We start from the raw sequence: 115,783 nt of genomic DNA, 5'->3' as shown, positions 1-115,783 counted from the left end.
TTTTTCCTCTTGCTCAGTTTAATTAAAATTATTAAAAAGTAACACTTTTTAAAATTCTGTAACCACGTAATTTATTTGTGTTCAATCCACCTAATATACTAGTTAAAACTGAAGTCTACTTTATTCATTTGTAGTAAAACCACACAAATCACTTTTGTTGACAACGAACAGGGCAGTGGATCTCTAGATCCCAGCATGCTTTGCCTAGGGAGTTCATATAGGAGAGTAAATTTAGGTATTAAGTGTCATTTCGTGTGTTACATTTTAGTGTTTCATGTTCAGTTATGTTGGACATTTAGAGGAATTTCTATAATATATATAATTTTGTGGTTATCATTGTCCTGAAGAGTGTCGCTTGTGCTCAGACTATGGTGCACTTATACAGTAAATACTAATTTACTAATACACTAAAATGTGTTGACCCAACTAAATGTACTTAATTTGAATTAAATATGTTAAATTGTGTGCGGAATTTTTTTTTTTTTTTCAATTAATTTAAGAAAGGGTAGGGAGCTTGTTGAGATGTTCATGAAACCATCAATGCCAGTAAAAAAAAAACTTCATGTTTAAGAGTGTAGTATGAGATTACCTTTTATAAAACGACACAATAGAAGTATTAAAACAAAAAATGTATCACTGGGGCCATATAAACCTTATAGAGCAGTTGAGCTCGATCTCCCCAAGCCGTGCTCCAGTATATATTAATGTTACTTGTTTTACGTAAATTTGTGGGATTTTGAATTTGAATTTTTGGACTGTTGGATAGGAAACCCTGGTGGACCAGTCAGAACCCAGGAAATCAGGCAACCGGTTATTTCCTTTGATGACTTTACAGAAGAATGGAATATGTGTATGTGGTTTTGTAGGATGCATGCATAATGAAACTTGGATTGGCTTGCATTCCTTCACACACTTTGCTGCATCATTTTGCAAGGGCAACAAGCCTTAAATGGGCCGTGCACACACGCAGGTCACACGTTTGCCCCCGAATTGTGCATTCAATTTGACATGTGAGAAGGCTGTGTGTCAGTTACTGATGCTGCAGGAGGGGTGTTGCGCTCCTCCCTATCATATGCTTGGATGGGGCTAGGGCCACAAGTCGAACCACAGGTCTAATGTAAACCTCGGACGTCCACTAATCTCACTTGTGAGTATTGACACAGGTGCACTTGGACAGCTCTTCCGATAAGCCAATATACTCTGGACTATTGGGGATCCATTATCATGCCTTTTGTGCCTGTGTTAATATTATGGAATGTACTGTGCCATTTTTGTCTGACCTGCAGGTTCAAAAGGTAATGCCGGATAAAGGTGGACCAGAAATGGTCTCCATTGGTGACTTAGGCCTACTTTAGGGTATAAGACTGCAGGAAGGGAGTTATCTAGCTGCCTCATGAGAAGTTTGTCCTGAATGGCAGAACTTGCCATTCAAAGACATAATGACCCTTCTTTTTGAGTCACGCAAAATAAACTAAAGTGGTCGTCTAGATTCTGTAAGAAGGCTGACATGATGAAACATGCCCCGGATATTAGCACTGATGGCCACTGAATGATCACAGAATCTGAGGAATCAAGCACCAAATGATTATTTTAAAGGGGTGGTTGCATGCGATTTCACTTTTTTAACTTTAGTTAGTGTGTAACGTTGCTGCTTGAACATAAACACTATCTTTAAAGTTACAGCGCCGAAAGTTCAATGCAAACGATATTGTCTTTTAAAGTTATGGCAGTTTATTGCCTACAAGAATGGCCGGTTTGGACTACAACACGCTTCTTCCCGGGTTGGTGACATCATAAACCCTTGCTAGTCACCGCAGATGTGATTTCTGCCAGTAATGGTAAGGGGCGTGGCGTTTCTGGCAACCTGTGCTTGGCACTTCAGCCAATAAAAATACAGGAAACTACATTACATCAAACCAATCTAAGACCAATGTGTTCAGCCATTCAAAGGACAGTGGAGACAGCAGGGTGGAATAAAGGTAAAATATTTTTAAAAAATATGGCGTTTAAAAAAAAGAAGTATTAAGAAGTAAAAGAAGTATTATGTTATACTGTGCCCCATAAACAGGGGTTTTGGTTCGGAAATTGGTTCAGCTCCGGACTGAACCAATTTCTTGATTTCTGAGGAATAAGCTTCAACTTGTTGTGGGTCTCTGTCAAGTTTTCTCTCTGTACTTCGTAAGTGTGGCATGACAGCTTCCATGATGCCAGCTTGGCATGAAGATAGGGCATGTCACACTTACGTAACAAGGGTGTTGCATAGCGGCGCATAGCATCTACCTCTATGGGAGCTGGTGATAGCGCTGCATGGACCGCATCTCACTGGCACATTGCTCAAAGGTGGTGCAAGGCTTAGAGGGTTGATATGTGTGGTGGATTAAGAGGTAAGTGTCTAGCCTAGGTTCAAGCCAAATAAGACCTTGATTATCTGGGTTGGAGCTGAAATCTGCAGGACAGTGGCCCTCCAAGAGCAGGACTGGACACCCCTGGTTAAATCAATTTAATATGCAGTCGTTTTATCTTTTTTTTTTTTTTTTAAGTGTCCCATTTCTTTTTCCTAAAACAGGGCTCTATTTAAAGACAACGATCCTTTTTATTAGAAGTTATAATAGAATCAAAATGTCTCTATTTTATATTAACATGAATATCTTAATCAGCTAAACATTGCAAAGGATTCCACAGAAAATAGATGAATCAAAGACAATGCTAATATAGCAGGTGCCAAAAATGCAATAATTATTATTATTCAATAAATATTAAATTCAATGTACAGGATCAAAGATGTTATGTTCACTACACTATTTTTAGTATTTTTGGGTCAGAATTAAACTTGAACAGAGGTTTGAATCAGAACACTCTTTATTTTAAATCTACAAATTATTTTTATATTGATATGTAATTCTACATTATGGCTTTGTATGTGTGTAAAGAGGACGAATGAACATTTAGAAAGTAGAGCCTAAACAGCACAAAATTTATAATAACACACTGACATATTATACAAAAATGTACATATTCATATTAACACAAGAGTGTTTGTGTACAGTTCAGTTCATGGTATACAAGTTTGCACATGCACACATAGCTGGTCAACTAAACTCTGAATAGCCAGAGTTAAAGTCTCTTTCAAGTTTCTCTCTTGATCAATTCAGTTTCTAGTTTTTATTTCTCTCTTAAACAGAGAGGAAATACAAACTCGGCTTGCTTCTTTTGTGTTGGCCTATCACTGCCCAGCACCAGAATCACCAGTAAGACCTCAGCGATCCATTCCACTGTCCTCCAGGGGTTGCCCTTGGAAACAAACCGCTCGTAAACGTTCACAAAATTCCAGCTCCTCCTACAGGAAAAGACAAATTTTCAGACATTTAAGTCACTATGAAGCATTGTTTGCAACCTATTTTACTTAGAAATTTCTTTAAAAACCCAGAATATTAAAGGAGCGAAAGGGGGAAAATGCTTGGTAACTAATTTTCTCAAATGTTACTTTAGTATTATTAATATTCTGAATTTGCTTTAAAATTTTCATATTTTGCAGTATAAATAATGTAATCATTTGGTGCTTTTTGTCTTTTTTTATTATTCTGTTCAGCTTTCGTTTATTTTTAGTGTTTTAATTTTGTAATTTTAATACTTTAACCTGTTTAATTCAAATAGTTACCAAGTCATCGAAGTTTAATACCAAACACTGACTGGCTCATAATATTTGGCAAATGTAATGTTATGTTATTATAATAAAACAATACTGTTTTCCTACATGCTCCAACAAATCTTACAAAATGAGATATGCTAAGAAGGTAAAAGAAAGTACTGGACAGATAAACAGATCACACAAAATTTAAGAGATGGGAATGAATTTACCAGGCTCTCCTCTCGCCCCCTCAGGTCCTGCACTCGCTGGTTTAGCAGTTCCTCCAAGCCCAGCGATGGATCTCTGCAATCACTCACACCGCGGGGAGAGTCTTCAACCAGACTACGCACATATATGTTGCAAAAATCAGTCAGAAACCAAGCCTCAAACTTCAACAACTGACGTACTTCATGATGTACATCAGCATACTGAAATTTCGTTTTCATCATTCAATAAAGTTACCAACCAGCAGAGGGCCCCAAGTACATGTTCATGTACAGAGGAATGAGGGGACCGAAGAACTGACACCAGCTGCTGAACCATCCCCATAGACAACACTGTATCTGAGAAAGAACGGACACATAAAACACTCGTAAAAACTGGTGTCTAGATGTTCTAACAGTCTGCATTCAGATTCAGCGCTACCTTTGTTTTCTGGGTGACTGGTCAAAAGGTTGAGAAGAAGGAATGCTGATTTAGTTCTCAGTTTCTCACTCTCTGACTGCATCCCCCTCATCAGCACTGAAAACCCATCATGTGACAGGAAATCCCGCAGACCTACATCCTGTTCCCGCACTAAACCTGGGAAAGACAAGAATTGAAGATGCTTGATTTCAGAAACAGTAAAGAGTAGACTTGCCACTGACTAAATGGAAGCCTTTCAGTTATAAAGATATTGGGTCACCAAAAAAAACATTACCAAAATTAAATTGAGTAAATGAATAAAATAAACAGGCTTATTAGGGCTGCACAATTTGAGGATTAAATGAAAATTTGCGATTTCAAAAAGGTCCAGGTTTGCTGTGCTTGTTTGCTAAATAACTAAATTAAATAAAACTAAATATAATATTACTGTAAACAAAATAATTAATACTATTGTAATACTTCACTGTATATGGAAAAAAGCAGTACTTAAGAAAAATAATTTTGCGATGTAAAGTTGCAATACACTAATGTCTTTCATTTCTACATTTTCCAAGCATTTATTTTTAAAGGTTTTTGTTGACAACAGCCGGTTCAAAAACCCTTCTCATCAAAAAATTGAGAAGATGATTAGCACGTGTTTTTCCTCCAAATGAATGTTAACAACTCTGCAGATGAAGAGATAAAGTTTGTGCAGCTCTACTCATATACTAACAATTGCTTGCAACTATTTTATATTTGTATGCACAGGAGAACTTCCAGAGAAGTGATTTTTGCGTATGTGTGGTTTCAGTTGTTCTAACATTTTTCGGTAAATTCAGAATAAATTATAGTTGAAAGTTTTTGGTGAAGCATTTGACACACAAACATGTGCGTATGCATGCTTCGTGGATGAGACCCAATAGCGAATATACAATCTTGGACAATATCAATAAAGAGTAGGACATTTACTTTATGCACATTTATACTCACAGGACACCGCGTACAGTGCTTTAACTCTAACTGTGCTGTTTGCGTCATGATCTGTGAGTTTCAGAAGTGTCAGTAGCGCCCCCTGGTTGAGCAGGTAGAACTGCACCTCAGGCATATTCTGGGCACAGGTGGCAATAAGCTGAGCCGCTCGCCAGCGAATGCCCGCCTCGGAGTGACAGAGACACCGTGACATACACAAATCCAGACCGCCCAGCTTCATCAGATCTGAAAAACACACAGAGAAGTGATGCACATGGTAGGTGTTACAAGAAGACAACAAGGAAGTTCAAAGGGATAGGTCGCCCAAAACTGAATACTCTGTCATAATTTACTCACCCTCAAGTTGTTCCAAACCTGAATTAATTTCTTTGTTCTGCTGAACACAAAAGAAGATATTTTGAAGAATATGGTTGACTAAACAGTTAGTGGATGCCAATGACTTGCATAGTAGGGGAGAAAATAGTAGCATTACTCAAAATATCTTATTTTGTGTTTAACAGAACAAAGAAATTCATTCAGGTTTGGGACAAGTTGAGAGTGAGTAAACGATGACAGTATTTGGGTGATAAAAAGCACACACACCTCTCGCATTGTCCAGGTTCTCACAGAGCTCAGAAAGCATCTCCATTGCTTCCTCTCGCTCATCCTCCTCTTCCTCCTCCTCCTCTCCCTCCCTGCATTCATCTCTATTCAGCACTTCCAAACATCGTTTCATCTGCTCGACCTCATCCATTTGTCCTTTACACACTTCCGCTAAAGCTCCTCTCAGAAACTCCAACCTCTGGAAAAAGAGAAAGAAAGTGACTTACTTACAGTTGACTCTCTATATTGTTTTTTTTTAGAGAAGTATTTTAACATACATCAAAGAATAAACATCAAACCAACAGACCACACATACATATTAACTGGATTGATTTCAGAGATTGCATGCTTACCTCTTGTGTCATGGGTTCTGGTGGAGCGGGACCATCCGAAGCAGAACCGGCCTCCACGGCCAACTGAAGCACGCCTCGCAAATTACGGGGGTGTTGCCTGTTACCCCTGCCTTCTGCCATCTAAAGATAGAGACACATCATATGATATTCTGTATTAAAAGTTTGCGCCAATCATAAAAGCTTTTTAAAACAAATACAATATTCAGGCAACACTACTTAAACTAAACTATGTCAAAAACTATCAATGCAAGAAGTGCTGAATCAAGAAGTCCAAGTGCCTTGGACTACTTTTGCTCATGTCAAAAACTATGTAGAAATAAATGAGAAACAAAACAAAACATTTCTGCTATTTATAGTATAACTATTTCACTTACAGATAGATCACAGATGATAGATATGTTCAGATAGTCAATTTTTTGTGACATTTATTTAGTTCACTTACAGATATATCATATAATATACTTAATTGTGACGTTTTTATAGTTCACTTAGATATATTATCACAGATAATACATTTTTGTACATTTATTTTACTTATGTATTATTATGTAATATATTGTGTGACATTTGACATTTTTTATATTTCACTTACAAATATATTATCACAGATAGTACATTTCTATGACATTTATTTCCCTTAGATATATATTATCATATAACTTGATATTACCCCAGAGAGTATACATGTAATGTATTGTACAGATACAATATATGTATCTGTAAGCTAAATATGTCATATATATATATATATATATATATATATATATATATATATATATATATATATATATATATATTTTTTTTTTTTTTTTTTTTTTTTGTGATAACATATCTGTAACTGAGAGAAATAAAAAATGTCATGCATACATATATTGTCTGCCTCAAAAGATACAGAACAGACCAATTCAACGAAATCCAATAATCTACTTCAGGTTACAATATGTAAACACGGTTAAACCAAACGGTAATAATTTACCTTTAGAAATGCTGTGTTCCAAAGTTTAGCGGTTGAAGTTGAAGATATATGGATGTGTGTCAATCGGTTTCGCAGTAGTATTAATAATAATGTGCAGGAGCTCTGCGCCGTTACTATAAAGACACCATCGCGGATCCAGAAGCTTCCAGATGCTGCTGTACCGCGGCGTGCTGAAACCGTCGACGCGCGATTACGTCATAAACTTTACCGTAATGTCTTCCTTGTAAATCAAAGGGAATAACAACTGATAACAAAGTTACATGATCATTTGCGTAATAAAAACCTTGTAAAACCTAAAATTACATTAGCATCATATTAGCAATTAAAAGTGTATTATAATATTACCGTGAATAAATTACATAGCTGTATAATCATAATAAATAGCTAAAATTAATTTGCTATGTATATTTTCAATCAAAATACCATGGTTACCACAGGTGTTGGGTGTTACAGCGAATACAACATGTGAACAGTGTAGTTGTCAGACTACAGTAGCAAAATATTTCTGTTGTTAACGTTTATATATAACATAGCCTATTATTCTTTTTGGCAGAATTTATCATTATAAACAACTTACTTATTTCCTGGATTTTGTATCACCATCGTCCCTAACTGTATGGAAATGGAGGAAATGGGATTCAAATCGAAAAAAAATTCCCCATTTTGTGTCCCTAGGTATTCCCTGATGCCATTTGTTTAGAATGGTTACGGTAGAGTAAAACCGCGTCCAGTGTTGATGGCGTATGTGTATTTCTCCGCGCACGCGTATTTGTCAGTGTCCGCAAAATGGCTGCGCTCGTGAGCGTCCGCGCGTGCCTCTCCGGTAAGTCACAAAATCAGTTTATTTATCTTTTCGCGTGTCTTTGACATTGTGTTTATGCTACGAGTGTTTTGCGTACGGGAACTACCATATATATGTGTATATGTGAGTGTGGAAATGACAGTGATTGTGAACCGAGGAAGGATGCTCGTCCGTTCCCTAAGCAAGGTCAAGTTCCTCAGTCTGTGCCTTGTATACCATCGAGAGAGAGCAACATTAATGACATTAATGCATAAGATTGTTGATGCTTACGTAATTGAAGCGCTGCCCTGTGTAAAGATTAGATCACTGAGAATCGGATTAGGGTGGTTTCAGTCTCGTGTTATTTTTGACAGCTATGTAACTTAAAGAAACTGAGATTTTGACGCATTGAACTTTTAAATAGTTGTTCTGTGGTGTGTTGATTATGAGCCATGCTTTTAATTGGCATAATTGTTGAAGTAATGCTTAGATGATTATCTAAACCATGAGCCACTATATATCATGTAGATTAATGAATGGCATTTAAGCAGATTTCCTCTCCTGTTTTCCAGCTCTTCAGTTGACCTCCCCGAGTTTACTGCACAGCTCCTATAAACTGGTAAGTTTTTGTGTTCAAATATCTGCAACTTTATACAATATAGGCCTGGTTTTACAGACAGGGCTTAAATAAAGCCAGGATTGTTCCTTAGTTTAAGTGCATTTAAATAGCTTTTATAAACGTGCCTTTGAAAAAAATAATAATAATACTGATGTGCGTCTTAAGACAAAACAATGGCAGACATATTTCAAGATATCAGTGCAAGTTACTTTTGGTTAAAACAGCTCAAACATACATTTTAGTCTGAGACTTGTCTGTGAAACTAGTATGGGATAATATTTTTATTGAAGTGCATTAGAAAGTAAAATAATAATACATCTATTATGTTCTCTTAGCTTGCAGTTCCTCTAAGTCGGAGGAATTTCGCAGCAGAGGCAAAGAAGGTTTTCTCTCGTGATAAACCCCATTTAAACATCGGGACTATCGGCCATGTAGACCACGGCAAAACCACCCTTACCGCAGCCATTACCAAAGGTATATTGACAACTTGGTTTTATTTCTTACTCAAAAAGCAGTACACTGATTGTGTTTTGTTCATGTGTTTGTTTCAGTTCTTGCCGAGGCCGGTGGTGCACGTTACAAGACGTACGAGGATATTGATAATGCTCCGGAGGAGAAGGCTAGAGGAATCACCATAAACGCCTCACATGTGGAATACACCACTGCCAACAGACACTACGCTCACACAGACTGTCCCGGTCATGCCGACTACGTCAAGGTATTGCACACAGATAGCACAGCCTCTGTCTACTACACAACCACTCTCAAGTCAATCAGTATGTTCAACAACAGTATGCGATATAGAGTTGTTTTATCCAGGGCTTAACTTGCTGTAGTAGGCTTATTTATAAGGTACAATTCACCCAATCACAAATTAGCAAATGTAGGCTACCACAAATGTAAACTGTCATCATGTACTTACTCACCATCGTGTCGTTTTTTATTTAACTTCCAAACACAAATGAAGATATTCTTTATGAAACCTGAGGGATTTATGTCTCTCCATTTTTAAAGTCCATTCCTCTCAAACTTAAAAGATGCAAAGAATGTCATAAAGGCATGTAAAAGTAATCACGATATAATTTTAAATATCACGATAAATGTAAAATCTTTATTTCTTTAAAGTTTAAAGGCATATTTTTGCTCCTGAGTGAAAGATGTAGAAAACAGACAGTTAACTGTGATTTTAAACAATCCTTTATTGTCAAAACATGACAAACACTTCCCAAACAGGTGAACAATTTATTAAAACTAAGGTAGATTTATTTATTAAAATCTTAATTGTGGTCAGCTTTTTCTTTTTTTTTACTCTACACTGTATATCAATAAGATCATTACTTATTGTGTATGTAAAACACTAAAAATGCAAACGGGCAAAAAAAAAAAAAGGTCCACTGTGCCCCCCCTCCCCCCCCCCCCCCCTCTCTTTCTGCTGCATTGAAAAGTGTTTGTTTCAGTGACTACATTAATAATCTTATTACATAAAATCATACAACAACTGTACTTAATGTTGAATATAATGTATAATAATGCAATGGGTGAATATTTGTGTTTCCTGATAATAAAACACAAATAATAATAATAAAAAGTTTTTTTTACGTTTATTTTTGCTTAAAATATCGGGATATATATCGTATCGTGAGTTCAGTATCGAGATACATATCGAATCATGACACGAGTGTATCGTTACACCCCTAGTTTGTATTATAAATGCATATCTCTCTGTCTGAAGAACATGATCACAGGCACATCTCAGATGGACGGCTGCATCTTAGTGGTGGCAGCGACTGACGGTCAGATGCCACAGACGCGTGAGCACCTCCTGCTGGCGCGGCAGATCGGCGTGGAGCACGTGGTGGTGTTCGTGAACAAGGCCGATGCGGTGGAGGACAAAGAAATGCTCGACCTGGTGGAGCTGGAAATCAGAGAGCTGCTCACTGAGTTCGGCTATGATGGCGAAAATACACCAGTAGTTATTGGATCAGCACTCTGTGCTCTGGAGGTAAGGATGGAGGCATTGAGATGAACAGATTTAAAGTCTGCATGAAATGGAAGTTGCAATATAGCTTTTTCTTCCCCATTGTGTGTGTGTGTGTGTGTGTACAGTCACCAAAAATTATTCAGATACCATATTTGGTATCTTTGGGTGCAGGACACTATAGTTACTTTGACTGATATATATTCAAATCATAATTTGCTGAAGACTGTTAAATGTCTGACTATTAATTTTCTATGTATTTTCTAACTGTTAGACCTGCCTGAAAATCATAAAGCACTGTTTACAAGTCTTAGCATTGAGCCCTAATATATTAAAGACAATATGTGAATTTTTTAAAAATAGGTTTATGTAAAGATTTTTTTTTTAAGTTCACTTAAATTGAAAAATTTTTTTTAATTGAAATTGTTAAATTAAATTAAATTGTTACATTGTTAACAAAAATTGTCACGTTGAAATAGATAGATTTGCATTATAATGGAATGCCGTTTGGCTGTATTAAATGTTTAAAATATATGCTACTGTCTTTATATTAATTTGGAGATTCCAAACAGTGGTTTGGAATTATTAAAGAAATCCTGGATAAGGAAGAACTTGAAAAAAAGTTCTTCCATATTCCATAACATGGAAAAAAAACTGGGAAAAGTGGTTGATGTATAAAGAACAAAAACATACTCAGCTGAATGTAAAATCATTGCAATAATCTTAGGTCCAATTAATTACAGAAAAATGCTTTTTTTGGATTGACAGCAATTATATATATATTTGTGTGTGTGTGTGTGTGTGTGTGTGTGTGTGCGCGTGTGTGTGTGTGTGTGTGTGTGTGTGTGTGTGTGTGTGTGTGTGTGTGTGTGTATGTATATGTAATATAATATGCACACAGGCAGGTAGGCAGATGTATAGAAACTTAAATGATGTCACAAGTGTCTCCTAAATTTCACCTATTTTTCATGATTGTTTGTTTAGAACAGACAGCCGGAGCTGGGTGTCGACTCCATTATGAAGCTTTTGGAGGTGGTAGACACTTTTATTCCTTTACCAAAGAGAGATCTGGATAAACCATTCCTGCTGCCTATAGAGGCAGTGTATTCTATCCCAGGTGTGTGTTATGAACGTCATCTTATTGTAGTTTTGCTGATATAGTATCTGTGTGATTTGTTGTTGTTTTCTGCTTTGGGTAAAGCCTCTCCAAAATGAATAGTTATTGTTTTTTTTATATGCAACATCATTTGTCAGAGCATTTCTGTTTGTGATTCTCAGAAGTATGGATCTATGCGTTTACTGTATGAATCCTGTGTGCAGGTCGTGGTACTGTGGTCACTGGCACGCTAGAGCGAGGAGTGATCAAGAAAGGAGATGAATGTGAATTTCTTGGACATAATCGTTCATTCAAATCTGTCATCACTGGTGAGAAATTACTTTTTTCCCTGCTCATTGCCCAAGCATCACGTTATCTTTATAGGCAGTACTTCATTGTGCAAAATATGGTTAATACATTTAGTATGGATAATGCATCGAACATAATTAATGTCTCTGGGTGCTTAAATAGGATTATTGGAAAAATATAATTATGATAGTATCATATGATAGCACACTAAGAGGAAACGCAAAGAAAGAGATTTATGTCATTGTGAAAAAGCAACATCAACACAAATTATTAGAATATGATTAAAAATGTGGTAAATATTTTGTAAAGCTTATTGCTTGGTTTTTGCTTGGAGACAATTTTTTTTGTCATAATAACGCAATGAAACATGCCAAGTTGTGCTGACATAATTTTTGGCCAGGCTGTCATCATATAAAGAAATTAATGAACATGCAAAAACGATAGAGAAACAAAATATTAATAATTTATTATGTTGTGGGCGATGTATGCTTTTTCTATGCAATTTTTATGCAAGAAAATTCAGATAAATACTTAGTGTAGTTAAACTTAAACTTAAAATTATAAAGAGAACTGAAAATATAAAAATTAAAAGCGAACTCAAAATATTAACAAATGCTAAAATAGTATATAAATATAAAACAAAAAAAGTATTTTAATATTTTTTATTTGTTGCTTCAGTTGAGGTGTGTTTTCAAATATAATTGTGGAATATACATTTTAGATGAAAAACTTGTTGCCTTGGCAAGTAGCGTAAAGAAATTATGTTATGAAATTAAAACTGAAATAAAAATTATTTGAAGGTGAATCTTTTCTGAATGCTACAAGCTAATTCAAAATATTCATAAATTATATAATAGTACATTTTTTAGTGTCAGAGAGTGAATACCATTTAGCATTACACAATTTAGCTGTAGCTCTGCTTCTCTCGTCTCTCAGGTATCGAGATGTTCCATCAGTCCCTGGACCGAGCAGAGGCGGGCGATAACATGGGCGCTCTGGTTCGTGGTCTGAAGAGGGAGGATGTCAGGAGAGGCATGGTGATGAGCAAACCTGGATCCATCCAGCCACACCAGAAAGTCAAAGCTCAGGTGTGTGGATTTGAAAACCTTAAAACATGAGTTCAGCACCTTCTGTCCTGCTTCACCAGCCAAGTAAACTGTGCGTGTTCAGGTCTATGTTCTGAGCAAAGAGGAGGGCGGCAGGCACAAACCGTTCTGCACAAACTTCATGCCTATCATGTTCTCTCTCACCTGGGACATGGCCTGTCTAGTAGAGCTGCTTTCTGGGAAGGTGCGTTTCACCTGAGCAAAAATTGAATATCAGAACTAGATCTTGTGGAAGCGTTTGCTCTAAATTTGTTGTTTTCTCCGTCTCTCGTTTGGTAGGAGATGGTGATGCCGGGAGAGGATGCGTCTCTAATCCTGGCCCTCAGACAGCCCATGGCTCTTGACAAAGGCCAAAGGTTCACGCTCCGAGACGGCAACCAAACCATCGGCACGGGTCTGGTCACAGAAATCCTCCCCATGACAGAGGAAGACAAATACAACTGGGGCTGAGAGATGATATGAAAGTAGAAACTCTTAAAGAATTTGGTGTCTGAAGCCTATTTGGACTGAAGTTCTAGAAATTGCTCTAGAATTGAATTACGGCCCTGTTTATTGCAAAATGCTAAGGAGAATGACTATGTCCTTAAAAATTGCACCTACTAATTTTCTACATGAAGAAAGAAAGTAAGGTATCTCTCAGATAAGAAATCAAACATTGTCATGGAATAATTTGTCTGTTTCATGCTTCGCTTTCGTTGTCCTCTGTCCCATCCGAGCAGTTCATCACAAGGAGAAAAACAGTACGTTTGTGAAGGTTTCCTAATTTAAATTACGTGGCTTGTCATTGCATGCCGTTCCCCTACTGATGCACATTTGGGTCTTTTCCTGTCTGGTTTCCAGTCATCTGTCTGAAAAATGTGGCTAATGTAATAAAATATGTTCAATAGACCTGTGGACTCTTGTCTATAGACCTGTAGCTTTGTGTCTGTTTTGCATCTAACCACTTTTCAACCATATAAAAAGTGTAATAGGACAAAATGTACAGTGAAGCTGCAGTGTACTTTTATATACATACCTTTTACTTAGTGTCTATTTACGCCAAGTGCAAATATTTGCACTAGCTCTGCCTAACAATTAGCTTAGAAATCTAGACGCACCCTAGCGGCAGCAAATCTAATTTTGATGTGGGTGTGGCTTGTCAGGCTACCTAACAATGCCTAGTTGGACCAAAAACGATGCAGGTTTTGACGTCTTCAGTGGCATAGACAGTAAAGTGCAAGGGTCTGGGACTAGGTTTTGATGCGATTGGGCTTCGAATCCACCTTTTGCCTAGCTTGCTCTTTTCCCATCGCAAATCACATCAGGCAATTACTTTCAATACATTTTCAAGAAAAGGTAGTTAAAAGTGGAAATTAAGTGCCTAATGAAATGTTTTATAATAATAAAAGTATTCATTGAGTAGGGGTAGGTAATAAATATAATAATTTAAACTTATTGCTTCCTGATAATGTCCAACAATACTAATACTAATGGGTGCAAATAGTATGTATCTTAAATAGCATCTAATTACTATTTACACATTGCAACAACAACAAAAAACTGCTACTTTTACATGGTGTAAATTGAATATTTTCCCATTTTCACTTGGTATGCTCTTCAGGAAGCTCTTGACAATTAAAACATAGAAGGTGCATTTCACAAAGAAATTTCATATTAAAATCAAGAGCTAATTTAAAAAAAAAAAATTGCATTGTTAATTTTTCATGACAAATTGCTGTAACCCAGTTATACAGTTTTTTGCATAAATGTTGATGTAATTTACTATTTCAATAATTGTAACCATTTAGTAATTATTTAAAAAAATAATAAATTAACTTTTTAAATTACAAATTACTTTTTTTCAAATTACAATATTGAGAATTTAGGAAGGAGGGTTTGATTGTGCCTAATTGGCACCACTTTAATATCTTATATACATACATACATATTTATACTACATTTCTTCAAGCTATAAACATCTCTGAAAGCAAACTTTATTTTTCTTCAAGGTCTTTAGGTGACATAGAATATCATTCAAAACCGTCTAAAATTTTGTAATGTGACATTTTGAATGAAATATTCAGAGAGAAACTGTGACTTCAGGATTTGTTTGGATAATAGAGAAATGTAGGCTATGATATGCTTTCTGGTTTGTGTGTCTTTGGTTGCCAGCAGAAAAGTAATAAAACAAACATTGTTTTCTAGCACTTTACAAAAGATTACATTAGTTAATATGAACTAACAATGAAAAAGTATTGTTCTTAGTTCATGCTATTTTCTGGATTTAAACATTGGAAATATTTGGGATAATGTAAGTATACAAGTCAACAAAATATTGTGATTATTGGCATCCAAAATAAAAGTTTGTGTTTACGTAATATGTGTATGTCTACCGTGTACAATTATTACGTATGTATGACATTCAACGTTTATTTTAGATGTAAATAATCACAATTAATCGATTGCCCAGCACCACAAAATATTTACCATTGTTCTTGCAGTTTTTGGATATTTTAATCTAAAAATCTTACATATTGTGCCTTTAATATGATATAACAACCCATTCTCACTAACAGTGAACTAACTTTAACAAAGAAGAATAAATACTGTAATTAATGTTGTTGTAGTAATAAACAAATTGCTCATAATGCATTAACCAATGTTAACTAATTGTAAAGTCTTGCCATTGTCTCTTTGTATTGATGAACTGTGCATTGACCAGGTAAATGTATATAAAAAAAGTAAACAATCAGATTTTATTTCAATTTGACTTTACAGTTGTTTTTGATAAGTACTTATAATCATAAACTTGTAAGCATCCTGTAGCTGCTCTCAATCTCGATCTCTCTCTTCAGTTTCTCGTATTATCAGACATTGCAGATGTCCATTTCTCTGCATCTTTCTCATTTCCACTGCCTTCCTCCATCCATCTCTTTCTAGATCTGGACTGGGATTCCGTTCATCTGTTCATATGAATCTGAAACAAGCGTTTACACACAAACTCAATCGCATGTTAAGAGACACGCATGTCTTTAACACACATACTCACCATCCTCTGTGGTCTCATGGGATGCTGTGAAGTCTGTATTGTTGTATATACTGTCTGATCCGGCCATGATTTCATATGACTCTGAAAGGAGAGAACGAGAAGGTTTTTTTTAATTATTTTTTATAAATGCCATAGGCTACCCCGTGGCTATACAAATTGCAGAGAAAAACTGACCAGTGTCTGTGTGGTCCAGAGCAAGATCTTGTTTTCCATTTTCATCAGGAATAATGTAGTCTATGCAGAGAAACATGATTAAGAGAGTTTATTGCACATTAGACATTAATCCGCAAATTGGGTTGGTTTCGGCGCAGCCAGCGGACGTGCCCCCAGCGTTTGAGAGCAGAGGATACTGCTCATTTTTTCAAGATTTTGATCTCTTATTTTATTTACTTGGCAACTTTTTTTATCATTCAAATTTAGCTGGGAGGTTAATAACATATTTTTCTGTAGTGTGACAAACTCAGAACACATACTTAATTTTGACTTTAAAGGGACGTTAAAGCTACACTGTGTAACTTTTTTAGTTTATTCTTAGCTAAAAACACTTAGTTCTTTCAAAAATATATGTGCTCATTAATGTACATTTACTTCTTTCAAGTAATAAAGTATTCTCGTAAGTTTATAATATGCCATTTAAAATACATAGAGGTGAGGGGTTTGAATGCCGGTCGCCATGTTGCTCCTCCATCTTGAGAGTACATTAGCCAAAGAGGGACATACCATTAATTCAAGCTTTGAATTTCACGTTTTAACACTCGATGGCACCGCGTCACATGTGAAGAGGGGGATTGCCATGTTAATCTTGGACTAAATTGGCCACCGTAGGAGTTCAAATTCAATCAAAATTGAGAGGAACAGAAATATTATTATTCACTGGATGATCATATACCTTTTCACCACTAGATGGGGGAAAATATCACACAGTGTAGCTTTAAGGGTGTAGGTAGTATCAGATCCATGGCACACATCTTTGTGTTTATTTAATCACTTACCATCATCTTCAGTTCCATGCTGAAGTTTCTGTTTCCATTTTCGGGGTTGAGCATACAAACATCCCTCCATGTTCTCATATGACTCTCCATCTGTAGAGAAGAAGACAGACAGACTCTGAATCCAACCTGTGTCACTTCCTTCCTCCCCAGAACTCCAGTCATTAAGAACTTCATCTATTGTGAAGCTTTAAAAAGCAGGCAAAACTTTGGAATATACACAATATTGGCTCATAGTCTCCGCTTCAGTTCATCCCAAAGGTGTTCTATCGGGTTGAGCTCAAGACTCTTTGCAGGCCAGTCAAGATCATCCACACCACCCATGCTCATCCATGTCCTTATGGACCTTGCTTTGTGCACTGGTGCACAGTCTTGATGGAACAGGTAGGGGCCATCCCCAAACTGTTCCCACAAAGTTGGGAGCATGAAATTATCCAAAATGTCATGGTATGCCAAAGTATTAAGTATAAACCCAACCCCTGAAAAACGACCCCCCCCCCCCCCCCCATGTCATAATCCCTCCTCCACCAAACTTTACACTTGGCACAATGCAGCCAGGCAAGTACCGTTCTCCTGGAAACCGCCAAACCCAGACTTGTCCATCAGATTGCCAGAAAGAGAAGTGTGGTTGGTTACTCCAGAGAACACGTCTCCACTGCTCTAGAGTCCAGTGGCGGTGGGCTTTACACCACTGCATCCAACGCTTTGCATTGCACTTGGTGATGTAAGGCTTGGCTGCAGCTGCTCGCCTATGGAAACCCATTCCATGAGGCTTTCTATGCACTGTTGCCTGAGCTAATCTGAAGACCACATGAAGTTTGGAGGTCTATAGCTATTGACTCTGCAGAAAGTTGGTGACTTCTGCGCACTGTGCGCCTCAGCATGCGATGACCCCGCTCTGTGCTTACGTGGCCTCTCACTTTGTGGAAGTTGCTGCAACTTTTGATTTGCTGCTGTTCCCAACTGCTTCCACTTTGTTATAATACCACTAACAGTTGACCGTGGAATATTTAGTATTGAGGAAATTTCACGAATGGACTTATTGCACAGGTGGCAACCAATCACAGTACTACACTGGAATTCACTGAGCTCCTGAGAGCGACCCATTCTTTCATAAATGTTTGCAGAAGCGTCTGCATGCCTAAATCCTTGATATTATACACCTTGAATATTATATTCAAACTAAAATTAAAATAAATTGAAAGTGCACTGTGTTAGCGGCATCTAGTGGTGAGTTTGTGACCGCCCACTGCTCGTCCCTCCCTTTTGAAGCACATCAGAGAAGCTACTGTGGCTAACACAGGACAAAGATGTCATGGCCGGAGTGAGAGCACAGAGGGACTAGCGCTCTTTAGACCAGTTTGTCTGTTTAAGGCTACTGTAAAAACATGGCGGCTCAAAATGGAGACTTCACTGTTAGGGGACCAGCCGTATATCTATGGGACCAGCGGTGTATGTAGATAGAAATGGTAACCACATACCAAAATTGCAAATTCCACCAATGAATTTATTTTATTTGTATGCAAAACAGACATTGAGCATCTGGTGAGCGTCTGTTTCAGAGCTGTTAATATGATGTATTTTAGCGGGATTGGAACTTAATATTCATTAATATTAATTATTTGACCTGGATGATGACATCACTGACTGTTTTCCCCAGAGCTGCTTTATAGTTAAATTGAACTGATTTCATAATTTATATTTTTACACAGAAATTAATCAACATTGAACTGATTAAAACTACATAACTTATAATGTCTACTGTTGTCTTTTTAGAGCTGCTTTACAGCTTTTTTCTTTCTGTTATCACTGTAAAGCTGATTTGAAACCATCTGTACTGTAGATTAATTAGATATTATATTGTAAGTAGTATGTGTGTGTAAAATCAAACATCATATCCTCACCTGTTTCTGTCAAATTGCTAGGTATGTGTTCCTCTGGCCTTGCCCCTTCTTCTTCCCCAATTGGATCCGGGTTAAGATAATCTAAAAGCAACAACCAGTAAATGGCACAATAAACCCCCCTCACAATTCCTGATGCTCAGGATATACCTTCATCTGCAGACACATAATATGTGACTTTGTCTTGATTGCTGTAAATAGTTGCATCTACATTCTCATAGGATTGCGTATCATCTGTCGAAATAAAAAATGAAATATTGACTGTATATTTTGGGGGATTTTAATCTTTTCTAAGCATTAAAAAAATTGAAATTATTTGAATATTTTACCCTTTTTGTTGATTTCTGCACTCTCTGTGCACCTCTGAGTGCCACTCACAGAGTGCCTGTGACAACACACACATGAAACAGACTTCTTAGCACATTTACTTTTTTACTGTGACATGTTTCCAGGGCAAAAATTAAGGACATGATGATTTTATTAGAAAGTCATTGAATGAATCATGAAAAGTCTCTGTACGACAGGTGAATAGAGAGGAGGAGGTGAAGCATAAAATTACTTTGTGATGTCAGTTGTACAAGTTGTTTCAGATGCAGAGAAAGTTTTTGATAATAATATTTAAATAATATTTTTGATAGTGTTCTTCTGATATTTTTGCTTGAAACATGTTGTTTTTTTTGTTGTTGATTTTTTTTTAAATGACCGCATTGGAAATAAATGGGAGATGAATTTCATCTAGTAGAAAAGGCTTGTACTTTGCACAAACAAAATCTTACTGAAAGCTCATTGTTTGAGATATCAACCTCAAATTTGGAAAACAACTTGTCTGACTTTGATTTTCTAATAGCTTTAGAGTTAAACATGTTTTGGAATATATCAAGAGATAGAGAGTAAAAAGGAAAGGGAAAGAATATTGGACAAGGCAAATGCATCACCCAAAATTAGTATAAGTGGCAACGTGTCCATTTGTGTGCGTCCTCTGCTCTTTAGGTCCTGCATTGGGGAAAAATAATGTTTGTTTAATCATTAAGGACCATCATAAATCAATAAGCTATAATGCAATATACACTCACCTAAAGGATTATTAGGAACACCTGTTAAATTTCTCATTAATGCAATTATCAAATCAATCAATCACATGGCAGTTGCTTTGATGCATTTAGGGGTGTGGTCCTGGTCAAGACGATCTCCTGAACTCCAAACTGAACGTCAGAATGGGAAATAAAGGTGATTTAAAGGTACCCTAGAATGAGTTGAAACAATATGCTATCTGATATCTACAGAGGGTATTTGGCTTATATAACGGCAAAAATTGTCCAGATACAGTTTTACAGGCCCATTTACAACCCTATAAATTGTCCCTAGGATGTAATGCTCTGTTTTTGCCTTATTTGGAAAAATCATGAATATTAATGTTTAACTCTGCTCTGATTGGCTTATTTCAGCCGCTCACAGCTCACAGCACAGCAGTTCAGTTGTTCAGCGAAGCAGCTGAGCTCACGAGTCCTGACAGAACACAGACCGACTGAATGCCACTTTTAAGGTCCCGTTCTTCGCGATTCCATCTTTCAAAATTTAGTTAGTGTGAAATGTTGCTGTTAGAGCATAAATAATACCTGTAAAATGATAAAGCTCAAAGTTCAATGCCAAGCGAGATATTTTATTTAACAGAAGTTCCCTTTCAAAGCCTACAGCGAACGGCCGGTTTGGACTACACCCCTGCACTTCCTGGCATGAATGACGTCACTAGAACCGTTTGTTGACTAACCCTCCACCCACAAGAGCACGCAAAATAGGGGCCGTGGTCTTGTTGCTCTCCCACGTGGAGAAGAGCGCGCATTCAGCGCTTGCATCTCCCTGTTATGGTAAGAGGCGGGACCTTTCCGGGCAAAGTGCGCTAAGCTGCTGTCCAATCACAACACGGGAAGCGCTGGCCCAATCAGAACTCGTTACGTGTTTCTGAAGGAGGGACTTCATAAAACAGGGAAATCATCAGGCCGTTTTTAGGACAGAGGAAACAGCGCTGTACAGATAAGTAAATTGTGCGAAAAATACTGTGTTTTTTTACACGCGAAACATGAACTCATGTTATATTGCATACTGTAAACATAATCAAAGCTTCGAAAACACACGAAGAACAGACCTTTAAGCAGAACATCTCAAATGGAGATTGGTAAAAGGTAGCCTACTTGTTCATTGATGTTTTCAGATCATCCGCGCGCGAGAGCTTGCGTGCTTGCGGTTGCCTAACACCTAAACATGTCTAATCTGGCAACCATATGCACACGAGCTCTCTCTCGCGCGAGGATGATCTGAAAACACCAATGAACAAGAAAGCTGCATTTCAGCAATCTCCATTTGAGATGTTCTGCTTAAAGTGTCATTCAGTCTACATTTTTGTCTTTTTTTGTCAACGATATTGCATGTTTATATAACATTAGTCACAATGTAGGCTATGCAGTGACTCTGTGATGTACTTTGAAATACAAGCATGCAAAAACATCATAGGCCTACTTCAGTTCTCAAAAATCAAACATCATATATTTTTACAAAATGAATAGCCTTGTCAAATGACTGTCGTTTTAACTTATATGGTGGAAAAGGTGACGTTTGCTAGAAGGATCGAGTGAACGATCTGTAAGCAACGTATCTACGTTTGTATTTTGTAATACAAAATAATATTACCCTTTGTCATTAGACACACTGTTTAGTTGTATATGGTACTTGGAGTTTCCTGTTGTTACTGTACTAGCATCTTGCATCATCTAGACAATGCTGTTTCTCTAAGAAACTTTTAATTTAATCACAAGTTGTTTAAACAGCTAGTCAATAAGTGGATAAATCACTACTTACTGCTTGCAGGAAAACAGTTGCCCTTTTTTTCAGTTTAAGATGCTGAGCGAAGCTTGCTTGAAATGGGCCGAAAAACGAACGATTTTGGAATAAATTGTTGTGGTATCCGATTATAATAAACCGCAACCATGACTGTTGACATATGAAAAGTCCTCACGTCCCCTGCACAGTCTGAACATGACGTGTGTCATGAGAGCCGTTTTTGCTATCCTCGAGTGTCGCTTGTTTACCTGCAGTCCTGATGATTTGGCTCTGTCAGTTCCACCTGACAATGAACATGTTTGGACAGATGCACATGTTGGGGCGTGCATATAAATGATCCCCAAAGCTTGCGTCACGGTTGGCCTTATGTTGAGAAGCACTTATTTTTCTATATTTTTCTATATATAAGCACTATATTTACATAAGAAGTAGGATACAATGGTGTTTGAGACTCACAACATGTGATGTCCATGTACTGAACTCATGGCAAGGTAAATTACATTTTTCACTCTAGGGCATCTTTAAGGAATTTTAAGCGTGGCATGGTTGTTGGTGCCAGATGGCCCGGTCTGAGTATTTCACAATCTGCTCAGTTGCTGGGATTTTCACGCACAACCATTTCTAGGGTTTTCAAAGAATGGTGTGAAAAGGGAAAAACATCTAGCATGCGGCAGTCCTGTGGGCGAAACTGCCTTGTTGATGCTAGAGATCAGAGGAGAATGGGCCGACTGATTCATGCTGATAGAAGAGCAACTTTGACTGAAATAACCATTCGTTACAAGCGAGGTATGCAGCAAAGCATTTGTGAAGCCACAACACGCACAACCTTGAGGCGGATGGGGAACAACAGCAGAGGAGCCCACCGGGTACCACTCATCTCCACTACAAATAGGAAAAAGAGGCTACAATTTGCACGAGCTCACAAAAATTGGACAGTTGAAGACTGGAAAAATGTTGCCTGGTCTGATGAGTCTCGATTTCTGTTGAGACATTCAGATAGTCAGAATTTGCCGTGAACAGAATGAGAACATGGATCCATCATGCCTTGTTAACACTGTGCAGGCTGGTGGTGGTGGTGTAATGGTGTGGGGGATGTTTTCTTGGCTCATTTTAGCCTCCATTTTAAATCTCCATCAACTGCAAGATGCTATCCTATCAATATGCACTCTTAGAAGAAAAGGTTCTACCTGTGCTACATATTTGAAACCCATAAAAGGTTCTATATAGAACCCTTTTTAAGTGCCAAAAAGGTTCTTTCTTGTCATTATATAACCTTTTTAGCATAAAAGGTTATTTGGAGTTGAGCACTTAAATCATTTCTTATTTAGTATTTTTGTCTTGTTTCTAGTCTAAATATCTAAATATTCTTATATTAAGAAACAATTACTAGACAAGTAAACCTTATTTTCTTGTTTTGGAAAAAAATAACTCAAAATTAAGAGAGTTTTTGCTTAAAATAATTTGCCAATGGGGTAAAATAATGTTGTTTTAAGATTATTTTAATTACGCCACTGGTAGATTATTTTGAGTTATTTTTTCCCAAAACAAGACAATTACTTTTGCTTGTCTAGTAAATACAATAATTTTTAGATGTTTTGACTAGAAACAAGACAAAAATACTAAGTATAAAAAGCATTTTTTGCAGTGAACCTTTTAGGGGTTCCAAATACGTAGCACCGATGGATCTTGTTAAGATTCTATATAGAACCTTTTCTTCTAAGAGTTTGGGGCAACATTTCTAAATAATGCTTTCAGCACCTTGTTGAATCAATGCCACGTAGAATTAAGGCGGTTCTGAAGGCGAAAGGGGGTCAAACACAGTATTAGTATGGTGTTCCTAATCATCCTTTAGGTGAGTGTATAATATGTCAATATAAAGCTTGTTGAGTATGTTTTCTGTCAGTGTATGTATATGTTTAGCTCAGTATTATTTTAGTATTATCCATGGTTTTCAGTAATATTAGCATTTTTATTAATTTGAATTTTAGTTAATTTTATAAGTATATTTTCAGTTTTCATTTTATTAAAATTTTTAGTATCAGTTCAGTTCAGTTCAGTTTCGGTTAAGCTCAGTTCAGTTCAGTTCAATTTCGGTTAAGCTCAGTTCAGTTCAGTTCAATTTCGGTTAAGCTCAGTTCAGTTCAGTTCAGTTCAATTTCTGTTAAGCTCAGTTCAGTTCAGTTCAGTTCAGTTCAATTTCTGTTAAGCTCAGTTCAGTTCAGTTCAGTTCAGTTCAATTTCTGTTAAGCTCAGTTCAGTTCAGTTCAGTTCAGTTTCGGTTAAGCTCAGTTCAGTTCAGTTCAGTTCAGTTCAGTTCAGTTTCGGTTAAGCTCAGTTCAGTTCAGTTCAGTTCAGTTCAGTTAGGTTTCGGTTAAGCTCAGTTCAGTTCAGTTCAATTTCGGTTAAGCTCAGTTCAGTTCAGTTCAGTTTCGGTTAAGCTCAGTTCAGTTAAATTCAGTTTCGGTTAAGCTCAGTTCAGTTCAGTTCAGTTTCGGTTAAGTTCAGTTCAGTTCAGTTCAGTTTCGGTTAAGCTCAGTTCAGTTCAGTTCAGTTCAGTTCAGTTCAGTTCAGTTCAGTTTCGGTTAAGCTCAGTTCAGTTCAGTTCAATTTCGGTTAAGCTCAGTTCAGTTCAGTTCAATTTCGGTTAAGCTCAGTTCAGTTCAGTTCAATTTCTGTTAAGCTCAGTTCAGTTCAGTTCAGTTCAGTTCAATTTCTGTTAAGCTCAGTTCAGTTCAGTTCAGTTCAGTTCAATTTCTGTTAAGCTCAGTTCAGTTCAGTTCAGTTCAGTTTCGGTTAAGCTCAGTTCAGTTCAGTTCAGTTCAGTTCAGTTCAGTTCAGTTTCGGTTAAGCTCAGTTCAGTTCAGTTCAGTTCAGTTCAGTTAGGTTTCGGTTAAGCTCAGTTCAGTTCAGTTCAATTTCGGTTAAGCTCAGTTCAGTTCAGTTCAGTTTCGGTTAAGCTCAGTTCAGTTAAATTCAGTTTCGGTTAAGCTCAGTTCAGTTCAGTTCAGTTTCGGTTAAGCTCAGTTCAGTTCAGTTCAGTTTCGGTTAAGCTCAGTTCAGTTCAGTTCAGTTCAGTTCAGTTCAGTTCAGTTTCGGTTAAGCTCAGTTCAGTTCAGTTCAATTTCGGTTAAGCTCAGTTCAGTTCAGTTCAGTTTCGGTTAAGCTCAGTTCAGTTAAATTCAGTTTCGGTTAAGCTCAGTTCAGTTCAGTTTCGGTTAAGCTCAGTTCAGTTCAGTTTCGGTTAAGCTCAGTTCAGTTCAGTTCAGTTTCGGTTAAGCTCAGTTCAGTTCAGTTCAATTTCGGTTAAGCTCAGTTCAGTTCAGTTCAGTTCCATGGTACAATTATGGTAAAATACTGTAAAACAGGAGAGCTGTAAATTAACAGTACAACCACAACTGCCAGTATCTTACTGTTATTCCACAGCACAATCTTATTACAGTATGGCTTGGTCTATTATAACTTAAACATGGTTTTCTGTGTCATTGTGAACCACATGGTTTCAAAAACTTTCTGAATGGTTTTGTTGAAAATGTAAAAATGCAGAAAGTTTTCTTGAATGGTTGGGTTTAGAGATATGGTATAGGGGATAGATTATACAGTTTCTACAGTATATTAATCTCACTGTAAATTTCTGACTACAGTAATTTATTGTGAAATAATACTCTTTAATCCTGTAAATTCCTGCCATTGTGTGTGTGTGTGTGTGTGTGTGTGTGTGTGTGTGTGTGTGTGTGTGTGTGTGTGTGTGTGTGTGTGTGTGTGTGTGTGTGTGTGTGTGTGTGTGTGTGTGTGTGTGTGTGTGTGTGTGTTCACACTTGCCATTCCTGTGTCGTTGTGTTTTGCAGATGAAGGCGAACAGAAAAATCCCAATCACAAAGGCTGATGCTGGAACTGTGTAGAGCAGCCAATCCGGTCGAGATGCTAAACACAAGTTACAACACACACACACATATAAATGAATGACGTATTTAGCATCTGATTTATTAGGACATTATGCTGCACACACTTACCTGTGTTATGTGAGGGGGTTTTGACTGGCCTGAGATTAGGTGTGCTGTTAGACGCACCGTCAAACACAGTTGTGTTAACTTCTGTGTAGCCTGTGGACATGATGAAATTGTCTTTCTTTCGCCTGAAAGTTCTCTTCATCTGGTTTATCATTCAAACTTTTCTTTAGATGTGTTTACAATCTAAAATTGTTCTGTACAATTAATGGAATCATCAGGATGAAGCACTGAGAAGAATATATGACTTTTTTTTTAATTTTGGATTTATTTTACATGGTTTGCCAATTTTTTTGAAAAGCAAGAAGAAGCAGCAGCAACTTTGGATTTGCTTAATTTATGTGACAGCTTTAGATGTTCAGTCTTACTCTATTTCCTTTAATAAACTCTCACAGACAGATCCCAAGAGAGTGCCCGCTTGTATTTCTCACAGCTTCACATGTTTCTTTAACACACTACCCAGAAACAAATATTTGCAATAGTATTTTCTTAGAAGAGATGCTTACTCTGCTAAATTATAAAAACCAAAATCCACCCAAACACAGCACTGTCAAAGAAGATGTTTTAGTGTTTCCGTGTGGTTTGGGTGAAAAACTGTATTACAGTTATCAGAGACCAAAAACAGCAATAGATGTCCAAAGGTTTTCCAGTTTAAAATAAATTTGAGACATTTTTCTTCTAAATGAGTGTTTTAAGTATTTAATTTTACTCTTATCATTATTTTTTGAAAATAAGGCAATGCAATAACTGACTAATAACCTTTTAATTGCAATGAAGTGAAATGTTAGACTGACTTATAGTCTTCATTTAAACATCTATACATTTCTTTGACTCACATATATGTTTTCATATGCATCTATATGAACCACTGTAAAACATACCACCTTTTCTCTTTACAAACAATATATTAAATGTTTACCAGCAAAAATCTCAGCACTCATACTTTTACTAACCTTCAGTCGTGTTCTTGTTTCCTGCATTCATCCTGAAACATCAGAAAGCAAACCTTGATGCGAACACAAAGATGGGTTCAAAGTGGTAACTGACAGTAAAAGAGAGGGGGTGAACTGAAAACAGATGTGGCGGAAGAGAAGGAGGGAGGAAGAAACAAATGTGAAAAAAGGAGAAGTGAGAAACTACAAATTTTGTAAACACAAAAATCTATAACACAACTGTTTTCACAAATAAACTTTCACTTATCTTGTATGCTCAGCATTTATATATATACACACACACACACACACACACACACACACACATATATGTGTGTGTGTGTGTGTGTGTGTGTGTGTGTATGTGTGGCCTGGTAATCCCTACGTTATGGGGACAAAATGTCCCCACAAAGATGAAAATATCCGAAATCCTTGTCCTTGTGGGGACATTTTTAGGTCCCCATGAGGAAAACATCGTATAAATCACACACAATGAGTTTTTTTGAGAAAGTAAAAATGCAGAATGTTTCCTGTGATGGGTAGGTTTAGGGGCAGGGGCAGTGTAGGGGGATAGGATGTACAGTTTGTACAGTATGAAATCCATTACGCCTATGGAAAGTCCCCATAAAACATGGAAACACGACATGTGTGTGTGTGTGTGTGTGTGTGTGTGTGTGTGTGTGTGTGTGTGTGTGTGTGTGTGTGTGTGTATACTATAATATATGCTATGATAATAGGCCTAGGCTATATGCACACTGTATATTAAAAAATAAGCAATAACAATACAAATACACAACATTTTCACTTTTATTGTCTTTTTTTCCTTGCATCAACAAACATTTTCTTAACATGCTTACAGATAAACATAATTTAAAACATCATAGCCAAAGAATGATGCACAATCACTGTCTTTCTATTAAAGTCCATCTTTTCATAGTTATATTTGTTTGGATGGCAAGAACAAGTCCGATTCATATTCACCCTAAAATCAAAAGAAACGAATACGAATTCATATTGAGCTAAACCATTTTAGGGTCATTTGAACTGGTCTACCCGTGAGAAGCTTCAGCACGTGCATCCACACTGTGAAATCACCGGGTAGTGCGCGCGAATCCACGCGCAGCGCTTGAGCCCGCGAGAGCCCTGATGGCAGTGCCATCGGAGGAGCGTGACGCTCACGGACTGCACCGGTTTACAAAACATCCCCTCCGGTAAAGATCAAGAGCGTTCGGTCGAGCACTGTCCTTCTTTAACGTATCGCGGCCAGAAACGCACGCCCAGATCTTTCCACATCGACAGCACCGGGCACTGGGTGTACGACCACAACCACCGGCGCACCCTGCGCTCCGTTTTCGGTGCTACTTTAAGACCAGTGAAATCCAGATGCTGAAATTCACGGGGAATCGGTCCGGCGAGACTGATATCGTCCTCTCGCGCAATGACGGATCCGTTACCTCGCGTCGGTGCAGCGATAGAAGAGAAAATAGGGTCAAAACTGCTGCCAAGTTTCCGCCGTAGCAACCGAGGGGCTAAATCCCTCTCTCCCGGTTCCAGCGCCGGGTCAGGGTCCTCGTGAAGGTCCGGTACTGGCAGGTGGTCGCTAGGGGACGGGCGCACGCGCAACTGAAGCTGAGATTGCGCGAGATGAACGGTGAAGGACAAACAGAGCACGAGCACAGGAGAAGACTTCATTTTCATTCAGATCAAGAAAAGTTTACCAAACGTCCGATTTTCTGGAAGGAAGTTTAACAAGCGAAACCTGTTTTCATTGGTTTTGGATCGCGGCTCTTGGTTACAAATAGGCCTGGTTTGCGAAGAGCAAATCATTCAAACAGTATATAGCCTACTACACTGCTCTACAAATGACATTTCACTCTCAGGTATACCTAATGAACAGGTTGGAGACTTTTAATGGGAGACTATAGGCTACTCATCTTTGATAACTAAAGCCTGTCTCTGCTGAATGGAGCTTTAAATTTGGAGACGCCAAACGCGTCATGAGTGGTGCGGTGCGCACTTGCGTCGCCCCGCGGGTGTCACACATTACAACTACAACACTCTCCCACGGGTGAGATGCGACCCATGAACGCCAAAACTGAATACATGTCATTATTAATATTGATCTCAAAATGTACTACTATATTTTTAATAAAAGTTGTATAACATTAGCGAATGCATGCACTGTAAACTAACATGAACATTAACATTTTTAATACTACCAATAACAAAGGTTATTAAATGCTGTAAGAATAATATTACTCACCGTAGTTAATGCATTAACTGTTGTTTACAAATGAGGCCTTATTGTAAAGTTACCATTTGTTTATTAATATTTTGTTTGGACCCACTTAAGCTACTATGCACTTACTGGGTACCTACATGTTTTTACATTGTACTTTAAAAGTACCTGTATGTAATTACATCAGAAAATAATTTCTGCATTTACGTTTCTAATTAAATTGCTGACATTTCCCCTACGCCTAACCCTACCCTTAAACTTACCAACACCACCACACCGGTCTCTAACTTTACCCGTAGTCCACCTCAATATCAGCAAAAGGGTTTTACAATACAATAGAAAGACAAATAGAACATTATACTTATTTCTTTTATGTAAGTACGTAGTAGTCAAGGCCACCTTATATAAATAGAGCCCTTTTGTTTTATTTTAGTTAATGATAAAAACCTGCAACTCTTCAAAAGCTGAAGGTTGATGCTCAACAATGTGCACAGAATGACGTAAATTCAGGTTAATTAATTACACCGACAGATTTCCAGGCTCATTGAAGCACATTTGTAGTTTGCTATTGATGTTAAACAGGTCTGACACACAAATACTTTAGATTCCCTAATCTTGACTGTGAAACACTAAAGGTTTGACCGTCTGTGTGACGGCGATGATGCTCTGCCTTCAAGTTGACACTTTGTCACACATTGAATGAATGACGCATTTTATCACTTTAAATTAATCAATTAGCTCACTTCTCAACCTCTGACCTTTAACGAGCACCGAGTTTATGCCTTAAGGATCTACGTCAGTGACACCCCCTTATAACACACATACACACACAATAAACACATGCACAAACACACACCTCACCCACGCTTTATAATACATCTAATCATCAGGTCAAGCATGCCAGCCCATCGCAGCCTTCAGTAAGGTGACACTTGATCTCGCAGATGAAAACAAACAACACACATGCATAAATATATACATGAATACAAATATATACTATATTGGAAAGCCCATAAACAATACGGAAAGGGAGATCATATTAACATGCTGACTTCTAAGGATATTAACATATGATAATCCCTGTACTCTCAAAATGTATTTGATAAATAAAAATTATAAACTGATGGTTATTCCTGATTAAATTACTCATGTCATTAGAAAACTATATTTATTTTTAATATGTTCTACAAGATATTGTCATATAATCATGTCTTCTGAAACATACAGTATTGTCTTTGTTTCAGGGAAGTCATAGCATTTTCCAACATGACAATGGCAGACCACATAGTGCATCAATTACAACATCATGGCTGCTTGGAAGAAGGATCCAGATACTGAAATGGCCAGCCTGCTGTCAAGATCTTTCACCAATAGAAAACAGTTGATGCATCATAAAGAGGAAGATGCGACAAAGAAGACCTAAGACAGTTGAGCAACTAGAAGCCTGTATTAGACAAGAACGGGACAACATTCCTATTCCTAAACTTGAGCAACTTGTCTCCTCAGTCCCCAGACATTTGCAGACTGTTATAAAAAGCAGAGGGGATGTCACACAGTGGGAAACATGGCCTTGTCCCAAATTTTTTTTAGATGTGTTGATGCCATGAAATTTATTCTCAGTTTAAACATTTGATATGTCATCTATGTTGTATTATGTTGTAATAAAATAATGAAAGTTGAAACTTCCACATCATTGCATGGAATTGGAGTTGTAGATATTTTAATAAACAAATTTAATTAAAGAATTACTGATATCGTTTAACAAATGCATATTTTTTATGATAATTTTTTACATTTTAATATTTTGTTCTCCTTTTATCCTCTCAATTGGTCCTCCCCTTGGTTAATCTGAACACCTCAGTTATAATTATATATTATAGAACAATGTTCAAAATATTGTTGTGTTCACCAATGATGCTCATAAATTAGTTTGTAGGTGTTTCAAGCATCTGGCTCCCATTTACACAAACTTCAAGACAACAGCATAACCTCAAATACTCTGACGCGTTTTTTTAGTATTGAAGAGAGTTTGTTTGCTCAGTTTTTCTTAATGTGTGGTGTTGTGAATGTGAGAACCATGCTGTCGACATAGGTTAGCGATCAAGGGAAATGAAAGTGTTTGTTTGCCCTACAGGGATGTTCCTAACGGTAATGACGCAGGTGTGAGAAGCTTGTGTCTGAGGGTAAAGCCAGCAACTCAAATCTGTCCTTTGATATTAATAAGCCCCCCCCCCCACACACACACACACACAAATACAATGTGTAGCCTCACTGCATACAGAGTGGGTAAGATACGGTAACCTGTGCTTGACATTAGTGCTAATAGCTTACAAACCCACACAAGTGAATGAAAGGAAAAAACCCTTTTCACACCATTCTTTGTAAACCCTAGAAATGGTTGTGTGTGAAAATCCCAGTAACTGAGCAGATTGTGAAATACTCAGACCGGCCCGTCTGGCGCTCGCATGGCGATCACCATCCCACGCTCAAAATTGCTTAAATCACCTTTCTTTCCCATTCTGACATTCAGTTTGGAGTTCAGGAGATTGTCTTGACCAGGACCACACCCCTAAATGCATTGAAGCAACTGCCATGTGATTGGTTGATTAGATAATTGCTTTAATGAGAATTTGAACAGGTGTTCCTAATAATCCTTTAAGTGAGTGTGCACATATATATATATATATATATATATATATATATATATATATATATATATATATATATATATATATATATATATATATTAAAAGTTGTTAAAAGTAGATTTTTTTATTATTATTGTAAATAGTTTTTGCTGTATTTTGGATCAAATAAATGCCGCCTTGGTAAGCAGAAGAGATTTCTGCAAAACATTTAAAAAATCTTACTGGCTGAAACTTTTGACCGATAGTGTAGCCTATGTTAGTATAATTTCCTTCACATTCATTTAATTCATTAAAAAATAATACTGACGCGAAGTATGAGGAGATTTAATGTTACTGGACACAAATAATAACAGTGTAATTTACTGTTGCTTCAACTATACAACTTTTTATTGTTTTACAAATATATGAATAAATGTGTAACATGTTGTGTTTCCCATTTGACTGTATATTCAATTGTATTATTTCCTTCATGTGCATGTTGTTACAAATAATAGGCTACTTAGACACAGAGAATGTGACATACCTGTAGTATGCCACGGTAGTATATTTACATTTTTCACATTTCAAAGAAAAATAACCATTCAATACAAGGCCTTGAACAAATGAAGCATGTTTCTCTGAATGAAAACAAAAAGGACATTTATAAAATATTTCTAAAATAATAGGTTTAAAACGCATTGAAATGACTCATCATGAATCAATACACTGATTTATAACGTTTGAAACTTTGAAATCGCACACTACAGTTGCCCTATTTGATTTGGCTTTAAATTTGTAGACAAATCTAGTTACACAATGTTTCTTGCATACAGAATCTGTTGAACATGTTATACCAGCTATTGAAATAGGCTGTCACAAATAAAAATCTGCTGTTATTGACACGCTTTTAAAAAGCATATGGACTTACCATTACACAACATCTATAATTCACTATTTAACTGATTTGAACGAAAATTAAATACATTACTTATGAAACAATGTTTCATAAATTAAACAAATATACGTTCTAAGCGCGTGTACTTTGGCCACGCCTCCTCATCAGCTGACAGCGCGCGTGACACACTGGCTTCACTGACTTCCTACGGAGCACAATCGCGGGGACCAAATCATAGTAAAAGTATGTGAATTAACGGTAAGTGTTTATGAAACTACAGCCGGTGATCATATGCGTGCCGTCATGCTCCTGTACCCGCCAGCTGATGAATGAATAGCTCGGTTCGGTTCTTCCTGTGTGTTTGTTTACCGTCTGCTGCATCATATAGTAACGTTATGATCAAAAGCAAAGCTTGATGCTTTAAAATCGGTGCCATTGTGTAGGCTATAATAATAAGAAATAATAATAATAATAATAATCACAATGCAACTGTTGGCAGAACTAGTTGTGTTGAGCATATAAACATGGCAGGTTTCTCACAGGAAAAACTGTTTAAAACTGTTCAAAGTTAAATATTGTGTCATAAAAACAGATAAAATGCGTTCAAAAGGGCAATGTTCGTTAGTTCATTGTGTTTTATGGAGTTCAACCCTTTTAAAAGTGGATACTAAAAAAGAGCACATTACAGTTGTTATAAACGTATATTGTCTTTTATACACACACACACACACACACACACACACACACACACACACACACACACACACACACACACACACACACACACACACACACACAACCGGTCAAAAGTTTGGAAACATTACTATTTTCAATGTTTTTAAAGAAGTCCCTTCTGCTCACCATGCATTTATTTAAACCAAAATACAGCAATGCTGTTAAATATTTTTAAAATTTAAAATAACTTTTTTTTCTATTTGAATATATTGTAAAATGCAATTTATTTGAATTAATTAATTTCAAAGCATCATTACTGCATTCTTCAGTGTCACATGATCCTTCAGAAATCATTCTGATATGATGATTTGATGATCAAGAAACATTTCTGATTATTATCAATGTTGAAAGCAGTTGTGTGCATTTTTTCTGGATTATTTAATGAATAGAAAGTTCAAAAGAACAGCATTTATCTGAAAATATAAAGCATTTGTAACGTTATAATTGTCTTTCCTGTCACTTGATCAATTTAATGCATCCTTGCTGAATAAATGTATTCATTTAAGTTATTTTCCAATTTGTATTTAATTTTTTTTAATTATTCTTACTAACCCAAAACTTTTGAATGGTAGTATAATGTTACAAAAGCTTTCCATTTAAGGTACTGTTCTTTTCAACTTTCTTTTCATTAAAGAATCCTAAAAAAGATTTTACATAACTGTTTTTAACATTAATAATAATCATAAATGTTTCTTGAGCAGCAAATCATCATATCAGAATGATTTCTGATGGATCATGAGACACTGAAGACTGGAGTAATGATAATGAAAATACAGATTTACATCACAGGGACAAATTGTATTTTAGCACATATATTCACATAGAAAACATATTATTAAGAAAAAAATAGTTATTTTACATTTTAATAATATTAAAAAATCTTACCGTTCTCAAACTTTTGACTGGTAGTATGTATATATATATATATATATATATATATATATATATATATATATATATATATATATATATATATATATATATATATATGATCTAGTCTACTTTAAAGACCTTGCATTTCTGATTCTCTTCAAAGGGTGTTTTAAGTGTAGGGGTGGGATTTCGGGAGAGATGCCGTCCAACAAGAGTGTCTCGGATGCCCCGATCACACAGTTTGTGAACTGTAGGATCCTGAAGGACCACAGACTGCAATGGTAACAGATTTTAAATATTGTCTACAAACCTCTAATTTCTTTACAATTATAGCTAGGAAAGGAACCAGGTCCAGATTCATATGCATTCTCACATATTTGAGCCTAACAGACAGCTTTACAATCTCTGTTAATACTGTTAAATTTTAGATAGTATGTATCATTATTTTATTTTTGATGTAATGATTTGTTTCAAAATCAGATTATAACACCGTGAGCAAAGACTTCTATATGGAATCTGTATTTCCGACATTGATCTTGAGGGTATATCTGTGTTTGTAGGGAAGACCTGTGGGTTCGTGAGGGCAAGATTTTGAACCCGGAGAAGCTGTTCTTCGACGAGGAGGGTTTCGCGGATCACAAAGTTGACTGCGAGAGTAAAATCATTGCACCTGGATTCATAGATGTACAGATAAATGGTAAACAACACATATACATGCATACAGTACATTTGCAGAAAATTTTCAAACCAGCATAAGACTAATGTAGAAGTACACGACAGGTTGCCATTGTTACAATCACCAGCTTGTGTAAAAATCTCTGTGTTGTAACTGATATCTTGCGATACTAAGCTCCTCGTCTCTTCACACTCATAGGTGGATATGGCATCGACTTCTCCCAGGCCAGCAGTGACATCAGAGGGGGCGTGGCTGTTGTGGCCAAAAAGATTCTAGAACAGGGCGTCACTTCCTTTTGTCCCACTCTCGTCACGTCCCCACCAGACATATACCATAAGGTACAACCTATGCACCAAACACTGTCCTTCATTATGCTTCAGATGCTCAACCGCACCCACAAATACATCGCTGTTCATTTTCCTTCCGGTTTTATTAAACCTGAGACTGTATCTAGGTGTTGGTTCTATGCATTTTTTTTTGTAAGTCGCTTTGGATAAAAGCGTCTGCTAAATGATTAAATGTAAATGTATGCGCTTATTGGCACTTTTTGATGTTTTCATCTCTTGCATCTTCAGGTTCTTCCTGGAATATTTAAACAATGTAGCCAACATTATAATTTAAATGTTTGGGGTGGGTAAATTTTTTTTATGTTTTTGAAAAAAAAGTCTCTTATGCTCACCAAGGCTGCATTTATTTGATCAGATGCACAGTAAAATCTGAAATCTGAAAAATAAAATATTTTTACAATTAAAAATAACTGTTGTCTATTGTAATATATTTTAAAATGTAATTTATTCCTGTGATCAAAGCTGAATTTTCAGCATCATTACTCCAGTCTTCAGTGTCACATGATCCTTCAGAAACCATTGATATGATGATTTTATTATCAAGAAACATGTATTTTATAACATTATAAATGTCTTTACTGTCACTTTTGATTATTGAATGCTTAATTTCTAAAAATAAAATAAACAAATTCTTGCTGACCCCAAATTTTCGACCGGTAATGTTTGTTGTTTTAATGAAGTGCCTAGTATGAAAATGCATCATGTGATTTGATTTCAGTTCAATCCTCATCACACAGCTTATTTTGCCTCACACTTAAAGATGAACAGTGGCATCGTTTGCATATATTTAGCATTTGTAACGTCGCTGTCTTTCTCTCCACAGGTCATTCCTGAGCTCAGAGTACAAGATGGAGGCCCTGAAGGGGCAGGAGTTCTAGGTAAGATTCACACAGACCTAGTAAAATGTCTGAAATCTTTACAGGTTCTGTATGCATTTATCTTATTACTGTAGGGTATAACAGGACTCAAGGCTCCTTTTTTTACTGCAAAATTAGTTTTGTTGTATGTTTTTCCACCTGTTTGTTTCAGGTATTCACCTAGAGGGGCCGTTCATCAGTGAAGAGAAGAGAGGCGCCCACCCTTCGAAATTCCTCCGCACTTTTAAAGCCGGGGGCGTGATCGACCTGATGGAGACCTATGGCCACTTAGACAATGTCGCAATGGTAACTCTTGCACCAGAACTGGCCAATAGCGCGGATGCAATCCGTGAACTGTCAGGAAGAGGCATAACGGTGTCACTGGGTACGTACGTGTGTAACAGGTTTTCTCAGGCTTTATTTTTGCCAACAAATTTCCTCCAGGTTGAGCATTTCCAAAGTGCTTCTCTGTCCAGGTCACTCTATGGCTGATCTCTCTCAGGCTGAAGAGGCTGTGCAAAATGGAGCAACATTCATAACACACTTATTCAATGCCATGTTGCCTGTTAGTATCACACACACACATTAATGCACATACATAAGGACATTCAGTAATTTGCAGTTATTTGCATACACGCATAGTGTTATAAGTTTAAACACTATATTCCTGATACAAAATGTTGCAAACAAATAGATTTAATAATCTATAAACACAAACAAGCATACCATGAACGAATATGTATACCAACACACCAGGTATTTAACATTTTCTTTTGTTAGTTTCATCACCGGGACCCAGGCATTGTGGGATTGCTTACAAGTGACCGTATTCCACCAGGCCGGACGGTTTACTATGGTATGATCGCAGACGGGATACACACACACCCTGCAGCACTGCGCATCGCCCACAGAGCTCATCCCAGAGGTATTCATACACAAACAACACACAACCACAAATCACCACAGGATACTGTACCTATAATACATTGCATGCATACATTTTGAGTGAAATGCGACCCTCTCAGGTTTTCTTGTATGAATGTAGTTTATTTGTGTGTAAGAATTGAGTTTGTGTTTGTGTGTGGCAGGGTTGGTGTTGGTCACCGACGCTGTAACAGCGATGGGTCTCCCTCCTGGCCGTCACACACTCGGGCAGCAGCAGATTGACATCCAGGGGCTTCACGCATATGTCGCAGGTCTGCATCGTTCTCCCTGCTTTCATTCTATGTGTCATTTGTATGTATCATTTCAGCATTTGTTCAAAAGATTGGGGTCTATACGATTTCTTTTAAGTCTCTTATGCTCATCAAAGCACCATTTATTGAATTAAAAAACTGTAATATTGTAAAATGTTATTACAATTCAAAATAGCTTTTTTCTATTTTAATATATGTTAAATTGTATTTTGTTCCTGTGATAGAAGCTGAATTTTCAGCATCATTACTCCAATCTTCAGTGTCACATGATCCTTTAGAAATCATTTTGATATGATTCTTTAATTTTTGTGTAAACTGTGATATATTTTTTTCATTTTTGATGAATAGAAAAATCAACAGCCTTTATTTATAATATAAATCTTTAGTCACTTTTGATCAGTTTAATGTATTCTTGCAGAATAAAAGTACTCATTTATGTAAAAATAAACACTTTTGTGTAGTTGCGTAGTATTTTGGAAGATATATGTGTTTGCTGTAGGGTTATATATTTAATGTGTCTATTATGTTGTATAATGCTTTGCACAGAATTATTTTTCTGATGTTTTCTTATTTTTTAATATGATTTTTATTGAGAAATGCTTTACAAGGTATTAATATTAACTTGTCTTATTAATATAATGTTTGTAGTTGTTGTAGTTCACGACAAATGTCTATTTGGAGATAGTATAGTGTATTTTACTCATTCATTCATGATTTCAGGCACTACAACATTGAGTGGCAGCATTGCAACCATGGACATGTGTGTGAGACACTTCAAAGAGGCCTCAGGTCAGTGTGTTTGTGTGTATCAAGTATGGCGTGTTCGTCAGTCGTAGTGTGTGTGTGTCATAGATGCTTTGTATTTCTGATGTGTGTGTGTAGGTTGTACCGTCGAAGCCGCATTAGAGGCGGCATCGCTGCATCCTGCTCAACTGCTGGGCATCAGTCACAGGAAGGGAACGCTGGAATACGGCACAGATGCAGGTATGAACTTTCAGAATTGATTTTCGGTCATTCATTAAACTTGCGTAGATCTTATGCAAAGCTGTAGTGTGACATGCAAATGTGTTTAATGCATCTCAAAGCACTGGCACTTTGCTGTGAGTGCCCTATGTTATCAGATTGCCTTTGGTAGAGAAAAACATTCTAGAATGTATAAAGATCTAGTTGCTTTAATGATGATTAAGGTAAATGCATTACAGTGGCCACTGGATCGATGGCATGTTCTCAATAGTGTTTTTTTTTTTATTTAAGTCGACAGAAACGGAAGTTGAAATAGTCTTTTCTTCCCAGTTGTTTATGTATATCTAAGTGAAACGGATTAAATGTTGACTTTAATTTGAAATGGTTGTTTTGTAGATTTTGTAGTACTTGATGACACACTGACAGTCAGGGAAACCTACATTGCTGGACAGCAGGTCTGGAGGAAGTGACATCATCTTGTGGACTGTCTTCCTGTTTTTTTTTGGACTTAGATCACCAAAAAGACTGAATGCAAAAACATCATTATTCTCTCAATTAATATAATTGATTAATCTCTGAATATAAGAACTACTGCATTTATATAAGCACTATTATGGTGACATGATTCATGCTCATGCTGCTGTAGCTGAATGCATCATAGGGATATTTCAAAATGAGACAAAAATCATTTTATTTTGTCTATGGATATGTTTGTGTTGCTGTAAAGTGCAGGATGTCAAACACAAATCTCACTGGTTCAAATATGAAAAATTGAAATAATCTCAAGGGTATTTCCGTAGTAACCTACACATTTGAATGCTTCCAATCTAACTGATTCCAATGTTCTGTTCATCTGTCAGCATTTCTAAGGTTTTATCTCATTTCTTTCAGTATAATAATGTTTCTTTACAAATAAACTGTTTTTGTGTGAATGTGAAAGATGCATCTATGATAGATGTATTAAAGATATACAACTTACTACCACAATCAAGCTTGTTTATTTCAACGCAACTTTAAAAACCCAAATCATGTCGCTAAAACACAACTTTATTTAAAACGCATTTACAAAAAGTATGTCAATAATCAAATAAAAAAGGTTCATAAAATCAACAGGATAGCTTGACTTTGTCAAACTGCTGGTCCTCTGAGCAACCCTTGATCTGTCCTTCAAGTCAAACAGAAAGTGTGTGCGTGTCCGCCACATCAGTCTTTAACCTAGAAAAGTTGAAATGAAGACGCTGGTGTCCAGATTTAGAGTTGCATGCCACCAGCGATCTGGAAAATACAGCACCTACACAAAAACACGCATTTTGACTACTTCAACCCTTCCTTTTAGTGAAGTGTATAAAGTCCCCTCTCTCTCGTGTGTGTGTGTGTGTGTGTGTGTTTGTGTGTGTATATATGTATGTATATATATATATATATATATATATATATATATATATATATATATATATATACACACATTTTTCATTCTTCACTTGGAGATTTTAAAAAAGTGACATACCCAAAAAGCAGAAATATATCATTCATGAACATCACAAAGCCACCCGCACTGCTGAGAGCTGCGTTTAGACATGTAAATATGCTATGCTTTTTCCTCTCCGTAACAAAATTAACAATAAAAAAGTGACCATGAGAAAATGGCAGTTAAAAAAGCAATCCGATCATAGCATTGTGGACATTTGTACCAGCCTGCAATTCGGCACTCCAGTAAAGTCACTTCATGTTTATTTATATAGCACTTTATATAACAGATTGCTTTTTATAGCAAGCAGTTTTACAGTATTAAACTGGAAAGTGTCTCTTTCATTTAAACATACAACTTCAGTGTCTGCTATAAAGTTCTCTGGTGTTCATGTTTTTGTTTGCGAACAAAACGGGAGAAATTAAACTGACAAAGAAGCTGGAGCCTCAGAGCCACTCCCACCCATAGAGATAAGGCTTGCAACCATAAACTGTAAAAAAAAAAAAAAATATATGGACGTAGTGTCCGTGACGTCACCCATCAATTGGATTCTGATAAGCCGTTCTGAAGTGTAAAGTAGAGGCGAGCTGGCCGTTGCCATCTTGTTAACGCGTCATCGCATGTCACTCCCGAATAACAGAAAATTGGCAAATAGGCATGATGTGGGCGGAGCCGAGGTGATGCAATGACTAGACGGCAGACAAATGGCTATCCACCTGTCACTCAAAGTAACCACGTCCTTAATTATGCAGAATTTTAGGGCTTTATATAATGTAAATGGATGAGTTATTAAAAAAAAAATCACCCCCTCACAGTTTCATGAAGGCCAAAATTAGCCGTATAGACCAAAACCACAATTTGTACCAGGCTGTAAACATGTTCCCTTTCGAGAGAGGTTCCTCGTATTATGTAAGGGAAAACTCCTTTTCTCGAGAATATGAAGCAAAACTTTATTAATAAAGGTATCCATGTAAAGCATAGTGCCGCTGTACGGCCATAGCCCAGCGCGAGGAGCGCTCTGATTGGCCGGGCCGCGGCAACTGCAGGAACCTATGGTGAGGCGGCTGAGAGGAACGAACCAATGGAGGGCGTTCCAGAAAGCCCGCCGTAAAAGGTGCTTATATTTGCATACAGGAGGCTATATAAGACCCTAATTCGCCATAGGTGTCAGATTTTATCTCCTTCAGCGACACCTTCGCTGACCTCCGGAAGAAGCACCGCCGTCGAACAAGCACCAGCGGAACCTGCAGCTGAGGACGACGGATTCCCCCGGTCTCCGCCTTCTCTGCCGTTCCAGCTACGCCATCCGGCGCCAGTATCCTTTTATTCTCTCTTCTTTCTAAAAGAGCGCGAGGCGTTGTTGCAAATGCCTCGCATTTCCTGCTGCTCGTGCAGAGCCCCTCTCCTCGGCGACGACCGTCACATCATCTGTGTGACATGCCTCGGACGGGACCACGCGCAGCTCGCGCTTTCCAGGGGCGGCTGCCCCGAGTGTGATATGATGGCGCTGCAGACCCTTCGGGCTCGCCTCGCCACCTTCGACCAGGTCCCTCCTCCTGCCGCTGGACCGCGCCGTAAGGAACGCCGCGACCAGAGGCTGCCAGAGCGGTCGGGCGACTGCACGCCGGATGATTCCCCGCGTGCCTTGCCTTCGCCGGTCACCTTCACTCAGGAGGAACAGCGCCCCTCCCATGCAGCGGCCTGTTCGGTTTCCTTCGGTGGCCCGTCGCCAGAGGAAGACGAGGACAGCCTCTCCACTGCCGCTTCGGGTAGCGAGTGGTCAGTTTCTGTCTCGGAGCCCCCCGCTTCGACGCAGACCGCCACGAGCTCCATAACCAATGCTGACGCGGAGCTTATCCGCGTGCTCTCTAAGGCCGTGGAAGACCTCGGACTCGAGTGGTCCCAGCCCGAAGAGCCAACGCGCAGCAGACTGGACGAGTGGTACCTAGAAAGCCGCCGCCTCTCTTCTCCTCAGAAGCCCGCGCCTTTCTTCCCTGAGGTACACGACGAGCTTACTAAGTCTTGGAAGTCTCCCTACTCTGCTCGCGCAAGATCCGCCTTTTCCTCAGCGCTCTCTACCGTCGACGGCGCCAAGGAAAAAGGCTACGAGTCTCTTCCCCCCCTCGAAGAGGCTGTCGCCGCGCACCTCTGCCCGCCCTCCTCCAGAGGATGGCAGACGCCCTCAAGGTAGACCGCCACCCTCTCAACCCGCTAAGCCGGCTGCGCCACCTTCTCGGCCTCGCTCCTCTTCTGGAACACGCCAACGCTCCCGCTCCACGAACCGCAGCAGGCAGCCTGAACGCCGGGGACCTCGACCCAAGCTTGTGTTGAACCCCGAGCCTCCGAAGCCGTCCTAGCCGCGAGGAGAAAGAGGAGATGGTCAGGTCTCGCTTCGGCCGGACCCCCATCTCTCCCTCCCGGTCTCCCAGTTCCCTGCACTCAGGTGACTGCCGACCTCAGTTTCGCAGCCAACGAGCCCGTTGTCAAACGCACTCGCCTGCACACAAACGCCGTTATCACGGCGACCCAAATAAATCTCAAAAAGAGCTTTTTCTCTGTAGTAAATGTGCCCACATATCAGTCTGCACTCCTACACTCATATACCCCTCCCACCCATGCTATAAATGTCCCGGCGCCCACTCCACAGTGCACGCCGCCATGCATAAGCATTACCCCCTCTATGTCACAAGCACAAAATGGCAGCGCTACCGAGTTCCCTTCAGTAGGCGACCCTTATCCGCGCCAGCTCCAGCCACTATCGCGTCGGGCTCAGGCCTGGCAAGCCATGCCCGGTGTATCAAATTGGGTTGTGAACATAGTAAAAAGGGGCTACTCGCTACAGTTCGCACGCAGGCCCCCGCGTTTTCGCGCCGTGGTCGAGACCTCGGTGAAAAGCAGCGTCAGTCACGTGCTTCCCACCGAGATTTTCGAAACTGTTAGAGAAGGGAGCGGTGGAGCCCGTTCCCCCATCCCGAAGCGAGTCGGGCTTCTACAGCCGATACTTTCTCGTTCCGAAGAAGGACGGAGGGCTCAGGCCAATCCTAGATCTAAGGCATTTGAACAAAGCTCTAATGTCTCGCTCTTTCAAAATGCTGACGGTGAAACAGATCCTCGCGCACATTCGCCCCGGGGACTGGTTTTTCACGATAGATCTGAAAGATGCATACTTTCACGTTCAGGTAGCCCCCCACCACAGGCCATTCTTGAGATTCGCCTTCGAAGGGCAGGCTTATCAGTACACGGTCCTGCCATTCGGGTTATCCCTGGCGCCCCGCACGTTTACGAAATGCATGGACGCGGCATTAGCCCCGCTCAGGCTGAAAGGGATGCGGGTGCTCAACTACCTCGACGACTGGCTAGTGATAGCCCAGTCTTGAGCACAACTACTAACACACAGATCCTGGCTCCTCAACCATTTAGACTGTTTGGGTCTCAGGATCAATATCGCCAAGAGCTCGCTGTCCCCCACTCAAAAGATATCTTTTCTGGGGATAATTCTAGACTCGAGACTCATGAACGCGCGGCTAACGACACAGCGCGCGCTATCCGTCCAGAACATGGCGGCTTCATTCAAAGCCGGGACTCGTGTTCCCCTGAAACATTTTCAGAGGATGCTCGGCCTTATGGCCTCGGCATCGTCAGTGCTCAGGCTGGGACTGTTACACATGCGTCCCCTCCAGCGTTGGCTACACGCCCGTGTCCCTCCTTATGCATGGAAATGGGGCCGTCTTCCCGTCAAAGTGAACCACAGCGTTGTCAAAGCTCTGGCTCCTTGGACGGGGACAGAGTGGTATCGGAGGGGCGTGCTTATGGGCACGGTTACGAGGTTGAAAGTGGTCTCGACAGACGCCTCCACTCGAGGGTGGGGAGCCCTACACGAGGGCAAGCCGATCTCTGGCCTGTGGACAGAAACAGAGAAACAGCTGCACATAAACTGTCTAGAGATGAAAGCGGTCTCCTTATCGCTGAGAGCTTTCCTTCCACATATAAAGAACCACCACGTCTTGGTTCGTACAGACAACATGTCGGTGGTAGCGTATATAAATCGCCAGGGCGGCCTGAGATCACATTCTCTTCACCGCATGGCGAAGCATCTCCTTTTATGGGCAGAGCACAACCTGAGCTCCCTGAGGGCGGCTCACGTGCCAGGTATTCTGAATCTGGGTCCGGATATGTTATCCAGGGGACCCATTCCCCCAGGGGAATGGTCTCTTCACCCTAGGGTTGGGCATCGTTTTGATTTGAACGATTCTGATTCTGATTCCGATTCCGATTCTTACTTTCGATTCCGGTTCTTTTCGATTCTCGATTCCGATTCTTTGAGGGGTGTAGTCAAAACATGCCACATCGATATTCAATGCTATTTTCAATACAATGGGGGGGAAAATGCTGCATATACTGTCAATTAGATATTTTTTATATACATTTTTTTTTTGTCTGTTTTTTGAAAGTCTAGGCAATCAAACATTTCTTCTGAAGAGATCACTTTATTTGATAAAGCTTTTAAGCTTTTTCTCATATATAAACATTGATCAATTACTATTAAAATTATCTCACAAATATTTGTTAACTCAATGTATTTTTTACAACGGGGTAATTGTGTTGCAATAGTTTACACACAGCACAAGTAAGCTTGATTTTGAATGGTAAATTGAATAAACAAAGATACATATTACAAAAAATAGCACAAATAAATACAATAGAATAAAAGATATAAATGAAATAGACTGCTTTATTTTTTCAGGTAGGTCTAACATTCAGGTAAGAAACTGAATAAAAAAAACGCAAAGTGGCTAAATAAATTTAAAATAACATTGGATAATGTTTTTGCAAAAAATTAAATAGTTTCATATAAAACCATTAAAGTTAGACAAGTTGATCAGTCAAGAGCAGTGTGATCGTTTGTGTTTTTGTAGTTTGACTTTGAATAACAAATGACTGCGGTCCCTTTAAGAACTGCCACACTCATGGATCCTGAACACTGTTCCTGTTACTCATTCTTCATTTCTTCCTGAAGTGTTTAAGACTGTGTTTACATACTGTTCAAAATGTGCACTGAGAATTTGTTTGAGTGTATTTGACCAATAATAAGCTGTAAAAAGAAGGGAATATTTGCACTTGTATGTCAGGGGCGGCTTTATTACGGTAGGCTATGTGTGTGTGCGCGCTTCAGATGTGAGCTTGAAATCTGCGGGGATTCGTAGAATTATGTGCAATCCCGCGCGAAATTCAGACCGATCACACACACTAACACTAACAAGCTGTCGTAAGGAAAAGTCCAGCAGAACGCGCGTCCGTCGTGTTCAGAGGTTAACCGGCTGAATGAGAATATGCGGCTGCGTGTCATCTCGCTGTCGGTCAGAGAGGAGAGGAGAGGAGAGCAGCTGGAATCGATTGTGTAGGCTGAGCAGGCTATCGTATCTTTTCAGATATTTCAGTATCGATATTTTTGACAACACTAGTTGCACTGTGCCGACCCAGGCTTTTAAAAGTGAAATAAATCCACACTTCAGAGCCGCTTACCGGGCTTCTATGACTAAAAGAACGAGCAGGCGCGCAAGCACCGGAAATCAGGTGGCCATGGAAACCAAAACTTGCGCGCTTGGAACCGAAGATCGGAACCGAAAATAAATTTTCTAAACGATTCCAATGGAATCGATATTTTTTAAACGGTTCCAAGTTAGAACCGGTTCTCGATGCCCAACCCTACTTCACCCGCAAACGGTTCTCTTAATTTGGAACACCTTCGGCAGAGCGAAGGTGGATCTCTTCGCCTCAGAAGACAACACTCACTGCCCAATATTTTTCTCCAAACGCAGGGACGCCCTGGCCCAGTCTCCCGCTATATGCTTTCCCCCCGATCGCGATGCTGCCGCAAACCATCAAGAAAATCAGGGAGACAGCATCCACGGTGCTTTTAATAGCCCCGCTCTGGAGGAACCGAACGTGGTTCTCCGATCTGATCCAGCTGTCAGACACAGCCCCATGGCCCATTCCGCTGAGGAAAGACCTCCTCACGCAGGCGAAGGGGAAGATCTGGCATCCCAGTCCCGAACTATGGGCCCTCCACGTATGGCCCATCAACTGGTATCGGGAAACCTCTCTGACAGAGTTATGAACACTATTGCGGAAGCTAGAGCCCCTGCGACTAGGCAGCTCTATACTCTGAAGTGGTCGGTGTTTTCTAACTGGTGTGCCGTCCGAAATATCGACGCACGCTCATGCGAAACAGCAGAAGTGCTCGCTTTTCTCCAAGAGCTACTGGACGCGGGTCGTTCCCCCTCCACGCTCAAAGTTTATGTCGCCGCCATAGCAGCTAACCACGCTCGGATCGCGGGACATTCACTAGGGAAAAGTGAGCTCATTGTACGTTTTCTTAAAGGGGCTAGGAGATTGAACCCCCCCCCCCCCCCCCCTCGGTCCCTATTTGGGACCTCGCGGTGGTTTTAGGCGCTATGAAGGGTCCCCCCTTCGAGCCACTCCAGACCGCGACCATAAAGCTTTTATCACTCAAAACCGCGTTTCTGCTGGCTCTGGCCTCGGTTAAACGTGTGAGTGACTTACACGCACTCTCAGTGAGCCCGTCCTGTCTCGAGTTCGGGCCTAACAACTCCAAAGTTGTTCTCAAACCAAGACATGGTTTTATTCCCAAAGTGCTTTCTACCCCTTTTAAAGCACAGGTTATTACTCTGCTTCCATTACCCGCGTCTCAGGGTGAACAGGACGCAAACCTACTCTGCCCGGTCAGAGCTTTGAGACTGTATCTGGAGCGCTCCTCCCCCTTCAGGCAGTCGGACCAGCTGTTTGTCTGCTTCGGCGGCCGCACTAAAGGTTGTGCTGTCACGAAGCAAAGACTCTCACACTGGATAGTGGACGCGATCTTGCTGGCATATGAGTCTAAAAACCTGACTTGCCCTATAGGCGTTAAAGCCCACTCCACTAGAGGCATGGCCTCATCTTGGATATCTGTGCGGCGGCAGGCTGGGCCTCTCCATCCACTTTTATCAGATTCTACAAATTGGAGGTTTCAGCTCTGCAAGCAGGGCTTCTCTCCATCTAGGCTCTATCTTGACCCTGACAAACAGATTGCCTTACGTTTTGGCCTGTACACATTAGCCCTTAAGCACTTATTCATTCATCATAAGATCCGACTATGTCTGATCAGCTGTTCAAACGAACCGACTCTTCCGGTTCTTCATTCCCCTTATAAGCCGCCTCTGTCGGTCTATCGGGGGTTTATTAACATGTGCTTTGGGTATACTGGGTCAGTCAGCACACACACGGCGCTTTACATTGTGTTCCCATACGTAATACTCGGTTACTTTCGTAACCTCGGTTCCCTGAGAGAGAGGAACGAGTATTACGTTCCGTGCCGTGTTTATGCTTCTCAGGTATCGCTTCAGTCGATCTTAAAACCTGACACCTATGGCGAATTAGGGTCTTATATAGCCTCCTGTATGCAAATATAAGCACCTTTTACGGCGGGCTTTCTGGAACGCCCCCCATTGGTTCGTTCCTCTCAGCTGCCTCACCATAGGTTCCTGCAGTTGCCGCGGCCCGGCCAATCAGAGCGCTCCTCGCGCTGGGCTATGGCCGTACAGCGGCACTACGCTTTACATGGATACCTTTATTAATAAAGTTTTGCTTCATATTCTCGAGAAAAGGAGTTTTCCCTTACGTAATACTCGTTCCTCTCTCTCAGGGAACCGAGGTTACGAAAGTAACCGAGTACGTTTTTTTCTGCTGTATAGTTGGGAATTTTAACATGGGGCTCAATGAGATTCTGCTCCCTTCTGGAGCATTTTAATATGCCTTTTTGATGGATGCCAAGGTTTTTAGGCCGGGTAGGATTTGCAAACTCTAATCCAGTTTGTTTGCTGGCTTTCATGGCTAGAGTACACATTGTTTTCCACCAAATGGCAACCCGGGGAGTCAAAACCCTATTGGATAAACTGGCAGTGGGCGGAATCACACAGACCAAAACAGAGACATTTTGACACACAACACATTTTTAAAGTTAAATAACCTGCTTTCGCTGTTTTTCAGAGAAACAAAGCATGTGAACTTAGCATGTGTCCTAAATATCAGCAAACATATCATGGTATTTTTGTGCTTTAGTACAGTCACAATTTTTTGCGACAGCACAACAGCACCTTTAAAGGGGTCCTTCAGGACTGGGAAGATGAATCTGTATTTAAACTGGGTCATTGTTGTAGTAGAAATGTGAAATTATTTTTGGTGCCTTCTAGACTGAGAAAAGACAGAAAATGTATTTTTGTCTCATGAGGATGAAAGACAACAATTCCCAGAATGCTTAGCTGCCCTACGAGGCCATTCCCAAAGCCACCGCTACTGAATCACCGTATCACTTTCCCATCCGCGTTCATCTTCATAAAATATACATCAATATACATCCGAAACATCTTTCCTCACACCTCCCCCTCACTCTCTCATTTCTGTCAATAGGGAGATGTGAGGGAAGATGTTTCAGCCGGGACGTTTTACTGCGCCGAGCCGAAGTACTCTCAGAAGTGCTAATCCGCCATACATTATAGTTCTTCTTTTTAATCCGATTAGAAACGCGCCACGTTTTATTTTGTCACCATACTTGATCGTTCAACTACTCGTGTAACTGTATTTAAGTAGAGGAAACGTGGAGGTGTTTGGTACTTCTAACTTGATCTCTGTTTGGTACCATAGTGAATGAACTGGGCTTAGGGAGCTGAGCTAAATGCTATCAGATCGTCACCGCGCGTCAGAGAGATTAAGAGCACGCACTCAGACGAGAGAGGTATGTATCAACTCGTTTAAGTTAAGGGAATAACATAGTTTAATATGAAAAGGCAGTGAAGTATCCCTTTAAATGTATTTTCATAATTTTTATTCTATAAAAATGATCTAAGGGAAATGAGGGGGAGAGCACAATCATCCGAATATACTCCAGGGTTTCTACTGATACAAAGCCATATGCTAATCGCTGAAGTAACCCTTTAAATAGGTTCAAAATGCTCAATGTTCAAAAAATAAAAAAGTTAAACGGAAGTAAAAAAAGTAAAACACTATAAAGTTTGTTAACCTCACCTCTCCGGGTCGTATGGTGCACTCCAGGGGCCTCTGGTGGAGCTCCAGGTTTGGGTAAGACAGAGAGACCCAGGACAGAGTGGTGTGGTTGGGGTGGAACTCGGGTGCCTCGTCAGGGGGGTACAAGAACCAACGCTGAAGAGAACACAAATATTGTGTTTATACAGAAGTACATTAATATATGAGTAGTAAAGATTATATCTGCACTTTGGCAGTAAATAATGCATTTGTACAAGTGTAGCGTTACACAGACCTTCCTGCCATAGATAACTTCAGAGTAGCCAGGGCCGTGCCAGTGAAACGGGACACCAGTACCTGGTCCTACACGAGAGACGAGTTGTTTTGAGGTAAAAATTAGTGTTTGTGCACTCGAAAATTGGCTGGAATGGAGAGTATGTATGCGTGTGTATACCAGCAATCCCGAAGCTATATGCAGGATGCATGTGTGGAAGAGAAAAGGGTGGTGCGTTATACTCTTCAAACAGAGAATGCCACTCCGTGAAGTTATTGTCCCCAAAGAAGTACAGCGTATCTGAAATAAACATTCACACGGAGTATGAAATAATCATGTACAGTGAAAAACCTTTAGAGTTTGTAAGTAGAGAATAAGAGAGAACCGACCACTGCCCAGGGTGTCTTCAGACTGAGGGGTCAAAAGGAACTGTACAAACTCTTCAAACCGCACATCCACTGTTGAGAGACAAAGAAATATCTCTGAAAACACTAGCACTACCATTTAAAAGTTTTTGGTCAGAATAAAAAAAAAAAAAAAGGAAATTAAGATATTTTTTTTCTAAATGGATGCATTAAATTGATTAAATACAAAATATTTCTTTCAGTTTCTACAAAAATATGAAGCAGCACAACATCATACAAGATCAATTTCGGAGGGATCATGTGACTCTGAAGACTGGCATAATTATGCTGAAAATTCAGCTTTGACCACAGGAATAAGTTAAAAAAGAAAATGTATTTCTGGATGGACGGATTTTCCCCATAATTCTCTTCTGGAAATTATTATGCATAATGTAGCTCATGAGACATTTACAAATGTTTGTAAACTCTTAGTAGTAATCAAGTGTTACCGAAACCTTTGAACAAACACATGAAAAGACACAAGTATGAGAAAGTGTGCACATGTCTACCTTTCCTGTAGGAGTGTGTATTAGCTGTGCTTAGACGGACCGTTTTCTCTCCGTACTCTCTCACCAGATTGGATTTGGAGCACAGGAAGCGGAACTTCTGAAACAACCAATCACAACACAACACTGTTAGTAATTGATCAATGAGAGGAATAAACACCTGATATATTGAATAACTAAATTTTTTACAGTGTTATCCGTTAGTCCTCTGAGTATAACTGGTTTTGCATATGCATATCTGTCAAACAAAACAAAACAAAAACAACAAGTTATGCATTATCTTTTAATAGTATAATGATGTATCTATCCATCCATGTTCTCAAGCTAACATTACAATTTATAATATCAAGTTATATTAATGTTTATACATATTTTATTGTAATATATTAATATTTTTCTTACAATTATAATAATAAGAGCCGCTTTCCAGGATACAGTACAATACAGCACAATTACATCATGTTTTACTCGTGACTTAAATGCTTTACATAATACTAACTAACTGTAAATGTGTATGTGTTGTTCTTACTCTTTAATAAACTCTCTTTGTGTTATTGACTTCACATCTCTGATCTCAATGTTGCATTCTCCTTCATCCTTCATACCGGAATCCAGTGCCCTGAAAGACAAAAGCATCCTTCATAAGTATTTAGACACGTCCTGTGTTTCATAGGTTGTCCATGTATCACTCTCTCACCATCCTCCATCATCTAGACTGGTGGTATCTGTGCAATAAAATGAAGCCGGTAACTGCGCTAAGAGAAGCAGTAACAGAGCCCTGAGGATCTTATCCATGTTTTTTATTCTCTGTCATGAGAACACACACATGATGATACCACCTGTATAAACACTGCCAGATTCACCACCACTTTCAAAATCACACTAGTTTCAGTTCCTGCTTTAGCGCGTCAGTGACCAATAAGCGCAGGCCACACTGTGGGCGGGATCCCAAAATAACTGACCTCACTAGATTTTTTATTTTATAATAACTAATAATTGTTAACTATTCTAGTTATATGTTTTTGTATTATGTACTCAATAAGAAGAATACATTTTGATTTGGGGGGTTATAATATTTTTTATCACGTCCTTACAGGTTTTGATGAACAACTGAATGCGAAAAAAACAAAAATAAATCTTTGAAAAATTATTGTAATAAGTTTGCTTATAATTACATCCCATCCCTAATTCATATGTAGAAAAAAATCATATTATATCATTATATTGTTTCTTGTGTTAAAGGAAACACAATATTTAATTTAATTTAAAATGTTATTGTATTAATCGGAGGTTGGATGTGTTAAAATATATATATAATATTAATAGCAATCAAAAGTATCAAATTCAATATGAATAAATTAAAATGAAAAATATGAAGGTAGGAACCAATGTGCTCGGTGTGAAATCAAACACGGTCAGTAAATACAGTCGCGCTCTGTCATTGGTGATTGGTCTGCTGTTCAGCAGCCACTACAGTATGCCAGTATGAAGGGAACATGAGATGTCCTCTAACATTGCACAGTTGCTATTCACTCATAAGAGAACAACAGAAAAATCAGATTGCACTCGGTGCACACAAGAAAGGTCAGTTTACGTTTTCGCCAGCTTATATTTGTTCAGCGTGTGCGCAGTATGTTTAGTAAGTAACTTAGTAGGGCTTTGTATTCAATGGCTGTGTCTCAAACCATAGCGTGTTGTTTATAAAGACAACTTTTTTTCGGCATGTCCCAGACGAAAGCACCTAAAGTTGCACATCTAAACACTGTCTAGATAGGCAGCTCAGTGGGTTGTGAAACGCAGCCATTGTGTTTGTGTTGTTAATGTGTTCTTTTTGTTGCATTATTTTGTTGTTTGTAGTATTTAATTTGTAGTATTTAAATTTATACAGTTGTAGCCATCCATCCATCCATCCATCCATCCATCCATCCATCCATCCACACTAGTTATATTATTGATGTTGTTTGTTTTTTATGTATAATTTTTATTACTTCTTATTCTTGTCATTTTAGTCCACTTAAGTTATGCACAATGTCACATTCATAAAATGCTTTTATCTCCAATGCACCAGCTGTGTTTCTGACACATGATCTAGTTAGGAATGGTGGGATATGATCCAAATGCCCCCGATTTGGCTCTTACCCCGGAGGAAGCTGCCCTGGCTGGGTCAGTGGCTGGCATGGTCACCCGAGCCCTCATCAGCCCTCTGGATGTCATCAAAATCAGGTTTCAGGTAAGGCCTTCCGGCTGCCTAACTTTCATTTCACTTAGCCAAAGGGCTGTTGAGTTTCCCTATTGTTATTATGTGCATACCGATAGTAATGAAGTGAATACAAAAATATTAACACCTTCAACAAAAGCTAGCACAGTAGTGTATTATCCTACTAGTACATCTGATTTGTATAAGCAGCAGCATCGTGCCTAGAACATGAGTCACTTTTCTCCGGTGGAATTTTAGTACCACTCCCAAATCCACAGCTGCGCTGAGCATGCTCAGTTGAAAGAAACTGCTCATTCATCTGCTTTAAACTGGTTATAAATGCACTCCAGGAGATGCAGTCAATGTGCTTGAATTAGTTTGTTTTGTAGTTAGCAACTGATGGACAGGCCTCAAGGTGGCAGTGTGTCACACTTTTAGGCTTTTCAAATCTTCACGGTCAAACAATTCTAATGTGAGTCCTCAAACTGCGGTTCTGTTATATAAATATATATAACAGAACCATTTTGAGTTTTTGTGCATTGCTCCCACAGTTGCAGATCGAGAAGGTGTCCTGGAGGAATCGTCAGGGGAAGTACTGGGGTTTATGGCAGGCTACACGCTGCATTCTGAATGAAGAAGGATTTCCTGCTTTCTGGAAAGGACACATTCCTGCCCAGCTGCTGTCTGTGTGTTATGGGGCAGTTCAGGTACTTGGAGCTGATGAGATGAGATGAGGAGAGAGAGAAAGAAGGTCATTTGTTTTTTTAGTAGCAGTAATTTTAGTACTTCAACTTATTTTTCATTTAGTGCCAAGGTAATATTTCTAATTTTCTAATCTATTATATTTATATAACTCTTAACATAACTTTTTATATTTTCTCAATTACCTAAAAACTACTTACTTTTAGTTAACAATAACAATGCAGATTCTCATGGATCAATACATTAATAAATGTTTTATTCTATTCTGCCTTTTTAGGGATAGTTCACCCACCAATTATCATCATTTTCTCACCTTCAGGTTGTTCCAAACCTGTATGAATTTCTTTCTTTTGCTGAACACAAAACAAAACATTTTGAAGAATAGGGTAACCAAAAAGTTGATGTACCACATTGACTTTTATAATATGAGTTTTCTTTTCTTTTTTTATGGAAGTCAATGGGGAGCCTCAACTATTTGGTTACCGACATTGTTCTAAATATTTTGTTTTGTGACAAGAGTGTCACAAATTGCTCCATGCTTGGGTTGAAGATCCAAAAGCAGGGGTAATCCACAATCATAATCCATATAACAGGGGTGGTTAACTCTAGTCCTGGAGAGCCAGAGTCCTGCAGAGTTTTGCTTCAACCCTAATCAAACACCTATACAAGTTAATCAAGGTCTGAAGGGTTATTAGAAAGCTACAGGCAGGTGAGTTTTATCAGGCTTGGAGCTGAACTCTGCAGGACTGAGGCTGTCCCAGAGTTTGCCACCCCTGCCATATAACAAAAGCCATAGGGTCAAAAGCAAATGATCCAGGATCCAAATAATTACAGATTCAAAGACACAGGCAAACAGGGCAATCTGGGAAGACGAGTAGAAGAGCAAAGCCATGACACGGAAATCTAGAAAATAACTCTCAGAAATGCTGTGTAAAACATACAAGACTTTGCAAATAGTAAGAGAAAACACAGGGCTTATATTCACCAGTAACAAGCTATTGACACACAGGTGGATGTAATCACATGACAATGAGTTCAGACAAAGGTTCATGGGAAATGTAGTTCGTGATGGAAAGGACTTGCCCTCTGGAGGCTAATGCTGTGTTCCATACAACCCGTAACCTGTGTTTTTCCTACTTTCTACCGGTGAAAGTGCACAGGAGCGGCAGTCAAACCCGTGACTTCCCATCCGTGAACTCGTACTAGATCGATGTACTACCAGTTACGCGCTCTGACGTCACATAGCCCGCAAAACAACAATGGCAGCCCCTAAGGATATACAAATAACGTTAAAAGGTATAACGGCTTCTCTTGTCTAATGCGCCGTTTTGTCTCTCCTCCGTTTCCCTCAGATAAGCAAGTAGTAAGCACCTTTGGCAATAGAAATGATTGTAAATGAGCATAAGCCAGCCCCGTAAGGTCCGCCATGCTTTGTTTACATCTAGCTAAGTGACTTTGCCTGGAACGCTACAAAGTCTTGAGTCGTGGTTTGAACTTGCATGCTCAAAAACCTGCCTGGAACGGAGCATAACATCGGCACTCTGGGTGTCACGCTTGACAAACAGAAGAAATAAATTCTTACAGGTTTGGAACAACTTGAGGGTGAGTAAATGATAACAGAATGTACATTTTGGCTTTTAAATTGTAGCAGTAAACCAATTAATACTCAGTTCTGTTCTATCCTATTTGGTATTTTGGATTGATAGATGTATAATTTGTGGTCACCATTTACAAAATAGTAGACATCTTGAAACTCACTGTTTCTGTTTGTCTGTTTCTGTCCTAGTTTGCAAGTTTTGAGGCCTTGACAAAGCTGGTCCACAAGAAAACCCCCTATAACAGCCAGACACCAGGAGTCCATTTCATCTGCGGCGGTTTGGCCGCCTGCTCTGCCACTGTCGCCTGCCAGCCGCTGGATACCCTACGCACACGCTTCGCTGCCCAGGGCGAACCCAAGGTCAGGGGGCAAACCTGTGTGATGTTGCGTGTTACTAAATGCTACTAAATCATGTCACTGTTTTAAAAGGTTGTATTATTCCACTACCTCATGAAGAGAATACATTATTAGTCAGTGTAAAGTGCCTACATTTCACTTTTTGATGAGACACTTCCCATGATTCAATGGTTTTCTCCTATGTACAGATCTATCTTAACCTCAGACATGCTGTCGGCACAATGTTCCGCTCAGAGGGGCCCTTCACCTTCTACAGGGGCCTCACACCCACGCTTGTGGCGGTGTTTCCGTACGCAGGCCTGCAGTTTTTCTTCTATAATATCCTGAAGAAACTTCTGTCGCACCAGGACGCCATATCTAAAGGTCAGATAATTCTTCTTTAAATTTTAGTATTATTTGTATAGTATTATGGTATTTATTTATTAATATTTTGAATTGGCTTTTATTTTATATTTTCAGTTTTCAATTTTTTTTAAAAGTATTTTTACTTAGCTTTTATTTGTTATATATTAGTTAGTTAGTTTTTTTCCCCCCAATATTTATTTATTATTTTATTTTAATTTTGTTTCACCTTCTGCTTTTCTGTCCCAATTGATATGTTGCTGTGTTGTTCTGTCTGTTTTAAGGAGGTTTACACAGTCTCGTCAGTGGCAGTTGTGCTGGAGTCGTCAGTAAAACTCTCACGTATCCTTTCGACCTGATTAAAAAGAGACTTCAAGTGGGTGGATTTGAAAAGGCCAGGATGCAGTTCGGACAGGTTGGTGGAATGGACTATTAGTTGAAGATCTGAGTTGCTAATCAAAAGGCTATGGGCCCTATCATTCACCTGGCGCAATGCAACACCAAGCGCAACAAGTGTTTTTTTTGCTAGTTTCATCCCAACAGTTATTATTTTCACTTCTATCGACCACGTTGTTTAATTGACAAATGCACTGAAACGAGAAGTCTGAAAATGAGGTGTGTTCAGGCGCATTTTTGGCACGTTGCTATTTTGAAGCAACTTCAATAAGGTATATAAATGTAAAAAGATATACATTTATATCTTATTGAAGCAACAATAAGATATATAAATGTATATATCGCAGTCATATTTTTTTATATATATATATATAAAATATGAGAGAGAGAGAACACAAACGAAGATTTCATTTTTGGGTGAACTATCCCTTTAAATCGTATTTTTATTCTTTAGCGTTTGGAAACCTGTAATTATTTTTGTGTAGATCTGCTTTGTACTCTGTACAGCGTTTTGGATCGATCCATTTTGTGTTTAAATGCACTTCATAAATAAATGTTGTTGTGCTTATTAAACCAAATATAGCAATACACACATGTATTTAAACTCATCAGGTTGAGGATGTCTATATTCCGCCATGTAAATAGCAAATCCGTGCAAGCGTAACTGGTGTTTAAAGGGAATGGGAGATGTGACTCTGATTGGTTTATTGCATGTTATGCCCAAAACACAATCATGAATCATTAAGAGACTAGTGAACACCCTTTTAGACCATGCGCTTGTGGTGCCGACCATTTTTTTCTTTGTTAAACTAGCAAAAGGGGATTCGGACATGCCCTAAGTGCACCTGCGCCATGTGCTTCAGATCCTTAAAATAGGCCCCTGGGTTGATCATTGTAGTTCTTCTTGCTAGCATCACTATTACTGTTACTTAGAACTTTCTGAGCTAAAAACTGTTCGATAATAGCAATAAAAAGATTGGGGTTAGTATGATGGAATTTTATTTTTCTTCAAGAAATTAATAATTCAGCATAGATGCATCAAACTGATCAAATATGACAGTAAAGACATTTATAATGTTTGAACAGATTTCTATTTCAGATAAATACTGTTCTTTTGAACTTTCTGTTTATCAAACAATCCTGAAAAAAGGTCACCGTTTCCACAAAAATGAATGATCATAAATGTTTCTTAAAGGGTTAGTTCACCCAAAAATGAAATTTGTCATTGATGACTCACCTTAATGTCCTTCCACACCCGTAAGACCTCCGTTTGGTACACAGTTTAAGATATTTTCTATTTAGTCCGAGAGATTCTGCCTCTCCAATGAAAACGTATGCAAAGTATACTGTCCCTTTCGACCAGAAAGGTAAAAAAAAAAACATAATCAAAGTAATCCATATCTGACTTCTGTGGGTTAGTTAGAATCTCTTGAAGCATCGAAAATACATTTTGGTCCAAAAATAACAAAAACTACGACTTTATTCAGCATTGTCTTTCGGGTTTGTTTTCAATCCTCAAACAAAGATTCGATCCATTCATTGATCATGAATCAATACGCTAATTCATAACCATTCAAGTCTTTCTTTGAGGACTGAAATCAAACCCGGAAGAGAAGACAATGCTGAATAAAGTCGTAGTTTTAACGGTCTTATGGGTGTCGAGCGATATTAGGGTCATTAATGACATAAATTTCATTTTTGGGTGAACTAACCCTTTAAGCGTCAAATCACCATATTAGAATGATTCCTGAAGGATCATGTGACACAAGACTGGAGTAATGGTGCTGAAAATTTAGCTTTGGAATACATGGCCTAATTTATCACAGGAATAAATTACATTTTACAATATATTAATATATTACAACAGAAAAGTTATTTTGAATTGTAATAATATTTCACATTACAACAGTAAAAATTCATAATTCTTGTATTTTCTGTGAAGGTGCGGACATATCATGGGTTTGTAGACTGTGTGGTGAGGATCGGCAGGGAGGAAGGGCCCCGGGGTTACTTTAAGGGACTCTCCCCTAGTCTCCTGAAGGCCGCTGTATCCACAGGCTTCACCTTCTTCTGGTACGAGTTCTTCATCAATGCTATTGTGAGCCTCAAGAGCAGTTAGTGAGCAAACGTACAGACCTTGACAGACATTTTAGATCATCAGATCCGATGGATGGGAAGAGGAACAAGGAGCTGTTTTATCACATCAGAAAGATATGTTTGCCTCTGCCTTGGTCTACTAAAGCCTAAACTGAAATGTTCTCCAATTAATGGTGAGCTCTACCTCTTGTCTCTCTCGACTGGAGACTTGAAAACCTGCCATTGTTACAGATATTAAGATTTGAAGTTTTGTCATGATGTCTGTGTGTTTGGTGCACTCTACATGAGGGTCTATTTCATTGTTTTTATACATAACACTCTACATTTTTACAAATACTTTCATTTCATGTGTTTAACTTCATTAAGGTTTTTTAAATGGTGAATGGTAAAATATTTTATGGATGAAGATGGTTTGGAACAGTTTGAGCAGCCATGCTTCCTCTGGCTTAAGCCCATATTTATAACCCTTTTATTGTAGGCCTTCTTTTCTGACACTGGTTATACTTTAAATCTGTTTACTCATGTATAAATGCACATATTTATCAACATTTAGGGAAGACGAGTGGATAAAGCAACTATTTTTATAATAAAAATCATTTCATTTGGATTATTTTTGTATGCTGTACTGGTTTTATTGAGTTATTTTATGTTTCCTAATTATTAGATAATCTTTTAACTCAGACTCAGATTTCTGGTAATGGAAAATTGTAAATTGTCCAAAAAGCATGCCTTGTCAATGTTAATTGATGTGTATGAAAAGCAGTACATTAACTTTAAATGCCATTATTACATGAAAAAATAAAGCACTCACATACACACTGTAAAACTATAAACATTTTATTTGAATTATGTACCTTTCAGAGTAATTCAGAAGGGTAAACTAACCATAACCATTTCTTAAAATTATTATGACACTGCTGTGACAACACAGCAATGAAATATCATAAACATCTCTGAATATTTTTCACATCATACAACCTTTCGGCTTTCTGCGAGAATCTACAACAACCCTGGTTACAAAAATAAAAATCACTGTAAAAAGTTATATACCTGGAGTGATATCAATTGGAGGCTAGGCTATATAATGATTAACACATCAAACGTATTTCACTATGAATGAATAAATGTTGTATGGCTGTCTGGGAATTAATAACTAATCTGTTCTAAACTTTTGGTTTCGTGACTGACTAATTAGGGTGCGGCCACATACACTTTTATGGTGAAAATCCATGGGAGGAATCATCTGATGTCATCTCAACCCACGCAATCTGGTATTTTGGCCAAAGCAAAACATTACATATATATGATTCAAGTTTTTCGAGTAACACTTTAGAATAATGGTCCGTTATTAATAGATAACTATGCAGGAAGTAATGCAGGACTAATACGTAGCACTACATTAACACTTCAGCTACTACTATTAACTAATATAGAAACAAGCTGAACTAATCAGTAAGTAATATTGAATTCAGGACTAAGATAGTTCCTTATTTTGTAATTAATAGTTACCGAATGAGAATGGTGTCACTAATAACTAAAAAGATTATAAAGAATTGCTAATTAATTACTAATCACAACATTAACAAGTCTGAGATGTGAGAAATTGTCTTTTTTTACTCTCAATGTGGTCATAAAATGCATCACTAATTACATAAGTGTTACCTAGTCATTATGCAGGAACTTCTAGTGATCTGGACCATTATTTTAAAGTGGAAAACATTGTTAGATCACTAGTAGTTCTTAAAAATTGTCCCTTGTTACTCTGAATAAAGTAATAAAATGCATCACTAATTACTCAAGTACCCAATCACTGTTCAAGGACTACTGGTGATATGGACCAATATTTTAAAGTGAAAAACCATATTTTCCTCTTTAAAATAATGGTCTAGATCACTAGTAGCTCCTGCATAATGACTAGGTAACACTTAAGTAATTAGTGATGCATTTTATGACTTTATTCAGATTAAAGAATATGATTAATTACATCTCAGATTCACAATAATATTGTAATAATTGGTCAGTTATTTAATAGTTATTAATGAGGCTAATCTCAGTCAGTAATTATTGATTACTTAATAAAGAACTCCTCCTAAATTCGATGTTACTTACTGATTAGTTCAGCTTGTTTCTATATTAGTTAATAGTAGTTGAAGTGTTAATAGTTAATAGTAGTTGTAGTGCTACTCATTAGTCCTGTATTACTTCCTGCATGGTTAGCTAATAAAAACGGACCATTATTTTAAAGTGTTACGGTTTTTTCAACTTTGAACTTGACATGTTGACCGATTAAAAAAACCCACTCAGTTTGGATGTGGCGTATGAATAATCTGTGCTTAATCAATGTCCCTTTTAAGGAAAGTCTGTTCACTCTGCGGCCATATTTACAACGCCTTCAGGCATCCAGGAGGTCAACTATCTATTTGAATGGGGAATCCTGAAAGCTCAAAAACTGCTTGCCGAGGGCTGTGGGATATGACCATATATAAGTGATTACCCGGATTTAGACCTACCTGTATTTATATAAATCTCTCACAGGCAAATTTACTTTATGTAGCCTATTTCCCCAGCGTCGAAATCAGGCACATATAATTGTCAGGAAACACAATTCCTAAGTGCACATCAATATCCATGGATCACTGGATGTTTGGTAAGTTGTAAGGAACACTATATGGATTCCAAACTTTAGTTGAAACTGATCATCATTTGTTTTACTCGCTTTTTCGCAGTGTCCCCTATCCAGTCAGGCAGCAGATCTTTTGCAACTCAGTCCGGCAGTCCTCTCAATGGCAAAAAAGTGTCTCAATTTATAGTACATATATACACTAATTGCATGGCAGATTGGTGTTTTTTCCCCCATGTGAAACCAAAGGGGTTAACCCTGTTCATGATGTGTAAAGAATACTATTTTAAGCGAGTAGGCCATGTCTCCAATGTATACCAAGAGGTTGATGACAGTCATGAAGGTCACCACCACCAGATCATCCCATGAACAGTGGTGACAGTCATTAGGACGTGATTTTTTAAATGCATAAAGTGGCCAGATAACAACAGCGGTTGTGTACATAGCCACAGCCAGGATGTTGAAGGTGATGACTGCCTTGTCGAAAGAAAATGGAAAGACATGCAACAGCCTGGCAATGGTGAGAAGAATAATCAGCAATGAAAAAACAAAGCATAGGGAGTAGACGGCCACGCACCACTGCATTCCTGGAAACCTCCTATATTCTCCAGGACTCAAAGACATGAATATGATGCAGGAAACAAAGGTCTCCAGGATCTTAAGGAGACCAGGGACAGTGGTGAGAAAGCCGCTGAGTTCACCAGGTTTTTTGTGGACCAACCAGACCTCGGCGGCGTATAGTCCGAAACACAAACAGGACATCGCAGATGCCCCGATTTGCCTGGAGCATGAGGAGCAGGCGAAGAACGTGGGATAGACGATTGAAATGGTAACCATCATAAGTGTTGCCAGCATAGCAAATGCCATGGTGAAGTCCTCCCAGGAAATGGGGACTTTGGTGTTCAGATTGGTGAACTCCAGGATGAGGATGAGTAGGGTCATGAAACAGCAGAAGCACCAGCAGAACGTGCACCAGGCCCAGTGGGACAGACCGGTACCTGGGTCTCCTGTTGATGTCGCCAAAGCAAAGCAGATGCATGTCAGAACCACCTCCAGTATCCGCACAATGCCAACAGGCTGAATCAATGTTCGGAAATCCACGTGCAACATGACGAAACTGTTTCGCAAATCCCAAAGTCTTGATGTTTTGTTTTTTAGGTTGCCCTTTTCCCAATGCTCATTACATTCTCCTGAGGTTCTTTGTGCAGTTTCATCGCGCCATGAATGTCAACAAATCCATAACAAATCCAATCTAAATCCTCTGGCTTTTGTATTCCCCAAGCAAAAGGGATTCTTGAAACACCAGTGGGCAAGTTCTTCCTTGAAGTAAACCTTCAGTTTATTCTGACGTGGCAGCAAACATGTTTCATGTTGACACTAGACCAGAAACCCTCAATCGAGCTGTTTAGAGCTTATCTCTTTTATGACCCCTCTCCAGGTTCTCATTGGTCGCTGGTCTGCTGTTGCCCTGTGTGCTGATTCCAAACCCTGAACCCTGGTCTAGAGCTGGGCTCTGTCTAATCTTCTCCAATGGGCTCCAATTCCTCCTCACCATATCATCAGATTTAATCAATGACGGTTTTATTTGGGTTATTCTTTTACTTTTGCTGATAGAGGGTTATATTTAGACCAAGAATGTTTTACAGATAAAGCAAACAACGGGGCAGGACTCTTTCATTGTCTACAGCTAGTAAAATAATTTAATGAGCTTTCTCTTCATTACTTAAAGGGATAGTTCAACCCCCCCAAAATTAATTGTGTCATAAATTACTCTCCCTCGTCATTTCAAATGGGTAAGAATTTTGTTTATCTTCGTAACATACATTAGATATTTTTGATGAAATCCGGGAGCTCTTTATTCAACAATTTATTTCTAACCTGTCAGTCTCCTACGCAGTTTCCGTTGTAAATAGTGCACCGCTCTCGAGATCTACGCCAGCTGATGCTGTTCATGTGGCCACCACGGTGCATGCGCGGGAGCTGCAACGTTAAAGGGTTAGTTCACCCAAAAATAAAAATTCTGTTATTAATTACTCACCCTCATGGCGTATCAGACCCGTAAGACCTTTGTTCATCTTCTGAACACAAATTAAGATATATTTGTTGAAATCCAGTGGCTCAAAAAAGCCTAGATTGGCCACAATGCAATTTCCTCTCTCAAGACCCATAAAAGGCACTTAGAGACGTCATTACATCTCACTACAGTGGTTCTACAATAATTTTATGAAGTGACAAGAATAGTTTTTGTGTGCAAACTAGTGGATTAGTGTGTGGCACCGGGTGTCTTCAATTTTGAATCTTTTCACAATATTCTAATTTTCTGAGATACTGAATTTCGGATTTTCCTTAGTTGTCAGTTATAATGATCATAATTAAAAGTAATAAACATTTAAAATATATCAGTCTGTATGTGTAATTAATGAATATAATATACAAGTTTCGCTTTTTGAATTAAATTGTTGAAATAAATCAACATTTTGATGATATTCTAATTATATGACCAGCACCATTCATTCATTACACACAGACTGATATATTTAAAATGTTTATTTCTTTTCATTTTGATGATTATAACTGACAACTAAGGGAAGTCCCAAATTTAGTATCTCAGAAAATTTGAATATTGCTAAAAGGTTAAATATGGAAGACACCTGGTGTCACACTCTAATCAGCTAAATAACTCAAAACACCTGCAAAGGCCTTCAAATGGTCTCCCAGTCTAGTTCTGTAGGCTACACAATCATGGGGAAGACTGCTGACTTGACAGTTGTCCAAAAGACGACCACTGACACCTTGCACAAGGAGGGCAAGACACAAAAGTTCATTACAAAAGTTGCTGGCTGTTCACAGAGCTCTGTGTCCAAGCACATAAATAGAGAGATGAAGGAAAGGAAAAGATGTGGAAGAAAAAAGTAAAAAGTACAAGCAATAGGGATAACCGCACCCTGGAGAGGATTGTGAAACAAACCCCATTCAAAAATGTGTGGGAGATTCACAAAGAGTGGACTGCAGCTGGAGTCAGTGCTTCAAGAACCACTACACACAGATGAATGCAAGATATGGGTTTCAGCTGTCGCATTCCTCGCATCAAGAAACTCTTGAACAACAGACAGCGTCAGAAGTGTCTCATCTGGGCTAAAGACAAAAAGGACTGCTGAGTGGTCCAAAGTTATGTTCTCTGATTAAAGTAAATGTTGCATTTCCTTTGGAAATCAGGGTCCCAGAGTCTGAAGAAAGAGAGGAGAGGCACACAATCCATGCTGCTTGAGGTCCAGTGTAAAGTTTCCACATTCAGTGATAGTTTGGTGATGCCATCTGCTGGTGTTGTTCCACTGTGTTTTCTGAGGTCCAAGATCAACGCAGCCATATGCCAGGATGTTTTTGGAGCTTTATGGAGATGCAGATTTCATTTTCCAACAGGTCTTTGCACCTGCACACAGTGCCAAAGCATCCAGTACCTGGTTTAAGGACCATGGTATCCCTGTTCTTAATTGGCCAGCAAACTCCCCTGACATTAACCCCATAGAAAATCTATTGTGTATTGTGAAGAGGAAGATGCGATATGCCAGACCCAGTAATGAAGAAGAGCTGAAAGCCAATCAGAGCCACCTGAGCTTTCATAACACCTGAGCAGTGCCACAGACTGATCGACTCCATCACTCCATGCTATGCTGAATTTCTGCAGTAATTAAGGCAAAAGGAGCCCCAATTAATTATTGAGTGCTGAACATGCTCATATTTTTCAATTGGCCAAGATTTCTAAAAATCCTTTCTTTGTATTGGTCTTAAGTAATATTTTTTTTAAAAAATCCTTAGTTTTCAGTTATAATCATCAAAATTAAAATAATAAACATTTGAAATATATCAGTCTGTGTGTTATAAATTAATATAATATACAAGTTTCACTTTTTGAATGGAATTAGTAAAAATAAATCAACTTTTTGGTGATATTCTAATTATATGACCGGCAGGTATTTATTTATATTTTATTTTTAGCGCACAAAAACTATTCTCGTTGCTTCATAAAATTATTGTAGAACCACTGTAGTGAGTTGGGCTTTGTAACAACGTCTTTAGTGCATTTTAGGGGTCTTGAGAGAGGAAATGAAATTTTTGTATTTTTGTCTCATGGGGATGAAAGACAACAATTCCCAGAATGCTTCACTGCCCTGTGAGGCCACTCCCAAAGCCAACTCTACTGAATCACTGGATCACTTTCCCACCGTGTTCATTTTCTCAAAACCAGTTCAGTTAGAGAACTACAATTAATAACTGAATGTGTCTGTTCAATATAATGTGATTTAGCTGCTGAGGGAGTGTCACACTCGCAGCACAAACGCAGCAGGAGTCAGATAACATTTATTGTGATAAATGAGCAGAATGAGCTCTCAATTTGCTCTGTCGCTCCGTTTACATGAATGCCTTTGCCTGCGAGCTGAGCTGTGAGTGTGATCGCCCATCCCCCATGTGTGTGTTTAAAACATGCAGAAATAGCTCCTGTTGCTATTAGCTCTTTCTGAATAGAGTTAAATAGCTCTGCTGGCTGTAGTCTTTAGCCTCTGGCCAAAAGAGTATCATTCGAATTTACTCCAGGGTTTCTATTGATAGAAAGCAATATGCTAATCGCTGAAGTAACCCTTTAATTGTCGTTCTGAAGATGAACAAAGGTCTTACAGGTATCGAACGACATGAGGGTAAGTAATTAATGACGACATTTTTAGTTTTGGGTGAATTTACCCTTTAAAACAGTGGCACAGGCCAGAACGAAATCGTTGAATCATTTTTGTTTGTTTTTGTACACACAAAGTATTTGTGTTGCTTCATGAAATCAAAGTTAAACCACTGAAGTCACATTGATTATTTTAACATGTTAATTACATAGCTGTATATGGAGGGGTCAGAGAGAATGGGTCCGAGAGCTCTCAGATTTCATAAAAACAAACAGAAAACAATTGTGTTCTGAAGGTGACCGAAGGTCTTACGGCATGACATGAGGGCGAGTAATTCATTTTTGGGTGAACTATGGGGGGGGGGGGGGGGGAAATCATAATTTAGACTAAATTTAAACTTATGAGATACAAATTATTATTAGGAGCATGAAATCTCAAAATCTGGAGATGAAAGGTTTAAAAAGTCAAATAATTTCTCATTTCCTTCTTTTTAATGTCATAACTCATTTTATTTCATAAATGATTTACCAATGCTTGACTTTATGTCACTTGGCAGAAATGGGCTTGAGATACTCAAACATAAGTCTTATCACAATTGATCATAAAAATATGTTCTAACATTTGACAAACACAAGGTTTCACATTACTTTACTATTTGTCATTTAAACCAAAAAGAAATCTCTATCAACTGTTTTGCTTCTGTCTCTATGTGTGTTGTGTTTTTTGCTATTTTCGGTAACACTTTACAATAGGGGTCCACTAATATGCATTAATTCATCAGCAGCATGATTCTATATGATTAATAGATTAAGTAATCATTAAATTGTTATTAGTTAAATGTGTCTTAATGTATTAATTCCTTAATAACATATTATATTAACTAATAATGTAAATTGATGTGTTAATTACCCCAAGGGGTAAAAGCCATGCACATCAACTTCCAGTTGTCTGCTTTAATTAATCATTAGCTAATGATTTATAAAGGTATCATTATTATGTTATGACTTTACTTGTTGGGACACATGACTATTAACTCAAAACTCATGACCACAATACATAGCATACTTAATCAATTACCTTTACCTAATTATATTATTTATCACAAAAGATAAGGTTTATGCATTGTAGGCCTAATTAGGTATATGTTTATGGCTGGTTCACAGTCCCCTTTTTTGATTTACAGCGGGGAAATGTTTATAAGTGTGATTCCTAAATAGTTTTGTTCATTCAGGAAATTAAAGTGGCTGTTTGAATGTTAAGTCAGCTGTATGAAATAGCTGAAGTCACAACCGCATTCTAACATAACGGTAACCATAGCGACGGTGTCAAACATAGCGATGTCCATAAAACCGTGAAGATTTACCACGATTGACAGCGCGTAAAGAAGAACACCCGACCCGTTTCCAACAGCAGCACTAATTTCACACTCCACACAAACAGACACATTCTGGGGACACCTGAGACTGAGGCATAAAAGGTCCCATTTAATGAAACATTCATATGCAACGGTGAAAAATCTCACATTTCACATAATTGTGATGTCCGGTTGGTTAATCCAGCCCTGAAACACTTTTAAGTGTTTCAAGTTTTATTTCCTTAGCATCTATACATCTCTCAATTGTATGCTGTTTTTACAGTAACCTTTAGTACATTAACATTATCCAGTGTGTTTGCACAAGTATATAGTCAATGTTTGGATCAAAGATTACAATATTACAAAATATTACAATGATATTGAGGTTTACAATGATCCTGCATTATAGCCTATATAGTAGGCTATTGTCAAATAAAAATACTACATTTTGTATTTTGTTTAATGATAACAGTGTGTACATTAATCAATTACTAATAAAAGGCTCTTTTAAATCAGGAATTTCAAATATTCTCAATTATTTAATAAAATATGCATTAATATCAATAAACTGAAACACTTTTTAAAAAAAAAAACAATGCTTAAAACTGCCTGTAACAGCGGTACTTCTCATCCAACCTGATGCCACAATCTGGTTACATTAACATAAATAGATTTTACATTAACAATGTGTCATACACAACCATTGTGGTTTCCCTAGACAGGTGTAACAAAGAACACCAAACGCACTGAGTAAACCGTATCCACAATATAGACAATCAGATTGATGCAGGTCATGCAGGATACAACAATCAGGTAGTCTTTGAGTGGTGCTGTTGTATTTTCCTCAAAACTGTAGACTGGCCATATCACCACAGCCGTGATGTACATCAAAACCGCCAGTACATTGTATCCCGTCAGAAATTTGTCGAATGGGAAGGGGCATCGAGCCAGCAAGCGTCCGATCGTCAGGATGATGATGAGGAGAGCGATGATAAAGCAGATTGAGTAGACGGCCACGCACCACTGCAGCCCAGCATGCCTGCTGTAGAAGCCCGAATCCAGAGAGATGAAGATGATGCATGCCACAAATGCCTCCAGAACCTTCAGTAAGCCTGGCACTGTGGACAGGAACCCGCTGATCTCCCCGGGTTTGGCTCGGGTCAGACCCACCTCTGCCGTGTACAAGCCGAAGCACAACCAGGAAATGACTGTGGCAGCAATCCCGGTTGAATTTTTGGCGTGTACGAAAAACCTGGGGTAGATTACTGATGCAGCCAACAGCATTAGTGTGGACAGCATCGCAAAAGCCGTAGTGAAGTCGTCCCAAGAAATGGGCACCTTGGTGTTTAGGCTGGTGAGCTCCAGGATGATGATGAGGAGGGTCATGAAACAGCAGAAGCACCAGGTGAACATGCACCAGGCCCAGAAGGAAAAGTTGATGTTGCCAATAGAAGCCACCAGGCTGAAGGTGATGAGCGTCAGCACAAATTCAAATATTCTGATTATTCCGACCGGTACGGTCAGAGATTGAGTGTTCAGGGTTACCATGATGATCCTTAAGTTATGTTGTTACACCTTGATTTAGATGCGTCGCCCTTCAAAATGTTGTCGACAGCTCTCTCATATTTCCATTGAGAATATAATTGATCTTCCTCACCTGCTTAATTCTTGGTTTTTGCGCTATTTTCTCAGCCTAATCGTCGTCCGTGTCCACTCCAGGTTAGTCTATACTAATATTACCCAGAAGGGAAGCGGTACAGGGAGGGGCCACATGTTTAGGGCCACATCCTGTGATTAATCATTGCTTTATCAGTAGCACCACAGCAGATTAGCCCTGGTTTGTAAGTGTTCAGTAAGTGTGAAGTTCAAATGAGTAGGATGTGAAGATAAGAAACTGGGTGGAACCTGAAATTTCATCAGGCTATAAGATAAGCATCTGAATACTAAAGGTGGAGAGAGATTATGGGTTTGATTTATGTTGTGTAAATTACTGTAGTTCTCATTTGGAAACAGGGCTATAAAAGATGGAGGAAAATATTTAAAGGGTTATTCTACCCAAAATGAAATTTATGCCATTAATGACTCGCCCTAATGTTGTTCCACACCCGTAATACCTCCGTTCATCTTCGGAACACAGTTTAAGATATTTTATATTTAGTCTGAGAGCGTGAGAGCGTATCCAAGTGTGTGCACACTATACTGTCCAAGTCCAGAAAGGGAAAAGGCTCGAACTCCTTTTTTGTGTTTCTCAAACCATTCCTGAACCATTTTTGCTTTGTGGGCAGGGCGCATTATCGTGCTGAAAAAGACCACAGCCACCAGGAAATACTGCCTCTGCCAGCTTGAATTCTTCCCATAGTGCATCCTTGTGCCATGTGTTCCCTGTAAGTGACACACCTAGCCATCCACGTGATGTAAAACAAAACACGATTCATCAGACCAAGCCTGCCACCTTTTTCCAGTTCTGATACTCACGTGCCCTCTGTTGGCACTTCTGGTGGTGGACAGGGGTCAGCTTAGGCATCCTGTGGGTAGACAGACCCAAACACAACAAACTGCAATGCACTGTGTATTCTGACACATTTCTATCAGAACCCGCATTAACTTATTGAGCTATTTGAGCTACATGTAGCTAGTACATGTAGGGCCAGCCTTCCTGCATGTGCATCAGTGAGGCAACCAATGACCCTTACACTGGTTCACCACTGCTCCTTCCTTGGACCACTTTTGATAGATACTGACCACTGCAGACCAGTTTTGTTTGAGTTTGTAACCATTAACAGTAATTTGTTGGGGTCATTATAGTTTGTACATCTACCATCAATTTTGCATTTGCAAAGTATACTTTCACCCCAGTAATAGTTAATTATTGGCTTATTCAATATGGAGAAGTGAATTTGAATGTTGCAGTAAAAGCAAACAAATGTGGTTCTGAAATGAGAAGCTTGTGTCTACAGGGGTGTGTGTTTGGGAGTTTGTGTGACTGAGAAAATGTGCTAGACTCTGAACTTACTCTCATTGTGAGTCAGTTCACGCCAATTACACACATGCTTATAATTTCTCCTTTTATTATTTTATATTTTTATTTTTTTGTTAAGCAGTATATTTTCTCTTTTGTTGACTCACAATACCTTGTTTAATTTGCTTAAGTACTGTTACTGTATTATTACACTCAGTTTGGTGGAAAACATGAGGTTAAAAATGTGTTTATTAACATTTATAGGGATATTTGGAATAGCCTATTCTATATTTATATAATACAAAATTATTTGGATAAACTTTTGGATAATTATTATTTTTATTTGGATAAACGTTTGGATAGTTTGGATAAACTAGTTTTGTAATATAGGGGTGGGGATGATCAGTAGCCTAACCGCTTTGTTTTTGTGGAATATTACAAAATAATTAAATACAATTAAATGTGTATTTAAAACTTAATAATTTAAAATAAATAAAACATTAAATATTATTTAAACTGTAATCATTTATTCTGTTTAGTTTTGAATTCCCCGTCGTGCGCCACCGATGACGTAAATTATGTGCGCCAGAGAAGTGCAGTGTTGATATGCGTCAGTTGGTGCCAGTTAGTATGGTCATTCATATATTCTCTAATGGTAATCGAAAATCCGTTTTACTCTTGTATGTATTTTCCCCCATTTTTGTAACATAAATCTCCATTAACGCAAATTAAAATGTAAACTTGTCGTAAAGGAAAATAGACATAAAACAGGCTGAACATAGATTGTGCAGCGTCATATCAAAGACATCAATCAGAAATGGGGTGTGTTTACCTTTTCAATCTGTTTTTGATTACGAGGATTTTTGATTAAAATAAGGTATGTGTCCACTATATCTCATGTTTAAGTAAATCATTTTTATAGTGTATATTTTACGATCATTTAAACATTTTTATTTGATTATATAGGTGCATTTAATAATTACACAACTGGCAGCTAAAAGTGTTTTGCTTGAAACAGTTACATTTTTTAATGGATTTTCAACTTAAGTACTTCTATAGGAGTGTATCTTCAGCGAGTGTCTCATGCTCTTGTAATTCAGTAGATGTCAAATCTAAACGTCACCCAGGAGGACGAGGAGAAGGAGAGATGCCCTTCTGCTGCTGCCAATGACACCCCACACTCCTTACAGAGGCATGTATTAAATGCTATTTCAACTTTAGATAAAAAAATATATATATTTTAATTTACTGTAGTTTGCATGTGTAATTGTGAAATAATTATCATGTCTCTTCTTGAGCAATGTTTGGAAATTAAATGTATTTATTTTCAAAGCACTTTATTAACACACACACACACACACACACACACACACACACACACACACACACACACACACACACACACACACACACACACACACACACACAACATTCTGTACAAGTTAAGGCTGGAATACATGACTTTTAAAATCACACACTTGCCGACTTTGTAAATAGTTACAGAGGGAAAACTGGGTGACATGCATTAAAACACACTACCAAAGCTGTAACCATATCTTGAACATTCGGGGACCAATGTTTTTTTTGTTTGAAGTGGGGGGTGGGGTCTTTTTATTTTAAAGACATTAAATAATTAAAGGATTAAAAGGTATTTAAGTGAATAAAGAAGAAATTAGAATGATAAAAGAAGTTCCATTTCTAATAATTTTGTAGCCTACATAGTTGTTTACAGTAATTAATTTAAACTCTTTGAACAAAGATTCACTTTTGTTTGTATGTCTAATACAAAAAAATAAAATAAAAAAATCGAATCACATTTAGTTATTAATGACATAATTTCAATTATAGCATTTTTTCAATTCAAAAGGGCTAAATTACATTTAATTTTAATTTTATTAATTTGCATTACTGAATGTGACTGTGGGTCATTAAAAATCCATCTTAAAACAGTTGCTTAAAAAACTAAAAGCGTTGTGTTGGAATTCATATTCATCTTCCTTGAGCATTAAGCTCTGCCTTCATTGATCTGAATTGCCATCATTCTGACCAGCCTAAAAATGTGTGTAGTGTATTCCAGTCAAGAGGTGTTAACTCTTCCATTGTGACATTTTGCTCCACAGATTGAATTTGGAACCATCCGTCATCGCTTTGGAAACAAGCCCCTCCCCTTCTAGCAATGGACCAAACCTCCTGTCGTTGCCATGGGAGATAGTAACTCAGATAACCTCACATCTCCCAGCACAATGTGTCATTAATGTGCTGCCACAGGTAATCATTTCCAAATTCAACACACCTTTAGGACAACACACAATATTGTTTTTGTTTTGTTTTATCTATTCAGGCTTCTTTCAGTAGCTGTGCATGTTTTTCGGCCTATTAGATTTTTAAATAATTGGAATGCATTTATAAATATTAAATATAATATCAGTACCTTTCAACATGACATTTTTTGCATTATTTTAGTATGATATAAAACTGTTTTGTGTTCAGAGATCCCATAAGCTTTTGATTTAAAAGTTTGGGGTCAGTAAGATTTTGAAATGTTTTTGAAAGAAGTCTCTTATGATCACTAAGGCTACATTTATTTGATCAAATATACAGTAATATTGTGAAATATTATCACAATTTCAAATAACTGTTTTTATGTGAATGTACTTTAAAATGTAATGTATTCCTGTGATGGTAAAGCTGAATTTTCAGCATCATTACATCATTACTATTCTAATATAATGATTTGACGTTTATTATTATTATTGATGTTGAAAACACACTGCTTCTTCATATTTTTGTGGAAACTTTTTTTACATTAAAAAAAAAGTTCAAAAGTCGAAATCTTTTGTAAGAAAAAGAAGATTATAATTGTCTTTACTGTCACTTTTGATCAAAATAGTGCAACCTTGCTGAATATTAAATGAATTTATTTCTTTAAAAAAAAATTATGTCAATTGTACATCTCATGTACATTTGTACATAAGGTACATCTCATTATCATGTATGCCTCTTTTTCTATGTTTAGGTATGTCAGACATTGGGAAAGGTTGGCGAGGATCGTGTCATGTGGCAGCTGAGGGCTCAAAAACTCTCAGGTCCCAAAACACTTTTCCCAGTTGGACCAAAGGATGATTTTGATTGGCCCAAGGCCTGCATGGAAATGGAGCAGCTGATTGGCTGCTGGACAGGCCAGGAGAATCGGGGGGAGGGAGAGAGACAGGTAGAAGCAGTTGGCGGGGTGAACGGTGAAGTGCCGTTAGCTGAGGGGAACTTGGAAGAGATGCAGCTGGATGTTGATGTAAATGGTGCAGCGGAAGCAGGAGATGAAAATGTGCAAGTTCAATCCCAGAATGCTGATAGTCCTCATCTTATTGAGCAATCCAACACTTCTTCACCTTTGGAGCACATCATCCTTCCATCTGGCCATATTGCTGATGTGAATTGTGTCCTCCTGCTGGGTGGAACAGGGGCGTTGTGCGCCTCCGGCTCTAGGGACAGAAACGTGAACCTCTGGGACCTTCGAGAGGGCTCCAGGGGGACCTTAATGCATACTTTGGCGGGCCGTGGGACCATTAGTACCCACAGGGGTTGGGTGTGGTGCCTGGCATCGAGCGGCCCTTTGCTGGCCTCAGGCTCGTTCGACAGCACCGTGAGACTCTGGGATCTCGAAGCAGGAGGAGCAGAGCGGGGACTCATCCAGTGCAAAGCTGCTGTGTTATGTCTGTCCTGCGAGAGAGATATGGTGCTGGCCGGATCACACGATCAGAAATTAAGCATATTTGACACCCGTGGTGAGTCAAAGTTCAACAGTTGTTTTTCTTGATGCACATTCTTGGTTGAAAGTGTTATTTTTGAATTCGATTTGATTTTTTATATTTTATACAATACCGATGGTTTCAGACTTGTTCAGACTATTTCTTCTTTTTAAGAAATACTATTATTCAGTAGCCTAGAAATCTAGATGCACCCTAGCGGCAGCAAATTTAATTTGCCCGCAAGTGTGGTCTAGCAACTCTCAATTCCTATCTGAGCTGTATTCCTCAGAATCTGGACGGCCCAATCGCATCGTGTATAGAGTCAGCGGGTGGGGCCATAATGACGACGGCCGAGTTGCATTTGCGTGCTTCTAGTAACACAGAAACTGGCGAACGGCGGCGGTCTTTCGAATCAGCTCTGCCCGCGCCTCCGGAAGACTTGGAGTTAAGCTTTCCTCTGAGAAAAGAACAAAGAACGGCACTGAAGTCAATCGCTGCGTCCCAATTCGCCTACTTATACTACGTCCTAAAAGTATGTACTCTTTTTGTGAAAAAAAAGTATATACTTTTGAGTGTGTAGCAGAAAAGTATGCAAGCTTCGGGACAAACTACTTCGCCATCTTTAACAGACTCTGTCGCTTAGTTACGTGCATCCCGTCACCGTTTATCTGCCCTGTCAATCATCATCAGATTCGTCACAGTTCAAATCCTCCACATTCAGTTTAATCTCCTACCGTATCGGAGAGAAATGTAGCCGCTCGTTGATCTGCCATTTGTGGGTCTTTAATGCAGAGACTCTCCTCATGTGTTTGCAGTTTAAATATAATGATGCATTTAAAAGTTAATGGCCAAACGTGTCATTTCAAAAGTTCTCAATGCTGCTGCGGGTGAAATATAATGTGACAACACTGAATAAATATATTTTTGTCAGGTTAAATATTAATAGTTGGTCACTCAAACCCCTTTATCTAAACTTCTCTACTTAACCGTCGAACTCGCACATCCGTCATGTTTGTAGTTTTTTAACGCTTTTTATCCGCGTTTGTAGTTCTAATCGAATCCTCGTCCAACTCGCAATGGGTTGTGGGCAATATCAGCCGTTAGAGTGCCCATCGATCCATACTGTGAAATCGGACCGGAAATAGTAAACCATCCGGGAATCTTTGGAATACTCTTTTCAACATACTACGATTTGGGACATACTAATTCTATTTTCGAATACTATTTAGGATGGATAGTATGCGAATTGGGACGCAGGGATTCTTAAAAAGGGAAGATGTGTTCGGAGTTTAGCCGACCGGATACGGCGAATGTTTAATCTGTCAGCGAGCTCCCCTTCACCGTCGTTGCTCTGGTTGGTGTAGCGCTATCCTATCGCGTGCAGAGGGAGTTTGAAAGACAACCGTTTATCCCTCCCCTCGGATTGAGCCCTGTCTATGGTGAGTTTCCAGACCAAACATCTTGATGTGGGTCTGGCTTGTCAGGCTAATTATTCAGCACAGATGCATCAAATTAGATTGACAGTAAAACCTTTATAATGTTACAAAATATTTCTATTTCACTTAAAGGTGTAGTGTGTAATATTTATGAGGATCTTGACAGTAATTCAATATAATATACATAACTATGTTTTCAGTGTATAAAGACCTTACATAATGAACCGTTATGTTTTTATTACCTTAGAATGAGCCATTTCTATCTACATACACCGCTGGTCCCGTTAAAGTGAAGTCTCCATTTTGAGCTCTCATGTTTCTACAGTAGCCCTAAACGGACAAACTGCTCTACAGAGCGCTAGTCAGCCTCTGCTGTCTCAGACGACATCTTTGTCCTATGTCAGCCACCGTAGCGTCTATGTGCTGCAATAGGGTGTGTTGAGCGATATGTTATTGCAAATCACAACCTCACCACTAGATGCCACTAAAATAAACACACTGCACCTTTAAATGCTGTTTTTTTTTCTCTTTATCAAAGAATCAGGAAAAAGAATGTCTACAACAAATATTTTAAAGAGCCCCTATTATGGATTTTTGAAAATGACCTTTCATGTAGTGTGTAACAGCTCAAAATTAATGAAAACACTCTGCAAAGTTTTACATCTGAAAGTGCAGAAAGACGAAACATTAGCATATTGCCCGGAAGCCCGCATTTTCAGCCTGGTTTGGCATTTTGATAGTTCCCACATGTGCACCTAAATAAATTCGGCAGTTAATTTGTCTGTGAGGCGTTACGTTAAACTAACAAATGCGTCACTTCTTAGACATTCTTACTCGGATTCTGCATGTTCAATCAGCCTGAAGTGCCAGTAAAGTACATTACTGCTCCAGTCAAGTTTGCGATTGACTTTCTGGTTCATCAGCAACACTGACTGGACGTTTCCTCTTCGGACTCTGGCTCGAATTGGTAAGGCAAAATTGATGCCATGTCTGTTCATACACTGTATAAAATGTTCAACACTTGACAAGCAGTAATCTGAAAACATTAATCATTGAGCAAATCCTATGCGAGTTGTTGAGCAAATAAAGTTTCATAATTAAAGTGTTTTTTGACACTTGCATGCATGTAAACCTGTTGTTGGGGACTCCCAAAATAATAATAGGAACCTTTCAAATGGCATAATAGGAGCACTGTAAGCAGCACAACAGTTTTCAACATTGATAATAAGAAGAAATGTTTCAGTTGAAACTGTATTAAAGCATTTAGACTCCTGCGAAGCCTGTGAAGTCCACTTAGACACTATAAAGTGACTGGCAAGTGCCCATTGGAGCTGTAATTGTTGTAAACTGTCATTTTTGTGACACAGCTGCAGATCCATTGGTCAAGAGTCTTCGTCTCCACAGTGACGCTGTGTTGTGCCTGGCGTCAAATGACCAGTACATCTTATCAGGCAGTAAAGACAAAACCGTCGCTCTGTACGACCGCAGGGCCGGGAAGCTCCTGCAGAGAGTTCAGGTATGCACACGCAAACCAAAAATAGAAAAATTAATGGAAGCTGTTACAATCTTGCCTCTCTCTGCACGTCTACAGCTGAGCACCTACCTGTTGTCGCTGTGCTACAGCGGCCTCGAGGTGTGGGCCGGGGACAACCGTGGACTCGTGCACACCTTCTCCATGCACAACGGCTGCCTGACGCCCATATCCCACTTTAACATCCACCGTTCACTGGTCACAGGTGTACACTCTTCTCCTGGTACTCTCTACACATGCTCCTCTGACCGCACTATCAAGGTAAGTCATCCAGCAGCTCGAAATGTGTTTTATTGACATTTATCCAAGGTTATCGGCAGCTAACGTCTCTCATTCTACGCAGATCCACCTTCCGTGTGCTCCACCACAGACGTTGTGCACCCTGCACCATCAGGCAGGAGTTAATGGGGTATGATGACATATTTAACCATGACTTTTCTCTATATTGATTTTTTTTTTTTGTACATTCCTAAAAGAATCCAAAACATATTTTGGGCACAGTAGGCATTTTTATTTAAAAAATAAATAATAATTTTATTTAGTGAGGATGCATTATATTGATCAAAAGTGACAGTATGGACATTTATAATGTTACAAAATTTCAAATAAATGCTGTTCTTTTGAACTTTCTATTCATCAAATAATAAAAAAATGTTCACATGGTAAAAATTAACATGGTAATGCTATTTATCACTGTATATTATTGTATATACTTGATGTTATTTTTGATGGACAGTCAATTCACACCTTTATTTCATAAAAGAGAACATAAATAAGGGGCCATTTACACAACATCGAATACATTGTTATTGTCTCACGTAGTGTTTCTTTACAAAGTGACATCACCAACTACTGGCCTGGAATGAATAATACAGCATTTTAGTCGTTTTTGTGGGTCCGTGTGAATGCAAAAAAACATTTCCCTTTTTTTAGTACTCGTTGTCATGTAAACCTACCCTAAGCTTATAATTCTGAGTTGAGACTTATACTTTTTCTCAAGTTGTTTCCTGAGTTATAAATGGTTAGTGCCGGTAATTTGCACTTTAATATTCAGATGCGCATTTACTATTTTGTCATTATTTATTACATCACGCTAAATATTGTGTCTATTTTTTATATATATAATCGAATGAATGAATGCAAAATAAGCTTCACATCATGTAACACTTGAATAAATAAAAAAAGACTCAAAACACAAATTATGCGTTTTATAAATCTAATTGGATGAGACAAGCTAATGAAGTTCAAAGCCATTATAAAATAGATAAACCGTGGTATGGTTGCACATACACATCTCTATATTAGGCTTGGGCGGTATCCAAATTTTGATACCGTCAAACCTCCTTGCTATTTTACCTCGGTATACGGTATTACCGTGAATAATTAAAACATTATGATGTAAGGCTCAGACAGCGTCAACAAACTGTTGGCTTGGCTTATATATATATATATATATATATATATATAGGCCTATATTTTTATTTTATTTTTTACATTTGAGCCCCTGCCCCTGAGAAACTCTGCACGTTTTATGCTAACCGTTATGAGACAATTGTCAGACAATTGACATTTTTTTTTGTGAGTCCCATGTCCACTTGATTTTTGTGGAGTTCATGCTTATTGCTTACATTGCCAGCTGTGTGACAAAAGGCTTCGGCAATATTACAGCATAGTCCAAGGGTGCGCTCGGTTGTTTATCCACGCAGCAGTGAGTGGATGGTGGTTTCGGATATGCGCCCTTAGGTTCAAGGTATTTCCATCTCTCGCGGTCATCTTTTTGTTGCACAATTTGCAAATTGCCTCGTCTGTATTTACCGTCAAAACCCAAAATACTTCCAAACTGCAGAAGTTTCGAGACCGAATAACTCAGTGCCCGACTCGCCATCTTTTCCCCTCTCTCTCTCTCTCTCTCTCTCTCTCTCTCTCTCTCTCTCTCTCTCTCTCTCTCTCTCTCTCTCTCTCTCTCTCTCTCTCTCTCTCTCTCTCTCATCCAGGCTGTCACAACAACGCATACACATATTTAGGCATTTAATAAATAAATAGTATTTAATATGTTCAATTAGTTTATGTTTAATTAGTTCAACTTATTAAATATTTAATAATTAATTGTTGATCAGCAATATGTAAGTTGATCTGTTTTTTTTTTTTTGACGGTTTGACGGTATTGAAACTGATACCGTTGCTATTTTTAGATCCCACGGTATACCATTTTACCGTATTACCGCCCAAGCCTACTCTATATTCTATATATATCTGTATTTCCATGCATAAATAAAGGCTCATCCTTTTTCTGTTCCCAGTTAAGTGTTGAAGGAGGAACGCTGGCCATCGCTTCTGGTGACATGAACGTGGAGGTTTGGAGGCTCCGAGTCTGAGAGTTTAAAAAGCATTTCAATACACGGAACAACATTCATGTGCTGCTTTTATTGGGGGAAATATGAAAACCAATGTTTTAGGTGTCTGATACATGTTTCAAGAAACAAAAACTTAACATTCCCAGGTCTCCATGAAGAGGTCGCACTATGATAGCACACTAAACATTTCAGTGCCTCGTGAAACAGGAACGCATTACTGTGATCATTACTTGAAATTTAGACTAAATTGATGTTAACAACATACTTAGACATAAACAATATAAGACAGTAGAGTTAAACAGGAATCATTATAAATCAGTTTTTAGTGTTTAGCTTCCTAGATGTGTAATACACAAACAAGGAAATCGGTTAGAATTGGTCACTTGTACAAGTATACAGAAGAAAGTATGAAAATGAGGCACGTTGCTTTAAAGTTAATGCACTAAATGAACACTTTTAAGACCATAACAGACTACTAAATAGTCTAGTTTAAAAATGTCCATATTTATGAATTATTTATAATCACTGCATACAGTGATGGGGCACTGCTCTGTGACTGACTGAATGTCCTGTGAACAAAATCTCTTTTTTTTGATTGATGTTAAAAAAAGCTTTATAAGTGTACCATTTGTTAATTGATTTGGATTTGTCAAGGTGGTTTTTCAAGACTGCAAATAAAAAGAAAGATTGGTGATGACAGCAATTGTAAGGTGTTCACAGCAGCACGCATGTCTTCTTGTCTTTGAACGGGTTGGAGGATGCAGCGATCCCGGTGAGCAGCGGATCGGCTCTCCTGTGTTCCTGACAGTACTGAACAATCTGCTCTGCTGCTGCCGAAATCTGACAGACACATGCCAACATATGGATTACATTACAGACATTTATATATTACATCATGTTAAATTCTGTAAAAAAAAAATTAAAAAAGTAAAGTAAGGGACTACTCATGTTATGTAATTTTATTACAGTTATTTCTGATGTATTGACTAGAACAATTCAATTTAAAACTACTAGATTTAACATCAAATTGTCTTTTAAATGTACCTTAAAATAGGGAAAAGAATAATTTATGGAATTATATATTATTTATTTGATAAAGTAAATAATATATTTGTTGTATTGTTCAACTGGTCGAGTTTGATTAATTGAAATAATGCAATACTTTTTAGAGAGAGTAATAAGTAGTGCAATCTAATTAATACAGCTAATTAATTTTTCAGAGTCATTTACCAAACACAGATTATATAATACACTCTTAACTGAACAACCACTAGAAATATGAGATCAAACTGAAACTGACAAAAAAAATCAGGGCTATATACACAAAAACACTATAAGGACTAAATGAGATAGAACTAGACATGGGTGTAACACAAGGGTACATCAAAAATGCAACTTATGAACTAACACAGGAAAGTGCAAATCAAACAAGATCACATCTCAAACCCAGAACAGGTGTTAGCCTGCTTATTATTATATTGAGAGTTTCTCAAACGGAAGGCTGCATATCTCGGCTGCAACGTCATCGAACGTTGCTGAAGGCCATCTCAATTTGAAGGATACTTGGAAGGCAGACGTTCCTCGTCCTTTATTCGGCCTGTTTTGAATGATACATCGGATGTATCCTTCACATCCTTAAATCACCCATAGTCCTTTGCACACATTCCAATTCATGAAAATAATCTGACGGAAAATTTGTTGGCACTGGGCTTGTCTGATTATTATGACATGTTATACAAAAATAATGCTTTTGGACTTGAAAGCATAGATGTTATCTTTTGTTTTGCTGTAAATTAATCACTAATACTAAACTGACAATGAGCCAGTGGGAGACCGCAGACGGCAGTCAGTCGCTGTAGTGCATTCATAGAAAGTAAGTTAACATAAAGATTTGTTATAGGCTAAAAAGTATTTTTTCAAAATTATAAAATTTTGAAAAAATAGCCATGCACACTTACCAGACCGTCTAATTCTAGCGTTGAATTGTTGAGGAGGACACTATAGCCATACGAGTCTCACAGAAGGACCTAATCTCTGTAGGATGCAGCCTTACGTTTGAAAAACAACCAATATTATATGAGATTATATTATATTATATTATATTATATTATATTATATTATATTATATTATATTATATTATATTATATTATATTATATTATATTATATTATATTATATTATATTATATTTATTATGCACTCTCAAAAGTTCCAAAAGGGTGTTTTACAGTGATGCCTTAGAAGAGGTTTTTTGTGTGGAAGTTAAGTCTATTGTCATTTCAGCCATACTATAAAATATACAGTCTAGAATGTAAGAAGTGTTGTGGTTTATATTATCGCGAAGTGATGGATAGATCTCACCTTGATTCTCTGTAGTTCTGTCTCCAGTCTCAGCTGCTCCACGGTTCTCCTGGCCTGAAGAACGTTATTACTGCAGTAAACGTCCATCACTGCTGCGCGACCTAGACTTGCACCCTGGCTGGGAAGTATGTATATCTTACTCTGAGCAGCATGATTTTGGAACTACATGAATGCCTTTTATAGATGATGGCTGAAGCTGTAATTTTACCTCAAGAGTCCATTTGGTTTGTTGATTAGAGTTCAAACCTTCTTGTTTCAGTGAGGAAGAGCTGGTGTTTTGGAGGCATTTATATCACAATGGGATGATGAACCTTTCCATCCTCCAACACGTATGTACGCACGCGCATGCACGCACACACACACACACACACACACACACACACACACACACACACACACACACACACACACACACACACACACACACACACACACACACACACACACACACACACACACAGTTGGAAGCTTCAAAGGTCCTTTGATGTGGTTGAGTTCTGAGGTCACATCAACAGTGGAAGAAATGTCATGAAAGTTCAGTCGTATTTGATTTAACTTTGGTGGCCATGAAGCCTCTCTTGGATGTGTCTAACTGTGTGCACAGAAGCTTTATCATCCTGAAATATGAGCGTATGATATCATGTGAACAGTGTTTGCAGAATAGTGTGCAGAGCAATCTTTTGCATTTAATCAATTATAATTTGCCATTTACCTGCAATTTAAAAATATGTCTCAATTTAAATAGTTATATTATTTTACCAAATAGCCTACATGTCTAATACATAAAAGGCCAATGTACCGGTAATTGATGGATTTTATTTAATACAAACTAGCCAAAACTAGCCAAAAATGACTTTGCAGGTGCCACTTCTTTAAATATTTTATTAATTTGATAAAAAAATAATACATGTCTAAAAACGTTCTAGGGTCACTGTATACAAACTATGCATAAAACTAGTAAAACTATACATACATACATACATATTAACCCATTTAATCCCACCAGTCACAATTGTGACCACAAATTTTCCTCACATATTTTACTGTGGTATTAAAAAGCAACTTCTATTAGAAGCTCATTTATGATAAAAATGTAAGATGTCTATGAGTTCTGGGCCGGTCTAATATTGTTGGGTAGTTTGGTCATGTGACCACACACATTTCTTGGTACTGCCATCTTAACACAATGATGATGTAAAAGCTCAGAAATTACAGAAAAATTTTAAACGTTAATTTTTGAATAAATCAAAAATTCATGAAAGGGTTCTTTATACATATGGAAATTATATTAATACATGGTCATCTGTTGTCAGGCTGCAGATAAAAGACGATCACAATTGTGTCCGGTGGTATAAGGGAGTCTATGCCCCCTCTATGTCATTCTGTGTGTTATTCATATGAACTCTCTTACAGACTGAACTCAATCAATCAATTAATTAATTATCAATCAATTATCAATCAATCAATCAATCAATCAATCAATCAATCAATCAATCAATCAATCAATCAATCAATCATTTAATCTGCCTGTCTGTCTGTCTGTCTGTCTGTCTGCCTCTCTATCTATCTATCTATCTATCTATCTATCTATCTATCTATCTATCTATCTATCTATCTATCTATCTATCTATCTATCTATCTATCTATCTATCTATCTATCTATCTATCTATCTATCTATCTATCTATCTATCTATCTATCTATCTATCTATCTATCTATCTATCTATCTATCTATCTATCTATCTATCTGTACTTCTTTATTTTCGTATATATATCTATACTTATTTCTGTCTATCTATACTTTGTTTATTGTCTATCTTATGTCTGTCTATCTATACTTTGTTTATTGTCTATCTTATGTCTGTCTATCTATACTTTGTTTATTGTCTATCTTATGTCTGTCTATCTATACTTATATTATGTCTAGCTATTCTTATTTATTGTTTTGTTTTGGTGTATAATGAAGTTTATAATAATTACCTTCCGGTTTCCTATAATTTGTAATTTTGTCATAAATTTATTTGGTTATTTGTGCCGTACTGTTGCATATAGGAGTGCTATTTTGAAACTGAGCCAGACCAGCTTTATGTTGGTGGAATAAAACGAACTCATTTAAACAATTTAACCCAGTCTTTAAACTAATTGCTTGGTCCCTGTGTTCTACCACCAGTCACAATTGCGAGCAGACATAAAAATTTTCAACTTCAACTATTTATTTATTTATTTATTTATTCATTTATTCATTTATTCATTTATTCATTTATTCATTTATTCATTTATTTATTCATTTATTTATTCATTTATTTATTTATTTTTGGGGGATTTAATGGATTAAATATATACATCTTATGTTATTACGAATAATAATGACCCACGGTTTTAGAATGAAATGTTTATTTGTTTTTATTTAGCCTATTTTATTTTGTTAGAAATATTTTTCTGAGCAGTCGTAGGCTATATATATATATATATATATATATATATATATATATATATATATATATATATATATATATATATATATATATATATATATATATATATATATATATATATATATATATATATATATATATATATATATATATATATATATATATATATATAGCCTACGACTGCTCATTCGCAATCAAAGCTAAATCTAACAGAAAATGACGGTGCATACCCTTCGCGTTTTGTATTTAGTTTGTTCCTCTGCGCTTACCGTAGTGGTTTGGCACATGTGGATGATCAAGTGTGCGGTGCTGTGAGTGAGATCAGCGATACCCTATATTAACAAACTGGGTATTGCATATTTAACTACTGGGGTGAGTGTAATATTGCTTTACAGCTACAACTAAATAGAAAACAAACAGAATGTGTATTTATACTTGCGTCATTTAATAGCTGCTTGGTCAAATATGTCTCAAACTACTTTTAGTAACGTCAGACATGATTTGTTGAAATGAGCTGTGGTAGAATATACATTGTACTATGGTAAGACCATGGTATTCTTTGAAGCTCCACATCAATACCAAAGTAAATGACCATAGTAACATGGTATATCGGAGCATGATCCCTGGTCAAACTGTATTAAATTATGTATTATTACATATATGTGTGTATATATGTGTGTACACTACGCTGTAGCTATTATTACTAGCATTTATAATTTGTTTTGTGGCAGTAGATCATCATGGCTCATCAGGCTCCCTCCGTGGCGAGGGATGCTGTGTTAATGGAGAGCAGTCCTCTGCCCCAGGACATGCCCCAGATTAAAGGCTATGACTTCAACCAGGGGGTGGATCATAAAGCCCTGCTGCAGTCCTACCTCACCACGGGCTTCCAGGCCAGCAGCTTCGGTCAGGCCGTGCAGGAGATCAATAAGATGGTGTGTGAGTGCCAGACTCAAAGCTCTGTGTTCATTAGAGTAACTGTCTGATGCTCTCTTCCCTCACACACTGTATTAACAATGAGATCTAATATGATGATTTGGTGCTTTTTCGTGTTATCAATTCTGAAGACGGTTATTGCTGCTTGTACTTTTGTGGAAACTGATCCACTACAATACAAAAGTTTGGGGTACATTTTTAATAAAAATAAATAAATTAATACTTTTATTCAGTAAGGATTTATTAAATTGATCAAAAAAATGTATAAATAAATGTACAATGTTACAAAATCTTTCAATATCAAATAAATGCTGTTCTTCTGAACCTTCTATCAAAGAATCCTGATAAAATCTATCATGGTTTTCACAAAAATATGAAGCATCACAACTGTTTTCAATATTGATAATCAGAAATTTTGATTAATCAAATAGGAAAGTTTTCTTAAATTGCAATATTTCACAATATTACAGCATTTGTGATTTTAATAAATGCAGCCTTGGTGAGCAGAGGAGACGTCTACACTGAGATAATATACTGTATATATTTTAATAATATTAACCTGAATTGAAATGGTTTATCTAATACAATGGAATTCAGAAATAAACTGTCACTTGAGTGTCGAAATGCTTTTTGGGGGCCACTGTATATTCATATTTAAATGGTACATCAAATACTGATAGCTTATCTATATGGTAAAAAAGAACATTATAACTTAAAGCAACACTATGTATCTTTTTGTGCTCAAAATTGACAATTTCACTACGGTGTATAATCACTATGGTGCACCTATAATAAGTGTTTATATTCAGACTATTTTCGTCGGTTCAGGTCACACCACTGCGGCATAGCACGGTCCCTGCGTGGCGGCTACAATGTTCTTCAAGATGCATGTAGGTCTGTTTATTAAAGAGCACCAAAAGTTATAGTGTTGCTTTAAAAAAATATGACTTAAAGGGGTCATGAATTGAGAAATCAACTTTCACTTGAACTTTTGATATATCAAAAGTCATGGTAATAAAAGACTATAATATGAAAACATACTTGTTAGTAAAAGAAAAGCTTTTATTGACGTCAGACCCGGAAAACGATCGATCTGCGAATGTGCTTCCCTGTGACGTCAGAGAGCATTAAAAGGCCGCCTTAAACGAAGATGAACACCTAATTGTGTAGCCACACCCACTGTCATGCCTGACATGTTTTAGATAAATAACATTGGCCTATGTGGTGCTAACCAGATTGAGCTACCAAGCAATAAACATACCATTGAAGATTACAAAATAGAGTGCCTGGTTATGGGAGAAAACAGTCAAGCTTCCTTCGGATTCCAATATTAGGAATGCTGTTGAACTTTATTTTGAATTACGTTCCAGTTCACGTGGGCAAGACAATGTGCATTTGTTGGTTTGGTTTCACCAAAGATTTGTTTGAAACCAATGCTATATTGGACCTGACAGGAATGATGCAACACACTTATGTGAGTTAAACGTGTTTTATATGTGACAGTACTGCACTGTTAAAGATCTGTGTCTAATTGAACATAACTCGCCACACTGTCAGAGTCACAGTCTGGAGTGTCCTTTGTGTTTGAGGTGTCGTTGGTTATTGTCCTGCGAATCAGGATCAGGAAATTTGGGTCGAACATGTAGACTCGCCAGGGCTTGCTAAATTATTTTATCTTAAATTGTGAAATAACATTCCTATATTGATGTGTGTTGTTCACTCACTTGACTTGATATGTGAAGGAAAAATAAAATCGTTGGAAACAGCAACCTTTTTCTGATGCACGTAGGCTACTTGGCTTGTGTGTGTGTGTTAATGATTTGTGGTTATATCCGCTGATCAGGCGGACCAAGTAATACATTTTTTTTACATTCCAATCAATTGCAGGTGGATGAGATGGAAATCATTGTGTTTGTTTGATAAAGACATTTTGTGAGCCCTGTGGGCAAATCATTCCGGTTGCCATTTTTCCACATAGGAAGTTTTCAAAACAATTCCCCACATGTATTGACAATGGAGTCGAAGCTCATTATAATGCAAAACTGGTATCCAATCATAGCAGTGGTCTTCAGTGCGACCACGTCCATAAAATCCGAGCATTCCATGAGAGAGCGTTTAAAACCTGTGTAGAAAATAACCTATTACTTATTCATTATGTTTTTGAATGTATAAACCACGCGGATGTCATAAGTTGACCTCAGATAACAGTATACATTTTTTTTAAAGGCCAGTTCATGACCCTTTTAACAATAAAGGTATAAGTAGAATCGCAATTTGTTTGTGGGCTTGTTTTTATCAATTACGAATTGCCTTTGTGTAAAGTCTTATACTGCCAATCTTGTAGCTCTTAAAATCATAAACTAGATGCCATGAGCTCCAGCATTGATTCATCCTCACATCTCGTGCATCTGTGTTTGGAGCAGATAGAGAAGAGACTGGAGCCGCTGCAGGAGGAGCTCGAGGGCTGTGAAGATTCACATCAGTCTGGTTCAGGATGCACCATTTTCTTGGGTTACACATCAAACCTGATTAGCTCCGGTGTGCGAGAGAGTATTCGCTACCTCGTACAGCACAGAATGGTACGAACACCCAGTGACTTTAAAGAAACACTTATGCTTTTTGGTATTCTGTTGTTATAAAATAAGAACATAAAAATAATGTATTTATGTTGAATTGTTTGATTTTTTTGTAGGTAGATGTAATAGTGACCACAGCAGGAGGGATTGAAGAAGACTTTATCAAATGTTTAGCACCCACTTACCTTGGAGAGTTCAGTCTAAAAGGCAAAGAGCTACGACAGCAAGGCATTAATAGGTAAAAAAAATGGTTCCTGATTAGATTATTGTGGTGTTTATATGTAATTATTAATACATTTAATGATTAATACATTTCACTTTGTCACAGAATAGGTAATCTCCTGGTACCAAATGATAATTACTGTAAGTTTGAAGACTGGCTGATGCCTATTCTGGACCAAATAGTGCTGGAACAAAAAACAGAGGTCAGAAGTTAAATTTTTTTATTTTACTTTTATTTTATTTTATTAAGTCAGGGGGTTAAATATTTGTAAAAATGCGTATTTTGGAACAAAAGGTTAATTTAATTTAATATAAAAAATATAAGTTATGTTACTACTTTATTAAATTGGATGGTTAAATATTTGTAACTATGTATTTTTGGACCAAATGGTGCTGGAACAAAAAGTATATTATTTTAATTTATTGTGGTGGTTAAATGGTGCTGGAACAAAAGGTGAATTTATATATATATAATATATATATATATATATATATATATATATATATATATATATATATATATATATATATATAGTCTTGTTCAAAATAATAGCAGTACAATGTGACTAACCAGAATAATCAAGGTTTTTATTATATTTTTTATTGCTACGTGGCAAACAAGTTACCAGTAGGTTCAGTAGATTGTCAGAAAACAAACAAGACCCAGCATTCATGATATGCACGCTCTTAAGGCTGTGCAATTGGCAATTAGTTGAAAGGGGTGTGTTCAAAAAAATAGCAGTGTCTACCTTTGACTGTACAAACTCAAAACTATTTTGTACAAACATTTTTTTTTTCTGGGATTTAGCAATCCTGTGAATCACTAAACTAATATTTAGTTGTATGACCACAGTTTTTTAAAACTGCTTGACATCTTTGTGGCATGGAGTCAACCAACTTGTGGCACCTCTCAGCTGTTATTCCACTCCATGATTCTTTAACAACATTCCACAATTCGTTCACATTTCTTGGTTTTGCTTCAGAAACAGCATTTTTGATATCACCCCACAAGTTCTCAATTGGATTAAGGTCTGGAGATTGGGCTGGCCACTCCATAACACTAATTTTTTTTGGTTTGGAACCAAGACTTTGCCCGTTTACTAGTGTGTTTTGGGTCATTGTCTTGTTGAAACAACCGTTTCAAGGGCATGTCCTCTTCAGCATAGGGCAACATGACCTCTTCAAGTATTTTAACATATGCAAACTGATCCATGATCCCTGGTATGCGATAAATAGGCCCAACACCATAGTAGGAGAAACATGCCCATATCATGATGCTTGCACCTCCATGCTTCACTGTCTTCACTGTGTACTGTGGCTTGAATTCAGAGTTTGGGGGTCGTCTCACAAACTGCCTGTGGCCCTTGGACCCAAAAAGAACAATTTTACTCTCATCAGTCCACAAAATGTTCCTCCATTTCTCTTTAGGCCAGTTGATGTGTTCTTTGGCAAATTGTAACCTCTTCTGCACATGCCTTTTTTTTAACAGAGGGACTTTGCGGGGGATTCTTGAAAATAGATTAGCTTCACATAGACGTCTTCTAACTGTCACAGTACTTACAGGTAACTCCAGACTGTCTTTGATCATCCTGGAGGTGATCATTGGCTGAGCCTTTGCCATTCTGGTTATTCTTCTATCCATTTTGATGGTTGTCTTCCGTTTTCTTCCACGTCTCTCTGGTTTTGCTCTCCATTTTAAGGCATTGGAGATCATTTTAGCTGAACAGCCTATCATTTTTTGCACCTCTTTATAGGTTTTCCCCTCTCTAATCAACTTTTTAATCAAAGTACGCTGTTCTTCTGAACAATGTCTTGAACGACCCATTTTCCTCAGCTTTCAAATGCATGTTCAACAAGTGTTGGCTTCATCCTTAAATAGGGGCCACCTGATTCACACCTGTTTCTTCACAAAATTGATGACCTCAGTGATTGAATGCCACACTGCTATTTTTTTGAACACACCCCTTTCAACTAATTTAACTAATTGCCCAATTGCACAGCCTTAAGAGCGTGCATATCATGAATGCTGGGTCTAATGCCTCTGATTCATTACCTACAGTAGATGGCGGTAATGCTCTTATTAAGAATGCGAACCGCCAATTAGCCGAAGAAGAAGAAGAAGAAGAATGCTGGGTCTCATTTGTTTTCTGAGAATCTACTGAACCTACTGGTAACTTGTTTGCCACGTAGCAATAAAAAAATATACGAAAAACCGTGATTTTTCTGGTTAGTCACATTGTACTGCTATTATTTTGAACAAGACTGTATAAATAAGGTGGTTAAATATTGGTAGAAATGCATATTTGGGACTAAATAGTGCTGGAATATAAACAAGAGTGATAGCAAATAAAATAATTGTATTCATATTTTTGTGTGGCCCAGCTTTTGGCTTGCATATTACATATTTGTTTTGTGTGTGTGTGTGTGGCTGTGTGAGTGTGTGTGTATCATTGTTAAATGTTTTTAGATGTTGTTATTTTTTCTATTAAATTAGGGTGGTAAAATATTTGTGTAAATTCATTTATTTCCCTTTGGTGTCTAAATATTTCTAAATGTGCCTATTTATGATCAAATGATGCTAGAACAAAAGCAGAGGGGATAAAATACATTTATTTCAGTTTATTTGCTGTGGCTCAGAATTTGGCTTAAATATTAAAGTTTTTTTTTTTTGTAGGAGAATATGCAATATTGTTAAAAAATGTTTTTACATCAGGGCACACACTGGACACCCTCCAAAATGATCCACAGACTTGGCAAAGAAATCAACAACCCAGAATCTGTGTACTACTGGGCCTATAAGGTAATGTTTGAAATGCAGACTAAAGTCAGCTTTATCATCCCTTCCTCAAATTGAAATCCTAATGATTGTTTTTCCAGAATGACATCCCAGTGTTTAGTCCTGCCCTCACTGACGGCTCATTGGGTGATATGATCTACTTCCACTCGTATAAGAACCCTGGACTAGTGCTTGACATTGTGGAGGGTGAGTGCCCAAAATGTGTTGTGAACACAATCTGGAGATTATTTTACACACATTTGTCATATGATTATGATCATTTTGTGTACTTCAGATATTCGGCGGTTGAACAGCAAGGCCGTGTTTGCCAAGAGCACAGGGATGATCATTCTGGGAGGAGGTCTCGTCAAACATCATATCTCCAACGCTAATCTAATGGTAATCAGATTAACCCAAAAACCCACAATGATGTTTGACTTTTTCCAAATAAAATATCTCAACTGTTTTTGCTGGTTCTCAGAGGAATGGAGCAGATTTCGCAGTGTTTGTCAACACTGGGCAGGAGTTTGACGGCTCTGACTCCGGCGCCCGGCCAGATGAAGCTGTCTCTTGGGGGAAGATCCGCATGGATGCGTCACCTGTAAAAGTAAGATTCATATGTTAGCATGCTCTTCAATCACACCAGCAATATTCTTCTTATCTTATGTTGCATGTTATAAATATGGTCCCATGATGATCTGTTGTGTTTCTTTGCAGGTTTATGCTGATGCTTCTTTAGTGTTTCCACTTTTAGTGGCAGAAACTTTTGCACACAACGCCAACAGGTTGATTAAGGAAAAGAAGAGCGATTGATGGTGCCTTTCTCTTGCAAAACCTATTTCAGCGCTTTACCCCACGTCACTGTGTTTCTGTACAGACAGTTTGAATGCTTAAATTCATGGCTAGTAATGCATTTAAACAAGCATATTTTATGTCAAGTCTTTGTGTCTGGTAAAATGTTCAAAAACAAAATTGCAGTGTTTAATTTACAGTTGTTTCTTTTTTTTAGTTCACTAGTTTTTATATATAAGTATTTTATATATACTTTTATCTGGATGTTTATGCTCTTAGTTTTCAAAAATTATTTATTCCTTAACCTGCATTACTTAGTTATTATATGGTTGCTACAATGCATGGACATGAATGAAGAGAGTTGAAAGATAAAATAATTTAAGACACATTCTGTGTCTGTATTTATCTCTTTAAAAAAATGTATGCATCTTTATTGTTCTGTCACTTTACAGCCACCAGAGGGCAGTTGTGATTCAGCACCTGTAATCCAACTGTGTGTCCCAATCCACTACTGTACATTTTTTGTTCTTCACAAAAGGCTCTTTTAAATGACTTCACTTGGCCGGGAGTGTATAAACAGTTTATTTAATTACAGTGAGAAACTAGAGATTTATACTGTTTTTAGCTGTTCTGTGGAAACCAGTAGTCGAGATGAAATTGTGATAACATTTGCTCAGCTGTAGTAAGTGTGCAAATCAAGTGTTTTGACCTAAATGTCAATGACCTAATGAATGTCTTGGCTTTGTTAGCATAGTTTCACATTCCGTTTTGAACATTTGAACTTTCAGTGATAAGTAATCTTTGTCTTGACCTAAATAGTGCCTACCTGAAACTTGCATGCAAAGCCTTTTATTTAGGATAGGTTTCCGTTTTTTGTTTTTTTGGAAGTCAATTTTATAGGTGTATCTAGGTAGTTGTGACATGAAACTGAAAATTTGGATATGTATATTGTTTGGCAGAATGGTTTTCATTTCACTTTCACATGAATGCATTTAGCAGAAGCTTAATTCAAGACAGGATCCAATACTTGAACCAGCTTTAGTTCAGCTTGGAGTGAGATTTATTACTGCGGGGGAATAATGATTCATAAGCTTGCAATTCAGTATGATTCATTTTGATATATACATGAATATACAGTAGGCGACATGTTCATTTTTCTAAAAGGGGAAACAAATCTCTACTAATGTTGTAAACTGTACAGGGAACTGTTATTAAAGGTTAAAAACAAACAACTGATTTGTCTACAGCTGCATTTAAGCAACTTTTTATAACACTTATAATATAAACAAGTAAAAATACAATCAATATGTAATATTGTGTTTTGTCATTTTGATTTTCTTTTTTTTCTCTCTTACTATAGAGTTCATGGAAAGGATGAAATGTACTTTTCTAAGGTAAATGCAACATTATGTGGCATAGTCCAAAATCTGTTTTATTGACATTTTTCAAAATGATACATTTCAGTAAGTTGTAGTGTGCAATGGGGCTTACTTTAAGAAAAATGTTTTATTACTCCCATTTGTTTATATTAACCAATAATGGAGCAACAGATTTTTGTCTGGAATTAAATCATAATCTGTAAAGTTGACAGTACATGTCGCCAACAAATGGAAAAGTCAGTGGCTGTTTATCATGGTAATTATTGTGCCTTTCGCCCCCAACAGCAGGGACGCTTTACCCCAAATACCATTGTTTTACATATTTTTCAATTATTAAAAAAATGTTGCTTTAATAGAGTGGTGCAGGTATAACATCACTTTTTTTAGGCCAAAAAAGTGTTAGTATTTTAGCACTTCTGGTTCTGTCGTCCCGAAGTCAAAGGGATTTTTGAATGGGATTTTGGTTAAATAGCTCCAAATAAGGTCTGTGGTGAACACAAGCTCAAGACACTTTCACATTTTTTTCTACAACATAAAATACATCAATATTACCCCACTTGATTTTTTAAAGCTTTTACGCATTTTGAAAAAACAAGTGGCTAAATGGGACTACAGAGGCAGTCGGGACATTAAATGTCATTACAACGAGCAAGTAAACTGAGTCTGCTTTTACAGCCTTATTATGCTTCTCTTATAAAGTATTCTATATCTGGGACAATGTTTTTAAATAAAAACAAAGTGCTAATGATGGTGGAGTTGAATTTGTGGGACTATAGCCTATCTTTAGCCTTTTACTTAAAGCTTCAAAATGTATGCTAGATAGGGCACTTTTTTTTTTTTTTTTAAATCTAATCTTACACTGAAGCACATTAGGCTAAATTCCAGTAAAATGTTCCTCCATGTTATGGATTTTCATTTTTCTCCATTATTGTCCCATTTGGAAATGCTCTCCTGTTCTTGTGTTTGCTTTACTGGGATGAATGTTTATTAAAGTCCTGCAGAAGATGAGTTGCGTGTTGCTCTAGAGACATGGCTTTTTCCTAACCCTATACAATTTATAATGTGTGTGGAAGGATTTATCAGGAGGAAATTTACACAAAGTCTGTGAATGGAAAAGTATGTGCACCAGCTGTCTTACTTAAAGTCCACCTTAGTCATTTTTTCTTTTGTAGTTTGTCTTAAGAAGAAAGGCCTGGAAGATTGAATAAATACTTGCATATTATGATTCTTATCATTCATAAAATAATAAATAAACACATTTAAAAGATAATTAATGATTTAAGCCAAATTGAATTTGAATTGAATTCAGAACAAATATTGATTTCTTCCAAACAATGAACATCCCTATTTCCACACTTCTAGCTAATTGTATCTGAACTCTGAATGTGTAGATAAACGGGGATGGTGTAAAGTGCAGGGCTATCCATATGTGGGTGGGTTTATGTGCAGAGTCTTGTAGTGTGAGTGAGAATATGCTGGTTTGCTCAGAGCACCTCATCCTCTTATCTCACGCTCTGTTTACCTGTTATGTTCCCATGGTGACACCCCCCCCCCCCATCGAACATCACAAACCTATAAAGGTGTAATTTAAAATAATAATAATAATAATAATTAATAATAATTAATAATAATAATAAAATAAAGCCCTGTTGAAAGGGAAAGCGTGGCGAAGAGCCCAAGAGGTGACTTTAGTTACTTACAAATAAAGTTTCCTTGGCTGTCCTCTTAGAAACAGGAAGTGCGATGATGTCAGTGCGAACACTGACGCATCTGCTCGCGCTGACAGACGGGTTTCTTCGTAGCCATGGAGAAAGCTTTAGTGTGAGCAAACATCCGGCGCTTATTCTCCACACGAGCAGATTTACATGATTTACATCACTAGTGTGCACACCTGGACTACAGACGCTCGTGAATGAATGTGTGGCCTTTTTCAGATATATTTAATCTCTAACAACGCCTAATGGAATATCCCATAATCCCCATTGTAATTTCCACCTGCAAAAAGGTAAAATATTGTTATATATATATTTGCAGGTGTAAATAATAAATGGTATATATATATATATATATATATATATATATATATATATATATATATATATATATATATATATATATATATATATATATATATATATATATATATATAATAACCAAAAAGGGATGCAGGGCCTTGGATGAGATAATAACCCACATAAAAAATAAACAAAAAAAACACCAAAAAAGTGTATAAATCACTCGTTCCAACAGCGAATGCAGATAAGGGGAAGTCACGTGAGCAAAGGCTCCATCGCGCTATGATTGGATATGATCGGTTAGTGCGGGGAAAAAAACTCGCCTCCAGTTTTCGTACGCGTTTGCGAATCGGCATAAATGAACAACATAATGGCGGTAATGGGAAGTCTTACTTAAAAAGTAATTAACTACTCGGCCAGTTTGACTGCGCTCCAGGCAACCCGTAAGCCGTGAAAGTGCACTGGAACGGCAGTTTAAACCCGTGCCTTCCCATTCGTGTACTCGCGCTAGATCGATGTAACTTACGTTACTCCCAGTTGCGCTCTGACGCCCCATAGACCAAGAAACAACAATGGGAGCCCCTCTACGGATATACAAATAACGTAAAATAAAAGTTGTAGCCTAAGTCTATTGTTTTATGCGTCGTTTCCTCTCATCCCTTTCTCTCAAATAAGCAAGGAGTAAGCACCTTTGGATTGTAAATGAGCATAAGCCTTTGGTCCGCCGTGCTTTCTCTACATCTAGCTACCGCAATTCCCTGCTCAGGCAGTTTGGCGTGACTGCCGGGAACGCTACAAATTCGTGGCTGGAAGTCTGCCTGCAACATTATATACTGCATTATGTCACATCAAATACAAACTTGAAATGGCCTGGAAACATCATGACTGTGTTTTTTTTACGTGGCCAATCATGTATACCTGACTGATGATGCCAAACTAAGTTGGCTGCTAATGCTATAACGTTAGCTCTTGTTCACAGAAGCGCAATCTTTGAGACTCAAGCTGCATCTCGTCACTGGTATGTTCTGTTATTAAATGTGTTTTTGGGTTGTTCTGCAGACGAGAAGCACTGCCAACATATCTTTACAAGAAAATTCAGTAGTCAAAACAATCCCGGCAATATAATAAACACGGTAAGTTTATTTGTCACAACCTTGCTTTCATACCTGTCATGGCGTCGCTCTGAATAAGGTCAGCTGCTGAACATCATTTCACAAATATTATGTTGTTTAAATTGTTACTGCATTTAGTTATTTTGGAATGGATGTAAAATAAAAAAAGTCCTCACATGTTTATATATAATTTATTTTAAACAAATAATAAATGCCTCACCTATTTCAGAACACTACTGCACACCACTGATGTAAAACAAATCCAGTTGATGTATTTACTTTTTTTTTTTTACAAACAAATTGAAAACTGCAAACACATTTGAATTGTTTTATCAATTTATATATTCACATGTTATGTATGGATTTTTATTAGATTTAAAAAAAATACATTTTAAGGAAGATTTTAGAGGAACATGACACATCCTCAGGTATTGTTTGTTAACGCTTAAAGGACAACATAGTGGATTATACTTAGAACTGATTTCTAAACCAACTCAGATCAAAGTTCCTCTTGTGGTTTGGTGATCAAACATAGAAAAATCTGTATTTGTACGTATTGTATGTGTATGTATTTTGGTTTCCATGGTCACTTGCTGTATTTTCCAATTGCAGGCCCTCAGTTGCAGCTGGGGGAAAAAAATGAAAGCCATTGACACATTTCAGTGTTTACCGTTTGGGGAATTTCACAGAGAATCGAACGTGACAGAAGCAGAAGATAAATGATGAACAAACGAAAAGCACAGGTGCTAAGAAGTTTCTGAAATATGACACAATTCTTTTCTAACTATAGACTGAAAAGAAACAGGACATTCTCTGCAATGCAAATAGCCTAGTTTCACAATTTTTTTTTTTTTTTTTTAGTCCTCTGAAAAGAAATGGATTTAGCTTGTCCATGAAGAATAATATATGTTATGTTGCCTTTTGACTTAACAAGACACAAGTTGATTTCTGTAACAATATTCATGTCGGGAGTGCACCTCTGAGGCCTTAACATACCACCTCTGTAGGCAGTTCACTTGATCCTGGGACAGAGCTTCAGTTATTGTACATCCATAGAGCAGCTTTGGGATATGCTGGATGATCACATGATCACAATATATATATATTTGTCTAAGATCACTTCTAATACCCTTAATACATGCAGGAACTGCCCCCCTGGAGCAACAAAGGTGTTATATTTCTAATATATTCTAATATATATTTGCATTAATTATTTAACTCATACCCTTTGGTTAATTACCTCAGATTATGTACAAATATACATTTTCAAATGAATCATTTCAAACTATGTTAACTTATTACAATTTATTTTTTCAAAAAAAAGTGGACACGTACTAGTAAAACAGATTTTTGCAAAGTATTTTATTTATTGTTAAAATAGACAATACAGTACATATCAAACCAATGAATGAATTTATATTGTGTAACATTATTTAGCTACTTGCTGGGGCAAAATGTGGATATTAAATGTTTTTTTATCATTATGGACAGTGAATATGTAGATATGTATTTTGCATTGTCATACCTGAAGCTTGGATAACAGTCCTCTCTCTGTGTGTTATCAGTGTGTGTTTGGAGCAGAAGGCCACAGAGAGAAGACTAGGCTCCTGTTCCTGCTGAACTGAGCCAGCTGCAGCAATCCACTGATTATCAGCACAGCAGGCACAGGAGACCAGCCTGCTGACGGACAGCAGAGAGAGAGAGAGAGAGAGAGAGAGAGAGAGAGAGAGAGAGAGAGAGAGAGAGAGACCAGCACACTGAGGTAGAACAGAGAGAGAGACCAGTGCTCACACACACACAGCACATTAAAAACATGCAACTGAGATAAAGACATGAAGATTGAAACCTTGAGTGTCACACAATAACCTTGAGTATTTATGACTCATGCAGAATGCCGTGACAACACGCACCCAGACATATATTTTGCACCGAGACATAATTTTCCATAAAATATTTAAATGACAGTTAAGCTCATTTTACCTTCAATTTCTCATTACTATATCAAACATTCTACTTTTGAGTCACACTGGATTCTCAGTACTGTAATTCAAAAATGTAAAGTTAAATGTTTCCATGATGTACATTTTTGTTTATTTATGTACATTTATATATACATTATATATATATATATATATATATATATATATATATATATATATATTAGAAATTATTATTAAATGTAATTAAACACAATAATTTGTTATATATATATATATATATATATATATATATATATATATATATATATATATATATATATATATATATATAATATATATAAAAGTTATTGTTTCTCCTTCAGCTTATCATCAGGTGTCATATATATATATAAAATATATACACACAATACAAAATATCAGAAATTGAGGTATTTTAATTGGTAATGAGATAATTTAGCATTTTCCCAAAGTGGCTTATAAATGAGGGAAAACAATATAAAAAGCTAAATCATTTTATCATGAAGGTGGCAACAATATGCTATTAGTTTACCATGGAGAAAGACAAGCAAACAGACAGAAACCAGCCTCACTGATCTGCTTCTAGATGAGGTTGATAAAATAATGGAGATATCTAAAGCATATAATATGCAATATGATATTAAGACCTTTATATCTATCTTCAGCACATTGTTCTTCATGAGGAAAAGCCTTTGAGAGTGAAAGGCGATGGGAATCTATGTTCTTCCAAACTTTAAGTAATGGTTCAATGATGTTTTGGTTTGGCAGTGGACGAAGTTTGACTTGATTCTGCCGTTCATCAAATCACTCTTGAATTCTAGCTGGAACATTATAGGATGGCGTTCATGACCCTGGTTCGCTGTTACATGTGAGACGGCTGCCCACCCGTCCGATTACAGATCTCCCACCATGTTTCACAGCTCGTGTTGCGGCTGCAGGCATCTTTTAGATTTTCCCGTAAGATAAACCCGTCTGGATGCAGGAAGTACGGATAAAGATGACTCACTGGACCATGTTTTACCCCATTGTTTTGCGTTTAAGGCATCATTTGGGCCTTGGAAACAAACAATTTCCAAATGGCTGCTCTGCCACATTTGAAGAGTTTTTATTGAAACTGGGCCTCTGAAGTTCAGATTTAGCTCGGACATGTGTGGTCACTTAGCAACTGTCCTAAACATCCCTGTTGGTAAACTTTGACATTAAGATCGTCTTTGCTGTTTATTCCTATTTGCATGAATACATCATGCTTTTGCTTTGTTTTTTAGAGACTTCTGGTACTAATAATATGGCCTCTTGCAACAAGTTGCCCCATTACGCTTTGAAAACTCACATACTGAAGAGGTTTTTTTTAGATTGCTTTTATTTATTACAAACATATTTCATCTAACAGTTGGAAACGTATAAAAAGCATGCAATATCTTATTCCAACATCTGAAAACATCTAAAAAGATACATTTGTTTCCCTATTACAATTTAATCTCATAAAGATGTGTTCCTGGGTCAAAATCTTTTATTGGTCATGGAAATTTTTTAATTTCCGCCAATCATTTTACTCTTATAATGGTTAAGATTAAACATAGGACAGTGGTTCACCACTGGTTGATTGACTGATTAAAAAGGAGTTAACACTTATAACTTTCGAAAAGCACCAATATTAAATTGATCCATTTTAAAAATGTATTTTTAAACTATTGATTTAATAAAATAAAATAATTCTTACACTCAATAAATAAATAAATAAATAAAGGTCAAAAAGCTTCACAGGTCATAATTTTAAAATAATTTATTTAATTTGAATGACATATGAACAAAAGAGGACTCTGGAAAAATATGGGTTGGTAAAAGTGTCTTTTCAAAATATGGAATATAATGTGAATATTTGTATGCTACTTTGGTTGCATTGCTGTTGTTAGATGGTCTGACACCTAAAAAAAGCACTTGGGAATTTTTTCAAAACCAACAAAGATTTTTATCCAAAGTATTTTTATTTTCAGGTTATGGCTATTGTGAATTGTGCTGCACATCTGATATTAAGATTATACCAACGGACAAGATAAAAACATGTGTTATGCAGAATTTCGACCCCCCCCCTGCCAAATTATTACCCCCCTCATTGATTGCCTAACCCCTCCCCCACATCTACTCCTAAACCTACCAATACAAGGGGGTAATAATCTGGCAGGGGGTCAGAATTCGGCATAACAGCGGCCGTCACAACAGTGTGGGATTGATCTGTCATTCACAGATGCTTGTGTAGTCCCAAAATTCTGTGACCCTATGGGCACTGTAGTGATTAGGGTTGGGAGTAAGTCGGATTAGCTCAATGCAGCGCCTACTAGGGTCACAGAATTCGGCAAAACACTGGTTAGAGATAATTCTGAGATGATCCTCAAAGAGTCAAGTCGCTGTGCATCTTTAATACAGTTCTAATGTTATACATGCAGTGATATGTCACAGTACTCAGTGTGCATACAATTAGTTTGATTAAACTAGTAGCTATTAACAAAGGCAATGCCAGCACTAACTTCTTTGCTGATTTCGGTTCCAAGATGGCAGAACTTAACCACTGTGAACAGAAGTTCAATGCAGTGTTCACAAGTGGGTTAAGTCCTGGCACCACACAACCCGCATATAAATGCACTTGAATTTGCACTTCTGTCACCACTAACCCGTGTGTGTGCATGTGCGAGACGGTACGCATTCCTTCAGGATTAGCGTAATGGTGTCTCATGTGTTCAGGTGTGTGTGTGTGTTTGCCCTGCATATATATCTGGCGTGTCTGCAGTCTCCCAGTCGAGTCCCTCACACAAGCCATTGGAAATCCCTGGCAATGTGATTCAGTCATTAGGTTTAAAAATCACTCTGCCAGGAATTCCCCTGGCCGGCAGAAGAGGAGGGTCCAGGTTTATGTCATTCTGTCTGAGACTGGGTCCTACTCTTCTATATCTGTCCTAACACATCATGCACGAGGGCTCTGTGAGAACAGCAAACAACACAGCAGACAGATAGCAAACAGCTGGGACAAAAAAGAGGAGAGTTTGGCCAAAAATGAACGTTTTGCCATTATCTTTACTTACTCACCCTAGAGTTATTCATTCCAAACCTGTAGGACTTTCTTTTTTTCATCTGTGGAACATGTTTAGGAGAATGTCGGCGCTGTACAGTGAACACATACATGATCCTAAAATCTTAAAAAGGACAGAAAAGCACCAAAGAAGTACTTGTGCGATAAGAGTCTAAGCATTCTGAAGCCATTTCTGCTCAATGATATTATATTGCTTCTTGTACGTTATGCGGCTTTAAAAGTGAATTGCTCAGTGAGTGGTGCGTTCAGTTTATTCAAAACAGATGTTCAGAGAAAGGTCTGTCTTTATCCCGCAGTACTACAAACCACATCCCGCAGTTAAGCATACTATACTACAAGTTCTTTTCAAGTATATTTATATTATGTTTATGCATGAAATGTTTTTACGACTTGTATTGCTTTGAAAATTAAGTATGAAAAACAGCTATTAGTAAAACATAAATTAAATTATATATTATCAAATACTATGGTAATTATAGCTAGAAAATCTACCCTACCATAACCTTTCAATCAATTTAAAATTTACAGTAGTTTCATAATTAAAATAGGCCTACTTTAAAAATGGTCTGCTAATCAATGTAATGTGATCTGTATGCGTATCACTAGGTGGCTATAGTGAAGCTTAAAAAGAAAAGAAAGCGAAGAAGAGCGGTAGGCTACTATTGATGACACCACTGGCTGAATCCGAAATTGCCCCCTATACTGTCTAACAGGGCATTATTTGAGGGGACAGGCATTTGTAAAGGTGTCTGAAACCATAGCGGACGTTATCGAGTGCTCTCATTCTATCCCACATTGCACTGCAGTAAAGAACATACAGCCAACGTACACTCAGCACCTGTTCAAGTATTAGTGGACTAACATAGGGAATAGTGATTGAGGTTATGGGGTCGATTTTTCGGATTCAGCCAGTGATTCTAGAGGGAGGTGCCCGTTTCATTTTAGGGGGCGTAACTTGGGTCATTTATAGGGACGAGGTTTGTAGAATTGCGGGATGCAGTCGGACACACTTTGATCTTGTAATGTTTTACCACGTTGTTTGTTGAAATGTCCAGTGACTGGTGTTAAAAGCAAGTTAAGAACAATCTGAAAGAGATTTTATTACGTTGATTGTTGTGCCTATCACATCAATTCGTAAATCAAATGTCTGGTGAGTGGTGCTAAACAGTTAAAGCTCTATTGCATTTGAACCTAACCTATCATCTAGACTAACCCATACCCTAAATCTAACGGTAGTGTTAACAAAAGGAAATGCGGGATTAAAAAATACATTTGCCATTTTTTGCCATTTTAGCTTTCAAAGTCTTTGAGCTATCACAAGTTAAGTGCTGGATCAGGTAAGCAAGTTTACTAAGTCAGAAAAGCTGTACATATGGATCTAATTATGTGATTTAAATGTCAAAATGCATTAGTTCAAATCATCCACTATGGTAAAAGTGTTTTGAGGTCACACTTGGCAAGGAACTGTGTGAAAATAAGTCTTTATTAATCGATAATCTTCCCATCATGATTCGTGTGAAAAGGAATAGAAGTTGTTGGTGGTCTAGTGGTCATTTCAGATGGAAACTTCAGTGGATAGTATGTAGAATATAGGTACTTTTTTGGACTTTTATGATACTTTTTGAAACTTAACAGACAGCGTGAATATTCGTATAAAGTTATTATTTGATGTTCCATGGAAAAAAGAAAGTGAAACAGGTTCAAAAGTGAGTAAATGATGACATTTAAAGCTTTGCATGTCACATGCGTGTTCTTCCAAGGGCACCTAATATTTTGTCATGTAGTCCGTGGTCATTGCGGCGGGCCCCTCCTTCTGCAAGCGTCTGGGTGACTGGGCTTCCTGTGGACTTATAAAAATAGCTTTTCAATGACAGCTTGAAATGAGGTCAGAAAGACGTGCAGTCCCCTCCGAGTGCCCATGCTTCTCTGTTCAAAATCCTGCGTCTCATCTGGAGTAAAACTTTTAAGACAGACAAAAAACAGACAAAACCTGTGGAGATCTAGTATATCTTGCAGGACCACTCATTCGCTCAGATAAAGCCTCAGAGGACCAGACACTTGTTTCACAGATGGAAATTCTTACTGTTTTAGGGGTTTATTTTATTTTCAGAGAAAACCTTTACTGCTCAGAGGAGTTTTATTTCAATATCACCTTCGCCTCAGATGTTTTTCCTAAAATACCCCCAAGTGAGACGCTTGTTGAAACAGAGCAAGAGTTTGGACCTATAGACAGCATTTAGTTTGGATAATCTGGTCTTGGGATCTGTTCTAGTGGAGACACATCTATGTTTCTAGAAAACCAGTCTTGCTCTTCATTTCACCTCATCGCGTCACTGCTTATCGTCTATTACTGCGATATTTCCTAGAGTTATTCATCAGTTTGGAGTTTTATAAAAGCAGAAACATATTTTCCAGTTGTAACATGTCACTTTGCATTCTCTTCAAACTGTTTTCCCTCTAAAACTTTATGAAGGAACATTTAAAGCGTCGTAACCAGTCAACAGAATCGTTCCAGTTCCTAACAGCGTCTCGCAGTTGTCAATGCAAATGTCAGTCTTGAAAAAAAGAACCTGAATATGTCCAGACGGAGGGGAACTCCTAGCTTACGTAAACCTGGAGCATTATGTTTATGTCTTTAAATAAAATATCCTGGAAAATGCTGCAAGTAAACCCACCAGCTCCAAACAAAGACCTAGAGTATTGACAGAGCTCTGACTGTTTGTGGTGCAGTTTTTTTCAGGTTTTCCCCCAGTAACTTTGCAAGACGAGACTTTGCAGTTGAGTGTGACAGACAGTCATTTAGATGCTGATCAGAGGATGTGGCCCATCGGTCTTACACGCACAGGCCCCAAAAGGAGTTTGGACAGTTTGCCACAGTTAATAATGCCAGATTATCATTTGATTACAAAATATCAAAGCGAGTGTCTGTAAACTGCATCTTAAATGCTGCAGAATCTTTTCACTTATCAGTTTTGCGCAATCAACTAGTGTTTTGGGAATTTTTTGTGATGTATGAAGTCAATTCTCCTCAAGTTCACCACAATGGACGTGTTTAACGTTAACATTTTAAAATAGTTATTTTGTCGGTATATCCAAAGTTGATCTATTGTTTTACCCTTTAAACCCTAACAAAGTTCCTTTTTGTGAAACGTTTAGATTGAAAAGCATGCTTGTGGTATCTTTCCTTTTAATAAATGGCCTTTTTTGTAATAAAATGCAATGATACTGACATTTTTAATTTCACTTCTATACTTAAGTCGGGATTGAACTCAAATGACCAGTTCCAAAAAGCTGCAAAAGAGTTTAAAGCGTGATATTTTCCCCCTAGAAACATCATTATGCATTTTCCACACACACAAGCGTATCTTTCCGAGTGAAACTGCAAGCGAAATTATGCATTAGGTCTGAATATTGCTTTTGAATGGCATCTGAACTATCTGTGATGTGTTTTCCCGATTCTTGAATGCTTGAAATCATCCACCCAGCTCAATCTAGACTTGATGAAGTGATGCCTTGCAAACGGGAAGATCTCTGTCCATTAATATTTTCCATCAGATCTTTCCTTTCGGCTTTTCCCCACTAAATTGAAGGCGCAGTTGTTCTTTTTGCCGGTGATCTCAGTCTTTCCTCTCACTAATGACGGCGTCTGGCGTGATGCAGTCGATGCGGTTACACCTCACAGAGGAAAAGAGTAGGAACGACTTTTTACGGCTGTCCTCATGATGAGAAGTCACACTTTCATCCTGCAGTGTTGAAGCTAATTTTAGGATTGAAGGAAAAATACCCATAATATCCCATTTGCTCTGCTGCAGATCCGTATAGTTACCAGCAAATTAGATTTTTCATTTGGCCACAGTAGGTAATCTGATACTTGGCCTTCTTAAAAAGTGGATTTAGGATTGGATGCACCACATGAAATTGCTCACACAGTATATTTTATACATATTAAACACATACACACATTGGTTTTTATGGGGACTTTCCATAGACGCAATGATTTATATATTGTACAAACTGTATATTTCTTTAAATTTCAGATTTGTGGGGACATTTTGTCTTCATAACTTAGGGAATACTTGACACACACACACACACACACACACACCTTTACATTTATCAATTTAGCAGATGCTTTTATCCAAAGTGACTTAAATTTAGATACAATATTATTTTTTTAAATAACACCAGTCAAATATTTTACAAATGGCAATTTTCTGCAGTTTTGGCAAATATTAATTAATAAATATATTATAATTAATATTAATATTTAAATTAATTCATTATAATATGATATTCACACAAACACACAGCATGACTTGCTATAGGCCTCAAGCTTGTATAACAGAACACAGATATAAAACTTTTTATTATAAATATATAATATTGTATCATTATCTAAATATGTATAAAGGGAACCAAATGTATGTGTATGTATTTTGAACTATAAAATATTTTTTTGATAAATTTGACATAATCTATACAATCAATTAGATTTCGCACAGCACATTTTAGTGGAAATCGTTTTAAGCAAAATTACATATTTTTGTGAAATTTAAACTGTTGAACAATAGATGATGAGATGTAAATAATGACTCGGGGAAAAGTCCTGACAGATGGCTTCTGATGACATTCAGCTCTAAGCGTACCGTACTCCACCCTGCCCGTGGGAATATGTGTGTCCCATTTGTTGTAAGCTTCATTATTTTAACTCAAAACCGAAGTGAATGAGACCAAATACAACTTCTGCATTGGCATTCACTGCAGAGAAAATTTGCTCGCATGAGCACAAAGCTGCTCGTTCCCTTTTTAAAAAAGAGCTTGAATTCACAGCTCATCGTTCTCTCGCTAATGTGTCTGTAACTTAACTCCAGATACTATTACACCCAGTCCTCAGCAGTAGCCATTAACTTCAGCAAAGAGGCCCTGAAGAAAACACCCAGCAGCAAAAACAGGAATCCATCACACTTGTTCCGCTTGCACACAATTTCCTAATCTCTGTACCAGTCCTGAGAACTCCTGTGCTTCCCGAAAAAAGTGGGACGGGCCTGTTTCCAGAATCTTGAACCTTCCCTGTGCCTAGTTTTTTTGTTAGGTTTAATGAGTGCATTATGAGATAAACAATTTTTGTGGCTTCCTTTTCTGTATTATACACTTTACTATGTTACTGTATTATTGGCCATCTTTGTATACATAGTTGGATATACATATAGTTTGAACTCCATTCACATACATACAGTATACTTGCATAGGGCAACTTATACAGCATGTCATATCTTAACGCCTTGCTTTTATCAACGCAAAAATACAGTCTATATTAAGGCCCAGCTCTAATCCACTAAATGTGACTAAGGCATGAAGATTACATCAACATCATGATTTTCTGAAACAATGTCCATTGAGAACAAACACATTTAACTCAACTATGCTACTGTATGTAATGTAACACTATACACTTCACTTCAGTACTACACAATTTATTATATTATATACACTACAGGAAACACTTCACTATAATATTCATTAAAACATAAAAATACTTTTTTACTATAGTATACTGTACTACACACTACCATGCTATGTTTTGCAGATTACTCTAAAACACATATTTCAATATTTCACTTAGCATTTCTACTATGTAATATAACTATGTACATAACATTATATTCATTTGACTAAAGTAATTTTTCTCACTCTTACTCTCAATGAACACAAGATGAATAATCACCCCAGGTTACTTTCACTCTGCTGATCTATCGTTCCAGTTTGGGCACCTCGTCTAACACTCCCGGCTTCTGACTTCGTCACACTTTTCTTTTTTTTCCTCCTTCCTCTAAAAGTTGTTTTGGCTGTGCAGCGTCTGGCACGGTCTTTCGAGACTTGAGAACAATGAGAAGAATGTTTGAGCTTTTCTCCACGGCCTCATCATTGCACTCCTTGTTTTGAGAGCGCTTTTTATGACCTCCGCTTCACGCCGCCCCAAACTCATGTCTGGCTGACAGATGTCGCGCAGTCACTCAGACGGCCTATTCAATGAAACTATTTACAGATGACCTTTCCTCTGGACGCTCAAGTGGATCACTTGTCTGGCTCAACTCAAAAAGTCTGTCCTACCATCACCAACTACACCACAAACATCCAGAATGCGTAACAAGAGTTGTTTTAGAAAGGAAACAGCTTGAAAACTTAAAGTGCAATAGCGGATAATGTAGAAACCACATGCAAATGTTATTTACAGTTCAGGAGTGTGACGCCAGATTCTTACCTGGATGGTCTGACTGCTTTCTTTCTTTCTGTATCTCCTCCGTTCAGAGCGTGACAGGAACCTTATAGCAGTTGTGTCTCAGAGGGAGTGTCCAACTCCAGTATAGACGCTATGAGTGTTTATATAGGATAGAGAGAGAGAAAAAGTGGGAGAGAGAGAAGAGAGAGAGAGAGAGAGAGAGAGAGAGAGAGAGAGAGAGAGAGAGAGAGAGAGAGAGAGAGAGAGAGAGAGAGAGAGAGAGAGAGACAGAGAGAGAGTTCGTCTGGGGGCCAGACAGGGTGAAAGTGAATGAGAGCGCAGTGAGCGAGACCAGTGAAGGGAATTCCTATTTGTAGAACGTCAGAAGTTGAGCCCTCCCCTCCATCAGCGTGGTACACAGGAAGAGGCAGGGAGCAATTATACTGCTGAAAAGCTCATAAAAGAGAGATACTCTGTTTCCCTCCACACACACACCTCAAACCCTTTATTCAGGTTTTATCTGACAAGTCTCACCTGCATCTGTTGGGGTTCTTTAACTACAGAAGCATGTAATTGCTCTCTTTCTGCATCTTTTATTGTATATACTGGACTTTAGCATTCTGCACTTCATCCTTAAACATTATGACCAATGACAGGTGAAGTGAATAACACTGCTTATCTCTTCATCACATCACCTGTTAGTGGGTGGGATATATCAGGCAGCAAGTGTACATTTTGTCCTCAAAGTTGATGTATTAGAAGCAGGAAAAGGCAAAAATAAGGATTTGAACGAGTTTGACAAAGGGCCAAATTGTAATGGCTAGACAAAGGCTGGCCCGTAATAAAACAGACAAGCTACTCTAGATCAGATAACTCAAGAAGTTAATGCTGGTTCTGATAGAAAGGTGTCAGGATACACAGTGCATCACAGTTTGTTGCGTATGGGTCTGCTTAGCTGCAAAGCAGTCAGGGTGAATACGCAGACCCCTGTCCACCGCCGAAAGTGCGAACAGTGGGCATGTGAGCATCAGAACTAGACCACGGAGCAATGGAAGGAGATGGCCTGGTCTGATGGCACACATTTTCTTTTACATCACGTAAATGGTCAATTGTGCGTCGCTTACCTGGGGAACACATGGCACCAGGATGTCACACCTTCAGGGGTCAAGTGAAGCCCATACCTTGACAGGTCAGGGCTGTTTTGGCAGCTAAAGGGGGACCAACAAAATATTAGGAATGTTATGCCTTACATATACAGACAGACAGACAGACAGACAGACAGACAGACAGACAGACAGACAGACAGACAGACAGACAGACAGACAGACAGACAGACAGACAGACAGATAGATAGATAGACAGATAGATAGATAGATAGATAGATAGATAGATAGATAGATAGATAGATAGATAGATAGATAGATAGATAGATAGATAGATAGATAGATAGAATGTATTTTTATCTATCTATCTATTACCCATCTAATACAAAAATGGTAGTGATTTGAAAAATATAAGAAACACAGATTGTTATGAAGAATTTTTTTTACACGACTCCTGGTTTTGATTAGTTTACAACTGTTGTTCATTTTCATTAATGCTGCTGATTCATTTGAACAGCGTTTACAGCATGTCAACTGCTGTATTAGGCCAGAAGGATACAAAGAGGATCACACCTGCTCAGTGTTTACAGGACAGACACAGGCGGGCAAACACAAACCCTCCTCCAGTGCTCAGAGACGCTTGTTTACCCTGAATTAGTACAGACTTTATGACTATCAACTCCTGCCTGACCCTCCACAGACACAGGGTCCGAAGAACTGGACTTCACACATTCCTCACACACTCGTATGCTTGTGTCAGCAGTGACTCTCAGATTGGCTTGGCTTGAGGTCATCCAGCATATTTGAAGGACCCTTTTTGCCTTGCCACATTTCTTAATATTTTTTGGCTTGAGTTTTTATATGCATTGCTCATTCACGTGTTTACAGCCAGCGGTCAGGGTATCGTAGTGTCAAATAACCCACAGAGGGTTTGAATTTGTCATAATGCTGAATCAGAAGGTTATAAACCATTTGTCCATTATTACTTCTAACACATGCTTGAGAAGGTTGATTTCCTATTCATCATTGTCTGTGTTGCTGCACATGTGTATGTGAATTATTTTTAAATGATTTACATCCCCTAATGCAAAAACTATAATCTACCTGAGGTTTCAAAGTTCACAGTCAACAATCCAAGGCCGTTTTCCTACATACACACATGAATGCTGTGATAAGGGTTTGTGTGTGTGTAGTTTCTGTATGTCTTATCTAAGAGTCTAGATATTGTGTGTGTGTTGTGTGTGCATGTGTGCGCGATTCGCAGACACTGAGTCAGGTTTCTATAACTGAACTAGTCTCAGCCCCTTAAAAATCAAGTTTGGTTGTCATGACAGCGGGTATCTAATTATACAAGCATTCCTCTGAGGAAACACAACCTCCTCTTCCAGACACAAACGCTCTTTGACTCACACACAAAACACACAATAAACACTTGGACGATTAGGAAGTGGAGTACAGTCATACTCGTACAATTAGGCCAAAAGACAACTGGTCTGAAACGCAACATTCTGCATACAAGAATAAAACATAATATGGTGTATTAGAGAATTAACATTAGAATTAATTAATGGCTGCCATTTTTACTGATTTAATCTCTATTTATATATTTAAGTGATTTATTGGATTAGTATTGGATTATCATTCTACTTTAAGGTTAAGTAATTCTATTTTGTACTTTTCTTTTTTTAATTAGTTGTTTATGTTTCTATATAACTTTAATTTAGTTTGATTATATATACATTTATAATATATGTATGTATGAACCAGAACAACCTAGCAACCATATAGCAATGCATTAAAAACCACCCACAGCACCTTGACAACTGCATAGGAGTGCCCTGGCAACCACAAAACATGCTGACAACCAGTGAAAACACCTTAGTAAATGCATAGAAACGCACTAGTAACCACCCACAGCACCTTGACAACTGCATAGCAGTGCCCTAGCAACCACAGAACACGCTAACAACAAGTGAAAACACCTTAGTAAACGCATAGAAATGCCCTAGCAACCACCCACAGCACCTTGACAACTGCATAGCAGTGCCCTAGCAATCACAAAAGATGTTAACAACCAGTGAAATCCCTTTAGTAAATGCATAGAAATGCCCTAGCAACCACCCACAGCACCTTTACAACTGCATAGCAATGTCCTAGCAAACACAAAACATGCTAACACCTTAGTAAAAGCATTGAAATAGCATAGCAACCACCCACAACGCTCTAACAAGCACAGAAATGCATTAAAGTCACTCAGAACATCTTAGCAACTGCATACCAAACACGTTAATAGCATTGCCCTAACAACCACAGAACATGCAAAACACCATAGCAACCACATAGCAATGCCCTAGCAACCACAGAACACCTTAAGAGGTGAATTGTGCAGTGAAGAGAACCTTAGAAAAATAAAATATAGCTTTATTATTATTATTGATTTAAAATACAATTTAAATACTTTAGCAGTTGCTTATGTATGATCTACATTTTTTTTAAAGTTTGTGAAGAAAAATGTTTAGATAAAAGTTTGTTTTTGTAACAGTGATGCATAACTGCAGTACAGTATAGCACACTATACTTTGTTCACTTCTTTATAATATTGTTAGATTAAAAATATTATCAACAAATAATTTATATTTTTCACAGCCAGTGAAGTTTGCACAATTGGAGCTTATTCATTTTACAAAATGTTCTTCTTAACCATCAACATGTTAAAGGTGAAGAGAAGCAACTTTTAAACGTGCATGACAAAGTGACTGTCATTTACACAATGCTACATATATTTACTGGAATGTGTTGGGACAGGTAGTAAAACCCTATGGAAATAGCAGGTATGTTAATGTTGCTTTAGTTTAGGGGGCACTGCTAATCCACAACACACACACACACACACACACAGCAGTAAAGCCCAGTCTGGTTGCATTTGCTTCTTCATTCCGGCTAGTCATAAGGGTTTGTCCTCGATTTCTCAGGTTCTTTCTTTCTTTTTTTCCCCCACTCTGGTTGCTATAGTAACATGAAACACAAACATTGTGGCGGCAGACAGGAAGTGCGTTTTAAACCACAATGGCGTCACTGTGGCTGCTGCTGTGTAGCGCTCGGACTGCTCGTGTAGTCTTCATGACATTACCCGTTACTGTTACACATGCCGCGCTCTGCTCACGGGCATTAATAGTATCGATTTTCCAGCTGTCTCGCTCACTATTGCTCTTGATGCCGGTCATTATGTGTAATATCAGAGTGTGTGTTTTACGCTCGGTCCTTCAGAGTAATTTGCAGCAGATTTTCTCATGGGTTGCTGTGTGAGTGAGCCTATTGCAGTATGTTACATCAGATTCGTACTACTGTTTATACATCACTCCTTTTCCTCTCTGCTTTTTTCATGGCCATGTCTAAATATACACAGCTGAAATAAACTCAATGGGACCTCCCTCTCTTCCGTTTAGACCACCTTTCCTCGATTCGCTCCTCTGCACTCTTCTCTTCCACTGACTTTATTTCCTGGTTCAATTGTGGTTATTCAAGTATTGTCATTTCTGATGATAACGATCTTGCAGGTAGTTTGATAATGAGTTTCTGCAGTGCAATTGCACTCGAGGATATACAGTAAACAGATTAGCACTCTCATCTAGCCTCTGACTGCTGTCCCACTACAGTTTGCCTCTATTTGCTCCTCTGCACTCTTCTCTTTGACTGACATGTATTTATTTTCTTATTTAATGGTAGTTTAAGTATTGTCATGTTCAATGATAAAGATCTTTCAGTGTACTCGGTGAACTGCATGCAAATATATATATATATATATATATATATATATATATATATATATATATATATATATATATATATTATATATATATATGTATATATATATGTATATATATATATACATTTTTTTTTTTTTTTTAAATGAGCCGTGGCCTAGCAGCTACACTATTGTTTAATTTCTTTATAATATTGTTTAGGTAAATATATGGTAATATAGCTGTGTGTTAATGTAGAAGGTTTGCAAAATCCATGACAAGTAAAGTAATTTTCTTCTAAAATAAAGAATTGATTCTGAACTACCAACGAGTGGTCAGCAATTCTAGTCTCAGTTCCTGTTACAAACTTACGTAGCCAACTTTTGGTACAAAAAACTTTAGAAACTAAAGTTTGCATTAGAACTAGCATTAGAAGTGGACATCAGTGATTACAAAAGGTGTGTTCGACATCGGCTGCGGCTGGATGGATGCGATCGGCGAGAGTAGCCGAGTGCAGGCGGGGAGGAGCTGCAAACAAAGACGTGAAGTCGGACACTTTCTGCTTCCCGGGGTGACGCTTGCACTGCGTTTGCAAACTTTATCACAGCTGAAGTTAAATAAATGCAATATTTCTGAAATACACAGATGTTTCAAATGATATTTTCATGCAATACTTTATATGCTGCTTAATAAAGCGTCTATTTGGACAAGATTAAAGTTCAACATATAAACCTACACTATCAATGAAGTGGGTACTATCAACTATCAGTTTTAGTTTGATAAACATGACAATATAACATCGCGACTACATGAAAAGAGGTTTTACTGTTATAAATAAATTATTTGTGAGCATTAGCGTGACATAAGTTTTTTAATTAAACACGAAACGCACGTGATCACTGTCATACGGCGAATCGGCCAATCGTGGATCAGCTGTGTCGTCATCAGAGCTTGTGCAGCCCATAGACAGTAAAAGAAATGGACAGAGCGATCCCATTGACGTCAACGGCGAAATAATGAAGTCAACCTAGGGGCACTCACTTCCTGATGGCTGAGCGAACTGCGCAGGCTCAGACTGAGCTTGACGACGTAGATGTGACGTGAGCCTCCTCTCTGACAGCTGTAGGTCTTCTAGTAGATGTGGAAAGTGAAAGCTGAATCCCGTTGTTTAAATATTTTCTCCCGTTGCTTTTGGCTCACTATGGGCTTCTCCCCATTCTTCCCCCTTGACTTTATCAGACTTTATGTCTCCACGTCCCCCCGACTGTCTCATAGACAGTAAAAGATTGCCTGCGAGCGTCTCCTCAGGTCTATACGGTAATTTCTCAACTGTGCGACAGAGTCGCGTTGGTTATGACGCAATCGTTAGCCTATTTGTACAAAAACAGCTTCTGCGGGGCGATAGTGTAAGATACAAGGTAACGGAGCCTTTTATGCATTGTCGTGTTTCTTTAGAAATAAACAATGGACAAATGGAGTCTTTAAACGCCTCAGATGTAAAGTTATTCACTGTCAAAGTGACTCAAAAATGAATGGGAGTCAATGGGATGCTAACAGCAGGTGATGGCTTGGTTAGCAATGGCAGCCCCTAGGGGTGGAACGCTTTCCGAGCGCTAGATTACCCCCCTGGTGCAGCCTCCTGCAGTCCCCATTGAGAATCTGCAGCGGCTACATCAGCCGCCTGCTCTTGAATCGCTCTCGCGGTACTTTGTTGACATACGTCACAGTCACGTGCCGTTGGCGCTGTCTCAAGTCGGACAAAATTTCTAACCGGCATGCATTGCTTTAAGTCAGCCGCCGATCGGTCTGCGCATCGCTAGGTGAAGTCGAACAAGCCTAAACTTATGATATGAAGTTTAAAGGTGCATTATGGAACTTTGGCCTCTCTATCGCTATCTGTGTTGGAAACATAAAATTGCATGTTACTCACTGAGACAAGGGCCGCCCCACTCCTTATTGGCATTGCTTTCTGTCTTCTCGTTCGTATTTCCACAGCATGAAAGTAAGATCTTACGGATTTATGAATGAACTGTTTATTTTAAAATCTTCCGGTCTACTGACATTTATGACACCCCTTCAAACATTACAGTGCTTGTGATAACCTTCGTTAAAGGGATAGTTCACTTTAAAATGAAAATGCTGTCATCCTTTACTCACCCTCAAGTTGTTTCAAACCTGTATGGATTTCTTTCTTCAGCTGAACACAAGGGAAGATAGAAGAATGTCAGTCAAAATTTGAAGAATGTCAGTAACCAAACAGTTACCTGGAGCCATTGACTTCCATAGTAGGAAAAAAAAATACTATGGAAGTCAATGGCTCCAGTTAACTGTTTGACTACTGACATTCTTCAAAATATCTTCCCTTGTGTTCAGCTGAAGAAAGAAATCCATACAGGTTTGAAACAACTTGAGGGTGAGTAAAGGGTGACAGAATTTTCATTTTAAAGTGAACTATCCCTTTAACGAAGGTTATCACAAGCACTGTACGCAATGGGTGATTTTAAATATAGAATCTATATAAATAAATACATTTTAGCATGCTTTTAGTTGATAGAAAATAGTTGATCGAAAATAATAGTTGATAGAAAATAAACAGTGACATATACGGCCCTGAGCAGTATCGGATTTAAGACCACAAGTGGTCCAAATTAGAATTGAACAGATCCGATTACATGTGGTTTGTGCTGTTCACACTGACATCACATGAGTAAGAAAATAGCTGTATTGCTGAACGTAGCCAAAGAAGAGTGTGGAAAGAGCGATGCAAAACAACACACAAATGAGCATATCATGCTCCATCCTTTTTTATTTTTTATTCCAAACTTAGGCTTATTTTCTTCAATCCTTCTGAGTGAGTGTCTGTAAATGACAGGACTGTCCTCTGACGTCTGGTAGAGTATAAAATACAGCTGTACTGTGCACTTGTCGTACCTGTCCCTCCATGGTTGAGTATACTTTGAAAGTTGTGCGGACACAACTGTGCACCCGAGGGCCAAATCTGAGAGCACTAGACCCTCACACTCCATCCACCGGCTCCCAGAATTAATCTGCACGTGAACCGCAAAGTTTCATTCAAACAGATTCATTAAAAGCTAGAACAAAAGATGCTAATAAAAAAACTAAACTAAATACCTAACCCTAAGCAAGCAACAATCATTCACTCTAGCAACTAAAAGCTACTTGAATAACATAACACCCTAGCAAGAGCTATGCACATCATGAATTTACATTTTCTCTTTATAAAATGTAAAAAGTATAGTAGTTATAATTGTCAGTATTAAATAAATCTGAATGAAACTGACTTTAACATTAATTCATTTCATTTTACAGTGTAAATGGGAAATGAGACAAAATGATCTCAGAATTAAGGAAATGAAAGCAACAGCACTTCCTCTGAATGAGCTCATTTTAATGAGATCATTCACTGTCACAATGACACACTGCCGTTCTCAGGCCTCCCTATAAATAAATGCACATCTAATATACTCCATTCTTTAATACATCTCCTAACATGCACTTCCCCTGTCTCTTTCTCACAATGATGGCCTTCTAATGCCACTCTCTCATGGGAACGTCCTTATACCTCACCCAACACCCAGTCTGATAAATGTGAGCCCTTGAATCCATTACCATGCAAACAGTCAATATAATTGCTATGCCACTACCGCAGTAAATTATGCATGCTTTGAAATCTGCGCAGCAACATTTAGAACTTCAGTAAAGGTACGAAGCATGTGCAAAGCTCAAAATGGCTCTTCATTATTGCAGTGATCATGTATGGCAGAAAAATGAAGTATTGAGTATTGCTCCAAGCAAAAAACTCAATTTAGCAACCACATAGCAACCAATTGTGGTGACGAAATCTTTTTTTTATGTGCAATACTGAAAATCCAGAGATGCAATATAACAAAGGTATTTGGCTGACAACTCATGTGAAACCCAACTCAATATTGGGTTTAGGCAAGTCAACATTTGCAGATTGCAAATATACAGAACGTATATATGTGGACTTTACTCCAAAAGTATCAATATGAGTGATTTTTTTCATTGTTTACCGGAAAGGTGATTATGTGAAGGTGATCATTAGGGCCTTCTGATGTCATCTAGCTGGCACTGATTGTGCAAATATTTGGGGGGATGGTTTTGGTTGAATAGACTTGAATTTTGGTCATTTTGGCAGAATGTTTGCAGTGAAGAATTATTGTGTATTCCCAAAAGACAGTGCTGAGGTTGACCACCATGATGTAATGGCTGGGCTCTGGATCTCAGTCAGTATGGTTACATGCATGTTAAAAGTTTCATCTCATTTAGTTTTGTTTCATGTACACATTAGTTAGTGCACCCAAAAATAAATTCTGTCATCATTTACTCACCCTCATGTAATTTCAAATCTGTATCACTTCTTATATATATATATATATATATATATATATATATATATATATATATATATATACACACACACACACATTTGGAAACACGTAAGTGTGAGTGACAGAATTCCCATTTTAGGTTGAACTGTCTCTTTAAGTCACTAAAAGAGAGCTAAATGCCACTGACACAGCTGTAACAGAAGATTGCACTTTAAATAAATGGCTGATTATATTTAAAAAGCAAAAATCTACTGAAAATTTCAGTCATTGGATAAAAAAACCAACATAATGTAATTTATAAATTAATAATAATTGTTCTATCCTATGAGAATAGTTAAGTCCACACCGCAGCTATAACAATAACAGAAGAACAATATTGTTGGAATAACTTTTAAAGTAAGGTAGGCAATGGTTACTGGTTAAAATTCTCTTCACATCCTGATAGCAGTTATTAATTGAAGTGGTAAAAATATTAAAACATACATATATCTTCTGTGAAGTCTCAGGACC

At 37.8% G+C, this 115,783-nt stretch overlaps 12 protein-coding genes and 1 long non-coding RNA gene across 21 annotated transcripts; 6 read left to right on the top strand and 7 right to left on the bottom strand.

Moving 5' to 3' along the window:
- Window positions 1-2,953: 2,953 nt before the first annotated feature.
- On the bottom strand, window positions 2,954-7,837 carry hspbp1 (HSPA (heat shock 70kDa) binding protein, cytoplasmic cochaperone 1). 2 transcript variants are annotated; one of them, XM_067422262.1, is made up of 9 exons: window positions 7,731-7,837; window positions 7,154-7,373; window positions 6,178-6,297; window positions 5,825-6,023; window positions 5,243-5,467; window positions 4,274-4,429; window positions 4,095-4,191; window positions 3,859-3,970; window positions 2,954-3,337 (listed from the first exon to the last, which is right to left on the bottom strand). In XM_067422262.1, exons 3-9 carry the CDS (start codon window positions 6,295-6,297, stop codon window positions 3,257-3,259), a joined length of 990 nt encoding a protein of 329 aa, XP_067278363.1. In that variant the 5' UTR covers window positions 7,154-7,373; window positions 7,731-7,837; the 3' UTR covers window positions 2,954-3,256. The 2 variants fall into 2 exon arrangements, with proteins under 2 accessions (XP_067278363.1, XP_067278369.1); XM_067422268.1 differs by having other exon boundaries at window positions 7,154-7,323; window positions 7,731-7,748.
- A 37-nt stretch (window positions 7,838-7,874) lies between these two features.
- tufm (Tu translation elongation factor, mitochondrial) lies at window positions 7,875-13,930 on the top strand. Its single transcript, XM_067422249.1, has 10 exons — window positions 7,875-7,976; window positions 8,507-8,553; window positions 8,889-9,027; window positions 9,105-9,271; window positions 10,286-10,555; window positions 11,516-11,648; window positions 11,852-11,956; window positions 12,873-13,024; window positions 13,107-13,226; window positions 13,322-13,930. Exons 1-10 carry the CDS (start codon window positions 7,940-7,942, stop codon window positions 13,490-13,492), a joined length of 1,341 nt encoding a protein of 446 aa, XP_067278350.1. The 5' UTR covers window positions 7,875-7,939; the 3' UTR covers window positions 13,493-13,930.
- A 138-nt stretch (window positions 13,931-14,068) lies between these two features.
- Window positions 14,069-26,883, bottom strand: LOC137045568 (uncharacterized). The gene is made up of 11 exons (XM_067422278.1): window positions 26,753-26,883; window positions 25,806-25,895; window positions 25,615-25,716; window positions 19,896-19,953; window positions 19,290-19,345; window positions 19,111-19,194; window positions 18,964-19,044; window positions 17,063-17,152; window positions 16,245-16,304; window positions 16,071-16,151; window positions 14,069-15,998 (listed from the first exon to the last, which is right to left on the bottom strand). Exons 1-11 carry the CDS (start codon window positions 26,781-26,783, stop codon window positions 15,958-15,960), a joined length of 774 nt encoding a protein of 257 aa, XP_067278379.1. The 5' UTR covers window positions 26,784-26,883; the 3' UTR covers window positions 14,069-15,957.
- Window positions 26,884-27,652: 769 nt separating this feature from the next.
- On the bottom strand, window positions 27,653-28,744 carry nog5 (noggin 5). The gene is given in 1 exon segment (XM_067429031.1): window positions 27,653-28,744. A coding segment is annotated over 1 exon segment (633 nt). The 5' UTR covers window positions 28,430-28,744; the 3' UTR covers window positions 27,653-27,796.
- A 3,900-nt stretch (window positions 28,745-32,644) lies between these two features.
- Window positions 32,645-39,117, top strand: amdhd2 (amidohydrolase domain containing 2). 2 transcript variants are annotated; one of them, XM_067429028.1, is made up of 12 exons: window positions 32,645-32,750; window positions 34,264-34,381; window positions 34,661-34,797; window positions 34,975-35,114; window positions 35,947-36,001; window positions 36,153-36,365; window positions 36,457-36,545; window positions 36,761-36,905; window positions 37,069-37,176; window positions 37,897-37,965; window positions 38,059-38,160; window positions 38,536-39,117. In XM_067429028.1, exons 2-12 carry the CDS (start codon window positions 34,299-34,301, stop codon window positions 38,607-38,609), a joined length of 1,215 nt encoding a protein of 404 aa, XP_067285129.1. In that variant the 5' UTR covers window positions 32,645-32,750; window positions 34,264-34,298; the 3' UTR covers window positions 38,610-39,117. The 2 variants fall into 2 exon arrangements, with proteins under 2 accessions (XP_067285129.1, XP_067285130.1); XM_067429029.1 differs by having other exon boundaries at window positions 32,690-32,735.
- Window position 39,118: 1 nt separating this feature from the next.
- On the bottom strand, window positions 39,119-50,747 carry jmjd8 (jumonji domain containing 8). Its single transcript, XM_067429030.1, has 9 exons — window positions 50,528-50,747; window positions 50,360-50,449; window positions 50,020-50,068; window positions 49,834-49,930; window positions 49,310-49,378; window positions 49,101-49,220; window positions 48,942-49,009; window positions 48,689-48,823; window positions 39,119-39,430 (listed from the first exon to the last, which is right to left on the bottom strand). Exons 1-9 carry the CDS (start codon window positions 50,623-50,625, stop codon window positions 39,350-39,352), a joined length of 807 nt encoding a protein of 268 aa, XP_067285131.1. The 5' UTR covers window positions 50,626-50,747; the 3' UTR covers window positions 39,119-39,349.
- Window positions 50,748-51,290: 543 nt separating this feature from the next.
- slc25a19 (solute carrier family 25 member 19) lies at window positions 51,291-58,125 on the top strand. 2 transcript variants are annotated; one of them, XM_067422029.1, is made up of 7 exons: window positions 51,291-51,414; window positions 51,899-52,060; window positions 52,579-52,734; window positions 54,516-54,686; window positions 54,872-55,046; window positions 55,310-55,367; window positions 57,575-58,125. In XM_067422029.1, exons 2-7 carry the CDS (start codon window positions 51,929-51,931, stop codon window positions 57,666-57,668), a joined length of 786 nt encoding a protein of 261 aa, XP_067278130.1. In that variant the 5' UTR covers window positions 51,291-51,414; window positions 51,899-51,928; the 3' UTR covers window positions 57,669-58,125. The 2 variants fall into 2 exon arrangements, with proteins under 2 accessions (XP_067278130.1, XP_067278123.1); XM_067422022.1 differs by having other exon boundaries at window positions 55,310-55,440; window positions 57,364-58,125.
- Window positions 58,126-58,334: 209 nt separating this feature from the next.
- On the bottom strand, window positions 58,335-62,151 carry LOC137045424 (myeloid-associated differentiation marker homolog). Its single transcript, XM_067422040.1, has one exon. It carries the CDS (start codon window positions 61,246-61,248, stop codon window positions 60,391-60,393), a length of 858 nt encoding a protein of 285 aa, XP_067278141.1. The 5' UTR covers window positions 61,249-62,151; the 3' UTR covers window positions 58,335-60,390.
- Window positions 62,152-65,804: 3,653 nt separating this feature from the next.
- Window positions 65,805-67,876, bottom strand: zgc:77748 (Myeloid-associated differentiation marker homolog-like). The gene has a single exon (XM_067429027.1). It carries the CDS (start codon window positions 67,708-67,710, stop codon window positions 66,877-66,879), a length of 834 nt encoding a protein of 277 aa, XP_067285128.1. The 5' UTR covers window positions 67,711-67,876; the 3' UTR covers window positions 65,805-66,876.
- A 1,839-nt stretch (window positions 67,877-69,715) lies between these two features.
- fbxw9 (F-box and WD repeat domain containing 9) lies at window positions 69,716-78,887 on the top strand. Of its 3 annotated transcripts, none has more exons than XM_067421996.1 (8): window positions 69,716-69,998; window positions 70,225-70,313; window positions 71,242-71,389; window positions 72,138-72,903; window positions 75,671-75,819; window positions 75,895-76,095; window positions 76,178-76,243; window positions 78,135-78,887. In XM_067421996.1, exons 2-8 carry the CDS (start codon window positions 70,225-70,227, stop codon window positions 78,207-78,209), a joined length of 1,494 nt encoding a protein of 497 aa, XP_067278097.1. In that variant the 5' UTR covers window positions 69,716-69,998; the 3' UTR covers window positions 78,210-78,887. The 3 variants fall into 3 exon arrangements, with proteins under 3 accessions (XP_067278097.1, XP_067278103.1, XP_067278111.1); XM_067422002.1 differs by having other exon boundaries at window positions 70,222-70,313; XM_067422010.1 differs by having other exon boundaries at window positions 69,760-69,776; window positions 70,222-70,313.
- On the bottom strand, window positions 78,772-80,846 carry gng14 (G protein subunit gamma 14). 2 transcript variants are annotated; one of them, XM_067422049.1, is made up of 3 exons: window positions 80,757-80,846; window positions 80,549-80,666; window positions 78,772-79,028 (listed from the first exon to the last, which is right to left on the bottom strand). In XM_067422049.1, the coding sequence occupies exons 2-3, from the start codon at window positions 80,633-80,635 to the stop codon at window positions 78,903-78,905; spliced, it is 213 nt and encodes a 70-aa protein (XP_067278150.1). In that variant the 5' UTR covers window positions 80,636-80,666; window positions 80,757-80,846; the 3' UTR covers window positions 78,772-78,902. The 2 variants fall into 2 exon arrangements, with proteins under 2 accessions (XP_067278150.1, XP_067278157.1); XM_067422056.1 differs by having other exon boundaries at window positions 80,549-80,662; window positions 80,757-80,822.
- Window positions 80,847-83,232: 2,386 nt separating this feature from the next.
- dhps (deoxyhypusine synthase) lies at window positions 83,233-92,484 on the top strand. 2 transcript variants are annotated; one of them, XM_067429025.1, is made up of 10 exons: window positions 83,233-83,355; window positions 83,715-83,918; window positions 86,343-86,498; window positions 86,612-86,733; window positions 86,824-86,920; window positions 89,431-89,517; window positions 89,595-89,700; window positions 89,789-89,892; window positions 89,975-90,100; window positions 90,211-92,484. In XM_067429025.1, the coding sequence occupies exons 2-10, from the start codon at window positions 83,724-83,726 to the stop codon at window positions 90,304-90,306; spliced, it is 1,089 nt and encodes a 362-aa protein (XP_067285126.1). In that variant the 5' UTR covers window positions 83,233-83,355; window positions 83,715-83,723; the 3' UTR covers window positions 90,307-92,484. The 2 variants fall into 2 exon arrangements, with proteins under 2 accessions (XP_067285126.1, XP_067285127.1); XM_067429026.1 differs by having other exon boundaries at window positions 83,260-83,355; window positions 83,718-83,918.
- A 1,512-nt stretch (window positions 92,485-93,996) lies between these two features.
- On the top strand, window positions 93,997-96,796 carry LOC137054649 (uncharacterized). 2 transcript variants are annotated; one of them, XR_010899970.1, is made up of 4 exons: window positions 94,017-94,055; window positions 94,739-94,812; window positions 95,412-95,534; window positions 96,357-96,796. It is a non-coding gene; the product is annotated as an uncharacterized lncRNA (long non-coding RNA). The 2 variants fall into 2 exon arrangements; XR_010899969.1 differs by having other exon boundaries at window positions 93,997-94,812.
- Window positions 96,797-115,783: the final 18,987 nt, after the last annotated feature.

Source organism: Pseudorasbora parva, chromosome 2 (assembly GCF_024679245.1).
Source record: "Pseudorasbora parva isolate DD20220531a chromosome 2, ASM2467924v1, whole genome shotgun sequence".
Taxonomy (NCBI): domain Eukaryota; kingdom Metazoa; phylum Chordata; class Actinopteri; order Cypriniformes; family Gobionidae; genus Pseudorasbora; species Pseudorasbora parva.
This window is presented reverse-complemented; position numbering and strand designations above follow the sequence as displayed.

Bases quoted from the DNA above. Each gene is read 5' to 3' on its own strand.
- hspbp1 (XM_067422262.1), bottom strand. From the start codon at position 6,297: ATGGCAGAAGGCAGGGGTAACAGGCAACACCCCCGTAATTTGCGAGGC. The intron at 5,468-5,824 runs GTGTGTGTGCTT...TGTGTTTTTCAG, and splicing joins GAACCTGGACAATGCGAGAG to ATCTGATGAAGCTGGGCGGT. The intron at 3,338-3,858 runs GTAAATTCATTC...CTTTTCCTGTAG, and splicing joins GGGGGCGAGAGGAGAGCCTG to GAGGAGCTGGAATTTTGTGA.
- tufm (XM_067422249.1), top strand. From the start codon at position 7,940: ATGGCTGCGCTCGTGAGCGTCCGCGCGTGCCTCTCCG. The intron at 9,272-10,285 runs GTATTGCACACA...CTCTGTCTGAAG, and splicing joins GTCATGCCGACTACGTCAAG to AACATGATCACAGGCACATC. The intron at 13,227-13,321 runs GTGCGTTTCACC...CTCGTTTGGTAG, and splicing joins TAGAGCTGCTTTCTGGGAAG to GAGATGGTGATGCCGGGAGA.
- LOC137045568 (XM_067422278.1), bottom strand. From the start codon at position 26,783: ATGAATGCAGGAAACAAGAACACGACTGAAG. The intron at 25,896-26,752 runs GTTAGTAAAAGT...TCATGTCCACAG, and splicing joins AAACAAGAACACGACTGAAG to GCTACACAGAAGTTAACACA. The intron at 19,045-19,110 runs GTATATCCTGAG...TGTTGCTTTTAG, and splicing joins TTATGTGTCTGCAGATGAAG to ATTATCTTAACCCGGATCCA.
- amdhd2 (XM_067429028.1), top strand. From the start codon at position 34,299: ATGCCGTCCAACAAGAGTGTCTCGGATGCCCCGATCACACAGTTTGTG. The intron at 34,382-34,660 runs GTAACAGATTTT...CTGTGTTTGTAG, and splicing joins AAGGACCACAGACTGCAATG to GGAAGACCTGTGGGTTCGTG. The intron at 36,906-37,068 runs GTATTCATACAC...TGTGTGTGGCAG, and splicing joins CCACAGAGCTCATCCCAGAG to GGTTGGTGTTGGTCACCGAC.
- jmjd8 (XM_067429030.1), bottom strand. From the start codon at position 50,625: ATGGATAAGATCCTCAGGGCTCTGTTACTGCTTCTCTTAGCGCAGTTA. The intron at 49,221-49,309 runs GTCGGTTCTCTC...TGTTTATTTCAG, and splicing joins TGAAGACACCCTGGGCAGTG to ATACGCTGTACTTCTTTGGG. The intron at 48,824-48,941 runs GTCTGTGTAACG...TGTTCTCTTCAG, and splicing joins AAGTTATCTATGGCAGGAAG to CGTTGGTTCTTGTACCCCCC.
- slc25a19 (XM_067422022.1), top strand. From the start codon at position 51,929: ATGGTGGGATATGATCCAAATGCCCCCGATTTGGCTCTTACCCCGGAG. The intron at 52,061-52,578 runs GTAAGGCCTTCC...TTGCTCCCACAG, and splicing joins TCATCAAAATCAGGTTTCAG to TTGCAGATCGAGAAGGTGTC. The intron at 54,687-54,871 runs GTCAGGGGGCAA...TCCTATGTACAG, and splicing joins CTGCCCAGGGCGAACCCAAG to ATCTATCTTAACCTCAGACA.
- LOC137045424 (XM_067422040.1), bottom strand. From the start codon at position 61,248: ATGTTGCACGTGGATTTCCGAACATTGATTCAGCCTGTTGGCATTGTG.
- zgc:77748 (XM_067429027.1), bottom strand. From the start codon at position 67,710: ATGGTAACCCTGAACACTCAATCTCTGACCGTACCGGTCGGAATAATC.
- fbxw9 (XM_067421996.1), top strand. From the start codon at position 70,225: ATGTCAAATCTAAACGTCACCCAGGAGGACGAGGAGAAGGAGAGATGC. The intron at 75,820-75,894 runs GTATGCACACGC...GCACGTCTACAG, and splicing joins AGCTCCTGCAGAGAGTTCAG to CTGAGCACCTACCTGTTGTC. The intron at 76,244-78,134 runs GTATGATGACAT...TTCTGTTCCCAG, and splicing joins ATCAGGCAGGAGTTAATGGG to TTAAGTGTTGAAGGAGGAAC.
- gng14 (XM_067422049.1), bottom strand. From the start codon at position 80,635: ATGGACGTTTACTGCAGTAATAACGTTCTTCAGGCCAGGAGAACCGTG. The intron at 79,029-80,548 runs GTGAGATCTATC...TGTGTCTGTCAG, and splicing joins CAGAACTACAGAGAATCAAG to ATTTCGGCAGCAGCAGAGCA.
- dhps (XM_067429025.1), top strand. From the start codon at position 83,724: ATGGCTCATCAGGCTCCCTCCGTGGCGAGGGATGCTGTGTTAATGGAG. The intron at 86,499-86,611 runs GTACGAACACCC...ATTTTTTTGTAG, and splicing joins ACCTCGTACAGCACAGAATG to GTAGATGTAATAGTGACCAC. The intron at 90,101-90,210 runs GTAAGATTCATA...GTTTCTTTGCAG, and splicing joins TGGATGCGTCACCTGTAAAA to GTTTATGCTGATGCTTCTTT.